The sequence below is a fragment of the Podarcis muralis genome, chromosome 2 (genome assembly GCF_964188315.1).
Source record: "Podarcis muralis chromosome 2, rPodMur119.hap1.1, whole genome shotgun sequence".
NCBI lineage: Eukaryota > Metazoa > Chordata > Lepidosauria > Squamata > Lacertidae > Podarcis > Podarcis muralis.
In genome coordinates, this window is record NC_135656.1 from 65,098,795 (window position 1) to 65,242,973 (window position 144,179).

Genomic DNA, 144,179 nt, shown 5'->3' on the forward strand with positions numbered 1-144,179 from the left:
CTCCTTGATGCATGTGTTTCTACTTTGATATACAAACATGTATATTTAATAATATTGTTTTGTAGCTTCTGTGAATTTGTCCAGGCTGTGAAATAGTTTCAGGTGACAGGAAGGATTTGCTACTATGCAGCAGGGTGGGGGTTGCTCAAATACGGTTACATTGTTCTCTCCCACCCCCCAACCCTGGACAAGACTCTGTGACCATTAGTGAATGGTGGGGTAGGGTAGCAGATTGGTCACTGTTGCACCATATGGGCTCTCCTGGTGCATTTGAGCAGTGCTGACCTCACTGCTGCCATGCCCCTCCCCACCCCACTTCTGGAGGTCAGGTAAGTGCCACCACCGCTCCACCCTGTTACTGTCCATGATGCTCTTTTCACTTTTCTGTTTTGTCCACTGCTGTACCATGAAAACAACCAATTGAAGGCCTGAGTTTTCTTCTGCTCCATTCATAAAAGGATCATAGAAGTCATCCCTCCAGTGACTGTGGAGGTCCTCTAGTCTAACTCTGTGCAGGATGCAAGTACAGCATCTTTAAGCCTCTGCTAAAATATCACCCTTCAAGATACCATCCTTACACATCATCTGTGTTGTTTGAGGCTGATGGGAGTTGTAGTCCAACAACAATTGGCTGGCCACAGGTTCCCCATCCCTGATTTAGATGACAAACTGTGGCAAAAAGACTGTTTAAAGACTGAAGACTATTTCCATGTAAGCCTCTAGGTTTCCATCATGAATGCTGTTAACAAGGCCTTGTATGGGCTTATGTTCGTACTCTTCCAATATAGTCCTTTGACCATTTCAAGGGTAAATGGAGACCTCACCTTCCCAAAGCAAGTTTTGGGATGTCAAGATATCAAAAGACGTTTTTCAGTGGGATCAACAGCAGGGATGAAGTTAAGGCACTTTCTTTAATACATTCAGAGATCATAGAACTGTAGAGTTGGAAGTCCACCCCCCTGAAATGCAGAGATCTCAGCTAAAGCATCCATGACTGATGGCCATCCAACCTCTGCTTAAAAACCTCCAAGGAAGGAGATTCCACAACCTCCTGAGGGAGACCATTCCACTTTCAAACAGCTCTTACTGTCAGAAAGTTCTTCCTGATGTTTAGTTGGAATCTCCTTTCTTGTAACTTGAAGCCATTGGTTTGAGTCCTGCCCTCTGGAACAGGAGAAAACAAGCTTGCTCCATCTTTCATATGACAGCCCTTGAGATATTTGAAGATGGTTATAATATCTCCTCCTAGTCTCCTCTTTTCCAGGCTAAACATACCCAGCTCATTCCTGCAATCCTCGTAAGATTGGTTTCCAGACCCTTGATCATCTTGGTTGCCCTCCTCTGCACACATTCCAGCTTATCAATATTAAATCGTGGTGCCCGGAATTGGACACGGTATGTTCTTCAACATAAGAAATGTGGATTTTGCTAACCTATGGTGGTTTTAACAAAAAAACCCAAACACCAACAACTTCACTTTCTTTGATGTGGGCAAAAGTCATTCCTCATTAGTCACATTTTCCTCCTGCTCTGCATGAACAACTAGTCAGTTTCCTTAGCTAATTACCATAGAAGACTGTGCCTAACACCATCCCAAATCTACACACCTGCACACACACATACAGAGAGAGAGACAGACATAGCTCTTTCAAGTTAGAGGGTGACTACAAAATAATGAGATTTCCTGTCCATCAAATCTTTGCAGCTGGTCACAGAAGAGGTGAAGCTGCAGGACCTGGGGAAAGGGAAAAAACCCAGGATAAAATTGTAGTGGGGAAAGCAAGGACCAGGGATCGAAAGGGAGCATTATCTATCTAGAGACAAATACAGTCTTTCCTTTCTTCACAGGCATGCAGTACAGAAAATAAATTAGTTTGATCAAGATAAAGCATGGCTAATCACCTTAGAATGACACATAGCTTGTTCATTGTGCTATTTCGCTGTTTCTGGTGCTGACATTCCTTCTTAACTTTGCATGAGCCCTCTTTCAAAAAATATAAAGGGAGCTATTGTACATCTCATATTTTCTGCATCTTTTATCTGTTTTATTGGAATTGCTATCCTATCCTTCCACAGCATACCTGGTTATGTGACATGACCAAAGATACAGCATCCGCTTTGAAACACCATGATTAGAAGTCCATGGATTGGTAGTCCAGGTAAACTTTTGCAAATTTGAGATCACAGAAGCAGAATAAGTTACGCAAAATAAGCACATGTAGATTAAAACATGTTTATTAATATGCATACTTCATTTGAATAGAAGAATGTGGCTTTCTATGATGAATATTGGTTATCATGATTAGAATTCTAGAGTAAGACATACATGGCAGGCTGGTGCATAGGCAATAGATTGGGAAAAAATGGATACGTTTGTCACCATGTGTCAACACTGATAGTGTGAATTTATGCTGCACTTGAAAGTGGTATTGCCCATGGTGGCACCTGCCTGGAGGAGGAATCCTATTATTTTGCTCAATTCCCAATCATTGTATTCTTTCCTTCTACATCTGCTTTACTGGATCATTCTCTCTTTATTCATTGCCCCTTTTCTTCTGTTAAGAAAATGAGGAGCCCATAATTTTTGGGTGTCCTTAACAGCCAGGTAAAAATTGTATTGACTGCTAGGGACTGACCAATCTGTCAATTTCAGTTTTTCTCAGTTTCCCATTTCTCCCAGTATACACATTTTTGCAAACAATTCCACCTAATAGAACACATTTTTAATTCTCCGCTAAAATATGCATTTTTATACATATGTTTAATGTGTATTCCACCTCCCAATATATGCATTTTAAGACACAGGTTTTAGCTGGAGAACTGCATTAGAAAATTTGGAGACGTGTGCATTTCAAAGGATAGCTATGGTTTAGGTGTATTAATTATGGAAGAGCCATTTAGGTAGATTTGCATTAGGGTGTGGACCAAACCAAATTTCTCCCCCCACTCCTACTCACCCCCAACCCTGCATTGGCTCTGGCATCATGCTCAGCTTTAGGCTTATTCCCAGGAGCAAGCCAGAGACCACTTAGCAGCATGCACCTCAGTCCCAACAAGCCATTTAACATGGTTTATCATTGCTCTGTTTAAGACAAATCTGAAATCTTCGTATCAAACGCATAGCTACATGTTATGTGCAAACAAGGCCATTGCCTTCTGAGAGAGTTCTGTTTTCACACATATATGTGAAAGGATCGTGGGCATGCAGCCTTTGACAGCAAGTAAACTGGGTTCTGTTTGGTGGTGGATTCTTCTTCATTTGTGGTTTTTAAACAGAGGTTGGATGGTCATCTGACAGGGATTCTTAGCTGTGATTCCTGCATTGCAAGGGTTGGACTAGATGAGCTTTGGGTGTGCCTTCCAATGCTACAATTCTATGAGTCTATTTTGAGAAAGCATGTGGACGTACTGTTCATGCATGGAGAAGCATTTGGCCGGAAGGGCAGCCTACCTTTTCAAAAAATAATTTGTGGCTTTTCAAAAGTTCCCCCCCCCAAACCTTTAAATAACAATTTTGATCTAACAATGGTTTCTTTAGCCATGTTTGAGTTCCTAGATAATTAGGATAAAGACCATTTCTGAGCTGAATACACACTCAGCCGCTCCAGGAAAACTCCGCATGATTTTTCAAAGCTTCCCTTGAGGGCTGCACTTTGGGGGGGAAAGCACAAAGATTTCTGCCGGTTTGGGCAGAAACGTAAATGTGCCCAACAGAGTTAAACCAATTATCTAAAAGCAAAACTTGCAAGATTACCTTGCTTCCACAGGGAGTAAGGTCTTCCACCTTCATTCTGCTTGTTTATTAAAAATAGTGCTGGCAGGTGTGTCTTTTCTGTTCCATGCAGTTGTTTCCCACACAATGCTAACTTCAAGGTAGTTCTATTGGATCAGACAAAGGATACAGCTGGCAAGTCTGCCAGTCTCTTTCAAGCAGTGGCCGGCCAGATGCTTCCGGAAGCCTGCAAGAGACCTGCTCATGGGCAATGCCCTACATGTGATCAAGGCAAGAGAGCTGAAAAACAGGAGCGGTTAGTGAACTATATATAAAAGACAGGGCAAGAGGTTAATTAAAGAGAAAGGAGTCAGAAGGGGAGTGAGAAGTTGTGGAGTTTTAATTTAATTTCCTCTTCTCTGACTCAGATAACTTGTCCTACAGCTTCTTCACAGGGGGCAACACATGTAGGCTTCAGAAGTGGATGTGTAGAGTGGTAGAGTGATACATTTTGACGTGCAGGAGCTCACTGTTGACAGCCATAATAGCCACACTTTGAAGGAAAATCCAAAAATGCTGGCAGGTGTATTGACCTCTTTTATTTAATTACACATACCCATTTATTAGGTTCAGCATGCGTGCAATCCTACTGTGCTTAGCTACCTGGGGCTAAGCTGCATTGAACTATGTGGGGCTTACCTCTGGTGCATAGGTTCAATTTGTAGAACAATTTGTGAGGCTTTAACAGAAGACTTTCAGCTAGCCATTAGCTGTTAATTAGAAATGCAAACTGTATTGCAAAGAAGTTTTGCCATTTAAAGTGCCGGGAGAAAGCCCATGAAAGAAAAAGAAAGAAATATCCAACCTCGTGTTGGTTATTTCCTTATTCTCTGACATCATCTTTGGTATTTGTCACAATCAAGCTTGAAAGCCTTGTTACCACCTCATTCCGTGGCCAGGGCAGGGAGGTTCTATCAATTACTCTGGAGCTCAAACTGATGATACTAGCACACCTGCTGTGGGAGGGGGGTGGTCCTGATTCCCAGAACTTCATTTCTCTACTCTTAATTCCCTTCCACTATACTGCTGAATATACATCTGAAAGGATGCAAATATGCTTCAGTTGCATTAATTACTTGAAAAGACTTAATTAGTGGCTGACAAAGAGCTAGATCTCTAGGGTGAGGACAAAGTATAGCACAAGAGTCCAAGATGGATTTACCTGTGCTTGTTTCAACTGAAAAACACTTGGTGGCAAATCATTCTACACAAATCTGGAAGTGTTGTTAGGCAGGGCAGTGTGCGTGTGTGGAGGGGAGGAGAGATTGTGAGAGAGAAATTATTGCTCTCTCTTTCCTGTTAGTATCTGGGCTGTTATTTCTTGTATAAAAGTGTATAACCCCTGTTACCACAATGGTTCTGCTTTCCTATTTCAGAGCTCAATAAGCTTTCTATCAATATCATTGGACAGTCTGTGGCCTAGATTGTGCGGAATGCTATTTTTATCTGTGAATAGCACTCCCCAAGAGAGATGTTTGTTTGCTTTGACACACTTTATACTGTAAAAGGTCAGGGAACACAGGTAGGAGTCCAAACAGTGGGGCAGCAGGAGCCTCACAGAGGGACTCACAATGCCAGGAGATATACGATGGTGGTTCTTGCTGATAAAGAGAACTTGCCAGCTCCAGAATTCAGGTCATAGCTGCATCATCATTCTTCTGCAGCTGTGGCTCAGAGAGCAGCATTTCAATGGGGTTTGCTGTAAAAATGAGCTGGTGCAGACCCCACTTCATTACAACAACATTTTATTAGGATGGCAAGACGTATCCAAGCTACAGCTTATACGAAGAAGTAATTTATTCCTGTATGATCAGTTTATAGAATTTCCACTTTAAAATCCTACTGCTGCAGCATGTTGTCCATAAGTGGGTGTGGAGATACACACACACACACACACACACACACACACACACACACACATATATTTGTGTTATACGACAATGCAGCTCCTTAGAATCCCATAATAATAAAAAAGCAGTAGTTATGAGGTGGTTTGCTGGTTATTATGACGGTGTATTTTGGTTCCTCTCATTTCCCCCCAGTGCCTCTAGTTAAGAAGTACTTGTTTACAGTGAGTGAAATTCAATGTTGCATTAAGGCAATTGTTCCGTCAGCACAAATATTTCTGCTTGCCAGATGAAATTATATCCCCTCCCCCTGTGTGCTCTGGGGGTTGTCTTGTTGGGGAGGTGGGAGGGAGGGGGAGAAGGGACGGAAGCCCCATTCAGTGGCACTTGTTGCACTGGCTCCTACTAGTGCCGTTATTTAGTTGAATCCTATCCATGTCTACTAGGTCACAGCAGTTGCTGTGCACTTTAACACATCTCCTGCTAGGGACCAGAGTCCAAAATGCTACCTAGGGGTAGGACCACAGCTCACAAGTATAATATCTGCTTTGCATACAGCACGTCCCATGTTTAATTCCAGGTAGGACTGGTAGAGCCCCCTAGAGAGTCATTGCCCGTTTGTGTAGGCAAAATTGACCTGGTTAGACAAAATGGTCTAATTCAGTATAAGGCAGCTTTGTATGTTCCCGTGTACAATACCTGATATTTTGCCTAGGAGGTGAGTGCAGACAACCACATAAATGAGTTTTACTGAAGAATTAGAAAGAAGGGGTCTACACCACAAACCTTCAGCGCTTGGGGATTTTGTACATATGCAGGTGAGCCCCCAGCAGAAGATTTGGGACAACGTAGTAACAACTATTAGGTGAACAGCAGCTTGTGACACCAGTGCAAAATCCTCAGCTAGTTCATATGTGAAAGGTCAGCATTACAGCAAAAGATGGAACCCACCTGTATCCCTTGGCATGGACAGGGTAACACCAAGCAGGGCAGTATGACAACTTATGGAAGGTAACGGTGCTCAGAACAATATTATTAGAGCCTGAGTTTGAAATATGCTATGAGACTGAAGGTGGAAACAGCTTTCTTCATTTCTGTCCTGGAGATGTGGACTACATATGCCATCTCTATCAGATATTTTTCCTTTCAAGATCAAGTCTTGTTTTTCTTTGTAGTTATTTTAACAAGATGGCCTTAAAGATCCTACCTCTTTTGCACCACATCTCAGCTTCAAGTTCTTCTATAACCCTGCTAGTCTTTGGATGCGTCTCTCTTATCTGTCAGTTTCTACAGCTGCTTTGTGCTCAAAGATTCAGACCCCCTTTGTTTTGCTGTGGTAATATAACACAATGTTCTCATGTGAATGTCTAGATAACTATATTGGAGGGAATTTTCATAGGCTGGCGAATTTGACAAACCACAGGCATCTGGTTGGCCACTGTGAGAACAGGACTGGATGGGTCATTGGCATGATCAAGTATGCTCATCTAGTGCACAGGTGCAAAGGCACAGTTGGGATCTGGTGACCTCTCCATTGCAGGCAGAGAAGCAGCCATCTGTCCTGCTACACCAACAGAAACTGTCCATTCTGCCACAGCTGGTGTGTGGAGGAGGAAGCAGTAGAGCAGTGGCCTCAGGACAGTAAGTTCTGTCTAGATCTGGTCTCAGCTGCGTTTTCAGTACAGAAACACCCACTGGTACAACTGTAGGATGTGGCGAGCATGGTGCACAGTCCCAAAGCTGAGTCTGCATGCATCACATCCCTACCCAGGTGTGCATAATAGGCTTCACTATGCATCTGTGTTGATCTGTAACTTGGACATGACCATTCCATTTTGCATGGGTCCACTCAAGCTCACACATTTAAGAGGTAAATTTGATTATATGAGTTGGCCTAGTCTCAGATGGTCCAGGTGTTGTTCCATACTTCTTGCTCTGCCCTTTATTCTGGTTACCTGCCCTTTATTTCCAGTGCTCATGTATGATGATTCATCATGTATCTATGTCAAGTGCGACAATCAAGGATATGGGCTGTTCCTTGCAAGACTTGAATGCTTGATGATTTTTGTCCTTCAAAACATCTCATGGAAGCTGTTCAAATGTCCAGTTATGTTCTTTCTTTGAAATAAGCCTCCTTTGCATTTTTTAGAACACTTATTTCTCATCACGAAAACTATCAAGGTGAATCCGGAGAATTTTCAGAATTGCTTAAAGCCAACTAAATAATAAGGATGGGGTAATAAAAGGCACAAATATCTCTTGAACTAAGGGTGATAGGCAAGGAAGCAGGGGGAATGGGAACAAATGAAATCATTTTAGGCTCAAAATGGGTTAGTTTTCAGTTGTGATGGTGACACCATATCTCACAGATGTTTGCAGACATATCAAACCGTGCTGCAAACAAAGATGGCAGTCAAAAGCCAATGCAAGATATTTCTCAGCTCCAGATTTTCCTGTCCTTCAGGGGGTCCCCTTAAATAATGAGGGGCAGATAAAGATTACTGAAGCTTGCCAACCACGTCCTCCCATGGCCTGCAGGTCCCCTATAACAGTGGGTCCTCAGCCTAAAGAAAGCGGGATTTTCCATCCCCACAAACTCACAGAACTTGGAGACGTTGGTGATTCTTGATGTTGACTGAACAAAAACAATCATGGCAGCACTGTTTGTCTATTTATTTCTGCATGTTTGCAAACCCTGCATCCTGGTCTTCCTGGTCCTACAGAACTTGGCTTATCCTTTTGTAATGTGTAACAGGATCTAAATACTATGCATCTGGCATCCAGATGGGAGGCATTTGTTAAATTTGCTCGTGGGTCTGGCCAACAGATGGGGAACTGCACAAATGTGCTGTTCTGGTACAGCAGCATAAAGCAGAGAAGCACCATCTTCTACAGTTTTCTTCTGCTCTGAATCAGTCGTTGACTTGGTATTTCCCAGGAGGTGAGCACTAAGGCTCTCTCTATATGGGACATAGTTGGTTTAATTAAATGAAGAGGCAGTCAAGAGATAGTAGCTAGTACTTTCAGAAAGCAAGTAACAAGTGAGTTCTAGTACATTAATTTTAACTTTGGAACATCAGTAGATACACACAGAGTACTACATGGTACATTAGCCCTGGCCCATAAAGGCTTTTATAACCCCAAAGTGGGTTTAATTGAATAAAATATAATTCACTAGATCCTCTTCTTTACTTCTAAATTTTTATGTTCAAGGCACACAGACCCTCCATTTGTTTCCTTCTGCTCTTGGTGCAGAAAGTGCACCATCTCAACCTACACACGGCATTGCAACGTGAACCTGTTTCCAGAAAGAAGTGGGGCTCTGTGGTTCTGATGATCCTTGGTGGCAAATTATTTCTGGCTCTTGGGCTCCTATTCTCTGCTCTGCACAGCTTTCATCATTGTGGCCAGCAGAGGCTTGCATTGGTTAAATGAATCCAGAGGCACCAAAGCACTCAAGATGTGCTGAAGCAGAAGCTCAGAACCCCATTAAAAAATACCCAGATGTTGCTCAGTCACATGTAGTAATCCAGATGCTAAATGCACGTGTTGATTTGTCTGTTGCATAGTATTGAGACTGAGGGGTTTTGTTTTGTTTTTGACGTGTGTGTGTGTGTGTGTGTGTGTGTGTGTGTGTGTGTGTGTCACACTGAAAGCCAAGTGGTAATAAAATTGGTCAGGCTGGATGAAAACCAGCTGGAATGCAGTTCTGCTCCAGGAACAGTGCCAGGTTTTTATGGGACATGGATTTCACACTTTTGCACAGAGCCTACTCCAACTGTTACTTTTCTGGTTATCTTCCTCTTCCCCCACTAGCTCTGTATGTTTGGCTGCTTGAGATCAAAAGTCTCCAAGGCAGCCTTTATGCCAGTCCCAGGGAAGAAATGGAGGAAACATCACAGCCATTTTTTAAATGGACCTTTCATATAGAGCAATGGCAGAAATGTGAGTAGAACTGACTGGAGATGGGGTAGGATTGTGGAACTCTCTCCCACAAGAAGCGGTGATGGTCATCAACCTAGATGGCTTTAAAAGAAAATCAGATAAATTCATGGAGAAGAGGGTCATCCATGGCTAATGGCCATGATGGCTATGCTTTGCCTCCATAGTTGGAAGCAACAGTGCTGGAAAGCACAGGAGGAGAGAGGGTAATGTGCTCATGGAGCCAGCATGGTGTAGTGGTTAAGAGTGGTGGACTCATAATCTGGGGAACCGGGTTTGCGTCTCCGCTCCTCCACATGCAGCTGCTGGGTGACCTTGGGCTAGTCACACTTCTCTGAAGTCTCTCAGCCTCATTCACCTCACAGAGTGTTTGTTGTGGGGGAGGAAGGGAAAGGAGATTGTTAGCCGCTTTGAGACTCCTTAGGGTAGTGATAAAGCGGGATATCAAATCCAAACTCCTCCTCCTCCACCTCCTCCTCCTCCTCCTCCTCCTCCTCCTCCTCCTCCTCTTCTTCTTCTTCTTCTTCTTCTTCTTCTTCTTCTTCTTCTTCTTCTTCTTCTTCTTCTTCATGGTCTGCTTGCCGGCTTCCCACAGGCATCTTGTTGGCCCCTGTGAGAACATGATGCTGGACAAGATGAGTCATAAGCCTGATTCAGCAGGCTCTTCTTACGTTCTTATTTCTCATTCCCCACCCCCCAATCTTAAATTCAGCTCCCAACATTTCTGCATCACCCTGTGATTCCCTTTTTAAAAGTTCTAATGAGAAAGCCTCAGCATTTTAGTGCAAATATCTCCTAATCTGTACATTTTTTAATGCAGGTTTTACACAATATACACATTTTTTCGAGACAGTTTTCTCCAGGACAATGCATTTTGTATGATATTTTCAATTACATGTGCATTTATATATACACTTCATTCTAGTGTACGCATTTTTGTACACATTGCTTGGCTGGAAAATTTGGCAAAGGGAAAATATTGATCGTTGGATGTGTTTTGGTTTACATACGGTTTTAGAAAGTGCCAATTAGGCAAGTTCTCCTTTAAATGCAAATTGAATTGAATTTCTCCCCCATAGGAGATAGCTGTGTGTTGTTATGGCAGCTGGGTCTGTTCTCTCGTCCTTTTTCAAGGCACCTACTGGAGTAGAGCCATCTGCCTACTGAGCATTCAAGTGTCTAAATGTAGCCTTTGACCTTTCCCAGCTTTGCTCGTTCCCAGTTCAGGTGCATTCATGGCAAATCAGGACAAAAAGCCTTGATCGTACCTGTGGAAATTAAAGTCAAAGTCTTCCCAGCAATTTTTTTTATTGCTTGCTGCAAAGCAGCTAGATCTTCTTAACAGCTTTAGCTCTCCTATTCTTTATTTTGATGTAAATCATCTGAAATACATGCACAGCCAGAAGTTGCAGAGCACCTTAAACTAGCATCTTTGCCCTCTGCCGTCTGTGCCCTAGGCACTATGCTCTTGGCTGTTGCTAAAATAGAACCTAATCCAATAGAAAAACCCAGAGGGCATGATTTAGAATTCCATTTCATGTTAAAATGAAAAAGTTTGTGTTATCCCTGCTGATACTAGCTTAGCTATTGGAACATGTTGAGGGAAAACAGGGTGGATCTAAAATATATTCTCTATTCTGTTAAAAACATGGGAGATTCCCATATGAATTAAAATAGTGCCTTTCCAGAACGTACAAGGGGGCATCCTAAGAGATGGCTTAAAAATGATGGACAACAGCTGTGAGCCTATTAGCTTTATACTACTACTGACCAGTGTTCCTATTCTTATATAATAACTAGCTTTCCTCACCATTTGCTCCCCCAACCCCATTGTTAAACAAACTGGCAGTGGCAGGGAGGTTGTTCGAGGACCAATACTTTGTGGATTGCAATGTCCAGAATCCTTCTTATTTTAACGTAAAGCATGATTCCAATTTTGAAAAGTACTCTTTGCGAATAAAGCACAATGTATTTAGGAGCGAATCCTTTTCTTAAAAGCAGGGATCTTACATAATCATTAAATGTAAACCTAATAAAGTTGATTTTAATATTGTGTCATGTTTTGATGATAATGTGGTGTTTTGTTTTAATTGTTGTAACCCTCCCTGGGATCTTAGGGTGATGAATGGGTAATAATAATAATAATAATAATAATAATAATAATAGGGACGCTGGTGGCACTGTGGTCTAAACCACTGAGCCTCTTGGGCTTGCTGATCAGAAGGTTGGCGGTTCGAATCCCCATGACGGGGTGAGTTCCCATTGCTCTGTCCTAGCTTCTGTCAACCTAGCAGTTTGAAAGCACACCAATGCATGTAGGGAATGCAGCGGGAAGCTAAACGGTAATTCAGTGTGCTCTGGTTTCTGTCACGGTGTTCTGTTGCACCAGCAGCGGTTTAGTCATGCTGGCCACATGAACTGGAAAATTGTCTGTGGACAAACACCGGCTCCCTTGGCCTGAAAGTGAGATGAGCGCCACAACCCAATAGTCGCCTTTGACTGGATTTAACCATTGAGGGGTTCTTTACCTTTTATTTTACCTTACCTAATAATAATAATAATAATAATAATAATAATAATAATAATAATAATAAGTCAATACATGCATTGCTTTGGCACCTGACATCTATTCTCCAGCAAAGATTTTGGGCGTCTGATCTTGTCCCTTCAATTTTGGTCCTGGAAGAAATCCTGCAACTGTGCTGTATTTAAATAGAGTTGTTGACTTCATAAGTCACCATTTGTTTATAAAACAACCCACCCACCCGTTTAATGCCATTGTTAACACCTCTTCAGTGTTCCAAAGAGATTATTTACCTGAAGCGTCTGAAATATTTGCCATATTAATGAGCTTGGTCAGTGTGTCAACATACCTATAAGCTACTTTGAATAATTCAACATTGCCTATGTCGTTTGAGATGCTTGGGAGGGTGCACATCAATAGTAAATGGGCACAATTGTTCATTTTCCAACTATCATTCTCCTGGATCTACATGGCAAGAAGTCTTGTTATTTTGTTTTCTTTTTGCACGTGCAAAGAGCTCCCAACAATTATTTTACAGTCGTGGTTTTAACTGCAGGTGGATGGTGAGCATGGTACCAGCCAAGGAGCTGTGGAAATTAGGAGTTAAGCTCTCTATCATGTACATAGTTAGTACCTGGTTAAGTCTGTGTACTTGAGAAGATATCCAGAACATGTGTGGCCCCAATAGGGAAAAGCAAGGTAGACAAAGTTTTATAGTAAGAGTCTAGGAGATTCTGTAGCTGATTTTATTAGACTTTTAGCCCTGCACTGCCCACTGAAAACATTAGACTTCTTGGAGTCTTGATTCGTGTTTGCTCTGGGGAATATACATTAAACCTGTACTTTAAGCTTGCTGGGGATAAGAACTGAGTTTGAGAGAGATTCCTTTTGCGGTCATCAATGACTGGTGCATAATATCCAGGAACATACTTAATTTCAGCACTACTATCACCAGCATCACTGAAAGTGCCCCAAACTCTTTTGCTCTTTTTTTCTGGTAGATATGTTCTCATTTGCAATTTAATCTGCCTTCAGTAAGCAAGCAGCATCTCATAACCAAATACCCTAATTTGAATTTGCCCTGATCTGGAGTCATTTCCACATTGAACCAGATGATCTGGGGTAATGTTGACTTGTTAGTGCAACAGCAGCCTAGAATGCTGATGGATGAGCTCCAATAGTAGATTGGAAAGAAAGCCAAGCTATCCCCCCCCAATCTAAATTTGGGAGGAAAGCCCCCATCAGCTTATTTGCTGCCTTCATGTTCTATCCCACTTACTGGGCAAGTACAACACTCTACTTCAGCAGAGGGGCAACAATTTGTTGGGGCAGCAATGGAGAGAAAACGAGAGAGGGAGATGAAAACAGTGGTAGCTCTAACAGGAAGTGAGGAGAAAAGGTGGTGGTGAGACAGCTTATTCCTCATTCTGATACATGATGCACTAACCTTTGGGGAAACTACCTTTCTCAGGGGCAATTTGTGGCTGAAACACTGTGTACCAGTCACAGGAAAGAGTGTGTGAGTGAGAAGACCTCTCTATTTCCTTTTGTTGCTTTTCGCAAGTACAAGCAATGTACCACCCAAACGGGTGGGAAAAACAGAAAGGGGGAAATTCCTCTCTGGTTCAGATAAAGAAACCAAGCTGGGGAAGAACTTGAGAGCACCAAGCAACTAACTGGAACCCAACCTAGAGCAGCTGGGAAAATTTCCCATCCTGCCTTACAGCTCCTCAAATGTACCCAGTGGCGTAGCGTGGGGGGTGCAGGGGGGCCTGGCCGCACCGGGCGCAACATCTGGGGTTAGGGCAAATCCACAGGTTAGGGGGCGCAAATCCACGGGTTAGGGGGCGCAAATCCACGGGTTAGGGGGCGCAAATTACTTGCCTTGCCCCGGGGGCTGACAACCCATGCTACGCCACTGAATGTACCCTTCAGAAAGATGCATTGCTTTTCAGTGTGTGAGTACTAGGTAAAGGTAAAGGGACCCCTGACCATTAGGTCCAGTCGTGACTGACTCTGGGGTTGCGGTGCTCATCTCGCTTTATTGGCCGAGGGAGCCGGCGTACAGCTTCCAGGTCATGTGGCCAGCATGACTAAGCCGCTTCTGGTGAACCAGAAACGCCATTTACCTTCCCGCTGGAGCGGTACCTATTTATCTACTTGCACTTTGACGTGCTTTCGAACTGCTAGGTTGACAGGAGCAGGGACCGAGAAACGGGAGCTCACCCCGTCGTGGGAATTCGAACTGCCAACCTTCTGATGGGCAAGTCCTAGGCTCTGTGGTTTAATCCACAGAGCCACCCGCGTCCATATTGTGTGAGTACTTGGATTTGTCTTTAAGTGAGAAACATTTTAGAAGCACTGATTGAAAATGCAAAGTTCAAAGGGCAAGCTAGTTCTCCTGCGACAGATTTATAACTCCACCCCATTTCAAACATAGCCACATTCCTTTTAACATTTTGTGCTTCTGCTATTTTTACAGTGCTATGATTCAAGGTATAATCTTCCTATTCAGACCAATTTGCATCAAGCTTTTATTATTATTTTTTTAAAAAAACAGCTGTCTGAGGCTATACCTACTCATAGCTTTAGATTGCATATAAATGTTCAAAGCAGCAAGTGGGATTTTACAAAGATGTATTTTGGGGGGAACATAACAGGATATGAAATCTTACCAGTGAAATGTATTTTTCTTTTTTCACCAAAGCTCTGAACAGATGCTGTCATGCATATCCTGAAGAGTTTTTACGCTGATGATACATTGGGAACCTTTCAACTTACTGGATCATATGGAGGAGGGGGAAAAAGGTATTTACCCCCAACATCTTTACACAGAAACAGCTTGTTGAATTTTTTTTTTTTTTTAGAAAGACAATAAAGTCATTCATAAAATGCAATACAAGCTCTTCTTGGCCTATCCCCACTCCCTGAAAGTTGCAAAGCATAATCAACAAGATATGGAATATAACAGGGATGGAACTAGAGTTGGGGGAAATTATTGGAAGAGGCAGAACAGGCCACACACTGTAGTTCGGCAGCGAAGGGATGAAGGAAAATGTGATCATAGCCTGAAGCAGCAGAGGGGACAGAAGGTTTTTAATAAGGTTTGGACAGATTTCCAAGTGCTTGAAAGCAGATGAGAAGGAGCCAGAGGCCAGAGGAAGACATTGAAGCTAACTGGAGAGAACTGAGATGGAGAGGGCAGAAGGCAAGGGCTGAGGAGCAAGTTGTGGAATTGGAGCTGGAGAAATAGGAAGTCAGTACATAATGAGAAAGAGCTAAGAGGCAAAGGAGGAAGACAGAAGGGAGGAAGGAAAGGAGTGTCAATTGAGATGATGTTGTTTTGTATATAAGGAGATTCTGGGAGCTCTGCTTGTAGGATTGTAGGAGAGAAGTAGTCCACAGGAGCAATTTGGTGGAGCAAATCAACGGGAGGCAGCAGTAAGTCATTGGATTGCACAAGGAAGATAGTAAACTGATTTTTCAGAAGCTCTTAATTGGCATTGGCCTTCATCAAAAAATATTTCAGCTGATGAAGAAAGGAGGTCAGCTAGGACTGAGTGTTGGAAGGGCAAAGAAAAGGGAGAAGAAATGAGGCAAAAATGTATAATGGAAAGGCAAAACTGAAATACAAGCAAACGTGCACAGAACCAGTAAAGAATAGGAAAGCAAGCAATGTAACACAAGGTGAATGAGCAGAAAGTGTCAACAAAATGTGCAAACTGAAGGTTCGTGGAATCACAGAATTGGACAACAGCTCTATACCCTCCAACGTTTCTCTGATGAAAATAGGTACGTCCCATTCCAGAATGATAATTTTACTATTTATACCCCACACATCTTTCTGGCTTGCCCCAGCGACTGTGGGCAGCTTCCAATACATGTAAAAACATAATAAAACATTTAAAAAAACTACAGGATTGCCTTCACACTGCTTGGGGGGTCAGATAATCCCATACCCTCCAACATTTCTTCAATGAAAATAGGGGCATCCTAAGGAAAAGTGGGACATTCTGCTATCAATTCAGAAACCAGGACAGCTTCTCTAAATCAGGGACGTCCCTGGAAAATAGGGACACTTGGTAGGTCTGCAGCTCCAATATCATTCTAGAACAACCCCTGCAGGGGAGGAAACCCACAGCCTCTGCTGTGAAAAATTGCTGACAAAGGAGAGTCCATCACCTTTCAATGAAGCGTTTCCCACTGCTGAACAGCTCATACTGCAAGCAAGTTTTTTCCCTAATGTTTTCTTAAAATACAGTGGTACCTTGGGTTAAGAACTTAATTCGTTCTGGACGTCCGTTCTTAACCTGAAACTGTTCTTAACCTGAAGCACCACTTTAGCTAATGGGGCCTCCCACTGCCTCCGTGCCATCGGAGCACGATTTCTGTTCTCATCCTGAAGCAAAGTTCTTAACCCGAGGTACTATTTCTGGGTTAGCGGAGTCTGTAACCTGAAGCATCTGTAACCTGAAGTGTCTGTAACCCAAGGTACCACTGTAACTGTTTTTCGTTATTTGAACCCATTCATTGGTTCAAGTCCTATCTGAAAGTTTTAATCTATCGTACTTGCTTTAAAAGAGAAGATAGAGAAAACAGAAGATTGCAGGAACTATTTTATTCATTTAAAAAGCCCACACAACCTCATTAACACTTTTATAATTGATTTACAGTGATGAAAGTGTCTTTTTATAGCCCTGTGTGTTATTTTTCTTCAAGAGGTAAAATGATCAAGCATTTTTAAGACTAGCTCTTCGTAGTAACATTTAAGTAATTACACCTTTAATGTCTTCGTTAATACTAATCATATCCCTGCTGCAATGGAATCCTCTTGAAGACCTGGCATCGACACTTTACTGCATTGCTATTAATGGAAGAGAACTTCATAGCACACAGAGAATGAATAAATGGTATCTATTTTAGAAGCTGGGTCTATTGAATCTGTGGCCAAGCTGCTAACCAGAAGCTGCTAACCAGATTTTTATTGTCCTGTTACTTTCATTCATAGCGGGTCCAGGGGACCATTAAGATGCATGCAAGACAAATACCATCCATTGTAAACTTTGAGAATGGGGTGGAGCCCTATATCAGACAATAGTCTGTGGCCAGTCACTCCAAAATTGTGGGACTCTGCACCAGGAAGCAGAGTTGGCATGCTCACCATAAGGCAAAATCTTTCTAGTTTAGTCAAATATTGGTTTAATTGGCTATATAAGTTTATATCCAACGCTTTTGTTTTAATCCGTTGCACTTGTCTCTGTTTTTATTACATTGGATTTCTGTTTTTTTAAAAAAAATTGTATTGTATTTTTTATGGTTGGGTTTAATTGTTGTACGCTGCCTTGAATATTCCATAGGCAGTAGATATAATTTTTCCTATAAATAAATACAGTAGCAGTCAATATGTTCAGCTTCATGTCATCAGTTGAAATTTGGGCATATTTGAGTCAGCCCTAAGTGTGTTCACTGGGAGCACTATAAAAATGCTGGGTTGGTTTTTCTGCCCAGAAACCCTGAAAACACATCATGCTGAGCAGCACACATTGGGATAAGCAGAAATTAGGCCTGAGTTATAGCTCAGATGCCAGTCAGCTACCTGTAGTGTAAATGGCAGTGTTTCTGTTCCTCTAGGGCTGTTTTCATCCTTTGCCATCAAGCACCCAAGAAAAAGAAGGGAAAATAGCCACGATGATAATCAGTATAGTGAGTACTTTAAAAGAGTAAAGGATAACCGAGGGTATATATTTTTTCAAATCACTTTCAGTTTTTATCTCACCCTTCAGCAATAAGCACCCAATTCTGCTCTACTCGTCACAATAATTGCAGAATAAACAAACTCTTACTTCTCACTGCAGGCAAACAAACATGCTTCTTTATTGCTGGCTTGGTAGAGAATACAACTGAAGCTCAAAAGCAGAGCAAAGGAAAGTACAAGGGGTGGAGTCTAACTCTAGCCCACAATACAAAGTTATAATATTTATTCTTTAAGGATCATATAGGCTGCCTTTTTCAGACTCACTAAAGTAATCATAGCATAATTGTGACCTGCCAAAAATCCGCCCTTAGTCAGGGAAAGTCTTGACTGAGCAGACTTTTGATGTGCACTCATCCTGCCTCATTCACTGAATTTTTCAGAGGGTCCCATTTCTTCTGTTCTTCAAGTAAGTGGTCTTTAAATGGGGGCTGTAACTGTCATGCACAAATTAAAAAGAGAATTTGTTTTTAAAAAAATCATGTGAGTGCGCATATGAAACACAGCTCAGGGGCAGCAGCAACGCACACATTTGCCCAACCCTGGCTACAAGGCTGTATCTGTGTTCAGATTCCGTTATCCAAAGAGGCATGACTTTGAATACGAGTTGGTGGGGAGCACAACTGGGGAGAGTGTTGTTGCACTAGGGTCCTGTTTGTGGACTTCCCATAAGCATGTAGTTGGTCAACGTGAGAACATGGCCAGATGGCTTGATCCATGGCCACGGTTCTTCTTAGGTTCTTTTGGTTTGTTCCATGCAAAACCTGATTGACTAGCCCATAACAAGCTCCTAAAATGGCTTACCACATGAAATCGGTGCACCATAATAATAGTATCCAAGCAAATTGACAATAAAATGTGCTGTTAAAATACAACACGATATAAGAGCAAGAGGTGTAAAAAAAATCCCAACCCCCTCAGCATTCAACCCAAGCAGCGAGGGCCGTCCTAAATAGCTCCTTTTTATGAGCTACATAAGGACTTGAAAGAAATCAGTCACAGACATTTTCTTAGGAGGGGAGTTCCAGACTGAAAAGTGCCTAGATCTTGCCACAACTATTCAGACACCTGAAAATGAGGGCATGAACAAGGCTTCTTTAGCAGATCTTCAAGTATGATGTGAGAGAAGACAATCCTAACTCCACAAATTGCCCTTTGATGATGTGAATCAATGGGATATATTTCCAACCAAGTGTGCTCACAACTCTGATAAGAGTTATTGAATAGTATCTGATGACTAAATCCAATTATTGGGGGACCAGCATGAATAGCAAAACTGCTTCGTGGTTTCTTGATTTTTTTACTGATCATCTGGGCTACTTTGCATGAATTGGTATAGCATTTTTGTGTACTGTGAGGGAGCCTGGGTGCCAAAAGTACCAAAGACAGAAGAGTTATTGCACTCTGGGATGGAAGCAGGATGCATAAGTAGGCTGGCATCTGTAGTCAGGAGGCTAAACAAGAACTTCATTGTTTTTCTTAAACAGCAATGGAATAGCAACAGGGCACTTTAAATTCCACCAATATACAATTAGGTCCAGCACCACTTAGTGACTAAATTATATAATGACACTATCCACAGAGGCCTGCACTGTTGACTCCATATCCCATGATGGATTGCCGGCTGCTGCTTAGTTGACCACAGACAAAACTACAGCATAGCATAGTACAGTGTACTTTACTGTGCACTAGAGTGGTGCTATCTTATACTGTGGACTTGACAGGTGCTGCAGTCCTCCCCACCCTTCACAGGAAAAATGTCAGCCACCATTGCACTGTACCAAAGGTACAGCTTTCTGTCATTATATAAAATATTTGGAATAGGGAGACCTTTCTGCTCCTTATTAATTACGTGCTGGAGTGGATTTTAGACTGAACGAGGTGCTTTCTCCAATTCATCTTGGAACAACCCATGTTTTCTCCATTCCGGTATATGAATGCCAGTGTAATACAGGCTACTCGACACTTAACACTGCTGCATTTATGAATGATTTATTCAGTCATTTAAACTGCTCATCAGCAACAATTGCAGATGCACTCAGCACATTGGTCATCTCATTCTAAATGACTTTATTGAATCTATTTTAGTCATTTGTAGCCCATTTGGCAATACTGAAAAATAAAATCAATCCTAAAGTATTGACAAATCTTTACTTTCCGGCAACATGAATATGCTGTATCACACGAGCAAAGGTTCTCTGCATGCCAGCAGTCTTACTGCAGTGCCAAATATTGAAGAGTCAATGATTACAAGTCCTTGAGCATTCTTCTTTCTTTTCAGCATATAACGGAAGTGTGCCATAATTACAAATTCCTCTCCAGGATGCTAATGTGAATGCTGTTTATACGAGGGATGGAATTAAATGTTCCATTCCAAGTTTTCTTTAGGTTCCATTTCAGGAAAAAAGCAGGCCACCCCAGTAGTCTAACTATGCTGCTTATGCCCTGTTCACAGCCAAAACTCAGAAAAAAATAGCAAGTGGTGTCTCCTTTTCACACCACACCCCACATCACTGTGACAAGAGTGCACTGGGGAAATAATAAACTGTGATTAAGTCTGGACCTGTCAAAACAAAAGAACCCCCTTTCCTACCCTAGTGAGTTTGGTTTCATTTTCCAAAAAAAGGGAAAGAAAACAACAACATTTCACTGTATGGAAAAACTGAGCAACACGTGTCCTGGCTCCCACTCATGGATGCAGTATTATAATTTCAGCTCAACTACTGCAAAAGACAAAGGCAGGTGTATGGGAGCATGACCAGTGCAGTCACAGCAGGTGTGAAGCTTATGAGGCACCGCAGCAGACACAACAACTATGACATGCAATGGAAGGCAAGATATGGGGGGGGGGGGAGCAGAGTTTGGCATCATGCAGGTCACCACTGAAATTTGAGGTGCCAAGATCCGCCACTGCCGAAGGCTTTACAGTATTTCAAAATTCACTCCAATGCCCAAATGTAGATGCAGTTACAGGTTACATGGTGCAGAAGTTCATAGCAGAGTTTTAAAGTGGATGGCTAGGCACAAGCTAAGACATTGCACCCTGAGCTCCCCTTTTGAAGAGCAGGTTGGGCACAATTATTCACATGGTTGAAATCCCAAGGCATGGCAAGTGAGCAGTCTGGCGAGTAGCTGACTCTTCAAGCTGGTGCAGTCATTGCCATGTCCTTGGCAATGAAGATGAGATGGCTGGCTCATTATCTAATCTGGTCTCAGGTTCCTCCCCAGGGGTGGGGATAACTTCACTGATGAGAGGCAGTGTTGGAGTTGCGCCACACAACTCTACCGCCACCTTAAAGTCATCCAGTGACACTGAGGCAGGACTCCTGACAACCCACTTGGATCTTCTCCAGCCTCCAGATCAGTGCTTCCCAAACCACAGGGTCCTTCTGCAAGGTCCAACTCCACATTCTCACCTGAAATTTCCTCCCCGCGACCAGCCCTGCCAAGAGGTTTCTACAACAACATGGGTGGTTGGCACTTCCTGATCTGTCTAGATGCACCTTGTTAATGCCATGATTCAACTTGGTAACATGAAACACTATCCCAAACAACCCACATTCTCCTAATTATTTAGGGTACACAGAGAACTGATGCCCACTCCTAGCAGTTACCATTTGGACTGATGGTGTACTAATAGTGTGCAAGTCTTGTCCTGGCTTCCTTTTTTTCTGTGTAGCTCTGCTTATGGTATTCATAAGGAGCAGATAGAGAAATATGTTTCACTCTTTCTCTGACAAAGACAATTACTAGTTCCTTATTATATACGCTGCCTTATCCTCCCCTGAACAACCATGCCTTTCCTTCCCAGTAGATAAGCAAGGTACTTAACCCATAGCACTTAATTCTCCAATCCTGTGGCATTTTCACCTGTTGCCTTTTTGTTACCAGATGCATGTCTCTCTGATTGACAGAGTGACTAATCCACTATAACCATGTTTTCATAATTAGTCCCTCTGAGCTATCAGTGACAGCTCTTCTGCATAGGTAAACTGCAGCTCGCTAGAATATGTCTTTAGTCCCTGACAGCTAAGTGCAAAGGAAGCATCAGCCACAACAGTCAGAAAAGTTGTTGGGAGTTGTTTTCTTTTGTCGTGTCTTCCATAACTCCTCTGTTGATAACTGTGATAGCAACAAGAACTGGGCTCTTATCAAGACTGGCACAAGTCTCCACCCAGAAACCTCAGTGGTAGGCAGTGATAACCGGATGCTCTGGAAGGCGATTATCTCCTACCTACAGTGCACAGTACTATACAGTTTAGAACAGATTCAGTGACCTGGATCCTTTATTTGAGGGAAATGGTAAAGGAAGAGAACAATCGGAAAACAGATAAGCAGGTGGTGGACAGTTGTAGATTAGCTAGCCAGATTTACCCACCAGTTCTGCCCATGTTTTGAAATGGTTAACAGTCCTTTCCCATAACACATAGGCTGGAGAAACCTCTAAGCCAAGTCCATTTTGACACTGCAGAGATTGTGCCAAGTCCCAGTCTCCAGCTGAGTGCTGCAACTCCTGATTTACTAGTATGAACAGCACAATTCATTTATTTATATAAAAATGTGTACCCCACCTGTCTCTCTCATATATATATATATATATATATATATATATATGCAGGTTTTGGTGTCCTCGGGTGTCTTCCCGTGTAAAAGTTGGGGTGTCTAGGCGACGTTTCGACGAGGTCTCACTCGTCATCTTCAGGCTGGTGCTTTCGGCTTCTTGTTACTGGAACAGAGCAGGATCTCAGTGTTTGAGTTCCTATAAATACTGTTGAGGAGGTGTGGTGTATAGCCTCCAATGTTCTGGGCCGAGAGGAAGTTCCCAGGCTAGTGTGCCTTTTCTTCTTTTGTTCCTTAATTGCTTGAGGGATATCTTGAGTGATTTCTTGAGTGATATCCTGAGTACCACTTAGGTGGGTCATTAGGTGTGGATTAGTTGCTAAAGCCTTTGTGTCTTGACCTCTTGAACTTTGTGAAGAGTTTTTCTGAGAAGATGGCTGTACTGCACTTAGTTGTGCTCTGGCTTGGCTTCGTGTATAGGGGCGAGCTGTGGTTTTGTGGCCTGTGCCAGCCAGATCTGTGTAGGGATTGCAGGGGGGTGCAGCATCCGGAGGTGCCACCATGGTTTGGCTACTGGATGGTGTCTGTAATTTATCTGTGGAGAGGGTCTGGGTTTGGGTCTGGTGTGGTTGATTGGTGATGGCGTTCTGTGTGCCTCTGGATCTGGTGTCAGTTTTTGTGGGGAGGGCTAATTTCCAGATGTCTGGCAAGCGGGATGTGTCGTCACGCTTGTTCATGTTGTGAGGGTGTTTCTCTATCTCGATGGCTTCCATGATTATTCTCTTGTGGTGATGTTCCATGTTAGAGAGCAATTTGGAATCTGCAAAATTAATTTCGTGTCCTGTTTCTTTCATGTGTTGGAAAAGAGAGGAAGTTTTTTCTTCTTTTTTGACGGCATTCTTGTGTTCTGCGATACGTGCATTTATTCGTCTGTTTGTTTGTCCAATGTACGTGGCTGGGCAGACTTTGCAGGGTATTTCATAGACCCCTTGGTTTTCCAACTGGATTTTATCCTTGGGGTTTCTGAGGATATTGGCTATCTTTTGGTTGGCGCAAAAGGCTGTTTTGATATTGTGTTTATGGAGGATTTTGCTAATTTTATCTGTAGTGCCCTTGATATAAGGAAGGAGGGCCATGCCATTGTTTTCTTCTGTGTCTTGGTTTTTGGGGGGTGTTTCTTTTTGGATTAGCTTCGTAACCCTGTTTTGCTGGTATCCATTGGCAATTAACACATTTGAGAGATTCTGTAACTCAGTTGTCAAGTGGTCTTTGTCAGCCAGGCGTTTGGTTCTATACCCCTATACACGAAGCCAAGCCAGAGCACAACTACAGCCATCTTCTCAGAAAAACTCTTCACAAAGTTCAAGAGGTCAAGACACAAAGGCTTTAGCAACTAATCCACACCTAATGACCCACCTAAGTGGTACTCAGGATATCACTCAAGAAATCACTCAAGATATCCCTCAAGCAACTAAGGAACAAAAGAAGAAAAGGCACACTAGCCTGGGAACTTCCTCTCGGCCCAGAACATTGGAGGCTATACACCACACCCCTCAACAGTATTTATAGGAACTCAAACACTGAGATCCTGCTCTGTTCCAGTAACAAGAAGCCGAAAGCACCAGCCTGAAGATGACGAGTGAGACCTCGTCGAAACGTCGCCTAGACACCCCAACTTTTACACGGGAAGACACCCGAGGACACCAAAACCTGCATACCTATACCCGTGAAAATCTACGAAAGCATATATATATATATATATATATATATATATATATATATATATATATATATTTATATGCATTTTAATGCATATGAGTGTGTGGTGGGGTTTATGGGTTGGTAATGTTCTTGATCTTGTTTTTATTATGTACTTTGTGTTTTTATTTTGTATTTTTATACTGTGAAACACTCTGAGAACTACAGATGAAGGGCGTTAAACTAACTAACTAACTGACTGACTAACTAAATCTCAGAGAGGTTTGCAATAGGTCAGCAGGGGTTTCTGACTCACAACTGTCTAACAAAGTACTATCTAAAAATAGTTTTTACCTATCCTAAATTAGGCTTCTGAAACAAAGAATGCTTGGGAGAAAACAAGAAGGGGTCTTTTGTTTGTTTGTTTTGACTGTGCTGAGCATGTGCTCTAAAGTATTCTGCTCCTCATTCGAAAAACATGTCTTCTTGAGACACTATTTTTCACCTGATTCCAGTAGGTGGATGTCAGGGTTCTAGAAAGAATAAAGAAGACTTCACAAGGCTAAGCCTAAAATTTGCCCACTCCTATTTTAGCAGATCAGCGAAGGATTCAGAAGCTTCCCATAGCATGCACAGCATCTCATCAGCCAGAGGTGGCTGCAACTTCTCCAACAGAAACTTGCAATAGGATCTTGGCAATTCATCAGCTCTTTCATGTACCAAGTGTGAACAGTGAAAAACAAACAGCAAACCTAGTCATATTAACATGTTTACTCCCTCCCATTTCTGTATTAATTTACACTTTTAAAAAATATCCCCACAAAAAACATTCATATATATATATATATAAAATATTATTTTGGGCCACTTTTCTGGGCAAATTGCCCATCCAAATGGGTGTACAATAAAAATAACAAAAGATTAAAAGATTAATGCATAAAATTCCAAAATAAATATACAACTCAACAAAATTCCACTTAAAAATAAACAAAGAACTGAAAAAATCATAATTCAACCAAACCATCACCCAGCTAATAAACATCATACCTGAAGGCCAATTTAAAAACATAGGTCTTCAGGTCTTTCCCCAAACTGTACAACAATGTATTTTTGAATTTTTTTTTTATAACATACACATTTCTAAATATAGTTTAAGTATGTATTTCTAAACATACTTCATTTAAAAATATGCATCTCACATGCATTTCTGTACATTTTGGAGTCAAAAACTCCATCACAAAATTCTGAGAAGTGCAGAATCCAACTGCATTCTGACCCACATTTTTACAAATCCAGAATGTATGTTGCAGGTCAGTTCATAATACAATTGGCAAACAACAAATCCCTTAATAACATTAATCCCCGCTGTCCCTAATAAATTTTAATCAAGGTTTGGTAAACAGTTTTTCCTTCTAAAGAAATATTTCATGCGAAACAGACATTTCACACTTCAGGGTTACATCTTTCTTTAGGATATAAAATCCTAAAAAGAGATTAATACTGAAATGTGAAACATCTGTTTTGTGTGTAATATGCACAAAAGGTGTAAATATGATATTCTGCTTGAATGCATGGCTATTATTGCCTGTGAAGCCCTAACTGTTTGGTGGAGGAAACTTTGTTATAGAGGCAGATCGTGTGTGTGGTCTATGCCTCTATTTACTGCAAAATACACGCTGTCATCACTGTCTGAAGTGTAAAGTGGCTCTCATGTATAGGGAAGCCCACAATCCCTTGGGGGTATAGCATCTCTGTGGGTTGTTATCTGTGTTTGTATGGTGTGTCCCAGATTAGGTCATGACACTTCAGCTACAAATCCTGTTGTCCATTTCTTAAAACCCCTTTAAGTTCCTGTAGAAAGCTCAGCACGGCTGAGCAATTCTGAAGTGGAGAGTTTACTTCAGGCGGGTATCATCAGATCTGTTAACTACCGAACGATGTGCCCTGACAGCAACAATTCAGCCGGCGACAGAAATGTGACATTTACCTGAATTGTCTATTTGTTTTGTTCCTCCTCCTGTAGATCAGGAAGCGGGGAGAACCTGAGCATTTCTTTCAGTGTTTCAGGTCACCGTTCATCATACAGAGAGGCTTTTGGGAGGTGAAATGGCTAAGCCACTTGTATCAACAGATGCATCGACATGTCCTCAAAGAGACACATCAATATTGAACAACAAAGGTGACCACTGACATGTAACGCAAGCACATTGAAGTGTGTCGGGGGAAATAATGCAGCCTGGCACATCAGTGTGTCAGAGGATTTTGAACAACACCTGCCTGCAGCTGCCACTTGACGGGTTAGCAGCAGATGCCAAAGCTAACAGAGAAAAACTTTCCTGTGAATAATGAATGCATATTAGCGTGGTCAGAGGCCAAAAGTAGCCAATAATTTTGATGGGTTCTGTTTGTGTATTCCTGCTTCTAGCCCATCAACTATTTTAGGAGGGGGAAAATACAAGGAAAATGGCAATACCATATTGAATAGATATAGATAACTAGGTAAAGGTAAAGGACCCCTGGATGGTTAAGTCCAGTCAAATACAACTATGGGGCTGCAGTGCTCATCTCACATTCAGGCTGAGGGAGGCGGCATTCAGGGGCTTAGGAAAGGGGGGGGGGCAGGACGTGGGACACTCCAGGTGCCATCATGGATGGGGGTGACAAATTATCAAGGAACAATTACTGCCCTACTAGGGCGGTTCGTAAAAAAACTTTTTTTTGAAAATGCCTGCTATAAAGGTCTTATCTTACTACACTAGAGATTATATAGCTATATATGAAATTTCATGCATATCACTTAATATCTGTGACCCTCCTCCACAAAAAATAGCTGTTTACTTGGCACTTTTCATATGTTGTGAAGGCTGAAATTTCAATTCAGTGGAGCAGGGTCAAGATATTAACTGATACGCATGAAATTTCAGCTATAGCTATATAATCCCCAGTTTAGTAAGATAAGACCTTTGGAGCAGGAATATTATTTTTTTTAAGAAAAGTTTTTTATGAACCGCCCTTCTGCCCTACCCTCCACTGGGCTTCCCGGGTCCTGGAAAGTCAGCCTATGTGAAGAAAATGAGACTAGGCCGAGTAGATTAGATAATACAGAGCATGGTGAAATCACAATAAATAAAACCTCCCCTTCAGTAGTTTCAAGCACTACTACAGGTTCCACATAATATCTGTACTGCATTGTTTACTGTGACAGCACCTGCATTTTGGAACTCCCTGCCTATTGCAACAAAGCACGTGCTTTTGCTAGACTCTTTTCGGGCACCTGCTAAAAACATTCTTTAGGCAAGCATACCTAGATGCTTAGGAAATTGAAGTAATTTTAATCTTAATATTTTAGATTTTGTATGTTTTAAAGTAGGTTTGTTAATTTTTCTTGATTTTACTGCTGTGGTGTTTTTTTGTTTTGGTAAACCACTTTTCAGGTTTTTTAAAATAATTTTTATTATATAAATAAACAATAAATATAAATAAAATAACACAAGCCAAAACACAACCCATCCTGTAGATTTAAGTATCTGTCCATAGTCGCCTACTTGTTATCAAAGGCCCAGAATCCACATTCCTTTGTAAGAAAATATGAAATAATGTAAAACCATTTTTGCAGGCAAATAAATAAATAAATATCAATGTGTGTGTGTGTGGGGGGGGGGTGTGACAAGAAATTTTCCTCACCGGGTACCACCTGACCTTCCTACGCCTCTGCTGGCATTTGTCCACAGACAGTTTTCCGGGTCATGTGGCCAGCATGAGTAAACCGCTTCTGGCACAATGGAACACTGTGAAGGAAAACAGAATGCACGGAAACACCATTTACCTTCTTGCCGAAGTGGTACCTGTTTATCTACTTGCACTGACATGCTGTTGAACTGCTAGGTTGGCAGGAGCTGGGACAGAGCAACGGGAGCTCATCCCATCATGGGGATTTGAACCGCTGACCTTCAGATCGGCAAGCCCAAGAGGCTCAGTGGTTTAGACCACTGCACCACCTGCGTCCCTAGATTACTACACCTACATGTCACTAGCTTTTGAGGGCCAACCCCTGTAACTTCACCTCATGGTGAGGGAACCACCAGAAAGGCCCTTGGAGCTGGACCTCAGTGTCTGGGCTGAACAAAGGGCCTGGAGACTCTCCTTCATGTATACAGGGCCAAAGCCATTGGCTTGTCTGCTGACCAAGAAAATCTCTGTCATGTTTGCTTCTGATGCAGCAGGAATTGATTAGGTATTCATTTCTGCTTTCAAGTTCTATATATGAGAATGCAAATGTATTGAATAAAGCACTTCCAGCCTGATCCTATGTATGTTTCCTTGCGTCAGTCCCACTGAGTTGAACGGGACTCCAAAGTAAGCGAAGACAGGATTACTTTCTTGACAAACTTAATTGAGAAGTATTCTTTCTACTCCCCCCATTACTTCATCAAGCAGAAAGGCGCCCATCTAGTTAGTGATTTACCATTACCGACACAAAATTAACAGCCCGCAGTCTAGCAGTGCAAAAGGTGGTTGTTATTAGATGAACATCACTGCTGAAAGGCCACAGGGAACCAAAGAAAGCAATCTAGCTACAAGCTTCCACAAACCCATCTCTCAGCCTTCCATGTTGCAAAAAGATCTGAATAAAGATAACAGCAGCAGACATTTAATTAGCTGTGTTACGTCGTTTAAATTATCCTCCAAAGAAGGGGAGGTAATTTTTGTCCCCTGCCTTCGTTGGAACATGCCTAGAATAGAAGAGCAGCTCTCATGGCTGACGTATCCTGCATTACAAGGAAGAAAACTTTTCCGTAAGAAATGACGAGGCCTAAAAAGGATTGCATGAGTGAGAACTATAGATTGAACTGTAGGAATGAGAAGGTTACTTTGTAAGTTGATATTGTTTGCAATTCAGAAGAGTACACTGAATACATCTATCTACATACATGCCAGTGGAGGCTGCTCAATTGTGGCAAAAGCTAAGTCTCCTCACCACCCCCACCCCACCCCCACTTGTGTGTCTTTTTACAGCTAAAGTGGCACTGGCTGTCAGCCTCCTCCTCCTTAGTCTCAGTGTTGCCCTCAAAGAACTCAGCAGGGAGGAGAATGGGGACAAAACCAGAATGATGGCTCTAACAGTTGTTTGCTCTGGCGCCACCTAGAATCATAGAATCATAGAATCATAGAGTTGGAAGAGACCACAAGGGCCATCGAGTCCAACCCCCTGCCAAGCAGGAAACACCATCAGAGCACTCCTGACATATGGTTCTCAAGCCTCTGCTTAAAGACCTCCAAAGAAGGAGACTCCACCACAATCCTTGGCAGCAAATTCCACTGTCGAACTGTCTTCCTAATGTTTAGGTGGAATCTTCTTTCTTGTAGTTTGGATCCATTGCTCCGTGTCCGCTTCTCTGGAGCAGCAGAAAACAACCTTTCTCCCTCCTCCATATGACATCCTTTTATATATTTGAACATGGCTATCATATCACCCCTTAACCTCCTCTTCTCCAGGCTAAACATGCCCAGCTCCCTTAGCCGTTCCTCATAAGGCATCGCTTCCAGGCCTTTGACCATTTTGGTTGCCCTCCTCTGGACACGTTCCAGTTTGTCAGTGTCCTTCTTGAACTGTGGTGCCCAGAACTGGACACAGTACTCCAGGTGAGGTCTGACCAGAGCAGAATACAGTGGCACTATTACTTCCCTTGATCTAGATGCTATACTCCTATTGATGCAGCCCAGAATTGCATTGGCTTTTTTAGCTCCCGCGTCACACTGTTGGCTCATGTCAAGTTTGTGGCCAACCTACTGTTGGTCTCCATGCCATTTGTGCTACCATTTCCCAAAGAACGCCTGTCTCCGCTGATACACACTAGAGAATATGTCTCAAATTGTATTGTGCTTGTGGCAATGAAACCTTGCTACAAATCTCATGGAAAGACCCAACCCCCCCCCCACCCCAATCTAGTGGTGGGAAAGAGACATCACCTGGAAAATTGACAGAAGGACCATTTAACTTGCATGGATGGGTGGGGCCTAAAATGTAAAGCACTTGCAAAATTAAGCTGCAACACAGCTTGGGCACATACTATGAACACATTGCTTATGCAACACGATACACGTTGGGGCAAAACCCCTAACTTAATCTGAGAATTGTGATCTTATTGAAGCACCAGTTGCTCAGTGCCTCTGAAGGCTATTAACTGGGGTACTTTATCAGCTTCTGATAACAGCAGATTGAGAGGGAAACATTTTGGGTTCACTTTCTTTAGATATTGTCTCTATAGCACTTCAGTGGAACCAGTGACTTCAGTTTGCACAAACACTAATCTTTTAACTCAAGAGGTCAGTAATAGGTCAGTATTTGATGTGTCAGCCAACAGCAGGCATCACATAGAAGGAAAAGCTAGTCTGTAACTGGATCTGTATGATGGAATCTTATACATGTTTACTCTGAAGTAAGTAAATTGTGTTTAATGGAGCTTATTTCAAGGAAAGTGCAGCCTGTCAGCTTGGCCTCCATTCTTTGACACGAGGCTGATTTGCATAAATTCCTGGCAACTTTTCCTAGACTCTGATGGGCCCTCTAAGAACTGTACATTAAAACCATTTAAGTTGGAATCATAACCGATTGACTGGATATGACATTTTTTAAATTTTATGGTGTAGTAAAGCATATTCTTCACTGCCACCCAGACTTGCCTTGGAGCCTGCAGTAGATTTTATTCTATTACTGGTGATCTGGATTGTGGATGAAGATGTGAAATGGAAATCACTTGTGGGATGCTCTTTTATCTGTGTGGTATCCTTATTTCCACATGGCTATCATACCAGGGGTGCAGAAAACCCACTGTGCCCTTTAACAGAGCTCTTTGCTTTTGATGTAGATGGATGCAGGCTTTCTTCTTTCTTTTGATTTGCATCCAGTTGTGCATGGAAATATGGTACCTTTATCAAAGCTATGCTTTTGACAGCAGCCTGATACTCAGAAATTAACCTGCAGACATTTCCCCCTTCATTTTGTCTCCATGCTACGTTACAGGATGAGAGCCCCTAAATCAATTAAAGACCCTCCTGGCTGCAATGCCATCTGGACCCTACCCCACCCACTGCCTTTACCAGCCAGTGGGAATTAAAGAACAGAATCGTAGCTCCCTGAGAAAGCCCAGATGTTCACACATGCCTAAGCACAGATTTCTGTGCCTGCAGCTAGCATGAGAAAGGGAAAAACTCATTCCCCAACAGACTCAATGACCAGCAGCCTGGGCACTAGACTTGGAAATCAGAGTTCCTTCTCAAGAACTCGTGCTAATCCTTTATAGCAGCAAAAATCTATTTGGAATAAAAAAAGCAATCTACATTGACTAATCAAATAAACCAGCAGTTTAGAATAAACACACACTAAAATAAAGAACCATCCTGGCTAGCCTTATCATATACCTACTCAGCCATGACAAACACACACCCTGGAAAGCAAAAAAGCTGGCTTGTTCGCCTGCATTGTAAGAATCGGCAATTCTAGCCTTCAGAACAAAATTATTAAAGGTACAGGAGCCCTGTCCTGTATTACATCTGGACACCCTGCCTGAAAGGCTGCTGTTAAAGGCACAAGAACCTGAGCTATTTAAAAAGTTGGCAACCATAAATAGAAACAGTTTGAAACTTTTGACTTATTCACCCACCCCATACATACTGAACATACATTTAAAGTCCATGACTTCCACCAAAGAATCCTGGGTAGTTCAGTTTATTAAGCGTGCTGAGAACAGTAGCTCTGTACAGTTCCCATGAATCTTTGGTGGAAACCATGGGCTTTAAATGTGTGCTAAATGTACTGGATGTTCAGAATTCATTCAGTGGTCTCATGCTACTTTCCCTACATCTTCATCAAATCATACCTTTTGATAACAGTCCGGACTATCTTTAAAAAAAGAGAACCCTGTTCCTGTGCTTTTAATTAGTAGCCTAATCCAAATAAATTTAGCAGGTGAAGTTTTTCCTGGCGTGAAGTTATGGGGAAAGCTTTGACTACTTGATTAATGCCAAGCTGCTATAAAAGGCTAGGCTGCTAAAATGTAAGCAGCCCGATATATGAGTGGCATCAAAATGTAGGTTTGTGTTCTACTTCTCCTACATTAATATTCTTGATTAGGAAAGGGGGCAGATTGTGTTGTCTGTCTCAGGCCAAACAGATCAAAGACTAAATATTCAAAAGGATTCTGCTCTCAGGCATTGAAATTTTAGGTCAGATTTTGAAAGGTGCTAAGCATCTAACTGCTGCCATTATATCATCTAGGGCTGGATTTATGGAAGAGCTCAGCATGCCTCAGATACAGAAGCTGAAGTATTTAAAGTTATGAGTGGCAAGCTATTTTAAAACCTGCCCACGAGGGATAATCAATACATGTTGCAGCATAATTTCTAAAGAGGCATGAATTCATAGGCACAAAACACGGAGTGAGGGGACTTACATGGTTAGAGTATTTGCAATACTAGCCATTTCTCGCAAAACAGGCAATAACAGGAAGGGATATTGTTCCCCCCAAATTTTGTTATGACTTCCAGAGGGGCTGCTGTGCTAGTCTGTTTCTGGGGGGAAACAATAAGCATCTCAAAGGTTGATAGATATATTGTGGCATATGATTCCATGGATAAGAGACTACTTTATTAGATGCATTCATCAAATCTATGCAAGTCAACCTCATCTCAAGACAAAGATGGCCAAACTGACATAACTTGGAAATGAATGAAATAACGGTGTAACATATCTGAGCCCAAACTCATCATACTCCATGCAAGTATGCATGATCAAACCTTTATGTTCTGTGTTAATTAAGCCACGATAACGGCCAAGCCCTGATTCTATATTCAGGTTGCTAATTCTGCTACAATCGTGCTGACCTAGGATTAAGTCCCATTGAACTCAATGAGTCTGGCTTCTGAATAGGCACATATAAGAACTTGCTGTTAACTCATTTTAGTTAGGAGCGTGTTCATGTTAGTTTTGGACCCAAGACCAATCTAGTCCAGCATCTTGTCTTTGTGGCCAACTGGATGCCTACAGGAGACATACAAGCAGGATCTGCGTGCAAGAGCACTTTGCTCATTTACAATTCCCACTAGGGCCAACCCAAGACATTTTGGCATCTGAGATGAACCACAAAATGGCACCCCCATTCTCCACTAGGGAAGAAGGAGCAAGTGAAGATCTACATCAGGAACAAAAGGGAAAAAATAAAAATCTGGGTTGGGATCTGCTACCCCTGTGGATTCTGCCACCTGAGGCAGTAGCTTCAACTTGCCTCATGGGTGGCCAGCCCTGGTTCCCACCAAGTATTATTCATACACATGCCACCTCCAATGCTGTAGGTAGTACAGAGTTATCCTGGCTAGTAGCCATTGATAGCCTTATTCTACATGAATTTGTTTAATCCCCTTTTGATGCCATTCATGTTGATGAACATTGATACATTTTGTGGGATCGAAGATCATAGTTCATCATCATCATCATCATCATCATCATCATCATCATCACCATCACCATCATTTTATTTGTATGCCACCTTGTTGGGAAACTGTGTACGTGCAGCTACTCACACAGAGTCAATTAAGGTTTGGCAGACAGCCAGAAGGCAATCTGAAGGAGTTAGTCTGCCTGGTGATAACAGAGGCATGGAGGCAGCTCCTGATTGGTCAAGCTCTCTCAAGGGAGTGATAATTAATGGCCTACTAACTGGAATGTGTTAGTTCTGTAGTTCAGAGTTCAGTGGTTCAGTGTGTCAGTGTGTCAGTGAGTGTAGGAGTTGTGAGTCGTGTATGAGAGAGCTAGCAAAAGATCCATGTTCTGTTCCTGTAAATAGTCCACTGTATATAATAAACACCTAACTACAAGTTCCTGGTTCCTGCTTCGTCTATCCTGTCTGCAGCCAAGTCGCCAATTGCTTCTGTGGATTCTGCATGTACTCTGCTAGGTCTGGCTAAGGTCCTGCAACTAGTCAGAAAGTTGTGAAACACCAAATAGGTTTTGCCAATACACCTTTCCATAGTTAAAACAACGCTCAAGGTGGCTACCAACATGACAAGTTTTATATAATTATCATAAACAATAAATAAAGCACATCAAAAGGTACACAACCAATTTCCACATAAATCATAAAATCCAAAACTAAAAAAGACAACATTAATATCAACAACAATTTAAAATGACACAGTTAAAAAATAAAAACAATTTTAAAAAGGAGCCATCTCTGTCGAGCAGCAGCAGCAGCAGCCGCCCTTTATGGAGCCCTCCAGGCCCCACCCAAAGCCAGGTGGAGAGAGGCAGGGCAGGGCCCTTCAGGCTCCCAGCAGGTCAGTTTATCTATGTGCTGTAGGGAGGAGACACCTGTCAATCACTAAGCCACTTCTGCCAAGGTGTTACTTTTTAAGGTGCCACAAGATTTTGAGCATATGGACCCCCATACAGTTAAAGCATCTCCAACACAGTTAAAGTATGCTACTTCCCCCAAAGAATCCTGGGAACTGTAGTTTGTTAAGGACGCTGGGAACTGTATCTCGGGGGGGGGGGGAATCTACAAGTTCCGGGGAAAATCATGTGCCTTGAATGTATGGTGTGGATCTGCTCTCTCTTGCTATTGTTGCTCCTAAGTGTGCTTCAGATTTGCTATGTATGAGCAGAGCTAACAGCCTCACAATTGTGAAGGGATGTCTTGTTGAAGCAACAGGATTTTGAAACAATATGCTTTGTGCCTCCAGAGGAGAAACAAAATCCCAGTAGTGAAATGGGTACCTTATGCTTTGGTCGACTGTGTGGTGGTGGTTGTTTTTTGCTCACCTGGAGGGAAGAAAAGTTCATGCTGGTCCAAGCAGACTTCATTTGTTTCATCTTTTCCCTACAGGGTGCACAATGTACACAGTGGGCTGCTACCTGCAAGGATGCATTTGTCCTTTGGAAACATTTTTATGCTGTTTGAGCAACAGGGACTCCTGCAGAATTCAGAGAAGATTGTAGGAAGGTGAAGGAAGGTGAGAGCCAACTCTGGAATGCAGTTTTCTGAAAAGGTTAGCCATCTTGACAGTTGGGTGGTTGTCATTATCCTAACACAGCTATGACACCAAAGGAGGAAGAAAAAAATGTGTCTTTAAATAACAGAGTGACCTACTCAAACCTGTAATTCTAACAGAAGAGTAAGTAACCCTTTGAAAACAGATCAAAGAGATGTGAATTATTAAAAAGATGACATTCATCAGGCAGATTTATCTCCATTAGTAATTATATGTCTGAATCATTAAAGAACTGGAGGAAACAAGTTGTCTGTTACTAGTGTAATAAATGGACTTAAATAATAATAACAAAAATCCTTTCTGTTAAGAAGACTGCAGGAGGGACTCTATGGAAATTTGGTCCAAAGCAATTCAACAGTGGGAAGGGAAAACAGTTGCTAGAGGATCTTAAAATATTCTGGCCATATTCTAGCTTCAAAAAGTACCAGCAGTCAGTCTGTCTGTCTGTCTGTCTGTCTGTCTGTCTGTCTGTCTGTCTCTCTCTCTCTCTCTCTCTCTCTCTCTCTCTCGTTATTAACAGAAATGCTCTTCCTTGTTCTGAGCAGGTGCCTGGGCCATCTACCATCTTTTTGATTTTCTGAACTGGAAATGAATTGTTGCTGAAGTGGATCTGTTTTAGTTCCTTACCAGCTGGTTCAGAATGCTTTCTGGTTGCCTGTGTTGGGGAGCTGGGATATATAAGAAAAGAGGATGCAGCATATTTCTGAATACCAGTTGCTGGCAGTTACAGATGAGGAGTACACTGTTGCACTCAGGTCTTCCTTGAGGATTTCCCATGCACATCTGGTTGGTCACTTTGGGAAAATGATGCTGGGTTAGATGTAGAGATGTAGGAATGCATCATTCCCTCTTCTGTCCTGTATTTGCTGCCTGCAGCACCGCTTCCATTCCACTGCAGTTTGTCTTCTGCCAAAAACTACGTTATTAGTCTTTCTGTCTGCTGTGGAGAAATTGCATAACAAAGCAGTCCTATGACTGGATCCACTCTATCACTTGCTTGGCAAATCTGGTCTTCAGAAGATTTTGCTTGCTTAATGCCAAGGTAGTCCAATGCAGACCTGACCCCCAACCCACTGCCGCCACCACTCTCTATGTAGATGTAACCCAATGGCTCAAAATCACCTTGTGAAGTCAGAAAGCAACCATATGAATCAAGCTGTAACCTTCTGATTATTCAGATGTTTTGGCTGCCCTCCAGTACATCTAACAAATTTACATAACTATAGGTTTGATAGTGTTGTGTAAGTCTCCAGTACATCTAGACAAATGAGTTGTACTATATTTAACCCATAGTGCTGGTCTCTTTCCATTACACTATAAATCTTGTCATCTTTCTTCAGCGTCCAGTCTTCCATGGATTTCGTTCTTGTTCCTCCTCCAAAGAAAACTACTGTATATACCAGCATAAATAATAGTTGATCTCTTTTGCTGTTATGCAGCTGTGAAATGAAGAGATAGTTACTGAAGACAACTACAGTGGTACCTCAGGTTAAGTACTTAATTTGTTCCGGAGGTCCGTACTTAAGCTGAAACTGTTCTTAACCTGAAGCACCACTTTAGCTAATGGGGCCTCCTGCTGCCGCCGCGCCGCCGAAGCACGATTTCTGTTCTCATCCTGAAGCAAAGTTCTTAACCTGAAGCACTATTTATGGGTTAGCGGAGTCTGTAACCTGAAGCATATGCAACCTGAGGTACCACTGTATCTAGAAGTCCACAGCACTGGTTTGGTCGGAACCTACAGGTATGTAGAGTAACAACAATATTTTCAGCAACACAGGAAGGACACGATGCAGCCACCAGAAAATTCATCATTAAAAGGTTATCAGAAAATCACTCATTGATAGAAGACAGAGGAAGACAGACATACGAAAGCCCGACAGACCAGGTGATGGGAAAGGACATGTGGTGGACACAATGAAAATTTAATGCCTGCAGAAAGAAAATGGCAATATCTGAATAAGGATGGCATGCACCCAACTGCCTGAGGATTGATGAGTCATAATGACAGACAGACACTCTGAATGCATTGGCAGTAATTTTGCCACACACCCGCTGCCCTGAAAACAAATGCCTTGGAATGCAGAGAACGTGTCAAAACCACTTCCACGACCACACTTTAAGATGTCTGTCCATTTCCACTGTAGATATGCTAAAGTTTCTGTGAAGTGGCAAGTTGACTGTATGTCATGTGGAAGATTTTATTTACCTGTTTCCCCACCTCCCAAGTTGATCAGGGTCCAGAACCCTCTGTGTGTGTGTGTGTGTGTGTGTGTGTGTGTGTTTGTGTGTGCGTGTGTGTGTGTGCATTCCATCCCCCATAACAAAACCAGTCCTGGATCCTGATGTGAACATCTCTCAATGCAGAATAAGCAAGTCTCATACACTGCTTTGTATACTAAGCATTTGAAAGACAGATATCTGATTATGATTTTTAATGATTTCATTGTGTACTACACACACACACACACACACACACACACACACACACATTTGATGATTTAGGAATCCTCTTGTATGGGCCCTTACATTCTGACAGTGCAAATACACACTCCATGTCAGTGTTTAGTTGATGATACCATTTAAATGTATGTGTATAAGCTTATATAAGTGATTGAGAGTTTCAGTCGGTTGTCACCTATTCAGGTTCTGAATTTCATATGTTGATATTTGGCTGCAAGTTTTCTGGCATGATAAAATCTTCAAGTGTAAAGTCTTAAATTTCAGAGCTCAATTCCTTAAGCATCCTCACAAAAGCAGCTGCTGAAATAAAGTATCTTTGACATGTGCTTATTGATGGGCTTGCAGTGTTAATATCCTGTGTCTTTTCTGATATTGCTTCCAAGTGATATTAATGAAAAAAATGCTGGGTTTGACAACTTTTTAAACTCTGTATTTTATTTTAAAATTTCATAATACTAAAGGGCACCGTTGATATCCCCTTAGGTAAATATAATCTAAAGTGATTCATGCATTTTAATTAGGAAAGAAATCCACAGGTAAGGAGGAAACATTTGTTTTTCTCAGGTAAATCAATGGAACAATAGAATGTTAGTCTGGAGAGAGATTATTTCTGTCTCCCAAGTTAAACCTTAAATACCTCTTCCTGACACACAAAGGAATGAATGAGCACCTGCTGGACTTTAGGGAATGTCTGCTTATTCTTGATGGGAGCTGGCTTATTGTCAAACTTTCAAGCACCATTTTGCCCTCTCCCACAAACAAAGCACTCTCCCTCCTCATAAAAACATTTAGTCAGCCATTTTTTCTCACCCCACTTGCATAGGACACCCCAAAAGCTGTTGAGATTTTTAAAGACAAACCCAAAAGTCATTTTTTTAATTGACTTGCCTAAGATCCAGGACAAAGCACCAGATTTTGGAAATTTCCCCTGGACATCAGTTCCACCTTTGAAGTCCCAGTAACGTCCAGGATGTATGGCAGCCCTAACCTAGCAGTTTTTAAATGACATACATATTGTATATTCTGAAGGTGGTTATTTCATATTTTAAAATAGCATTAGAAAAGAGCCCATTATAAAAAAATTAAAACATTTTTGCATATTATGTTAGAAGCTGCCTCGAGTGTCTGAGGCAACCCAAGCAGATATGTTGGGTACAAAAGCATGTTGTTGTTGTTGTTGTTGTTGTTGCTGTTAAAAGCATCAAAATCTAGGCTTGAATGGATTTGTGGCACAAAAACATCAATGAGTGGATTGGGGTTGGCTAGAGTTTTGAGGGAGCAGAGAGGAGAAACCAGACAACACTATCTACCTAATGTGCCAAATGTGCTCTGACAGTGTTTTCTACAATATGTAGGCCTGCCCATTCTAAGATGTATAATGAAAAAGAGGCACTTGTAAACATTTACGAATACATAGATTGAGATTACTACTGTACAACCAATTATGTATCTGTTTTAGATAAAATGAAGTCGGAAGTCTTTGAGGCCAACTTAGGGCCAAGGTAGACATGCAATGTACAGTACATGTTTTTAAATAAAAATAGTGATTGGTAGGAATGCAGGCTTTCCCTTCCTGTCACAGCTCTGACAAAAATGCAATCATGATGAAAATTGCATTGGAGCCAATTGAGGCAGGTGTGAGTGTTTCCTTCCAAGGCATACAGGAGCTTCAAATGAGTATTTTTTTATCTCAGTTTCTCATTGCTCCAATAATAGATTTGGTTCCCCACATTTTGCAGCAATTTTTGATTTTTTAAAAATCTTTATGGCAAATTCATCAGCATTTTGCATGATTTTCTCCCAATTAAACACATTTTATATGTAGTTTTGACCAATGTACACATTTTCGCAAATGCTTTCCCCTTATATAATGCTTTTCTGTATGTAGTTTTCACTCAAACCTTTATTTTTGTGCAAAGCTTTCCCTAAAATATTTGCTTTTGTAAAAATTGATTGGAGAACTGCATCACAAAATTCAGATAATTGCAAATTTTGAAGGATAGATTTGTTTCAGTTCACATATTGTTTCATAAAGTGCGAGTTTCTTAGACTTAGCTTCAAATGTGTACTGAGTCATATTCCCACCCCTCCCCCTCCCTTGTTAGGACTGCAGGACAAGGAGGTAGCCTTAAAGTTCCCATTCCTTGTCTGCTATACTCTCAATAATTACCAGTCCATTCACAGCTATTTTCAGTATTAAAAAACTGCCTGCTAAATACAGGTGCATTTAATGTCACATCTAGTTGGATTCTAAAAGGCACCTTAAGGAAAGAATAATGGCAAGTCAATTTCAAAGAAGTGAAAAACAGAAATGTTATTCAGATAATCTTGACACTGGGAAAAGGTCAGTAAGCATGACTCTTTATTTCCTATATAGTTCAAAAAAAGAAGAAGATGTGAAATGAAATCCAAGTTTAATTGAATGTGAGTCTTTCTTGAGAACGTTATATAAGCCTTCTGAATCAGGTCCATCTAGACCAGCATCCTAAACTCACAGCAACCAACCAGATGCCTCAGGGAAGTGCAACAGCGTTCTCCCCACTTGTGAGTCCCCCATACTGCTTTCAACAGTGGAGGCAAAACATAGCTATTGTGGCTAGTAACCTTTGATAACTTTTGATAGTTTAAAGACATTCAAGTTGCTGGCTATCACTACTTCTTGGGGGAGTGAATTCCACATCCTTAAAAAAGAAATCATACTAAAAGACCATTGATTTTCAGGTGATGTTAACCACACTAAAAACAAACCAGAACTATTACGATGTACCTGTAGTTACATCTGCCCACAAGGAATCAAGGGTATGTGTTTTATTTTGTTGTTTGCCTTAGGAAATGACTCTGTTACTGTGCACAGCATTTTTATGTAATCAGTGTGTTGGTTCATTCACATTCAGTCGGCTGACAAAAAAATATTACTGATGTTGTCAACTTTCAATTGAGCATGCAAGGCTATATTGGTTTCTTGTTTGCCCACGGGCCTCTCTGTCAACAATGAAGCTGGTGAGTAAATGTGGGGCATACGTGCCCAGTTCTTCTCTGTTTTGTTTCATTTATCGGCAAGTAACATACTTGTTGTAGGTAAACAAGAGCAGCAAGGGACCAGGCAATTCTTAGAAGCCTTTTTCACCACTGTTGACTTTTGTCCCATCATTAAGTTGCAGCAGTTACAACTTGCCTGTAAGGATGGCAAGTTAAGCTTATATGTGCCATGGACTTTACCCGAGGAGCTGCTCCCACCCCTGCCCCAATAGATATTCTACAGTTTGTTGAAATATTGGGGTAGAAAGCAAATTAAAGGTGCTGATTGTGAAATACAATATGTTGTCTGCCAGGGTCCCCCCCCCCAGTGCTTCAGGCATGAAGCATGGAAGATTTAGATGACATTCCTTTGCTGACCGCATTGGGTTAGGACTAGGCAGACACTTCTTTGCTCAATTGGCAAGAATCACACCTAGTGGGTATACTACAGGAGGATAGCCAGGATACAGTGATTTTGCCTTAGTTTACTTTGCCTCAGCTTTACTCTACACCACTCCCCAGAACTTGTCAGAAATTTGGTTCAACACTATGTACTTAGGCACCCTCAGAGGTTGACTTTCAGAAATAATAAAGCAATAATAAAGCAAACTACAGTGGTACCTCAGGTTAAGAACTTAATTCGTTCCGGAGGTCCGTCCTTAACCTGAAACTGTTCTTAACCTGAGGTAGCACTTTAGCTAATGGGGCCTCCCGCTGCCGCCGCACAATTTCTGTTCTCATCCTGAAGCAAAGTTCTTAACCTGAAGCACTATTTCTGGGTTAGCGGAGTCTGTAACCTGAAGCGTCTGTAACCTGAAGCATCTGTAACCCGAGATACCACTGTAAGTTCTTCTATAGTCTCCTGCATATCGAGGCACAATTTTCAGACATTTACTGCTTAATTGAAATGTAAACCATTTAAAGTAGTTTAATTCAAACTATGGTTTAAAGTGATGGATAAACAGTGCCACCAAGTTATTTACCACCATGGTCTGCCCCAGTACAAAATAAAATAGAAATCGGATTATGGAGAGCCTTGTTATGCAGGGAAATGTCTTAGACTACTATTCCAAAGTTGAGAATTCTGTCATTTTCTAGAAGTGCAAAAAGCTTTTTCATGGTGGGTTGTTTTCTGTAGTGCTGCTGACACTTTTCTCATACAGCAAAAACACCTAATGCCTGCATTGAACAATGGTCATGTATGCATTATTAAGGAAATACACATATTTGTAAGCAAATTTCACATATATCCCAGCTCTAGTTCCGTTGCAGATTCCTCAGTTACATCTTGCTCAAGAAAGGCACAACCTTGGCTGCTTTGTCTCTCTATTACATCACTCCATGGCTTCCTGGGCTGCATTCCAGCTCCATTTCCACCTACTTTCTTAGCAATTTATATTGTGATATGCTACTCTCTCACCCCTATGACCTTTGGCATTTGTTCCAGCTACTTTCAAATGCCGAGGTTATGATATCAAGCCTCATGGATTTCTGAAATATTAAATTGTTGTCCCTCTCAGTCTGTCTCACTATCCCCACCCCCACACCAATCCACAGGTTATGTTCTTAGAAGAATGAGTAATCTGCATATGCTGGGCCAAATAAATAAGTATTTTGCTGATAGATATCCAAACTGTTCTTATGCATACATATTTTATTAAAGACTTATCTATATAATTATCATGTTTATTACTTCTCATAGGTAGATGAGTATTTTTTTTACCGTTTAACTTCCATAGCAGGATTGTTAGTCTTAATAAGGTGGATCTTGCATTGATGTTTCTATATATTGTAAAGGTAAAGGGACCCCTGACCATTAGGTCAAGTCGTGACCGACTCTGGGGTTGTGGCGCTCATCTTGCTTTATTGGCCGAGGGAGCCGGCATACAGCTTCCGGGTCATGTGGCCAGCATGACTAAGCCGCTTCTGGTGAACCAGAGCAGCGCACAGAAACACCTTCCTGCCGGAGTGGTACCTATTTATCTACTTGCACTTTGACGTGCTTTTGAACTGCTAGGTTGGCAGGAGCAGGGACCAAGCAACGGGAGCACACCCCGTCATGGGGATTTCAACCGCCGACCTCCTGATCGGCAACTCCTAGGCTCTGTGGTTTAACCCGCAGCGCCACCCGCGCCCCTCTATATATTGTAACTATATCCAAAATGGGAAACCTCCAGCTGTTGTTGGACTCCAACTCCCATCAACCGCAACCATAATGTGCAATAGTCAGGGACGATGGAAGTTGTGGTCCCAACAGACTGAAGGACCACACAGAATAATAAAAACACGATAAAACATCAAACATGAAAGACTTCCCTAAACAGTGCTGCCTTCAGATGTCTTCTAAAAGTCAGATAGTTGACATCTGATGGGAGGGCGTTCCACAGGGCGGGTGCCACTACCGAGAAGGCCCTCTGCCTGGTTCCCTGTAACCTCACATCTCGCAGTGAGGGAACTGCCAGAAGGCCTTCAACGCTGAACGATGGGGGTGGAGACGCTCCTTCAGGTATACTGGGCCGAGGCCGTTTAGGGCTTTAAAAGTCAGCATCAACACTTTGAATTATGCTTGGAAACATACTGGAAAAGAAGACTGTTGGGTAGATGGCACAGTAATTTTCTGAGATGTCTTCTTGACTATTGTTTTCTCTCTCCCCCCCACCATGAACTTCTGAACATTTTAAGCTCCACCAGTTATGCATCCATTTATATACCTTCCCCATTCATTTTGGAGCCTGCTCCCCAAGATGTTTTTGACGTGATGCATCCTATTCAACAGCACTCCACGGTACAGCATGTCATGTTATCATATTTCTTGCTACCTACTAGTAACATGAAATGAGATGACATAACACAACGGAAACAATGCCATTAAAGTCGCAGATGATCTGTTGCCTAGGCTGGTGAAGTGAAACTGCTTTTCAAAGAGCAACAAAGATTGGAGGATAAAATTGCGTTTTCATTCACTGTGGTCTGTGCTCTCAAACAGTGTACAGTTGGATGTACTTAATTCCAAATGAATCTGGGAGTAGCTGTGTGAAACTGTATTGGATGTCTGTGCATGTAACAGAGCTTTCATTAAGCAGCTAGAGACAGTGGCTTACTATGTGATTACCCCATAAGGCAGGGAGCATGCAGCCATACATAGAATCATTTGCCTGTTTTGGACTGGCACACAGTAGCACAAATCTAACCACATGCACCCTTGTCTCATCAGAAACTACACAGCAATCAAGTTTTATACTGAACATAACACTGGCATACCAACAACAAGAAATTAGTATGTTTATCAATTTCTCTGTTGTTGTTGTTACTATTATTGCTGTTATTTCAATTTATATACCACCCTTTATCAAAAGATCTCAGGGCAGTATATCTCATTAAAAACATATTTTACGGAGCATAATATTGTATGCCATGCTGGTGATCTGACAATGTGCCATCTTTAGCTGCTGTATCTTGGCTTAAGGTGTGTGTTGGAAGTGGACGTGATTCAATTAAAGGCATTTAACATTTTAATTTAAACATTTTTAAAGAGAAGAGTGGTATCATTTTGTACAAGTTTTCTTGCCTCAGGAAAGGTAGGGTGTGTGTGTTTGTGTGTGCATGTAGAGGGAGGGAGAGATGATTGGAAAGTCATTATGCTGTATATCGCCATTTCTCTCAAGGCCTGAAAAGCTTGGATAAGCTGTGAGGGAAATATTGCAAAACAGGTTCCGCTGTGTTTGACAGATAATGCACCCAGGACCTGGGGATACTGAAGTTGTATAAAGCTCAATAGAGCTGATATCTATAACACAGCAAGGAGAGGAAATGCCAGCCAGGTAACAGCTGTTTGTCCTATAGCTGAAAGATTTTTAACCTCCAAATCAACGAATATAAAAAGAAATGTATGCCTTTCTGAACCGAAGCCAAAGTTAATTTTCTTCAGTCCCACGTATCTTTTCTGTGTGAATTTCTATATGATTATAGGAGTTGTGCTTTTTCATCCTTTTTAATGCTTTTTTTTACACTTGGTGTTTGGGAACATCACATTATGTGACTGGCTGGCGCAGAATACAGATAAATTTTATTTTGTAATGTCAGTTGTTCTAATGAAGATTTGTCTTCCAAGTATTTTTCTTGTTAGGGTACTGTTTGACCTGAAAGCATTGTATGACGGAGGCCTGTTTCAGATAATCAACACTACAAAAACAACTAGTGTGGCTGCAGCTAAATATTTAGGTTGCAATTCTAGACATGTTTGTGATTACGTTTTATTGATTCTGGCGTAATTCTGGCCTGTTACATATAGGATTACAGCTTTGGACTTGGAAGCTCTGGATTCAAATCCCATGCCTCCATGAAATTCAGTGGGCAGCACAGAGCAAGTGGCTATCTCTCAGCCTAATCTGCCTTATAGGTAAGAGGATGTAGTGGGGGAGCTCCTGGGAATACCAAGGTTTTTTATATTTACTGTGCTATTTTGGGATATTTAATTCATTTGTTTTATTGCAACCATAGAAATATGTGATTTTTCATTAATGTAGGTGTATTACAAAGCAGGGCTTTCACAATATCATTCTGTGTATCATGGGCGTAGCCAGGGTTTTTGTTAGAGGGGGGCAGGTCTTTCGTTAGGGGGGCCAGAACCTCAGTTACCTATCCATTTTTATTGACTTTTATTGATGGGGGGGGCAGTTGGCCCTCCCCATCCCCCTTGGCTACTCCCATGCTGTGTATAGATGGGACTTCCAAGGCCCTCCTTTCCAATATTTATTAGCTGTTTTAAATGTGTTTTTGGGAAGAGGGTTATTGGTTTGTTTTTGTTTTTCTTATGTATCCTGTGTTCTCATTTAGTATTCTTATGTTATGACCTGCTCTGTGATATTTGGATGAAGGGCAGTATACAGATCTCAACAACAACAGCAACAAATAATAATAATAATAATAATAATAATAATAATAATAATAATAATACTTTTCTTGTTCCTTAACAGTACTATTGCCTCAGTCAGCCAAAGGTTGGTTATATAACCCAATGAAAATTTGATACATATCAAAATACCCACCCCAGCTTTATGTCACTATGGAATTTAAATTAAATTCATTGCATTGCACTACAAAGAAGGATGGCCCATACATTTAAAACACATGACTTCGTACAAAGATTCCTGGGAACTGTATTTATCCCTCACAGGGGTACAATTTCCAGAACCCTTAAACTACAGCTCCCAGAGATTCTTTGAGGGAAGTTATGTGCTTTAAATACTTAGTATTTTTTAAATACTTTGATGCTTGTCAGCCTGGGCCCCTCTAATAATAGTGTAACATTTATGTTTGGATCCTACTCTGCAGAAAACAAATGAATTCCATCATCTATCTAACAGCCCTTCAAATATTTTGAGATGATAGTTACCATTGTCTCCTCTTCCAATCTAAACTTACCGAACTCCTTCAGCTTGTCCTCATAGGAACTGGTCTCCTAGAGTTTGGAACTTAACAAGTTAAATAGTTCCCATGATGCCACAACATTCTGACGTCAGCTTTAGAAGCTGGGAGGAGTTTGGGAGGAGTTGTGTCTGTTCCTCTCTGTGCTGTGAGGGGGAAAGACGTCGTCTGTAATGGCTGCAGTGAGTCCAGGAATTTTCTGAGAAATGTCGGAATAAACAACTGTAAATAGACAAACCTGGCTTCGTGTGTTTGTCTGGAAACTAAGTGAAGCTACGTGATAGTTCCCGCTGTGTTATCTCTGCTACGGCGTGACTGGAGCTGCTGACAAGAAGCAGAGTGTGGCAGGGAAGTGTGCCGGACATAAGTAGCTAATTGAGGATCGTAAATCAATTAGCGGGGTCATGCCGGATCGATAAATCAATCAACTTCTACAGGTTATGGACCTTAATCACCGATCGTAAAACTATCACGGGAGGCTGATGGAAAGCGTTTGAAGTCTGCGGTCTAAGGCAGAGAAAGCCGGAAGGACGCGTCGGAGATTTGCCTGTTGTAAAGAGGCAAAGGAGTAGCTGCGGAGCTTGAAAGCAGCTGGCTGAAAGACGCAAAGGTCGCCTGTGCTGTGTTGCTGAGTGCTGGGAGCTGAAAGCAGCAGGAAATCGTTTCTCCGGACGGGTGCTGGATAAGCTGTGAGTAAGCTTGGGGCCCCTTGGGAGAACGGAAGAGAATGGCAGACAGCCAGGTCTTGGAGGACGTTGCCGTTTGAAAAGCTCACTTTAAGAAGTTGGGCAACATGGCTGCTGATCTGAAGTCTATTGTTCTGGGTGCCAGGAAGCCAGAGGCCGCTTGGCTAGCGCTCCAGGAAGCTTGTGAGGCTGGAGGCGGAAGCAAGGGCCGGGAGATGGCTGCATCAGAACAGGAAAGGCAAGATGGCGCTGATCACTTTCGTGAGAGCCGGTGCACAGCTGGGAAGGGCTGTGGGGCCTCAGAGGGGATTGAAGGGACTATTGCCACTGTTGCTGTTGCTGGCAGTTTTGCAGGGTCTAAAAGCTGCGTGGATGCTGCAACGTGTCTGCGTGAGGAGCAGGGAAAGCGGCAAGCTGCTGGGAGCCCTTTACCCACCAGAAGGGGCGCAGGAAAGCGTCCTGGGAGCTCTGTGAGAAGTGGGGGGGCCAAGATTTCCAAAGGCACGTTTAAAAAGTTTTCCACTGAACCTGCTGGAATGAAGTGGCGGTTCAGGGGGGGCGGAGCTGGCAAGGAGTACTTTTCCGGAAGAAGGCCAGCTGGGAGGAGCCCCGGGCAGTGTTTTTCCACTCGTCGATGCTACGTGTGTGGATCTCACAATCATTTCAAAAGAGACTGTCCACAAAGAGCGAGGGCAGCTGCACAGGAAGGCTTCAAGGACACTTTTCATGGGAATCAGTCGGGTTTCCATGGTAACCAGTCTGGAAGAGGAGGCCAGCGTGGGAACGCAAGAGAAGGACGTGGCAAACAGCGTGAGGAGTCTTATCAACTTACAGCTAGTCTGGCTTTGTTTGAGGACAGCTCAACCAGCTGTGGGACAGGCTCAGAGCTTTGTTTTGTAATAGACTCTGCAGCGAACTGCAATTTGATTCCAGAGACCCCTGCTGTCGAGATGTGGAATTGCACGGCAATTCCGGCTGGAAAAACTGTACTCTTTGCAAATGGGCAGAAAAAGAATGTAACTAATTCTGTAAATGTGCATGTGTTTGTCTTACAGGAGACGTTGGAGTTTTGTACCGTTCCTGGGATGCACCACTGTCTTTTATCTGTGCCTTATTTGTTGAAAAAGGGGTTTAAGGTTTGTTTCGAAGATGCTGTCTGCACAATCTCCAAAGGAGGGAGGATAATTGCCAAGGTTTAAAAGGGGCAGAATGATCTCTTTGTTCTTAAAACACCTCTGGAGGGTGAGGGGAAGGTTGGGAAAGCACAGGCTCTACGTGCTAAAATTCAACAACCACGTGACATGTGCCCATGCGTGGCATACAAAAACAGCTCATGGTTCTCTAGAAGAACTACAGGTGCTGCCTGAGGTTTCCAAAGGTTGTAAAATTACAGAATGTGGATGTGCTGTAAATTGTGAAACTTGCAGGCTGGCAAAGGTAAAGGGGTGCAGTTATCCAAAAGTGGAGAGGGTAACCACAAAACCTTTTGAACTGGTCCACATAGATTTGTGGGGTCCTGTAAGGGAAGCAAGTCTGGGAGGTGCAAGGTTTCTTCTGACGGTGCAGGATAATTTTACGCAAAACTCCTGGAACCATGGTCTCAAATCCAAGGATGATGCAGCACAGCTGATCAAAGGATGGATTGAGGAGGTGGAACAAAGGTTTTCCACCAGAGTGCAAGCAGTCACCAGTGACAGAGGAGCTCAGTTTACAGGGTCTGCTTTGCAGAAGTTCTTTCACGAGAAAGGGATACGTCACACAGTGACTTCACCCAATCAGAGGGGGGTGGCAGAGCTGAGAAGTGAGGCTTTGGTTAAGGCTGCACAGGTGATGCTGGCAGATGCTGGGTTACCTCCAAGGTTTTGGCTGGAGGCAATCAAGTATGTGGGCTTCACCTGGAATCGTACCTACAATTCACTAGTAGGTGACACACCCTTTGGGTTGTTGCATGGCAGGAAACCCCAGATTCATTTTCTGCGTATGTTTGGTTCAAGTGCATCTGTGCCGGTACCTACTGCTTTGCAGGGGCCAGATGGATCCAAGTTCCAGAAAATGATCTTCTGCGGGTATGAGCCAGAAGCACGTACATGGAGGTTTGCATATCCATCAGGTGATCAGAGTAAGGTGCTGATCAGTAAACACGCTGAGTTCTATGAGCAGGATAAAAGGTCAAAAACTGCTGTCATGCGTGATGTGCTCTCAGAATGTCTGTCTGATTCTGAGGAGGAAAGGGAAGCAGAGGCTGATCCCGGTGATGAGGACCAGGTCCAGGATCAGGGTTCAGAATCCGATGATGACGATCAGGTCACTGACCAAAGTCAGGAACAGGAGGAGGTATCTGTAGCTTCTCCACAAGATGTTAAGGGAACACCCAAAAGCGAGCCTAGTTCTCCTGTGAGTGTAATGGAGAGGATTCGAAAACGCTTTAAGTCAGAGGGGGAATCCCGTGATGCTGAGGACACACCTTCTGGTGGCGGTGAGTCAGAGATAACATCTGAGTTTGTGCCTAGAAGGTCCAGTCGCACAACAAAGGGTATTCCACCTGAAAGATATCAGGCCACAAGTGCGTGGATATGTTTCGCACAGTGTGATTCTGAGAGTGTTGAAGGGGTTCAACAGGTGCCGGGGAAAGATGCTGGAAAGAGGCACAAGACAAAGGGAAAGGTGTTGAACTCAAAAGGGTCTTGTCAGAATGTGCGGCAAAGGGGGGTGTGGAGTTTGGAACTTAACAAGTTAAATAGTTCCCATGATGCCACAACATTCTGACGTCAGCTTTAGAAGCTGGGAGGAGTTTGGGAGGAGTTGTGTCTGTTCCTCTCTGTGCTGTGAGGGGGAAAGACGTAGTCTGTAATGGCTGCAGTGAGTCCAGGAATTTTCTGAGAAATGTCGGAATAAACAACTGTAAATAGACAAACCTGGCTTCGTGTGTTTGTCTGGAAACTAAGTGAAGCTACGTGATAGTTCCCGCTGTGTTATCTCTGCTACGGCGTGACTGGAGCTGCTGACAAGAAGCAGAGTGTGGCAGGGAAGTGTGCCAGACATAAGTAGCTAATTGAGGATCGTAAATCAATTAGCGGGGTCATGCCGGATCGATAAATCAATCAACTTCTACAGCCTCTCCCTCCCTTTGTCGCATTCTTCTGAACATGTTCCACTTTATTGATATCCATCTTAAACTGTGGTGAACTGAGCAGTGATCTGTGCGAGGCTTGACCAAAGCATAATTGAGTAGTACTGCTGTTTCTTGAGATCCAGGACACACTCTTTTGTTGATGCAGCACAGAGTTGCATTTAGTCTACTATCTCCCATAGATGCCTATAAAAAAAATAGATGTGCAGAGAATCTTGGCATTTGTATGTGTTTCGGGCCCATGTAACTTGGGTAGCCCATTCTGTTGGCTGGCAAATGAACAGAAATGCATGATAACTCATGAATGAGTGTGTGTAGAAAGCTTATTTGGGAGGCAACACATAGGATGAGGCTTAAGAACTATGACTTAGCAACTATTACCACTATGATGATCTAATGGTTAGAATACCAGACTAGGAAGACCCAACTTCAAATCTATACTGAGCTGTGAAGCTCACTGTGTGCTCTTCAGCCAGTCACTATCTTTTCGCTTAACCTACCCCAACAGGGCTGCAATGAGGATTGCTCTGAGTTTTTTGTTTTTGGAGTAAAACAAACATTTATTTAATAACTTTTGAAATCGAAGACATACCGTACATTTTTGACTGCTTAATGCAAGTGATTTTTATTTTTTAAAAACTTGCTTTTCGAAAAACAATACATCTTAAACAAAGTCCACCTAGCTGCAAAATCATCAGTTGCAGCTCAGAGGATTCAGCATTGTGTAGTCATGATCCAAAAGGGCGAGTGACTCTCTAATAGCAAGGAATGTGCTGTGGACACGTCCTGTGTTGGTGACAGATCAGCAAGAGAACTTTCTGTATGCACAAATGCCTCAGCTTGTCAAAAGTGTTCACCCCTCCCTGCCCACCTGCTGCCCAAATTAATCAAGTTTAACTTTATATTTTTTAAAAAAACTTTTGCAGATCTCATCCACACTCTCACCAGATACCTTTCAGCATTTAATGTCTTTTTTCTGATAGGACATTTATCTCTTCAGCCTGTGCCAGCAGGTTTTCAAGCTGTGCCATCAAGGATTGAGTAGCCATTTAGGAGCACTCTTGGGGTCATTCTATCAACCAGCTACAAGTCCATCAAACAGTAGCATTGTCTAGCCCACATTTCCCTAGATTTGTCAATGAGAATTTTTGAGGTCTTTGTCAAAAGCCTTGCTGCAATCAAGATATGTCCAAAGTGTTTCCCTGAACTACCAAACTAGTAGCTCTATTTAAGAAAGAAAGAAAGAAAGAAAGAAAGAAAGAAAGAAAGAAAGAAAGAAAGAAAGATCAGGCTGCCACGACTAGGATATCTTAAAAGTCATTAAATTTATTTCACAGTTTCTTGAAACTGTATCTCTCATATACTTATAATTCACTGCAGGAGACAGATACCTTCTTACCAGGAGGTCCATTCTGCCCAGTGCTCAAATCAGGCCTTTACTGTAGTGGTAATTCCCCTTTGGAACTCTGTCCTGTTACAGATCAGGCTGACAGTCTCTATGGTCTTTTAGCACCTGTTGAAAGCTTTCTTCTTTCAACAAGCCAACTCATTGGAAATTTTTATCTTGGTCAGAATCTGCAATGTATTTGAAATACATTTTTTATATATAATTGTTTTATATATGTTTCTATTGTACTGCAAAATTGTTTCAAGAAACTGTGAAATAAATTTAATGACTTTTTTCTTGAGAAACCAGTGCTGAATTTCTTCATGGGGTACAGGAAAGAGTCCTGCAGTACTTCACCTGTTCGCCAAGAATTCTCCAAAGAAATTGGACAGAGGGCCTGAGATTATACCTACAAGTTCATTTACTACTGTAGGATGTAATTTATCTGGCCCCCAAGGATTGAACTCATTTAATATGTTCTCCCATGTTACCTCTTTACCTCTCTGCTACAACTCCTTCCCTTCAATGTTATCACTTGAATAGGATCGCTCTTTGCCCCTGGTGTATAGCTCACATGTGGGGACCTTTGGCCTTCCAAATGATGCTCAACTGCAGCTCCCATTGGCCTCATGGGGCAAGAATGGCCAATGGCTAGTGATGATGGGAGCTGTACTTCAACAACATCTGGAAGGTCAAAGGTTCCCCAGTCCTGGGGTATAACTACTCCCCCTATAGTGGCCCCCACTATATGCAATTCCCTCCCAAGGGATATGCTGTTGACTCCCTTGGCTGCCATATTTAAAAAGACTTTGAAAACCCACCTGTTTTATGTAGCTTTTAATGGATATGTTTTATTGGTCATGCTGCTGCTTTATTGATGTTTTGCCATACTTCTTATGCTGGTTTAATTATATTGTTGGTTTCTTGTATTTTTCCCCACCACCTTGGGTGAACTTGGTCCAGAAAACTACTGTATAAATATTTAATTGATTGATTACTAAGTGAGGCGCTAAGGGAATCTGCAGTGTTTGTCCCAGTATTTTTACAATCGGGGGGGGGGGGGACTTAGCTAGATGACAGCCAACGGAATAGTCCACTTGGCATTTATTTTTCCTTTAATATAAATGCCTTAGTTTAACTTTGATTTAACCTTTGTGAGACTTCATAGTGCTACTAGCAGGACTCGTCTCACAGGTTCACTAATTCTATCTCCCATAAAGATACATTTAACAAATATGAACCCATGTGAGCAGTTGGAGAAAATGTACTTAAATAATTGAGCAGAAGAAGGTACTTATAGTTTTTAAAGTAGTATAGATTGACAAGCTGATACCAAGAGGTTGGTTGCTATGACTGCACTAATTAGTTAAGGGATGCCTTTGGCAATAAGCTAAAATAGAAATAGTCCAACCTTGAAAGAAATTAAATTCTTCTATTTGGACATCAATGAGATCCACAAGAGGACAGAAATACATTACTAGATTTTATTGCTATCAGTTTATGTTGCACACTTCAGCTTCTAGTTATGGTTTCTCTCTCTCTCTCTCTCTCTCACACACACACACACACCAAACAAACTCCAAGTCACCTACAGATTCCATTTTATGCAGGCCCAGCCTGTGGTTGATACAATCAACTCAGTGTGAGTCACCCCCACAGCCTTGCCTGTTTGAATTGCTAATACCAGCCATGTCAGTTGCAAATCCTCCATGGTCAAATGAACAAATTAAGTCTTATAGTGGCCTCTCACTATCCAGGCTCTTTTTGCTTCCATCAAGAAAAGTGAATCGTGTAATGGCTTCCTGAAACAAAATTACATGGTAATGCAAAAGGAGAGAGTCCAGCATCCTCTGCCAGAACGCAGACTGAAGCAGTTGGGTTTAAGGGCCCTTTCACAGCAGAGTCAACTCGGTAACTGCTTGTCTGCTGATAACTTTATGTGTTAGCAAATGAGAGTTGGGAAATCACTTGTTTTTCTTGCACAGGATTATTCTTTTGCATCAGAGTTTTATTCTGACAAGGTTGGTTCAAATGATAGGTTATTGTGAAGTGATTGGCTGATTGCAGTTGAGAAAAGGCATTCAGGCGGATAGCATGCAGGTTTTTGGTTTTTTTAAGAGTATTTCTGAAAACCTGCTGTCCATTCCACCACCAGCAACAACTGAAGGGTAGGCTTGGCTGTTTTGATTCAGTTGCTTCCCACTGATGGCTCCACCGCTGCCCAGTTGCCAGGATCCTGGTTGACCCAAATGTTGGAGAGACTTCTTCAGAAGCAAGAAACTTGGGGCCCCATGTACCTCTCGACTCTCACTGAAGACATACAGAAACCCTCAGCATTCCAGAAGGCAGCCTGGACAGCCCTACCTTGCCTGGGCTCCCCAATGACCCAAACAACATCTTAATATCTGATTCGCCCTCCATCACTGATCTGGCCTCAGGAGCATATACAATAGTGGATCAGATGGGAAGCCCAAATACCCAGGAAAAGTGCCGTTTGGATGCCGGACAGCTCAACTGGCAAGGTTGTACACGAAAAGTAGGTTCTATTTGGGATGAACACTATCCTCAGGAGGAGGAGATCCTGGTACAATACATTAAGCTCCTCATCAGTTTATTATTTCTTGTTGCAGGAAATGACCCGATGGTGTCAGCTATTTAAATGTTTCTGTCACCCCTGACCCTTTAACAGCCAGTGTGATGTAGTGGTTAAGAGTGGTAGACTTGTAATCTGGTGAACCGGGTTCGCGTCTCCACTCCTCCACATGCAGCTGCTGGGTGACCTTGGGCTAGTCACACTTCTCTGAAGTCTCTCAGCCTCACTCACCTCACAGAGTGTTGTTGTGGGGGAGGAAGGGAAAGGAGATTCTTAGCCGCTTTGAGACTCCTGAAGGGGAGTGAAGAGTCCAAACTCCTCCTCCTCCTCCTCCTCCTCCTCTTCTTCTTCTTCTTCTTCTTTTCAGAGTTTCTAGATTCTGTGGCTGCTGCTGCTACACCTTGTGCTGCTCTTAGACACCTGGGACTCAGCTACATTAGTAAAGGAAAAGTGCTTGATATGCGTTATAACATTGTGTCACCAGTGGCACTGTGGAGTCCCGTCTTTCGCCAATGTGGTTTCCCTTTATGAAGTTTGCAACACATTTTTCTGAAACGCTTTTTTCATATGTCTAGATCCAGCCCTGGTCATATCTTCGCCTTATTACTGATTCTATCTCTTCCACCATGAGGTGCCTAACCTACTGCTGGTGCTATTGTGGATCACACTGAAGAGCAAAGTACTTTGAGTTCTGTGGCCTCCTGTTTTTCTACAGCTACAGAACGCATTGTTCTTGTTGGCTGGGAATGATGGTAGCTGGAATCTAAACGCTTACATACTTTGCTCTCAAACATGTTATACAGCTCTCATTTTTTTTGTACATATAGTTTACATATAGTTTATAAATTTTCAAAAATAGAATTCAGGAAGGTCACACATTCCCTAACGTTGACATAGGGGGATCCTTTCCTACTCCACTGATGGCTGGCGTTTAGTCATTCTGCAAAGAACTGCTTAGATACTGACTGATAAGCATAATATGCTGATAAGCATATTTAGATAATGGAAGGAAGAAGAAGAGAGTTTGGATTTGATATCCCGCCTTTCACTCCCCTTCAGGAGTCTCAAAGCGGCTAACATTCTCCTTTCCCTTCCTCCCCCACAACAAACACTCTGTGAGGTGAGTGGGGCTGAGAGACTTCACAGAAGTGTGACTGGCCCAAGGTCACCCAGCAGCTGCATGTGGAGGAGCGGAGACGCGAACCCAGTTCCCCAGATTACGAGACTACCGCTCTTAACCACTACACCACACTGGCTCTTTCTGCTGTAGTGCTTGCCAGGATTAGGGGCTGAGAATGCGATAATTCTCTTATCCATCTAAGCGATGGGTGGGGTTTGTGACCCGGCACAGGCTTCTCAAGCCTGGGTGACACCCACCTTGCTTGCAGGGCTGTCGCCCCGCCCCCTCCTCAGCTAGCCAGTCGGCTGCAGGCTGGGGGGCAGAGCGAGGACCAGGGAAGGGAAGGCTCTAGACAACTTTCTCCTAGTCGGTCTTCAGAATGTTGGGGGGAGGGTAGCATTATTATGCACCCCCATGTGGCAGTGTTTGTAGGGCCTGTTAAAAGGTTGATTGTGGAAGTCCACTTGCCTGAGTGGCGGCGTTAGGTCAAACTCTACATCAGGTGAAGTGGGGGGCATGCTACGTAAATTCTCGTTTTGCAGCCTCCCTCACAACACCTGTCAGCCCTGCGTATCCTCAGACCCAACTGGGCTGAGAGGGATGTCGTCCAATGCCTAAGCCCAAGGTTTCCTACATCTGAAATCAATAAAGTTGTGGCCTATTTTAATCCCATACATTGTTGTCGTGTCTCATTATTTATGGGCTGGCTCCCGGGCAGGGGGGTTAGCGCATGGGCTTCAAACATTCATTACTGAAGAGTCCAGCTTTCTAGACTGTGAATGGAGTCTAATGAATGGAGGAGAAAGTCATCTATAAGCAGAATATCTCTGGAATGATTTCACAGGAGACCCTGCTGCATGTCCCCAGGACCAGCACAAGACAGTTTGGTGCCCAAGGAAGCACAGAATAGCACTCCCTTCCCACCAGGGAAGAAGGGGTGAGTGGGGAATAAACCATTCAATAAAACATTCTTTAATAAAGCATTGAATAAAACATTAGGAACAAGTGGGGAATAAAGACCTACATTGAGATCTGCTTCCCCTGAAGAGCCTGATGCCTGAGGCAGTCACATCACCTTGCCTCATGATTGGGCTGGCCCAGTATGTTCCAGTCAATCAGTGCAACATGCTTCATTGTCCAGTTCCTCAGGATATCAACCATCCCAGTTTCCTTGCCTGGCTTTGAAACTGCTGCTGCATGATTACACTTCCTTAATATTTTGCCTGCTGAATTCCCTGGATTTGCGTTAATTAGTTTTCATGGATTCTGTTTAATATTTCACCTACTGGATTCCTTTACTGGTTGGTTTTCACTCTTCATGCAGAAACTTGGCATGCCAGGCCTTGACATATTCTGTTTTCATGTTGCAGATGGGTGAATAAATGCAAGTTTATGGACCGCTGTTTTGCATCGTTCAGATAAATAGTTCCATAAAACTGCCCTGCACAATAAAAACACTCTGTAGTGTTTTCTTGATGTACTTTATTACTTGTCTATTTGGTATCATTACTTATTGAGTGGAAATGAGTGGGCAGGTATTAATCTTCTCTCTTCTGCTCCTTTACTTCTTGCACATTCGGAAGCATCGAGAAGATTTCAGTTTCAACATGAGCTGTTGTGACAGGACAAAGGAAGGCACCATTCACCTGTTCCTGTTGATTCAGGCTTTTGTCTTCACTGGGCATTTTTCTCAGAATGTGCTGTCACAGCTCTAGCATTCTGAACCTCTTTGGAATACTTGCACAGTATTTTCCAGAGTGTGCTTTCATCTTCCTTTTCTTAGGTAACAGGAGCAATATTTTAAAGAAGAAAGCCAAGCCAGTGAGTATGCTTGCTACCAAGCTGTTTGCAGAGCTTGTTGCAAGCAACTCACAAGGCTGTTCCTTCACAAGTATCCTGTAAAAGCTGAGGGACTTACTTGCCTAAAGCCACTACACAAAGAGGGGATTTGTACACACACTTCCACACTTGTGTCTTTTTATGTACAGGCAGTCCTGTCATCTGGCAGAGGGGAATTGGCTATGGGAGCAACAGTTGTGGGGCTGCCATCACTGCCCTCCAGCAAGTGGGTGCCTTCCTCTGTCTAATCTAATGGAAGTACTGCCCCTAATTTAAACACGAACCATTTTATCAGGCCTGGGGTGACTGAGGCACAGAGCTCTGTGATCCATGAGCTGCCCTTCCACCCTGAATAGTCACTTCTTTTTGCCAAGAGTCTGTTTCACAGGTGTTTCAATGCTCATCCCCTGCTATGTGAAGATGGCTACCTATTGTTTAGCTGCTCGAGGGTTTAATTGCAGCTACTGCAATTCTCCCCCCTCCCCTGATAGATTTCATCTTTTCACCTGACAGTTCCTTTGTGGGTGTGTGGAGGCAGTTCTCATGTTAGCTGTTGAGTCATTTTATAATAAATAATCAGTGATAAGTAGAGTGGCATACATTCATGTGCAAATGAGCCCCAAGACATCAACTCTCTCACTGGGAAAGAGGGGTAAACGTGCATGTACTCGCTGTGAAGACTGATTATAATTCATAGTATCTGAAGGCAAAACATGTCTAAGGGCAGTTTGAGTTTGTTTTGGTTTTTTTTAAAGGAAATTCTATCCATAGCATTATATTCATGCCAGGTACATAGCAGAATATCCTGTATGGCAGATACCACAGAAACATACCACAGAAACAAACTTCAACATAAGCTGTCTAGACTAGATGTCTCAACAGAAGAGGAAACCGATGGGTAACACAACTTTGCATTTCTGTGCAGTAAAACAATCCTATATCAAGTCTGGCTTTAAGGCAGTGATGGGGAACCTGTGACCCTCTAGATGTTGTTGGACTCCAGTACCCATCTTTGTTGAGCATTGGCAATGCTGGCTGGGGCTGATGAGAGCTGGAGTCCCATAAATTCTGCAGGGTTGCTGGGTCCCCCATTCCTGCTAAGGACATAACCACACAGAGTTCCAAGGAGTCTAAAAAGTGTGTGATCATATGGAAAATCCATTCCCCACATGCCATAAGACAGCTGCACTGTTTCCCACACTTGATCCCAAAAATCCACATAGCAAATTGGAGGGCAGTGGGGTTAGGTCATCGCAGTGCTCCATAAATATTCTGTATCTTCTTTTGAAGGTATTGCTTTCTGCACTTCTTCTCTATACCTGTATTATTTGCAGTTGTACTTGCTAGTGGCCATCTAGAATGTTAATTAGAGTGACGTGTCAGGCAGTCCAGTTCCTCTGAAGAGAACCTGTCAACTGAAAATAACCTCCTGACAGAAGAACTTAAAAAAAGACATGCCTAGGTTGAACTTCTTAAGATTGTTAAATAATTTCCCAAGCAAGCACTCTTTTCCCCTCACACTATATTCTCCAATTTTAATAAAGCAATGGCTGTGCAAATTATGAATAATGGGCAAGCACTGAAGCTCTTCATCCCATCCCTTAATGGATGGAAAGGAGAGTAGGCTGAATTGTGAGATTTGCACTATAGGTTTTTCATTGGTAAGTCTCTTTTACTGGCCCATTTATTGAATACAACTGTGCACTTCATTGCAGCATCCAACTGTATATGTCAGTGCAGTATAAAGAAAAACCCTGGAGTATAAGAGTCTGCGAGAGACAATATGTTTCAGGATGTTATGTTTTGCAAAGAAAATCCATCCAAAACAGAACACCTTCCAACAGAAGCACATACATTATTGAATGACCCCCATGGCCTCTCATTTCTGTTTCTCATTCTCCTCAACTGCCCTTCTCAGACTGAGAGAATGTGGGCACACACTGTATAATTTTGCACTGAAAATTCAGTTTCCTGTTTGTTTGTTTGTTTGTTTGTTTGTTTGTTTTTTGTCATATGCCCTTTTGCATCCCTTGGAATGTTCAGTTGAGAAATTGTATGCAAAATGCACATACTAGCTCATTAATAATAATACTACTTTTATTTCTGGAGATTTCTCACACATTGAAACTTGTGATCATTCCCTATGGGAAATTTCTGTTCTATAGCTTAAAAGCTTTGGTTCTCTGTTAATTTACTTAGTAGCATGTTCTGCTCCTGCATAAGATGGCAATCATATAGTGTTAACAGATTCTTCAGTCAGAGAATCCCAACATTTAAGATAAAATTGCACTTAAAGCAATGTAACTTCATCTCCCAGTGAAATCAAAAGGTGAAGCATCTAGAGGCAGCTTGAAAAGCGTATAATGAGCTGAAAGGTTACAGTCTTTGCAACAAAAACTAGTCAGTCCATTGATAAAAGAATAATAATAATCTCAGATCAGAAAGGTTTGTGGGGTCATTGTAGTCGGTGGACCATTGTAGTATTACCTCCAGGCTAGCTTCGCAAACAGGCTACTTCTACAGCAGCACATTTTTAGTAAACTCCATGTTTGTTTTATGGCTGGTAGCTTTTTCTCTACATAAGATTTTGATGTTTTATTTTTCTTGCTGCTCAAGGCTATAACCACGTCAGACCTCCATGATTAGGAATGGGACTGAATTGCACATCAATGTTCTGGCACCTTTTTGGGTCATCAGTACAGTACCTCGGGGGCCACTTTGGTGCTAAAGCAAAATATTCAAGTGTGTGGGTGAGATGGTATTATGTACATAAAACAAAATATAAATATGACCTATCTATCTAAGCTCTATGCAAGCAGATGCACAGTGTAATATCAATCATCTGTACCAAAGGAATTTGTTGCTCAGAATAGTCTCTGTTTTAAAAAAATCAAATGGGTAAAGTAGGACAGATGATCCTGACAGCCTGTAGCTGTGAGGTTGAGTATTCTTAGTAAAAACACTGAAATGCTTACATTTGGTTCTCATAGAAATCTGATTTTTTTAAAAATAGATCAATGTGAGGGAACAAAATCTTTAGGTGGCTATAGTATTCTTAGCATTATTTCTTGTCAGTCAGGCATTTTCCATGTGTATTCTCAAGACAGAACTGTGTTGACACCTGCTTAGTAAAACGAATGGGAGACTTGTCCCAGATTTCAGTTCTGGTAGGGTTAGTTTATGTAACATTTTCTGTCTTCTTCTTTTTTAAAAAATGTAGTTCAGATCCTCCTAAGTGTAGTACAGAGATTTATTTCTCTTTGTAGTTCATGGCCTTAATTACAGATCCTTTGCAAATCACTTCTCAACATCTTTTGAACTATCAAGCCACAGTGTATCATAATGATTAGTTGTGGGTTTCTATTTTGGAAGAAACAAGAGAGGCTGGGTGCTGGGGCTCAGGTGAAGAGGTAGCTGCCGCTGCATGTTGGAGAGCACCGAAGTGCACAGTGGATGTCAAGATTGCCCAAATGAGCTGTGTCATCTAATTATTTTCAATCGCAATCATGATCTTTTCACTAACGTTTTCCTGTGCTGATGCTTGCGTGCCTAATGTAGCCGACTCTGACTTTACGATCCCTATTGTTACAGCGTGCTGTGCTTAATTGCTTCATTGCCGTAACAAACAGACGTTCTGAACAATTGGACAATAACATGAAAAGGAGGTAGGGAAGTAGCTTGAGATGCTTTCATTTTAATTATGTTGATAGTGCACCCTGTGGCTTTCAGAAACAATGCTAGAACACTGTTATTTTGATAGCCCCCTCCCCCCTCCAACAACTTTAAATGAGATCTAATAAATTTTTATTTTTATGTAAAGAATTTTGACCTCCACGAAGTGAGCTCCTTTGTTTTTCATTCAAAAAGCTCCTCTGAAACTCCTTGCAGCCTGGTCCCAGTTTAGCAACACATCACCACTCCTTGGCAAAGTATTCATAAACATACTGAAATTGCATTAAATTGGGTACTGTGTAGAAATGACAGCAGAAGATTAAATCTGGATATGCCACATAACCAAGCTGGGAGTCCAACTTGAAGAGCATAATGGTCCTCAGCACTGGCCCTAAGCCCCCACCCCTTTGTTAGGAGCTCGTCCTACTCTCAAGTAGGACCCTGGCAGAGACACATGCCCGACTGGCAGCTTGCCACTCTACAGTCTTTGCCATTTTCCCCGCATCAATGGTAGAGCATCTTCTTTGCATGTAGAATGTCCTACATTAAATCTCCAGAATTTCCAAGCAGGGCTGGGAGAAGAAACCATTTGAAGTCCTTGAGGACAGCTGCCAGACACTGTAGGATAACACTGAGCTAGATGAACCAAGGGTCTGTCTTGGTATAAGACAGCTTTCTATGTCCCTGTTTCCTCAGACAAAATTTGAAAAGATATTGGCTAGAAGAAAATAATTATGGAGGTGAAGAAGACCTCATCTACTTTGTATCTTGTTCCTAAGAATGTGATCTTGCTGGATGCTAGGCAGGCAACAATAGACTTTCATTGGCAATTTATACTCTCGTGTTAGTATTTGATCTTGGAGTACTTTAGTGTTTTAATATATGTTGCATCCTTCTGTCTTGAGAGACAATGGAGTGCACCTCCGGGAATGAAGTCAAACCACTGGAGAATCACAGCACTTGTGACTGCAGAGATCTGTAACTCGTAACTGCTGCCTCCTGCGTTTTTTCTGTTGTGTTAGCAGCACCGAAGTGACCTGCCCAGGATGCAAGCAGGGTTAAATAAGCATGAATAGGCTTGTTCACTTTATGGAGTTAGTGGGAAGCTCTTCCTCTTTTATATGATTTCACTGATCACCAATAGACAGAGCCCTGTTCTCTTGAATTTGACTCTATTATAACTGTGCACAGTTGCCTTCAGCTTCTGCTTATAGTATTGTTAACCCAGTGACTGAGAGCTGCAGCACACTGTTTTTCTGAACAAAAACTTGGAGACCTATTTCACCCTGGGCATGCTGTTCAGACTGTGCATGCTAAGGTTTGGAAGAATTGCCATCCCTCAAAAGAGGTCACCTGCTGGATCTCTGTTTGTGTTTCTCTTCTGGGTATTTCTCCTGACTGGAAGGAGGAATGCCCAGAGGCTCCATTTATTTGTTTCATTTATTTCATGCAGCACATTAAAGGTACTCTAGTCTCAAGTCACACTAGTGTGCCCTGGCATACAGTTTGAAAATGATTGTGCTGGAGGTGCTCTTTGACCTGGCAAAGAGTCGCTCTGCATCTAAACAGGCTGCAAGGGTTTAAATTAAGTCTGTGTTTAAGTGCCTTCTAAGGGCTTCTTTGGAGATAACTGCCACTGAGTTCAATGTAACTTACTCCCTGAGAAGTGCAGGATGCTACTATTTTGCTGAGAACGGCTAAAGGTTTGCAGCATGATACATGCCCTAAGTTAGATGGGGCTTGCTCCCAAGTAAGTGGGATTATGTTGTTGTTGTTTAGTCGTTTAGTCGTGTCCGACTCTTCGTGACCCCATGGACCAGAGCATGCCAGGCACTTCTGTCTTCCACTGCCTCCCGCACTTTGGTCAAACTCATGTTGGTAGCTTCGAGAACACTATCCAACCATCTCACCCTCTGTCGTCCCCCTCTCCTTGTGCCCTCCATCTTTCCCAACATCAGGGTCTTTTCCAGGGAGTCTTCTCATCTCATGAGGTGGCCAAAGAATTGGAGTCTCAGCTTCAGGATCTTTCCTTCAAGTGGGATTACAGTTGTACCCAAATATTTGAAGAATTACTGGAAATAAATGACTCCACATTTCAGAGATATTTAAAAATGGGGGAGGGATTACTTCTGATTTTCCACACAATATTATAATACTTGGTATTTCATCTGTTGAGGAGTCCTTCCCTGTAGCATATATTCTCTCCATCTGGCAAGAATGGATAGTAAATGGGAAAAGAATGAGCTAAGTATCCAGGCTGTTTTTCACCCTTTCAAGTCAAATACATACAATGGTGGAAAGGACACAACTGAGCGATCCTGACACTGCTGTAGATTATGGGCACAAATGCCTACTTTGACCGCTTAAATCTTCACAATTACCAGTGTAATGGTATGAAAAGGACTCTTAATAGCCTGCAACCTAGTGCGACATGTGAGGCAAACAAGCCAGCTCAGTCGCCACCAGCCTTTATTAATACAATTTGCATAGAATTACCATAATGCTTTACAGTTCTATTTGAAAAACTATTGCTTTTGACAAGTTCCCTAACCGCTATTAGCATTTGTGTGGCATGAAGAACTTCCCACTAGGGAAAAAAAGCAAACAAGAGCAAAACATGCCCCACCTCCCAAAAAAGTTAATGATCAATAGGCAATTTGATACTTTCCTGGACATTATGAGAAATAACTTGCTAAAGCTGGAGATGCTCTATTAAATGAAATGGTCCTCTGACTACTTTGATTTCATTTCTTTTGCACACTGCTGCTTAGAGCTGGAAGCAGTATTTGCATATTCACTTCTCCACTTCTTAAGGTGTAACACCCTTATTTGTTGCCAGGTTTCCATATCAGCATCACTATGTTAGGTGGCTTCTGGTGTGGAGACTCTCTATGTAATGAGGTAGAGACATTAGACTTGTCTCACAACATTTTATGGGAGCAATGTTTACTTCATGTGATATAGGTTATAGTATATGGATTGGTACTTGTTATAGCCCCATTCATCTGCCATAGATGTACATAGCTCACAGACTCTCCAACTGCAGCTGTCTTTGCTATAATATGTTGGCATGGAGGATAGAACATCTCTGTTGCTCATTTTAATCTAATTCTGCTTTGGGACACAGTCTGTTGCTTCTGAAGCTCCAAGGATGGGGCGGAATGCTAAACCAAAAATGCTAATGCCCATTAAAATGTCTTCATTGCTTTCTTATTTCCGTTTAAGGTTGGTTGCAGCTTGCTTCTGACAGGAGAACACATACTAGGCAAGATCTGAAATTTAGATATTTATTAGCTTTATTATTATCTTCTTTTCTACAAAAAAAAAAGACCTTCTTGTTCTGACAAGCTCTAATAGACAATTTCTAAGCCCAAAGAAGAATGAATTGCAGCTATTGGGACACAAGCTGCCATATCTTTATCTGGAAGAACTCTTGCACCTTTAACAGCTGGGTGATAGTGTCAGAAATTCAGCAGGGCTAGTGTTTCCCATCCCTGCATTTCCATGTAACTTCCATATGATACCTGAATTATACCAAATTTTGAAGTAGCTTTCAATGTCCATGCCAGCTTTCCTAATACGCCTAGATAGCAGCTGTTCTGCTTAGCTGACTGCAGCCTTTGGGAGCCCATGACCAGGACTTATAAACAGAAGCGTCTGTGGGGGTTTGGTGGAGACTGACGAGAGTAAGCTTGTGTATTTTGGATTAAAGCTGGTTGCTTGTCTAAGTTGTTTGAGTCTTGATTTTGTGTTTGTGGGTGTGGCCATTTGCTCTGCTAGAGCACATGGTCTGAGGGGCTACTGCTGAGAGGAAGTCAGGCTGAATGTGGGAACAAGTTTGTGGGGGAGCTCACAGTCAGCAGCATTTCTGTTGAGCTGAATGCAGCTTCTGGGAGCTCATGACCAGGACTTGTAAACAGGGGCGTTTGTGTGGCCATTTAGTGGAATTTCTTGATCGAGCAGAGTGGACAGCAATGCAGGTGGGTTGCCTCTAGGGAGGAGGAAGATCACCCATTGCAGGAGACAAACACTTGGGGGACGTGACACACAGAAGCAGGGCTGACAGGAGCCATGCTGTGTTGCTGGAGTTGCAAAATTGATTCCATGCCCTCACCTCAGAGATAGATTCTGGACCAGAGGAGCAAGGAGAGCAGCTGCAGACCTCAGAACAAACCACGGTGACTATGGAAGGTGCAGTGTACAGAATGATGTTGGATATTCTCTCTGTGTGTTTGAGAATCATTTGTTCAAAGAAGAACAGAGAAGAAGTTTCAAGAAGCAGCAGAAGATTGTTTTGTCTATGCAAAGACATTTTTTGTGGGAACTGTTCCTTGGACATGTGCAGTGTGACAGGAAGTACTGATAACAATGGATCTGTGTAACCTGTTGTACCTTTTTGTGAGTCTCTTGCTTGCGCCTTGTGGTGAGAGAAGCAGGGAGAAAGTCTTGGACTCTTGTTGGACTCTGAGCATGCCTTGACCATGGCAGTGGTGAATGTCTGTATATATTTGCTACCAATATACTTTTATGCCTGTCGAGTAAACCTCTACACTTGACTGAATCCTTATACAAGTGTTTAGTGCCTGCTGTGTGTACCTTCATTACCTGCATTGAGTTGTAACTCTGCTGAGTTTGGATACTGGCACACACGCACAGCAAAAGTGATGCCGGACCCAATCCTTCTCTAAATCATCTATCATAGGTTGATGGATTGATCCAACAAATAATTCATGCCACTCTCCATAGGAGGAAAAAAATGTGTGGTACTGGTAGGTGAATCCCTGCTGAGGCAGCAGTGTGTGGAGGTGACAGGATATCCCGGGAAATGTGTTGTCTTCCAGGTGCAGAGATTCATGATGTGACAGAGAAATTGCCAAGTCTCACCGCAACCCCTTGCTTCTGATTCATATGGGTACAAACAATACTGCCACACATAGCAAGAGACTATGAGACTCTGGGCAGGAAATTGAATCATATTCTGAGCATCTCTCTCTTTTTCACATGGGGGTAGTGGGAGTTCTAGATTTTTGGTTCTTTTATCAGTACAGTACAGAAATTTAAAGGACCCCAACTAATTAGGAAACAGCCTTTCTTGATTAACGTATCTATATTCCTTCCATAAAATTTCTGAAACAAAAGGGCCTGATCACAAACCTAAACCTGCCTTATTTTATCCTTCTCAAATAGTTAAGTGTTCCCACTTTCTAGATCCATAGCTGTTTGCTGCTTAACAGAAGATTTATATGTCACTGAAAAAGTATTTTCCATTGCCCAAGTTCTTCAAGCAAAGCCTAAAGGAGGTGCTATATTATAAGCTACTTATGGAGAGTAGTAGCAGCATAATAATCCTGAAAACTTGGTTGTAAAGCCAAGTCATTCAGTCACCTGTTATGGCTCCTGCAGTAAAAGAAAAAGGGGTAGTGGAGAGAGAGGGAAATGATGCATGGAGGAAAAAACAAAAAACCCCAACAACCTCTTTTGAAAATGATGTTGAGTCTGTTAGTTTAATTTGACCTGATGTGCTTTTAAAGTGTACCACATTAGTTGCCTTGGGTAGCAAAAGAAGCTCGTTTAATGGAAGCTTCTTCCTTTTCAAATTGGAAAAACGGTGAGGCACTGAGATGATAAATTAGAGAAATGGTAGAGTATGCATTAGGATTCAAACTAATGGCCTATTCTATGCTTGAAAGCACATAGAAGAATGTATCATCCATCAGGTGACAATGCATCCATGTGTCAGATATGGGATTTCAAGAACTAAGCTGGGAATAAGTACAGGGCCAGAATGTGTCCTTATCAAAGCTAAGTAGACCTGGCAACTGGAATTCTTTCATACCCAACTCCTTTGCAATGTGCCAAATGATTAATAACTAAAACACCATTCCATTATTTCATATAAGACACATATCTTTTGAAAGATAGATAGGTAGAACTTTAAAGACCACTGAGGAAGCTTCAGCATAGTACCCTGTTGTATTCAAGAACTGGCATTTGTTTGCCAATATAGATTCTTCTTGTACATGCATTTGCAAGTAACAGCAGTACTTTCTCAAGATCACATAGAGATCACACTTATGCACACACACGAGCACGCACGCACACACACACACACACACTGAAGCCCAGAGTTGCTAACAACAAATATAAAAATACATCTAGTAGAAAACAATTATTAAAAATGACATAATTCTGCAAACAGAAATACTATTAAGCTCCATTCCAGCTAGGTACCAAAGCCAAACAAGGCAATACATTTTAAGTTGTCACCTAAGTGACAGTAGCATGGGGTTGGGGAGGATAACCAGATCTCCATCACTACAGTGCATAGCCACTCTCTTTTGTGTCACTGTCCCATACCCAATGGGCTGACCACGACCAGAACCTTCCCTGCCAATCTCAATGCATGGGCCAGTTAGGTAGTGGGGAAGATACTGGAAAAAGATCAATACTAGATGGAACTAAGAACTGCTTTGTGCAGTGAAATGGAAATGGGGGGAAACAACATATCATAGTAGCAGAGCCGTTTCTCATAACCCTAGAACTTGGGGACATCCAGTGAAGTCAAATGTTGGAAGCATCAGGACAGACTAAAGAAAATACACACAGCACATTGCTAAATGGTGACATTCATTCCTACAAGAGACAGTGAAGGTCACTACGTTGTATGGCTTTAAAGGAAGATTAGACAAATTCACAGAGGGCAAGGCTATCAACAGCTACTAGGCATGATGACTATGTTATGGTTACCAGATTTTTTTCTATGAATCAGGGGACACCCCCCTTTTTTTGAAGCTGAGTAGCAACAGGGAGTCAGTAGTGGGGATGGTGAGGCAAAAGACCCTGGGCCCAAGCACACATGCCTATTGTATAAAGGTGCAAAGCCCTTCTTTCGCGCCCTGTGAAACATAAATGCTCTGAGTTTTAAAAAAACTGGGCAATGGCGTGCCGCCTGCCCGTGACTCCCAAGCCTCCCCCGATCAGTCAAAACAAAGGGGGAGGGGGAGGAGATCACACAAGACACATCCTATGTGCATAAGACACATCATATGGGGACTTACGGCGAGGGAAAATGGCGGGCACCATGGCAGCGAGCAGCTCCTGAAGCCAGCCAGAGCCAACTGTGCTACCAGGCTGGCTCTGGGATGCTGAGGCTGCCGCTGCCACGTTTCCCGGGGGCATATTTGCAAATCCAGGGAACCGGGGACGTCTGGTAACACTAGACTATGTTCTACCTCCACTGACAGATGTAATATGACGCTGAATGCCTGTTGCTGGGAATCACAAGGGTGGAGAGTGCTGTTGTGATCAGGTTCTGCTTTTGGGTTTGCCATAAGCATTTCGAAGCCCACTGTGAGAACAGGATGCTGGGCTAGAAGGCCCCTTTGCCTGATCCAACAGACTCTTCCTATGTTCTTATTGTAACATGAGCAGGATGAGCCAAGATGTGTGAGGAATAGAAAGGGAGATCAGAATGGGGAGTGGAGAGATACAGTAAGTGTCAGATACAGTAACAGAGTGGGAGGCTGTTTCAGCCAAAGACAGCAGCACAGCCCTGACATGACAAATAGCTTGAGGAAAGACATAAAGGATGGGGGCCGGGTCACCCTGGATGCAGAGCCAGGGAGAGTGTGTGTGTGTGCACAAGACTGGAAGGAAGTTGTGGGTAAAAATAAAGAGCTGGGAATAAAAACTGTCAAGGCGGCTGTATAATGGATGAATGCACAAATACCAAATGTGCAAAAGGAAAGGAAAATAGGAGGTGCATAGGAGCCTACAGGGAGCAACAGAAAAGAGAAACCGGCATTAAAAGAGACGGAGGAGGAGTGGTCAGAGGGTAATAATCAGGTAATAATCAAGAGGAGGCAGCATATTAGAGGTCAAGGAGAAGATGTAGTTAAGGACACAGTAATAAGTTGCCAGTCAAAAGTGGCAAACCTGCCTGTTAGGGCAGAGAATAGGGCAGCAGTGGGGGGAAATTGGTCCATGGGTATAAGTAGGCCCCATAGGCTATTTCCCCCCAAACCACCCCTACATGCCCAACACCTGACATAAGGTATGGAGTAGGTAAAGGACTGACTACAAAGTAAATAGTTGTCCCCATTGCTCCTTGGCTAGTGGAACTCATTTACCTTTATCTGTTTCTTAAACAGTTTTTGTCCTATCTTTCTACCCTGCAAGTGAATACAAAATAAAATAGCTACAAATGATAAAATACAAAGTCATAAATCATTGTGGGTTGTGTCTCATTGAACTCACTGGGAATGTGTGTGTAAACATGGAAAGCATCAGGCTGTAAAGATCACTATCAGATTACTTGGCGCAGATCACCTCTTGATCCATTTTAACTAACCCCTCAAATATACATCAAGAAAGTCAGTGTTACAAAGGTTGGAAGTCCTTTCAGTGCTGCTGTGTGTGGCACATTGGTTTTTAATTTATTTTAGTAAGCATGGGCACGGAACCTAGAGGCAGTGAATATTCTACATTAATTAAGGCAGAATTAAAAGGCATAATCTTGTGAATGTGCCCAAAGGTTACAAAGTGCTTGTGGTGCAATGAGAGGATAATATTTGAAAGTGCTAATGGTAAGCAGAGGTGTATGTGGGGAATTTTTTGCTGTGCCTGCATTGTATTTACTCTTTGAAAAAAATGACTTTGCTATTCTTAAAATGACTATTAAGAAACCACCAATAATAAGACACAGGAGCTTCCCATTCCCCCCTTTTTTTGAAGTGAATCTATAACAAAACATTTTATCCCAATTTCAAAGGCTTTTGAATTGTGTGCTTTTTATTCTGGTCTGCTACTTAAGAGGGGTGGGTTCCCTGTGGTACTTGAATGAGATTTCTCTTCAAACTTGACAAGGGAGAGCTGCTGACTACCTTGTCATCATAGGAGCCCTGAACCAAAATATTATTTAGCTGAGCAATTAGGCAAAGCTAGCACCTTAGCATGAATCATTTCCTCCCACCGGCATTTCATAGTTGTTTGTTGTTTGTATGTTTTCACTCAGCATGTTTAGAAAGGAGCTGACAGGCATGCAAATTCTTCTCCTTCCTCTTTGGGAGCTTCCTGGAAAGCACTTTGTTTTGCATCAAAGCATTTTTAGAGTTATGTGTGTGTGTGCTCTTTGAAGTCCTTTAAGTACCACATCAAATAAATTCCATTTAAAACACACAGTAGCATTGTGACATCTATGTTATCATCTTGCAACAGTGCAATCATATACATGTCAGCTTGCAAGTAAGTCCCAATGATTTTAAAGGGGCTTCCCCTACCGGTGGGTCAAAGGGGGAACCAAGAGCAGAGGATCTGTATCTTTCAAAGTCCTACTAGGCTTCTCGTAGCAGGGCAGAAAGAATGTAGGAATGGCATTTCCCTCCTCACCACCACCTTCTTAACGAGCTTCAAGACTGGCGTATATTTCCCTGCATTTCAGTGGTTTACTTGGGGAATGAGAAAACTCTGTATCCTTTGGATTCATGCCTCCCTCCAATCCACCTCCGGAATGTCCCTTTTTGACTCCACTGACATTGGAGCTCTGCCACTGGTAAGGCAAGGGGCACAGAACTTTCTGCACTGCAGCAGAAGGGCCTTACAGGCTTGGATATCCCACTCCAAGGATGGACCCCTCTCTGTCTCTGCCCTCAGAGAGGGAGGTCCAAAACATCTTATTGGCCCTGGGGCACCCACTCAGAGAGCATAGGGCTGCAGTCTCTTAGGCTCCTTTAATTTGTGTGGCCATAGGTGTGGAGTTCTGCATTGGAAGCTTCATGGTCTGTATCTGGCCCTGAGGCAATTTTATCTAGCCTACCAAACTGGAATTAAGTCATGGCAAAGCTTTGTGCCCAGTTTCACTTGCAAGGAAAATGAAGATGTAGTAAATTAAATGAATTGCGACCATGCATATAAATTATTATGAATTCTATGCTGTCTTATTGTACGCTGTTGTATGGCGGTGGCACTGTTTACGTATGCATACAGTCTTCAGGTATGATTTGTAATTACTGTTTATTTGGTTTTGGTGTGTGTGATTGTTTGCAACATCCCACAGCTCTGGAAAAGTCCCAGAGCATGTGATATTATAAAGCCTACTGTGTGTTTGAGATTTATTGGCATCAAATTTGCTTAAATTTATTGCAAACTATTGATTTCCGCATTCAGAGGTTAATGAGGTTTGCTTCTTAACTCAACAGTGTAGCTCTTGGGGAGAATAATGCAATTGACTGAAGATACCAACCATTTGATTAAAAAATAAAATAGCAGCATTCTGGTAACCTTTTTTTAAAATAGAATCATAGAATTGTAGAGTCCGAAGGGACCCCAAGGGTCATCTAGCCCAATCCCTTGCAATGTGGGAATCTTAACTAAAGCATCCCTGACAATTGGCATCCGACCTCTGCTTAAAAACCTCCAAGAAAGGAGAGTTGTGTTAAAAATGCATGCTCTTTTCCTAAGCTTTTTGGAGATGGAGTGAGGGTGATGTCCTGTATCAGCAATAATGGTCTTTCAAGGGGCAGCCTACCTATGATGTATGTAGCTTTTCCAATGCATATTTCCTGTTTTTCCAATGAAAAGAAGCAGTACAATGCTGAATTATTATTATCATCATCATTATTATTATTTATTTAGTGTAAAGCAAGAGTGATGCAATCTAAAGATAAACCAGAGTATTTAAATATGAAAATCTGTTGTCAAGGTTAAGCTGCATACTACCCCCCCCCCCACGGACCATTTTTAATCATCAGGATTGCCCCTCCCTCAAATTATTGTATGATAAAAAGTACCTCTTTTGTGAAGGGAGGAAAAAGAGAGAGGAAATAGGGGTTTATTTTTGGTGTTTTTTTTTAAAGGTTGAGCTCTCCTCCACGCACTCAGGTCCTTCGCTGAAGAGTGCATTCTCTTGGCTTATTTCATTCAATAAATGTTGGGTTCAAGTTAAATTCAACTATACATCACATAGAGTTTAGTCTGTCCGGCCACAAGTTTCATTGTGTAGAGAGAAGCGGTGCACATCATCTATCAAGTCATTTTGCATTTGACATAGTTAAAGCCCTTGGTGTCTCATTGATAGAAATATGCTCAGAAAGAGACAAAATTACAGACACTAGGCTGGCAGATGTAGATGGATTAGGTAACCATACTATAGAGAGAGATGATAGATTCAGTAGGGAATGAGACAGCTACTAAGACAGCGACGATTTATTGCACCCTTTGCTCTTTATTAACTTGTTTTCTGGTACAGTGGTATGGGCGACAAATCTGTTTTTAATCATCCTACACATTTGGGGTCATCAAAAGTGGTCCTCATAGGTCTCAGAAAATATGTAAAACTTCACACACACATCCCCCAAGCTGTGTCTTTCATACTCAATGTATTCTCCTATTGTAAGGTGATTAATGGCTCAGGAGTGCTTCAACACTGAATCCTTGGTGTCAGGGCCAACTTAAGATATTTTGCTACCTGACTGGGGAGCAGCAAATGGTGCTCCTCCATAGCATTAGCCAAGGTGTATTGTTCCCCAGGCCAATCAAGTTATTCTGGCAACAGTTCAGCAGCAACAAAATCTGAGAAGGAGATCGCCTTTCCACCTTAGTATGTTTGTGCTAAGCCATTGTTTGGCTTAGTGTTACTTGTTAACTGAGGCATTGTTCAGGCATTGTCTTTGACAGGATTCAGCCCGATTGTCCTCTGTTGTTTTTGCTGCAAAAGCCTAATACTGCAATCCTTTATATATCCAGATTTACAATTCTATGATTCTATGACTACTCAGAAGGAAGCCCTGTTTTGTTCGGTGGGGCTTAGTCTCAGGAAAGTGAATAGAGGATCACAGCCTAATATGGTTTATGTTGGCATCTGTCTGTTTTGACAGACATTGGAGGAGTGTGCCTTTGGTGGGGTGCAGGGTTTAACCCCTTTGGTAATCTAATGAATGTTTAATCAGAAGTAACGCCTACTGATTAAATTTCGAACTGCCCACCTAGCAGTTCGAAAACACCCTTAAGTGCAAGTAGATAAATAGGTACCGCTTTATAGCGGGAAGGTAAACGGCATTTCCGTGTGCTGCTCTGGTGGTGGTTTGCCGGAGCAGCTTCGTCACGCTGGCCACGTGACCCGGAAGTGTCTTCGGACAGCGCTGACTCCCAGCCTCTAGAGTGAGATGAGCGCACAACCCTAGAGTCTGTCAAGACTGGCCCGTACGGGCAGGGGTACCTTTACCTTTACCTAACGCCTACTGTAGTTGGGTAAAGGGGAATGGGTTGCAGCTTCCACTTTTCAAATAGTGTAAGCAGTGGTAGGAATTCAACACTGTTCTGTTACAAATGTTCCATCAGTGTATGCATTTCTGCACTGATGGGTTGATGTCCCTTGTGCATGTTTCTGGGGTTTTTCCCAATGCCCCCAATGCCCATTGTGGTGGGAGGAGGGGAGGCTAGTGTTAGCCAGTTAGTTGAATCCAGCACAGGATACTTATTCTGCTTTCTGGGGAGTGGGGGGGGGGGAGCATTAAATAATATTTTCTCCATAGAGCACTTCATGTCTATTTTCTTCTGCCTAGGAGCTTTCGCACAGCACAGAGCCTTTCCTGTTTGTTTATCCTGACCGTGCCTGTACTGTAAATGTTATAGAGACACCAAGGCAGCTGGCCCATGCCTTTTCTTCCTTTACACTGTACAGTGAGGGCACATTCTTATATATAACGGAGTGTGAAGAGGTACATCGGTGTGCCGGGTACACTCTGGTTTCTAATGAACCATGAATAATTCCCAGTATATACATGTACAATAACATGTACACAACAATGCTGTTTTCCTGATGCTGTTACCATTCATCTCCTCTTCACAAAATTTAATATAGAATAGCTTTTATATTTCAGATGGAACCAAAAAACTCTGTACATAGAACTATGTAACTGAAAAATAAAACACGAGGGCATAGTTTATGGTGGAAAACATGCTTTACTTTGCATGCAATGCATGTGGTCCATCATAAACTATGCCCTCACTTCTTATTTTTCATGTTAGCAGGGCTGTGAAGGACTTTTGCATGAGTTATTGGAGATTTGTTGCTCCAGTTAGAGCACAGAGTGCTGAGCTAGATGGGCCTGAGTAGAAGCCAACCCCTTATTATCCACAGGTTGTTACATTCACAGTCAGGCTTTACATATTCAAATATAGTTTGATTGACACACCTAATCAGCTACCAGTTCTTCTTTCATGAGACCCAGCAGGGCACAGGAGGTATGTATCACCACCCCACCTCATTCTCTTCCAAACCATGAAGGCTTCCTCACTGCACACCAGCCACAGCACCACATTATACAGGGGCTTCACACGCAGTGTTTTCTGTTTCAAAGTGTAGGAAAATAATCCACCCATGTTCCTCAATGCACCCCAGGGGTGCAGGCATTTTGCTCATATAGAACTCTGTTGAACTGGGGCTTAGGTAGGTTACCATGTTGGATAGAGGCCTTCTTGTGATGTCGTCCAACATTCCTTTTTGAAGGGGGAAAAAATCTGTCTGTTTTTAAATTGGTTTCACATTTTATGCTCCAAGAACTAAGTGAAAAGAGCATCTTGCCCCAAGGTTATCCTTCTCTTTTCATCAGCATTTTGATTAAAGCTGGTCATGGTTTGGTTTTTTTCCCTTCAGTGGAACAGATTGAAGTCTTTTCAGACTGGACCCAATTTCCTAATAAGAACCTGCTTCTCCCAGATTTGCTTTTCATACACACACACACACACACACACACAGAGAGAGAGAGAGAGAGAGAGAGAGAGAGAGAGAGAGAGAGATTGAGAGAGAGAGAGAGAGAGAGAGAACAGTCTTCTTTCTCTGTTGGTGGCATTTCCACTTTTCTGACTGCTTACTGCCAAGCTAACCTATACATATGGGCAGGGGCCTCTCTGCAAACAAGCCCAATGTATGGCACCATGCATTGGTTTTGTGCCCCTCTTATTTCATGTATCTTTGTGAACGTCAAAAAAAAACCATGTCCTTGGTTTTAAATGTTGGTAAGTGATTTCCATTTTTGTCTGTGGGCAAGCTGTTGTATACAGGAAAGGGCAGAAGCTTATTTGTGTCTAACTCTGCATATTATGAGCTCAGTAACAGTAGCTATGGGACGCGGGTGGCACTGTGGGTAAGACCTCAGTGCCTAGGACTTGGAAATGTTCAATTGTGCAAGTGGAATTCTACCACACTAGTTGAGCAGCGGACGCGGGTGGCACTGTGGATAAAACCTCAGCGCCTAGGACTTGCTGATCGTATGGTTGGCGGTTCGAATCCCCGCGGCGGCGTGAGCTCCCGTCATTCGGTCCCAGCTCCTGCCCACCTAGCAGTTCAAAAGCACCCCTAAGTGCAAGTAGATAAATAGGTACCGCTTTATAGCGGAAAGGTAAACGGCGTTTCCATGTGCTGCGCTGGTGCTGGCTCGCCAGAGCAGCTTCGTCACGCTGGCCACGTGACCCGGAAGTGTCTCTGGATAGCGCTGGCCCCCGGCCTCTTAAGTGAGATGGGCGCACAACCCTAGAGTCGGACACGACTGGCCCGTACGGGCAGGGGTACCTTTACCTTTACCTTTAACAGTAGCTAGCACGATAGAATGTGATGTGGTGATACTTAAAACAGGAAAAGCAAGGGTGTCATCCTGGGGGGGGGGACAAAATCCCCCCCGGTGGCGATCCGCCACACCGATTACACCCCCCTGACGGATCTCCCCGCCCCCCCGGGTGCACAGCAAATGTGTTGCTTCGGGTGCCCGAGCAGCTAGCTCCGTCACTGCTCTGGACTATAGTCCACAGAGGTTTATGCCACAATAAATGCGTTGATCTTTATGGTGACAGAAGACTCTTTGTTGTGTTTACAAAAACTTCAAACTTTATTATGTGCCCCCTTTCCAAGTGATCACTGAAACACTTTCCATTCAAGGGTGGCTTTGGCCTTAAGGTTCGCCTGATTCTCAAGAACAGCAGAATAAGTTCCTTTGGTGATGGCTGCTCCATTATAATACAATGCAAATGTTGTATTGGAATGTAAGCTCACTCACAAGTGCTGCAGAGGTTTGGGTGAAGTGAGAGTTTGGGAAGTGGTAGCAGCAGCTGTCTCGTCTCACCCTTTTGAACTCGAGTACCCTGGGACAAAACTCTTCTCAGTAACCCGAAGTTGAGAAGTAGAAACTTTTAGCCTGCCAGAAACAGAGCCATTGTTTGCAGACAGACTCTTCAAGGGCCTTAGCATCTGCTATGAGTACTCAGTTCCTGCCAACTGAGAAACTTAGGCAAGAGGATGCTCTCTCCTTTCTGAGGGAATCTGGGTTTTTTTTTGGGGGGGGGGTGTCTGCCAGAACAACAACAACAACTCCTGTTTATTTAGAATAGGAAACAGTGGCATTCATGTCATATTTACCACGTTCTTTTCTCAAGGCTACAAGTTTCATCCTTCACTGCGCATATCTTTGTTGATGAATTTCAGATATTAGGAACTACATGCCATGTTGCTTTCATAAACATTTATTTTATTTTATCTTCTCTTTTTGAAGCTAAAGCGACCTGTGACCACAAAGCAGTCTCCAAGCAAGCAATGTAAGAATGAATTTCAGTAGATCTGACACTTTAAATATATATAAAAACATAATCATGCCTCCATTATGTGTCACATCAGAGATACAAGAAAGCATTTAAAGCCCCAAGTTCCACAGCTGTCAGTTTGGTTCTTTGACTCTCTCCAGGGTCAAAAGTGATTTCTTGCAAAGTAACTATTTCTCCAAATCCACAATTTGCCTGTGGAGTCAGTGTTGTCGTTTGAGTCACTGATGTCTTTTTTGTTTTCGTTTTCAAATTGAGTTTGAAAGTGGAAAGGGAGTATATAAGAGGACTGTCAGCCAACTGTCACTTTATTTCATTCCGTTCTGTCAAGTGCCTGTATACACATAATAATAAAGATAATAAAAGCCCTCCTTGTTGTTGCATGTAAAAGTATATTGGGCATAAAAATAAATGCTAGCGAGGCTTTTAGGGATGGGTACAGATGGTTGTTTCTGTGGGGGGGGGGGACCAGGAATTGGTTCTCCCATAGCACTACAGTGACACAAACCCTGAACCAGCATCATGAGGAGCCTGATGGGTCTACTCTGATTATAATTTAACACCATGCATTTAAAGCACTGTGGTAACATTTTGAACACTCATGGCTTCTCCCCAAAGATTTATGTGAGCTGTATTTTGTTAAGGGTGCTGAGAGTTGTTAGGAGACCCCTATTCCCCTCACAGAACGACAATTTGGCTTCCCAGCCAAAGGAATGAACACAGCCAATAGTTAACTCTTTCTTGTCAAAGATAACACCTATGGTCACTTCTACAGCAATGGATACCCATGTACACCAATCTAGCATCTAGGCAGCTATTCCCAGGCCCACAGTCTATGGAGCAGTTGCAGCAACAGAGAATCACTTCCCCTCTACCACTTCCCCTCTACCTTCCCCCAAATGGATGCACACCTGCATCTGGAGGCTACACCTGCATGCAAGCTTCCTCTGCTCATCCCTTTTCAAACCCCTTCTGGTTCTGGGAGACTGGTGCAGGAGAGGGTGAGGAAGTACCTGGCCCTTCCCTTGCCTGACCTTCCTCTTCTCCCGACTCATCCTGTGCTCCACCCTCCAGCTCTGAAGCTTCCCCTGCCTCCAACTCTTGACTCCTGGATGGTACAAATCACTGACCCCTTCTCCTGATTACAGCCCTCCTTTCCCTGATCCACACTCACTGGCAAATTCTCAGAGTTATTTAACAACCAATTTCTCTTCCCAGGGAACTCTTCCTACAGGAGTACTGGCACCTCATTTATTATTATTATTATTATTATTATTATTATTATTATTAACTGTGTTTAGGTATGGAGCAAAGCTCCTAACAACTCCCATGCCTCAAACCCTGGTTGGCTTCAATACACTGACTGGCACTTCTTTATGAGCACATCTCCCTGGCCACTGATATTATGAAGATACCTTCTCTATATCGCTTTCACCAGCTGCTAAAGGCTTTATTGTTCCAGCGACTACACAAGCATATAATTTTAGCATGTGATTTTGACACATTGTTTTTTAGTAAGTGTTTTAAAATTGCTGATTTTCTTTGATATTTTTAAAAATTGCTTTAATATAACTTGTTTTTTTATATTTGGTATTTTGAACAAATGTTTTAGGCTGTCTGTTGTAAACCACTTGGAGGCCTTTGTTCTAGTAATTGCTTTATATACGTTTTGTTAAATAAAATAAATATCTGCACAAAGTGACAGCTTGCATTTACCATGTCAGAGGATACGTTCTCATCTTCTTTTTGTTATTAGACAATGGCTGCCTACTGAAAAAGGAATGTCTCCAGCTGCCTTTACATGGTGCTCTTGGGAACGGGTTCCATCCTTTGAACATGAAGGGGGTAGCAATACTAGCCCTCTAAAGGAAAAGCTTTACTGTTCTCCTGCCATGACTACCATTATGGGTAGGCGAGCCATGCAAGGGGCTGTCCAGTTGGCTGGCTGCCACTTTATTTCCCTGTATGTTTCCTCTAACCCAGGTCAGAAGTTATTTACATATCTATAGCACCTGAGCCCACGATGGAGGGACTTAAGCACTGGCACTCCAAGAGGTTCTTGCTTCTCCCATGGCTGCAGCCCCAGATTCAAAAGGAAAACAAACATGCTCTTTCCACCTCCTCCAACTTGCTGATGCTTACTGCCTGCAACCATTTTCCTACATCACCCCCAATTGCAATCCTAAAAACTTTGCCTTGTCTCTGCTAACTATCTCACCCTATGACGTCTGCCAAAAAGTCTTCACTTTATTAACAGCCCATTACCTTCCCTTTGTTCTCCTTTAATGGCCCATCTCCTAGGCAATCTCCTGACGAAACTAGCCTGATTTATATTTTAATCCTTGCTGGATCCAGGGATTTAAGAGGCTTGATTGAACTCTAACCCTTTACTGGATCCAGGATTTTAGGGGGTTCTAGTGCCCTCAAACTCATAACAATAATATCAGTATGTTTTTGCTGCACTTATTCTGACTTTCAAAAGCAGGATGCAATTCCATTGAGGCAGTTTGGGTAAACTGTGTCTGATATAATTTTTGCATTTGTAGAGCCTCTCCTCTCCTTAGGTAACACCAAGGGATCTCACAAGCGACCCATTCCTCACGTCTTGGGTACCACTACTGCATAGGTGAAGAATCTGGTAGTTTTCTGCAAGACTATTTGTAATTCTCATGGTTGTCTGAGTTTTTTGAGTTACCTTTAAGGCTGTATATTAAGAGAGACAAAGAGGAGATATTGATTTTCACAATGCAAGTTTTGCTTTTGCTCCTCATCCAGCATGTACAGTCATTAGTAAAACCATCACACTGTTTGAAAATAATTGGTAGTCTTTGCTTAACCTAATAGATTTGTTTAAAACCTTGCCAGGAAAAAAATGTTTTTGATTATTCTTGTGTTAATCGTTTCAGCAACTCCCATTGCAACAAAGCTCTAGCTCCATACAGACGAAGTGTGACATTCTTATGCTAATGAAATGACTTTTCAGATTACAGCTCTTCTGCACAAAGGATGGCCCAGAGATCAGAAACATGACCAGAATTTCGCCTCAAGAAAACTGCCCACTAAGCACAGCTCCATCTGCATAGTCACCATGTGCAAGGCTGTTCATGTTTAGAATTGCCAGCACCCTTGTGTCCCCTCCCTAGTTCGAGAGCCAGAAATCTTCCATGGGAAAGGGTAGGCATCAATTATTTCCCTCTTTAGAGCCATTAGAATGCTGCAAACGCAGGCGGTGGCTTCTCCCCTACTCTCCCTTGACTTTCATTCACACACCAGATGATAGCAAGGTATCCTAGGGAAATCAGCATTCATGTTCCAGCTCCCTAACAGCTACTCTTTGTGCATATTATGAATGCTATTTAATAATCATGGAGATTAACCAAATGGAATAGAAAGGTCAAATACTAAAAAACAATTAAATGAGCAATTCTATTGACTAGAAAAAAATCAATCAAGAATGAAATGTGGTTTTCCGCTCCCATTACCCTCAAGCATATCTGAATTTTTATCTCAGATGGGTTGGAAAGATACATTTTCTTTTTTTTTATTTAACTATTGAAAAGAAACCTAGAGAATTGCTTCCAAAAGATCTTGCTGGCTTGCTCTTACATGTTACATTTTCACTCTGTGTTCTATCTCACAACACTATTCTGTTTATTATTCATTTACTCATTCAATTCATTAGTCACTTGCTACATAGAGTCAAGCTAAGGACATAAAGGATAACATAAAATCAGACAGGGGAAAAAAGAACTATGCATTACAGTAAAAAGCAGCAAAAGTCTACAAAACAGACCCAGTTAAACAGCAGCAAAAAAAAAAAAAGAAAAAAAAAAGGCAACAACACATATTATCTAGCAAAATAATCATAATCAGTCAAATGCCTGGCAGAATAGATAAGGTTTTACCTGGAGCTGAAAATATGTTAATGAGAGCATTCTACAGATAGAGAGCCATGACTGAAAAGGCCTTCTAGAATCATAGAATCATAGAGTTGGAATAGACCACAAGGGCCATCGAGTCCAACCCCCTGCCAAGCAGGAAACACCATCAGAGCACTCCTGACATATGGTTGTCAAGCCTCTGCTTAAAGACCTCCAAAGAAGGAGACTCCACCACACTCCTTGGCAGCAAATTCCACTGTCAAACAGCTCTTACTGTCAGGAAGTTCTTCCTAATGTTTAGGTGGAATCTTCTTAAACATTAGGAAGAACTTCCTGACAGTAAGAGCTGTTCTCCATTGTGGCACCCACCAAACCTCCCTCAGAAAGGCATCTGGAGGATGAAGATCTAAGGGTCCAAGTAGGTTCATAGCAGAGAGGTTAAGTGAGTTTGAAATGTGAAATTGCATTGTTTGTTAGTCAAGCTAGGCAAAAACTGTGGTTTGCTGTTAAATATCAGAAGTGTAGGGTAGCAATCAAAGCATGCAACGGGATGGGTGTGCTTGCTCTTCTGGCTTTGTATGTGTTTATTTGTCTCTAATACAGTGGTACCTCGGGTTAAGTACTTAATTTGTTCTGGAGGTCCGTTCTTAACCTGAAGCACCACTTTAGCTAATGGGGCCTCCTGCTGCTGCCGTGCTGCCGGAGCATGATTTCTGTTCTCATCCTGAAGCAAAGTTCTTAACCTGAAGCACTATTTATGGGTTAGCGGAGTCTGTAACCTGAAGCGTATGTAACCTGAAGCGTATGTAACCCGAGGTACCACTGTACATTGCCTTTTCACCCGTGTGTGTGTGTGTGTGTGTGTGTGTGTGTGTGTAAATGCTAGATTAAATTTCCACTCCATTTTTCCTCCCTGGAGCTCAGGGCAATGTACAGGATTCCCCTCCGCCTTTATCTTCACAATAATCCTGTGAGGTAAGTGAGGCTGAGAGTTGAAGAATGGCCCAAAGCCATAAGCAAAAACAGTGTTGAGTGGAATTAAAATGTTAAACTGCACATACTCAGAGTATGTTTTGCTTTTCAAGGTTGGGAAACTACTTGTGTGTGTGATTTCTCATGAGTGGAGTGTAGCACTCAAAGCATGTTTGGCGCTTGCCTTATTTGGCTTTGTATGTGCTTGTTGCAGTGGAATGGGTTGGGGGAGAAATGTACGGTACATCAAATACTTCCCAACTGAAGTCACACACTTTACATCTAAGGTGGGTGGGGTGTGAGTGCAAGCAAAACCATTAAATCCAGGCTCTAAAATTGCCTAACTGCACCACTGAACACATACATTAGCATAAGTGGAAAGAAATACTTGGATATGTTGTTCACAGGACCTTGAAATCTGGCCTTCAAAGAAGTCATATTTCAAGCCTGAGTATTTGAGTCTTTCCTGGTGAAACAGGCAGATGAATAAAAAGCCACCACCTTTCTGGAATGCTTCTTAAGATTTGCAGGAATAATTCAAGTTGGTCAACTGAAGAAGGGCTAAAGAATTATGCTCTTTTATCCTACACTGACTGCCTATGTAGAATGCACAGAGTTTTGGCAGCAGTCAGAGATATACCTGTAGATGCCAGCCTGTGGGATAGCTTCATACTGGAGGGCATGGTAGGGGTGGGTGGGCACTTCCCTAACCTCCCAACAGATGAGTCACTGCTGCTTACTGGGAGGAAGAAAGGGAAGAACAATGTGGGGAGGAGGTCAGTGCAATGTAAACACATTGGCAGAGCTAGTATGGTGCTCCTGCTGGTGCATTTACACCACATCAACCTCCCCGCCCAGCGACTCAGCTGTTGGGAGCTCAGGTAAGTGCTGCCAGCCCACCATGTTATTCTCTACTGCTTAGATGCCTGGTCTGGACACCAAAGAATCTGAGACTCACAGTGCAATCCTGTGACAACCTACCTAATTCACACTTCTTGAAGTAATACAAGAATCAAAATACAGCTATCCATTGCAAACTACACCTCTGTAAATTTTGCAATGCTCTTCTGCAGCCAAGAATGTGGACCAAAATAATATATTAGGGGAAAGTGTGAATAAAATGCACATATTAGTGAAAATAACATTAAAAATGAATTATAATAAGGGAAATTGCTTAAAAATGTGTATATTAGTCAAAACAGCATACAAAAACATGTTAGTTAGGAGAAATGCTAAATGGCTGGTGAATATTCATGAGGAGAAATGGATTTAGGATTGGAAAAATTAAAAACTGAGATAAACTTAAAGTGACAAATTCATCCACATCTACCCAGAAGTCAGCCCAACTGAGTTCAATGGGACTTAAGTAAGTGGCTTATGTTAGCTGCTTTTCCCCCAGCTTGCAAGTTTTTATGTTAAAAAATATTTTACTGAGACACTTCAGTTTCCAGTCTTTCAACAGAGCTTCTCCTGAACATAAGGACATAAGAAGAGCTTGCTGGATCAGGCCAATGGTCCATCAAGTCCAGCATCATGTTCTTACAGTGGCCAACAGGATGCCTATAGGAAATGAGCAAATAGAACATGAACACAAGATCATTCTCCCCTCTTGTGGTTTCCAGCAACTTGGAAGCATTGCTGAACTTCTCAATGCCTGTTGAAATTAAGAGTGTAACACTTGTTGCTGCTTGTGCAACAGGAATCATATTTAAAAAGAAAATAAAGCACACTTGACTAGAGCTAAGCACGCATGCCAGAACAATTATGTCCAATGGGTATAAAATACAGATGTCATCCCCCCTAGTTAGTTTAAGAGTTTGGTGCTGTTTCCCTTTAAATGAAGGTGACACGTCTTGTATTTAGCGTGACAGCTGACCTTTCCTCTGATCACAGCACCCCTCTCGGATCTCTTAATATAAGTAACAGTGACACATGACAAAAGTCCTTATGAATTGGAAATCTTTACACAAGTCGATATGATGTTACAGTCCATTGTCAGCAACAATCTACTTCCGCTTCTGCCGCCACTGACAATTGGAAGCAATTCTTGAGGTGAAGGCAAGAATATGTCATCAAGCTAGTTGCTTGCCTGGTGGTCAAAGCAAGCACTTCTGTCAAGTTCACTCAGCTAAAACAAATCTACCTCTCCAGATTGAAACAGACAACTGGAGAAGAATTCTCTCTTGGCAAACCAAGATTTACTCGTTTTCTTTTGACCTTTCAATTACAAATAGTTAATGCGGGTATAGTTCATTAAATGGGTATCACGTTGCAGAAGATGTTGCTAGCCTGGGTGAACAAATTGAAGAGCTTTTATGAATGTGTGTTTAAAGGGGGTGCGTGTTTCAGTCCTTGGCTTCAGAGCTGTCTCAATCTGTTTGTCATCTTTTTGATAAATTGTGCAGAAACAAATGAGACTGTTGTCTTTTGGGCATATGCTGACCAGATTCAATGGACATGATTTTGTGATAGACTGAAGTAAGCCATTTCAAGTAGCGTTTTGAAAAATAATGCATTAAGGGAAAGAAAGAAAAACACTCCAGCCCTCTTCATTTGAATTTTTAATGCATAGAACAGGTTTACCGGTTACCAAAAATAGTGCATAACTACAATAGAATGACAAACCAAGTAAGAATCTCATCCAAATTTAATTGTGTTAGATATAATCAATTAGCATAAATCAGAGGTGGGGAACCTGTGGCCCTCCAGACTGAAAACTCACACTGGAAGAAAGGCCACCTGAGGAGGTGGTGATGTAATATAGGGCAGGTTGGCCACCTATCATCCTAGATTGTGGGTAGGCAAACTAAGGTCCGGGGGCCGGATCCGGCCCAATTGCCTTCTAAATCTGGCCTGCGGACGGTCCGGGAATCAGCATGTTTTTACATGAGTAGAATGTGTCCTTTTATTTAAAATGCATCTCTGGGTTATTTGTGGGGCATAGGAATTCGTTCATCCCCCCCCCCCCCCATAGTCCGGCCTCCCACAAGGTATGAGGGACAGTGGACCGGCCCCCTGCTGAAAATGTTTGCTGACCCCTGGTCTAGATCAACTCATAGGAACATAGAAAGCTGCCTTATACTGGTGGCAAATCTGTCAATTTGTAATACACCATATGGAAATCAAACAGGGATCAATAGTTCTTCTTCTTTTCAACAATTCTAGGTGCAGCTTGAAACCTGCATAAGTACCGAGTAGCACCTAATCCACTTAACTCTGCTGTTCTTCGTACCCTCTATTTTAAGACTCTGACTAATATAGGCTTTTTGGCTTCAGCGTCAAGGTAGATATTCTCTCTCTCTTCTCACAACCCTGGCTTCACTTACTATCCAATCTGCTGAAGAGTTCTGGAGGACTCAAAAGCTTGCTCACTATTTTGTGGTCTTTTGATTGATTCTAATAAGGGTATTACCCAACTGTTGGATTATGATTTCTTCTTCTTCCTGTCCAACACACAGCTTCCTTTGATTTTTAATACTATATTGTTACATTGTTATTTTGCCTTGCATATGATAAATAATGTCGACATTTGAACATTTTTTTGATGGAATCCCATCTCAGTAGCTCGTCAGCTGCTTCAGGGACTAACCTAACTTTAAAGATCCTATCCTGTGCACTTTGACCAGCGCTAAAGGATAAAAATATGCCTATATATTTGCAATAGTTTCTTTCCTTGTCCTCTCTGGTCTCATCTATAACAAGTATTAAAATGTCTGAAGAGACTTCTCAGTGTCCAAAACAATAAAAAAAAAATAGCTGCAATTTCATTAGCAGGATAATTGTTTTATTATTGGGATTGTCCCTTCAAGCTTCTTTAAAGCTTATGATTTCTGCTCTGATGGACAGAGATTACTTTTAATGTTCACTTTCAAACATCTTTGTTTCTTTTGCAATTGATTAAATGACTTTTTAACAAGGCTTATGATGTGACTCTTCTTCATTAAAATAACAAATGGTTAGAAAAGCAGCCTTCTGTCTTGCAAAAGCCTAATGGCATTAGTGGACCATAATCCAGCTGGTAACTCATAGCTTAAAAAATGGTCAAACTTCTCAGCTGTCACACTTTAAACACTGCAAATCATAAAATAGAGACTCTTTGACATTCATGGGGTTGGTAGATAAAAGAGGAAAAATTACCAAGGATTCAGATGATCAGACCAAGGTGAGAGAATGGAAAATCAAGGAGAAGAAGATTACAGTAGTTTAGGGAAGAGAGATAAGTGTATGGACCTAAAAGGGCAGTAGCAGGGAAGATGTGCCAATTTGCATCCTCACTTTCCACCAAATGGTGCAGTAGGTGGCTAACAACAGCAAAATATGCAGTACAATATGAAATCACAATCAAGACATAAAAGTTCCATGGTCAAATAGGAAGTAGGTAGAAGGTGTACCTTCCTGCCACTGTGGTACCTATTTATCTACTTGCACTGGCATGCTTTTGAACTGCTAGGTTGACAAGAGCTGGGACAGAGCAACGGGAGCTCACCCCGTCGCAGGGATTCAAACTGCTGGCCTTCCAATCGGTAAGCCCAAGAGGCTCATTTGCTCCCCATACCTTCGCCTCTTGAATTTGTATTTATCCTAATATCAAGTTTTCTCCTTGAAGCCATTCCATACTTGCAGTCAAGACTTTCACTCAGAATTAGCAACAGGGCAGAACATCAACTGGCACTCCCTCAGTTTTCTGGACATTGCATCCCTGATACTAAATTGTAAGGACTGTTGGCAACAATACTGAAAGCAAAAGGCACCATGCCATTTGCTCTCAAAGTGTCATTATTCTAATGATCTCCGGAAGCCCTGCCAATATCCATGTAAGAGGTTGTCCTTTCTATTTCATGTATTTCTCAAAACATCCCATCCCTTCTGACAGTCTGCTTAGTGACTGCTTTCATCTCCAAGGTGAAATATTCCTCTAAATGATGTGGTGCTTGAGAATGACCTAGTTTCAGATTGTAATCCATCATTCCAGTTGCAGACCCTAGATCAGGTGCCTTCCAGATATTATTGAACTACAACTCCCATCAGCCCCAAACAACATGACCAATGGTCAGGGATGATGGGAGTTATAGTCCAACTACATTTGGAGTGCACCATGTTGTTTATCCTTGCCCTAGACCACATGGCATGTGCATTACTTACCATAGTAACTATCTTGGTAAGATCAACAATCTGAATAGTTTTGCAATGTTTTAAACTAGATGTTTTAAACCATATTCTGTGTTCTGAAAAATCTTTGATTTGCCATGCAAACATAGAATTTGATCTATGTAAACAGAATTAAGCATCCTCCACTGCCTTCCTATTAAGAATAAAACGAAAATAAGAACTCTAAGACAAAATTATTCAGCTCTAGTGAAAAGTGTGGCATATATGAGAATCACCTAGTGAAGTCTTAGAAAAGATCAGGGCCTGTTACATAACATTTGCAGTAGTGGTGGCAGTCGATTTAAAAAGCCATATCCCTATTAACTGGCCAACTCTTCCTAAATTGTCAATCCAATATAAGTACTTGCTCTTTGAAAGCATCCATAGGTGCAAGCATGCAACAAACTTACTTTTGAAGAAAATGAGCTTTTGCTCTTCAAAAAGCAAATTATGGGGCAAAGCATGCAGGTAACTTCTAAGCAATTTATGTGAAATGAGAGTGAATGTGGTGTGGTCACCTTGTATATTATTCCTGCTACTGAGGAATGCTCCCTGTTGTTATTAGATAACAACTCTCTCTCTCTCTCTCTCTCTCTCTCTCTCTCTCTCTCTCTCTCTCTCTGTTATCTTCACAGTTAGAACCAGCAAAACATAACTGATTTCTCACAGTCATAGAATTGTAGAGTTGGAAGGGACCCTGAGGATCATCTAGTCCAACCTCCTGCAAGGCAGGAATTTGCAGCTGTCTCATATGGGGATCAGACCAGCAACCTTGGTGTTATCAGCACCATGCTCTAACCAACTGAGCTATGCATGGTATACATAAGGCTGTCAGTGGTGGTTGTGTTTCGGATTTTGTGTTATGTCACATCCCCCCCATGTCAGCCATTTTGTGTTATGTCCCACATGGCAGCTATTCTGTGACTGGCACTCCACAATACTCTTAAGATTTGAAATGTGCCCACTGTTTCAAAACATTTGGTGACACCTAGGCTAGATAGTAGTTTGATAAACCTGTAAATCATCAGGCTTTTTCCTGTAGGGATTATGTGCTGAATGCGATTGCATTAGGGTGGCCAAATGCAAAAGAAGACAGGGCTCCTGAATAGATATGTAGAAGAGGGAATTTCATCTGGCTTGACATGCAATCTATACCTTCTTAAATTGCCTCTTCTATGTTACCCCAGCTGAAATTTCCTCTTCTACACCACTATTAAAGTTTCAAGACCGGCCTTGTTATTTTTCACATCTTCCCTTCCCCTAGATTGTGCATCTGGCTTCATGGACAGAAGAGTATTCTTTGTAATCATCAATGTTAAATCTTTCAGTGCAATCCTCTTACCTGGGCATAAATCCCACTCAACATAATGGAACTTTTACCTTCTTGATCATTTTTCTTCTTGATCATTTTCTAAGGAGTGCAAGAGCATTATACTGAGATTATCTGGCTTGACTGTACATCAAACTGTTAAAAAATCGTTGCCTGGAATTAAAAGGGAGAGGGTATGTATGTATGTATGTATAGGATTTCACTATAAGTCAATTTTAAAAAATATTATCTCAAAACTCTGCTCAAATTTGAACTGTGTAAATGAAAAATTCAGTATGTGAACTGAAACATAACTATCCTTCAAAATTTGCATTTATTGGAATTTTACAAAGCACTTCCCCCAGCCAGCATGGCCAATGGCCAGGAATAATGGGAGTTGTAGTCAAACAACATCTAGAGGGGCATTAATTTCCCATCAGTATTAAAACGAACAAGAAATGTTCCTTTCCTACAAAGAATCTCTGGACTGGGCAACTGTGTCAAGAAATGTAGCATTGCTGTGTGTTGTATTTTTATTTATGCACAGCATATGTAAGTGATTTCAGTGGGAAACTCTTTCCCCAGGGAGAAATGGGTGTGCTACTCCATTCTTAATTCATTTTCCTCATCATGAGAATGCTGAGTTTCATGGTGTGTGTTTTTTTTACCTTGTTTAAATTATCCATTATGTTCCAGGGTTGTTTGTTTATCACCAGTTTTGCATTCCTAAGTGTCTTTGCAATACAAATTAAGAAGATGGGATATATTGTTTATAATCGTTACACAAATCCTACAATTTGAGATTACTCTGCTGTAGAGAATATAACTAAGAGTCCTCAGAATTCAGTGGATTTGACTTACATCAGACACACTGGTTTAGTTTGGTTTCTCTCAGTATAAGAAACAGATTATATCTTTCTCACCATACAGGTAGAGCATCAGACTTCTTAATCTCAGGGTTGTGGGTTCAAGCCCCACGTTGGCCAAAATACTCCTGCATTGCAGGGGTTGGACTACATGGCCCTCACAGTCTCTTCCAATTCTATGATTTTATTATATAGGTGTCTGTTTTTATCTGAACCCAGAGTCTGTGTATTAAATAAATAACATACTTATTTTACCTCAGGCAGTTCCATTGTATCATTGTATGGGCATTGCCCAACTGTGTGTGTGTGTGTGTGTCCAGATCCTGAACATTCTCTGTGTTTTCAGCAGGCAGGATATCACACGTTAGCTTTTCTCTGTCACAGAGATGTCCTTTTGCCTTCCTTTGGACGCCCTGGGAAATTCAATAAACCTGCTGTATTAGGAACTGGCTGTGGAGAGTGCAGCTGAATGGGATACAGCTCTGGGCAGCCTGAGGAAGTACCATCCAGCTTGGGCCTGCCCCTAAAAAGCAAGTTGGGAGTGAGAGACTAGGGTGATATCCACGGTTGCTAGGATCTCTTATTGGTGTGAGACTTATGTGGGTGAGCTGAGAATTTGTTTGCACCTTGGGTGAGAAGCTGGAGGCTGAGAGGAAAGGTGTGTCAGAAGGGAAATGAATTGATATTGATTTACATATATATTAGTAGCTTTGTGTTGCCGTAACCATGTTTTCGTAATATTTTGTTTCAGTTGTGTGCTATTGCTTCAGTTTAGCATCAGAGTTTTCCTTCTCCTAGATGGGTTTCCTTCTCAAGTTGTCCCAATCTGCCCCTCACTTATGCGGTATAGAAATTAAATAACCAACCAATCTAAAATGTAGTTTTCCAAGAAGCTTCAAACCAGGTAAATTTGCTAGAAAATCTCTACACACACCCTCTGGTTTTCAGCACAGTTCATATTGAAATGACACTGATTCTTTGAAAGAACCCTTAAACACGAACAAACAAACAAACAAACAAACAAATAACCTTTACCCACTGCCAAAACTATGTAAAGCTGTCATCATATCACAGTGAGAGGAAGTGAATGAGCAGAAACATGATAGTTGACCTGCCCTGTGTGTAATTACCAGCCTGGGGCTAGGCTTGTAGCAAGCAGAGGTGAAGAACAATAATTAACTAGCAAATGATATAGCAAAGTGCCCTCAAATTTAGAAATGGTGCATTGTGTTATCTACAGTACAAAACCAACAATATTAGGAATCGTGCCAGAAGGTCACATGGAACACTTGCTTCTCTTCTTGTCATCTACCTGCTGCTTATTCACAAATCCTGTCTTGATCCAGCTAATCTCAGATTCTGAACCTTAAAGGAATCAGCTCCAAGAAGACAGCGGCCATCAGGGCCAGTGAACCCATTACCCTTGGTGAAGGAGTTGCCTGAGGCGGCAGATTGGGGACAGCTAGAAGGGTGGCAGATCTGGAGCTCTGAAGAGTGAATGGCTTGCCATCTTCTGTGCTTTTGTCACCCATGGCCCGGTGGCCGAGAAAGAGCAGTCATTGCTGTCGCTGCCTGTTCATCTCTGGCCATTTTTCTGCCTCAGCCCCTTAAGCTTCCCTGGGCCACCTCTGAACACTTCAGCTTGCCTCAAGGGGCAATAAATTTTGGATTGGTCTACTGGCCATGTAGGTGCCAATACTTCAAGCTGAACTGCTGAGGAGTGTGTGAGAGAAAGAGGAGGGGGGGGGAGAGGGAGAGAAAGAATCAACAAGGACTTTCACCCTATAATTTGTAAATAGTTTTAGAACTTCTTGAGGCAGCTGGAAAAAATATGATTTGATTGCGATCTGATTGCACAGTGGCATAGAATAAGTACACAAAACACTGAAATTGTTCATAAACATCAGCATTTGCAAAGGTGAGGTTTTGACTTTGAATTAATCCCCTAAAAAGTGTATGATTAGGTGCTTAGATAATAAAAAATAATCTATAATTGGACTTGGAGCAGTAGAGAAGAAAAGTAAGAACAATACTGGGAATTATGGGGCAGCCTTCCAAATATACCTGGACTAATTTTATTACTGAAAATTGCAGGTGGAAATTAGGTACGCATTATCTGGAGCTCCAACTGTGAAGCTGTTTGTTTACAATGTCCAGCCATGAATGGAACAAAATTACTTTATTAACAACCACCACTGCACAAAAGAGAGGGGGGGGGGGGAAATGGAATAGGTTTTCATAGTTCACAACAGTTGAAAATGAAGCAGAAATAAAACCAGGCTACACCTCCCCAGTAGATTCATTTTTATTTTAAAAAGAAAATCAGCCCTAGGGAATTAGCCATTAAAATAAATAAGAACTGGATATAAAGCCTCATTTGGGGTGTGTGTGTGTGTGTGTGTGTGTGTGTGTAAAGTCTCAGTTCCACTTTTAACCTCATAGTAAGGAATACTCCACTGAATCCACCTTTCTGAAATCTGCCAGGATTCATCTCCTCAGAAGGGACAACCATATTTGTAATTTGCATCCAATCCTTTTTAATTTAATTTTTTTAATGTAAAGATTCCCTGCATGAAAACCCCTGCTCAAACTACATGGAATTTAGCAGTATTAATCCACTCTAGAGGCGCTCTGTTTTCTGCAAATTTCATCCACTTACAAGTAAAAGAAAAAGAATTATAGCTGTTTTTATATTTCCAATTAGAGTCAACAGGGTGGAACCTAGCTACCATTTTAATTTTTATTTAACGTAACATTTCTTAAAATATGAAAACCAGCTGTGCTATCATATGTTGCAAGGCTATATTAAGAGTTAGAAGAAGCACATTTTTTCATACTGGGTTGTTTATTATATTTTAGTCCACCTACTTTGGGAGGCTGACCAGAAATGAGGTCAATTTCTAAACTGTGATTAGGGTCTGTGGAACTGGAGAAGAAGAGGGAAACTTTTGTAGAACACAGAACTTGGAAGTCTGGCACCAAGTGACAGGGGGCTGGGGTGGTGGGATATGGCATATATAGAACTTAATGGAGTAATCAGTGGCACTATACCATTCCAGGTCTATTTTGGGATGCTTGGTACATTTTCACAGCCTGTTATTCATAGACGCCAAAATTAAGCATTCATTTATTCTCTGTCTGGGGTACATAGAATGCACAATGTTCCTTTTGGTGAAAGAGCTACAGAAATAGAGCTTGCAGCTTCGAACGCTTGTATATGTTTCTGTTATTTAAGTCAAATGTTTAGATCAACCCCTCAATCCTAATTCTTTTTCTCAGGAAAGTTGGGCATTTTAAGGCAGAAATTGTCAAAGAACTATGACTTTTGCTGATATTTTTCTTGCCAATCAGTTGGTTGATTGAAAAGAGATACGCCATTAGTTTTAAATAGCTTTTCCCAGTTGAAGATCCTGGATTCCAGGCTCAGTACTTGTTAACAGAATTAGCGTTGTACAGCTGATAACCAGGAAAGGAAAGGAAAATGTCCAGCTCAAATGGCCCTTGGTTTGCATTACCTCATGGGTAGGCAAACTAAGGTTTGTGGGCCAGATCAGGCCCAATTGCCTTCTGGATTCAGCCTGCGGATGGTCCCTGAATTGTCATGTGGATGGCCAGTGTGCATGCTCTTTCCCTCTCCCTCCCCCTCCCTCACATGGTGGCGGCACCAGCGCCTCCTCCTCCCTCCCTCCCTCCCTCCTTGCTTCTCCCTGCCCTGCCTAGAGGAGGAAGGGGGCTGGGCTTTGTTGGTGCCAGCAGCAGCAGCGCTCGAGCGGCCGCCATTTTAAGCAGCCCCTCTCCAAGCCCTTTTGTGCGCCGCTCATTGTCCCACCGCTGCCAGCCCCTGCCGCTCACAAGACACAGCTAAGCAGCCACTGGGACTCGTGGTGCTCTTGCATCTTTCTATTTTTAAATATATAGTCCGGCCCCCCACAAGATCTGAGGGACAGTGGACCGGCCCCCTGCTGAAAAAGTTTGCTGACCCCTGCTTTAGCTCTTTGCCCTGTCTTATTTTGCTTTCATTTTATATCACCCATTTGTGCAAGCTCACTTAATGATGGCTATATTAAGTCACCACAAGTGGTGCTAAATAATATATATATATATATATATATATATATATATATATATATATATATATATTATTTAGCACCACTTGTGGTGACTTAATATAGCCATCATTAAGTGAGCTTGCACAAATACGAAAGCATATATATATATATATATATATATTTCTGGGTGGCTTCCAAAAAGAGTATTAAAAACATGATAAAACATCAAACATGAATAACTTCCCTAAACAGGGCTGCCTTCAGATGTCTTCTAAAAGTCAGATAGTTGTTTATTTCCTTGAAATCTGATGGGAGGACATTCCACAGGGCAGGCGGCACTACGGAGAAGGCCCTCTGCCTGGTTCCCTGTAACCTCACATCTCACAGTGAGAATATCTGCTCACTTTCATTAACTCCTATTTCTTATTGTACGCTTTTATATGAGGAGTTAGAATAATAAAATGAAGTATATTATTTGTATAGCTGTTAGTGAAAATTCCTGTCCTAGTTTAAATCCACAGTAAGCCAGAAAAGCAGGGATCAGTTTTTGTTTTGCTTTACTCTTAATTTATATTTTTAAAAAAGAAAAAGCAGCAGCAAATCTCTCTTGGATCCCACGCTGCAGAAACTCTTGCATTAAATTGCTTCAGTGTTTATTTTAAGGCAATAAGACAGAGCCATTTATTCCCACAAAGAATAGCCTTGTAATTTTCAGAGGATAGTATTTTTATTACTAACACACATTATTTATTATTGTTACTTAGGGGAATCCAAGTCATTTGCCTAAACAATGTTACGTTTAGTGAATCTAAATAAAAGGGGCTTTGAATAGCGACTCCCAGAGCACTGCTCAGTTTATTCTTCATGGATGTAGTGGTTATTGAATGCAGACACGGAGCCGTATGATTTTCTTTTGCTTTACTTTCCTCTTGCTCCAAGATAAAAGCTGTGGAGAATATTTAATATTTGTTGACATGGCCCAGCACGTAAACGCAATATTACTTGCGAATGCCACTAGGGACCATACACCAACAGTAAATACCTATTTTAGGTAGTGATAGCTGTTCTTCCTCACATCACCATGCTGTCTGAGGGCCTTGCAGTCTTCAAGGTAGTTATCCACACATCTCTCCAAGTTACAAAAACACAATGCTATCACTCATGCTCCCTATGGGCAATTATGAGCTTCCCATTGTTCCATATTTCATGCTGAATTTCCAGTATTTTTCTCTTTAATAAAAAGCAGTAGAGAGTAAATGATTCTTGGAGTTCATTCTTTGTTATCTAAGGTCCTTTCCATATACAGTGGTACCTCAGGTTAAGAACTTAATTCATTCTGGAGGTCCATTCTTAACCTGAAACTGTTCTTAATCTGAAGCACCACTTTAGCTAATGGGGCCTCCTGCTGATGTCGCACTGCCAGAGCACGATTTCTGTTCTCATCCTGAAGCAAAGTTCTTAACCTGAGGCACTATTTCTGGGTTAGCAGAGTCTGTAACCTGAAGCGTATGTAACCTGAAGCGTATGTAACCCGAGGTACCCCTGTACTTGCCGAGAGAAGGATTTCTAGCAATTACCTCACTGGGGGTTCAATTAAAACCTGGTGCACTAATGATTTCCTTACCTACCCAAAGTAGGCATGGTGGGATGGGGGTCATATTTATTGCCTGGAGTAAATTCATCACTAATGCTAACACTGGCTTTCTAGGGTCAGTTCAGAAATTAATGGCCGCTATGACAACCACAGGGTTAAATAAAAATCAGCCCAGTATTGAAAGTGAACTTGTGTCCTGGAAGTGGGTGCTCTGATGAATGGATCTATGCAGAACATGGCATTATACTGAGATCAGTTTGCTCCTCTTCTAGTTCTCCATTTGCATTTGGTCTTGTTTGCAAGGCTCAGTCCTGGACCTTATTAGATTGTCTTTTTTGCTTATATCTTTGACAGAATTAAACTTAGAAATAACAGGTCAACAGAGAATATTGTTAGTTGTTATGAAGTGTCCTCTCTAACCACTTCATCAATGCAGTCCCCTAACCTCTACAGAGAACCTCAAGTGGATAAAAAACCCCACAAGATTATTGATAACTACAGCTCAATCTAGCACTGATTATGACCAATTGCAGCATAGGTTTGTTGCTGTTGTTTTTCTGATTGTTTTAGGAATGGCCTAAGACCTCTGTATTCAAGCTGGCATTTGTTGGCCAAATTAAAATGAATTAGGAGTTTAATTTAATTTTTATCTGAATTTATTGATCATTTAGAATTACCATTCATCCTTAGTCCTTGGGATAGGGCCTGATACAAATCTAAATAAATATATACACTCCCTAATCATGCAATTCAATGTCATCCTGTCTGACTTTTTGCTGTAAAGGTTCTAAATTTATTTTATGTTATTCTTTAAAAAGATCAGTTCAACTTCTTTTTTGGCTCTTTCTTGCTGCAGAAATAGGGTGACATATATGGATTTTGCGTCAACTCATTCAAGCACGGTTTGAGAGAAACAATTGCAAGGAGTAGTTCTATCCTTTACAGTGTGCATCTATGCTTTATTGTCACAGCATAGGTATTGGTTTCCTTCCAGCATAAGCAGAAATAGATTAATTTTTTTCCAGCTGTGTGGCTTGTATAGGACAACTGCTAGCTTTTATGTCCTAGGTTTTAATGTAGTAATCAGTCTTTTTTAAAGAATGTTCAGCAATAAACAGCATGTGGCATTTGAAAGAAAGGGCGACTTAATACTTCGCACAGTAGAGTAACCATAAGAGAAAGGAAGGAGTATTTTCAGAAAAACTTAAAATTTAATCTGAAGGTAAACAAAGGCTTTATCCGATCGAAGGATTAATATCCTCCCCACTATGATAAACTATCTTCATCAGTAAGAAATTACTACATCAGAGTACATTGTGCATGCAGTGTGTGAGTGGGGATGTCTTATTGTTTCCTGCTACAAAAAGAAACAAGAGCAGCTTGCAGGGACATTGCCAATGAAACTTTATTTGGCACAGAGGAAATTAAGATTTCAAGTTGCCTAGCCTTCGTTTTCTCACTGTTGATGTCTGTTGTATAAGTTAAGCCATGCCTATTTTTAAAAACATGGCAAAAATAATTTATTCTGCTTTGTGTTGATTATTTTTGAAAACGCAGTTTCATTTTTGGGAAGTGGGTGGGGGCGGGGACCTCCTAAAAATGAATTTTGCATATTGGAATGGAAAGTGAAACTTTTCACAAAACAAAACTTTCAATGATCTTCCACAAAGGGGGGAAATATGTTGAGAGAGCTGGGCTGGATAAATTTCTGCCAATTGTGCAGCTGTCAAGAGAACAGGGTCTCAGTTAGACATCAGGGTGGCACTTCTGTCTTACAGAATTTCATCTACCGCAGTGATTAAACACAGACTTGGGAGCCATTTTTCTTCGTTGGGTCTTGGGTATGATCATTCTGCTTGTCTGAGATTCTCAGATCAGATAGCATTACTGCTCACGAGGGAGGGCATCCTGAGCTCTTCATAAACCATGGGATCCTTATGCAAAAATGATATGGCTGGCATGCAAAGTTGGCAGTTGGCGGCCATGTTGTACCATCTCCTGAGGCTTTGGCTGCTGGGCCATTCCTGAAGATGGGAGGTACAAAGGGACAGAAAAGTATGGTGTCTTCTTGTCTGTATCCTTTTCCCATCTGCTTCCTCCCTCTTTTGTTTTGCTGCAAGTTATGCCTCTCTTCTCTCTTGGCTTAGTCTTCTACCACATCCTCCCTTTCCAAAGACAAAAACTCCAGATGGGATAAAGGTGGAAGAGAAGCATCTTTTCAGGTCTTGTTTCACTCCTTTCTTGATCCAATGAATTCATGTAGAAAAATAATTACGGACAAAATGGGTTTGTTACACAGAGATGGACATTTCTCTGTATGATCATTCTCTTTTTGAGCTCCCAATGTGTTTCACAAAAGGAAACCAGAGTCCTTTGAAAAATGTGCCTGGAAATTAAAATTAATTAGCTCATAGACTACAAAGGACAAGAATGTGAACCGAGATGTTAGCTCTTTGAAACATTACAACGATCTGCCTTCCTTTCTTATGAGGTTCTTCACCACCCCCTGCACATCTTATTAGCTTATTTGGCAGGGATAAACAATTAGAAGAATGAAGTAAAACCTCAAAACTTAAAACAAAATTGGGAAATCAGTAGAATGAAGAGGAGAACTGAAACAGAACTGAACAGCAAATGTTAAAAGATCTGAGAATAAAGTGATTGCTAAAAAGGAATCAACATGATGCCAAGCAATCCACTGTGCTAGGGATATAATCCCTTATGGGGCCACCATGCTCTCTCTTATTTTAAAAAAGCTAGCCATTAAAAATAAACAAATCAGATTTTAATTTAATTATGCCTTGTGATGCAGCAGTGTTTGTTTATTTACATATCCCCTGTTCACATGTAAAAGGGGCACCAAAAGGAGGGGGGGCGGTTGAAGGCAGTAGAATCTTCCTATTTTATCATTTAGTTAATGGCAGTTTATGGTATTTGATTTCTCCACAATGGCACCACATGCCCATCTCATCATTAATTTCAGAATTGATGAAATTGCGTTTCCAACATCTTTAGATAGACCTCCTTTAATTTTACAAGGGTCAAATGCCATACTTAAATGATTCTAATTTGATGTGTTTTTCATTGGCACTGGCAGAGCAAATTGGAACCATATTAAAATATCTAGATATATAATGAAGTTTCACATCAGTTTGGTATGTAATCATTTTCCACAATATTCTTTGCTTACTTTTATTTGAAGTGAATTTTGATTTAAATAATAGAAAGGAAGGTATTAGTTATATTTTTTATTTCTGTGGATAAAGAGAATTGTAAGTAGGAATACCAGTCATTAAAGCCTTTCTTGCACCCATGGTAACAGAAACACTAGGACAATTCAAAGGGCAATGGGAACAAATTTCGACATGTTGTTGGGGTTTTTCTTTGCATTTTTAAGAAGTCATAATAAACATTCATCAGCATTGTAAGCAATGTTTCCTATTATGCACCCTTTCCCAAAGGAATTTTCTCTTATATAATGCTTTTTTGGGTAGGCAATTTTCACCAATATATGCTTTTGGGAAACACTTTTTACACATTTTTGTACACATCCCTTGGCTGGAGAACTGCATTGCAAAATTCAGAGTAGTGGGAATTTCAAAGAATAGCTGTCTTGTGGTTCACTTCTTATTTTAGAAAGTGTGAATTAGGTAAATTCACCTTTAAATGTGAACCTGAGTAACTTTCTCCCCTATCCCTGCCTCTGCCCTCAACATATTTTAAAAGCTTCCCTCATTAACTTTACAAAGCCTCCTTGTGCACTACTCTTGTTTCTTTATAATGGGGGGGGGGTTCAGAAAAAGTTTCAGAACATTTTCAAAAAAACAAGCATTTTCTCATATGTGTAATATAGAAAATAAGTTATTATATCTGAGAACAGGCTCAAACACAGCCCTGATCATACATTTTACATCACCTGGAAGGCAGTAGCAGTGGATCTTTGTGCACATGCATCCTCCCTTGCAATCCATTTAATTTTGAATCACAACAGAAGCCAATGCACTAATGAAGCAGCTGAAGAGACCACGCTGCTTCTTAATGTGTGAGCAGAACTTTGATTTAAAACGGCCTCGGTCCTGTATACCTGAAGGAGCGTCTCCACCCCCATCATTAAACCTGGACACTGAGGTCCAGCCCCGAGGGCCTTCTGGTGGTCCCCTCGCTGCAAGAAGCAAAGTTACAGGGAACCAGGTAGAGGGCCTTCTCAGTAGTGGCACCCACCCTATGGAATGCCCTCCCATCAGATGTCAAGGAATAAACAATTATCTGATGTTTAGAAGACATCTGAAGATAGCCCTGTTTAGGGAAGTTTTTAATGTTTAATGCTGAATTGTGTTTTTAATATTCGGTTGGGAGCCTTCCAGAGTGGCTGGGGAAACCCAGCCAGATGGGCAGGGTATAAATAATAAATTATTATTATTATTATTATTATTATTATTATTATTATTATTATTATTATTAATTTTACCCATGGGCTGCCATCTGTCCAGATTTTAATTTGCTCTGAACTAATTTTAAGATGTATTTTAATTAATTGCCTGTTTTTATGTTCTTTTTTTCTTTGTATACTGTGTTAGTTTTATGATGTTAGCTGCCGTGAGCCTCGGGAAGGGTGGGGTAAAAAATAAAAATTTATTAATTATTATTATTATTAACAAAATGTGTGTACCACTTGATTGCAACAAATCCAGTTTGCATGAAATATTAAAACCATCAATAAAGAAAGAGTTAAGAACAAGTTATTACAAACATTGAAACGAGAATTAAAATTAATAGCGGGTTAAAGAGAGAGTATGACACCTCAACTTCTGTGTCTAGACAGGGTCGCCTAAACAAAAATAGGCAGGTACCAAGGAGAATACAGTGAAAGTACCTGCTTGATGTCAATACAAATAGACTTAGAAACCCACTTCTTGCTCAATGGGTGGGGACACTGGACAGGGACACTTACTCCCATGCTTATATTTGTGTTGACATCATAATCACAACTTGACTTTTATATTTTATAAAATGCTCTTTGGGACCTCTATTTTAATTCTCACATCTAGCTAATTGTGCAAAAGCAATGCCATGACAATGCAATGCGGCTCCAATGTAGAAGCAACGAAGGAGAAATATATCTATACTCACTGGAAGATTAGCAGGTCAGAAACAAGAAGCTGATTTGTCTTTACATAAAAAGTATTGATTATACATTTTGCATGATCTTATATGCAGACCAGACTAACATTTTACATGATTTTTATGAAAAAGCAACAAAATACATTGTGCGGTACTCAGAAACATGATGTACTTGTGTGTCTCATGTGTATTGTACTGTGCAAGGCATTTCACATCAACAAACCTTGCTATCCTTTTAAAAGTCTGTTTGGCTTTCCCTCATTAATTTTACAAAGCCTTCCTATGTACTATTCTCATTTCTTTAGAATGGGGAAATTTTTCAGAAATATTGCTTTGCTATGGTTGGGCAGAACAGTTCAGAAGTGGAACTCATCCTACAGACAGTTCTTCATTGCTAGAGCGGAGTAAACAGTAAATTAGGGGGAAGTCTGTCAATATTTGCCTCATTTTTAAAGTGAAACCTGACTCAACTACATGCTTCATTCTTTTTCACATTTGCTTTCTACAAAGATACCTGGGTTTATGTAGAATAAGATGTTGCAAACATTCAAAAAGCCCCCAGCCCCAAACTCATTCTGAATCGCCTAGCTGCTCTGTTAATAGCTGTGACAAAGATAGAGGCAGAAGATCCAGATCTTCACAAAGTCATTTATGTGATATGTGAATAGTTTATTTCATGAACTGCTTTGTCCCTGGAACCAGAAACACAGGGAGGAATTCAAAGTCACACTCCTCTGAATATTCAGTCAGCACTAACATTTTTGTTTGCTAGATTCATGATCCTTCCTTTCATCCCTCAGTGTGCTGTTGTGGTGGCCATCTTAGGGGCGGGGTTGGGGTAGGTGTAGGAAGCATGCAGGAGAGGGAGGAGCACTTGTTCTGGCTTTTGCTAGCACACTGGTTTAGTTGAATCCAGACCACGGGATGGCAGCCAACTAAGTTTTATTCAGAGTAGAACCACTGATATCAATGGACCAGACTTAGAGCACTATGACAGGTCTCCAGACTCAACCCTAAATACCATCACTTAGAAATTGGGTTCACTGGCGTTGCCTCTAAATAAATCAGGTTTAGAATCACATCTTAAGTGTTACTTTTCCTGCATTATCAGCCAAATGCCCAAAGCTGCCATGGTCACTTGCTGACAGATAGGATGTGTTGTCCTGTTGTCTCAGTGATCAATTTCTGACTTCCATTAGCAGTCCAGCCCAGGAGCACAGTGGTGGAAAATGTGCAGCTAGGGCATTGCACTTGGCTGTGGCCTGTCTGGAAGCAATCCAAATGTCCATCACTAAGAGTTTTAGAAAGCCATTGATAAATCTGTCACCAAGGGCTTCTCAAAATGTGTGTGTGTATTTGTGTGTGTGTGTGTGCAATTAACCACTAAGAATATGCTTTTGTGAGCCCACAATTGGATCAAATGGCAAGAAATATAAGATGAACAGAGCATGGCAATGGACAGAGATAAATAATGAATACCTCTCTAAAGGATCTGAATTGGAAGTTGTGTTTTTTAGAGAGCGGATAGATTTGTGACAATCAAGTGGCAAAATTTGTAAATGATGCCAGGTATTTTATGATAAATAAACATAAAGCAGACTATAAGTATATACAGAAGGATCCTCAACTAGAGCTCAGCTAGAGCCAGGGCTTTTCTGCTGCGGCTCCAATCTGGTGGAACACTCTGTCACAAGAGACTAGGGCCCTGCGGGACTTGACATCTTTCCGCAGGGCCTGCAAGACAGAGCTGTTCCACCAGGCCTTTGGTCAGGATGCAGCCTGACTCCCTCCTTTGGCAATCTTCACAGAACTTTAGCTTAATGGTTGCCCTCAATTTGATTTTAATTAATTTTTATAATGAAATGGTTTTAGAATGTTGCACTATTTTATTATTGTTAGCCGCCCTGAGCCTGGCTTTGGCTGGGGAGGGCGGGATATAAATAATTTTATTATTATTATTATTATTATTATTATTATTATTATTATTATTATTATCCTGTGACATGGGCAAGGTGATAAGGATTTAGTAGGAAAAGGATGCTGAAAGTGAAGTTGTGGGGAGGAAAAACTGTGATAGGCATAACTTATATGCAATGTGAATTAATTCACAGGATGCAGGGGTATTACCTACTCTACATCTGTATTTAAGAGTGCAAGGTCAAATCTGGGTCATATGTGCAAGAAAATGAGGTCATGAAACAAAATCTGCCACTTGAAATTGGTTCACATTTTTTAAAAAAGAATCCTTCCCTTTGTAAACAATATGCAAACTAAAACACAGCCATCCTCCAAATTTTTCATAGGGGTTCTCCAGCAAGTAATAGGTACAAAAATGCATATACTAGAGGAACATGTGCATTAAATTGCATACAGTGAAAATCAGAAACAAAAATGCATTAGATCAGAGAAAATTACTTTGCAAAAAATATGTATATTAGGCAAAACTTCACACATAAATGTGCATAGCTGGAGAAATTTGGTGGTTACTTTTCACAATGGTATTTTTTAAAATCACAAACTGATGTGGAGAAGTGAACTTAATTATGGATAAATAAGAAACTCAGAGAAACCCAAGCTGACAAACTAGCAAGCCTGGACTCTGGAACCTCTCATTTCAGAAATTAAGCACTATCCTTCTATACTTCTTTGTTTGTCAGGTTATAAAATCTCTCTCTATCCACAACAAACGTTTTTGATTACGAAGTGCGCTCTTAATTAACATGCCCATACATGCAGATGAGGGCTCTCCTGGCACAAAAATAAAGGTGTTTAGTGATTTATGATTTTAATCAGGTCAGCTACTGCTGATATGGGGGAGAGAAATAATTAGCATGCTGTTTGTATACACAAAACCACACGGTTCCTCTCCTTGGAGAGGTTGTTTTCTGCAGAGTTTCTCATTTCCAGTTGACTTTACTTTCTTCAAGTGTTTGGGTGGGGCAGGACTGGTACACTAGTTCTTATTAGTTCTATACTGGAAGACTTTCTTGTTGATTACAGACAGCCTTTCCCCCATCTCACATATGAATTCCTAAAACTAAAGGTTGTAGAGCAGATTGCTATACTGTTAGAAATCATAGATGTTCCAAGATATTAAGACCACTTTTCTCCAGGTGCTTTCCCCTTACTATTGAGTAGCCAGTGGTTTCTACATTATATTCAATGCTGGGTTTCTGCTCCACTTAAATTATATAATACTAATATACACAGCATTATTGTATAAGAATGTATTCACTTAATTTACATTGTTTGTATGCCACTTTCTTACTTTACAATCTGAAGTAAGACTTAGGACCATTCTTCTTGTTTTCCTGGGTAAAATTCCATATTCCATTACCATTTTTGATATCTTTCCCCCCTTTGCCCACATTTTTAAAAGTGTACAGAGGCTTTTGCCTCATTTGGTAGCGGGGGGGGGGGGGAATCACCAATAAATGCATGGGTGGTTAATTTAGCCCTTTGATCATTTAGCCCTTCAACAGATGCTGGACAGGGATTGCAGAGGAAGAGGATGAGAGACAGAATGAGATTCATTCTAAAAGGACTGACATATCATGCACTGTACCCAATTACCGGTACATCTCATAACCATTGCTACAATTTATTAAAACCTAGCTGCTGTGGTTTGCTTAGGACAGCTGAATATCTGAGGAGGAGATAGCATATGACAAAGACAATCTATCCTTTTTTTTGCCTTCTGCAGATAGCAAGTTTCATAAATAATATACTCCTTATTAATACTATCTAGACTACTTTTTTTTTTGTCCTTGACTTCAGCATAGCTGCCAATTAGTGTGAATTACCAGGATGCAAAACTAGCAAAATTATACTTGGCCTAGAGGAAATCACAATATATGAAAGTTGTTGGGACATAATTACAAGTAGTCCATAGTAAAAAGTCTTAAATAAAATAGTTCAGTTCTAAACAGGTCTGTACGGGGGGACGGGAGATGGGGACGAGGACCAGATGACCTTTCTGAATCTATCAAGTGTCCAGATTCATTTCCACAAAAGTGAACTGACAGTGCAGTTGACAGTAAGCATTCACTAGCGGCCATGAGTTGTGTCAAATTGTGCCTCTTCACTCACAGAAGGCTCTTTAACCCATTGAGGGTTTTTATGAACAGGAGGTGGTAATGTGATTTTGGGAGGCCCATTACCCCCTCCTTTTGTCACCCTCTCCTCTTAAATTTCCTCCAGAGCAGCGTGGGAGGTAGTGCAGATGGTAGAAGAAGAAAGGGGGAAATCCCTTCCTCTTTTAGCTACTGGAGAAAAGGCTATTCTATGAGTGGTGGGACACAAATGGATAAACCCATAATACCAAAAGTGGAAACAAAACAAAACCAACCCAATTTTGAATATTCAAATATTCAAAATATTCAAAAATATTCAGTATATATTGATGAGTGACCCCCTAAAACAAGCATTTTCTCATATGTGTATATGTTATAATACACATAATAAGTTATAATATCTGAGAACAAACACAAACACAACCCTGGTCCTACATTTTACATCACCTGGGAGGCAGCAGGAGTGAGCTTTCTACACATGCATCCTCCCTTATAATCCATCTACTTTTGGATCACAACAGAAGCCAATGCACTTAAGTAGCTATGCAGTGAAGAAGCTGTGGGTGCTTTTTAATGTGTGAGCAGGACATTCATTTGTTCTTTTCTTATTTTTATTTTACAAAACTTACATGCCACTTGATTGTAATAAAGCCTCTGAGCAATTTGCAGAGAATATCAAAATGATCAATAAAGAAAGAGTTCAGTACAAGTTATTACCAACATGGAAAAGATAGAAGAAGAAGAAGAGGAGGAGGAGTTTGGATTTGATATCCCACTTTATCACTACCCGAAGGAGTCTCAAAGCAGCTAACATTCTCCTTTCTCTTCCTCCCCCACAACAAACACTCTGTGAGGTGAGTGGGGCTGAGAGACTTCAGAGAAGTGTGACTAGCCCAAGGTCACCCAGCAGCTGCATGTGGAGGAGCGGGGAAGCGAACCCAGTTCACTACATTATGAGTCTACCGCTCTTAACCACTACACCACACTGGCTCTCAGTGTAATTAACAGTAGTGTAAAAAGAGATTAAGACACTTCAACTTCTATGTGTCTGGACAGGCTAGCCTAAACAAAAATGTTTTAGTCAGGAGCCAAAAAAGAATACAGTGAAAGCACTGTCAATAGACAGGGAGTTCCACCGTTCAAAGACTACAGTTCTCATAAAAAGTTACATGCTCACTGAGGCATGGCACAGTCAGCCACTTGTGAACTGACCCTAAGATTTAACAACCTAGAAAACCTACATCTGCATATTTGGTTTTTCCAAGTGCTTCTGTACTTTCCTACAACTGTGCACACAAGCGTTTTTGATGTAACAGGTTAATTCTCTGTTAAGAACTGCCACACTATCTGAATGGGAAATTCAGCTGAGCTTCAAGACTGCTGTATCTGTTAATTTAACCTTCAGTTATGGGGGAAAGAACCTTCATAAGCACATCAGTAAAGAGGAGGAGCTGATGTGGCAGAAATATGCTAATATGAGTCTTCTGTCCATGAACTCATTCACCGGAAGTCAACGCTGATGCATTTGCATTAATCCTGGGCACTCTCCATAGATCTTAATTTGCCCAGAGATCACTACTAAGTTCCTTTGTTCATCGTTTTCTCCACTCGCTGTGAAGCTAAGTTCATTCTGCGAGCAATATTGATGCAACCAGGTTAATAACTATTGATGTAGCTATGCTAATAACCATCTTGCTGTCCATGGATCAGTGTCCTCCCCTCTGCCCATAGAGTGGACAAGTCCCACTTAATCATGGTTTCCCTATGTCCATGGATCTCAATTTACCCTGTGAACTTCTAATCATTCGGAATAGCTAATCACCGTAATTTCTCACTGTCCGAGGCTGTAAGCTCATCCTATGTACAGCTCTGGTGTCCTTGTTAATCATTTTAATCTCTCGCTGCTCATGAACTGTGAAATGTGTTGACTGCTCTAATGCCTTGCAGTCTAGAAACACAGGTCTCAGATCTCTTGCTATATATACATCCCATGAAATGGATCTGGGAACCAACAAACTCTTCAGCCTAAAAAGTATTTAAGCTCTACATTTTGAAAGAGCCAAGTCTATTGATTTTCATGACCCTAGTGCATACTATTTATTGTATTCCCTCTAAAACTTTTTTGGGGGTAATGTAACATCTCGGGGTACTTTTTCCAGTTTTCATATTGAGCTAGGCAGTGCAATGGTAGCCATGTCTATTCAGAAATAAGTTCTGGCCTGTGAAGGTGCTTGGAGAAAGTAAGGATCTGGCCCACCACCCATCCTCATCCCAATATACCTGGCAGACCAAGATTATTGTCTGTTACTCTGGAGGATAGGACCTGAACCAATGGGTTCAAACAACAAGAAAAGGGAAGAACTTCCACATGGTACAACGAGTTGTATCAAAAAGAAAGCATTTTCTTTAAAATTGAAGCTACAATGCCAGGGTTCCTGCACTCCTTTCAGCGGCAAAATTTCCATTTCAGTATGTGATGTGCAACTAGGGATATGGCAGAATTCTCTCTCTCAGCTACAATCTGGTCTGGAGCTATGCTTTCTGTTTGAGCTGGAAGCATTTATGGAACAGACCCAGGGCCTACTGTTTTTTGCTGAGTTTCAAGACTATTCCAGACATTGGTGATTGATGGATGTCCAGAATGTCCTCAGGTTCAATTATGAGCATTTCTCATGATAGAAAATACATTCACACAGCAAGCTAGTGATGGTATCAGCAGGGTAGCCCAGAATGGATTGTGGCATCGATTGTGGATGCCACAGCACTCCGCAATTTGCACAGAGTGGGATAGATCCATTCTTTTTTTTCATCAAAACATCTTATAGGGCAACCTTGCCATTCTTCTAATCCCTAGGAATGGCAGCAAAATTAATTGTGGGTGGTGTCTAACTAAACAGTTACACCAGAGCAGATTTAAGGGACGTGTAGGGGGCATGCAGTGAGAGGAGAGGAGAAATGACATTGCAGTTAAAAGCCATTGCAGTAGTGTAACTATTTAGTTGGATATTGCCTTGTATGTGTAACAATCAACTTTAATGACAGATCATAAGAAATCCAAATTATCAGCACGGCAGGTGTATAAAATGTGAGCACAGAGCCCTTGACTGAAAATGTTCAGTTCCATCCCCTGAACAGAATTGCAGTGTAGACCTTGATTTGATACACTGTAAAATCAAATATATGTTGAAGTGGAGGTATTTGCTGTTCCCTTCTCAATATGTGGTCTGATACATTTAATGAGCACTTTAAAACTGTCAGTGCTTAATTCTATAACATCCTGGATAATCACAAGAGAATATTGCATTATGATGATTAAGAAGATCCACTGCTCTGCATCACACCCCCAGGACCAAATTTTTCAAGGTGGTTAAAACAAAGAAGGATTATCAAGTGCTCCAGAAATATCACTTCAAAACAAGTGAATGGGGAGCTAAAATGGCAAATGCAATTCAATGTGATATAAACAGCTGTAAAGTAATGCACACTGGAGAAAAAAATATATATCTTAATTTCACATATACACTTATGGAGTCTGATCTAGCAGTAACTGACCAGGCAGTTATTCAGCCCCAATTAACCTTCTCTTCTCCAGACTCTAGACCCATGGTTCCCAACATGAGGCACACGTCCCACAGGGAAGCAATTTGATTTTTAAGGGGGGCAATTCGAGAATGAGTTCTTAACAGTGAATGGCCTTTTAGGCTTCCTCCATGTGAATAGGAGGTCACTTTTTGAATAATAAGAGTTATATGTCACAGGGAGGGGGGTGGATTTTAGAGATGCTTAGGTGGGGCATGGCCAAGAAAAGGTTGGGAACCATTGCTCTAGACTCTTTCACAGCAATCTGAGATAAACCACTGCCAGTGCTTTAGTACTTAAGCTAATGAAGTAAAATTTGGAAATTTAGTTACAAGCATGCCTTTTGACAAACATCTTCACATGTAGCTTTGACTATAGGAACTCTTTTTAGACCAGGCATCAGATATGCCAATCAGGTATACAGAATTGATGAATGCACCATTTGTCTATGATTCAGAATTTTTGCTGACCGTGCATGGAAGGCAGCAGTGGGCACTATTCTGTTATCCTTACCCTATGTCTTGAGTCATCAGTGTAATGCCTCCACACACACAAGTGCATGTCCACAGGGCCCCCTCCTCTTCCCCTCCAGCTGTTGAGACAGTGCTTTAAAGAAGCATTCTATTGCAGCCAATATAAATGTCTGTCATCTGGACCTGATTATGGCTTGTAGGGTGTGTGCATGTGCTAACAAGTTTCTCTGGGTTTGCAACAGTGCTCGTAGACCTAAAAAGGTTGGCAACCCCACTCCTATGTCAGCCCAGGTAAGTTGTTTGATAAGGGATATGGAAACAGCACAAACCTAAGAGCTGATGAAATGAAGAAATGCCAACGGTGGTATGTTAAGGTTTAACGAGACACACAGCCGTTGGGTTCATCTTTTCAAGTGAATGAAAGCACTTATCAAAGAGAGGAATGGTTTGATCAGACCATGGTTTGCAAAAGTATTATGGGACTGTATCACTCCTATCCAGTCAATTGTCAGTCAATGGACATTTCAAGTATTTCTAACTATCATCAATATTATTTTGGAGGCAAAGAGGGGAAGGACAAATTCTCAGTGGGTGCCCAATTAATTTCCAAAAGGCACTTGATTTTGCGATTTACAGTTTTATTAAACAACTTGGTAAACTTCCTTTGGGCTTGACGGTTCCCTATTCCCAACCACAATTCTTATATTGGCTCAAGAGTTTAGCTTAATAAACAAGAAGCTGCTAGTTTGATTAAAAGTGGCATATGTTCTGATGTGATGAGCAAAGCATGGCTGTGTCATCTGGGAATACGAACCACTTCCAGTCTCAGGCACAAAAACATTATTATTTCCCACCTAAATGCTAAGACAACTGTCTGCTTTTACTGTCTGCTTTTTAAAAGATTCAGAGGATTGGAACACTAGTATCCTGGAAAATTAAAAATAGCAACCTTTTCTGGAAGGTGTGTGCTATAGAAAGTATACGCTAGTAAGATCTGTTCTGGAGGGGGTTGAACTCCTGCTTATGAAATTTACAAATGCTCAAGCAAGATCTGTGGCTAGGGAAGGGATGAAAATTGGTTCCATGTAGTTTTAATGTAAACCTACCTAATTTGACCTCCTGAAACAATGCCTGAACTGAAACACAGTTATGCTTTGAAGTTCACATTTCTCTGAATTTTTCAATGCACTTCGCCAACCCAAAAATGTGCTTATTACTTAACATAATGTACAAAAATGCTTTATAGTAGAGAAGAATTGCTTGCAATAAAATGTGCATATTAGGTAACACTGCATATGAAAATATGTATCAGGAGAAATGCACACCGTAATGCTGATGAATTTTTGTGAGTGAGCTGAACTTAAAACTGGAACAATGAGAAACTGAGGGGAACCAAACTTGACAGGTTTATTCATCCTTACCAGTGACTTGGAGTCCCTTTCTCTAACTTCAGTTGATGCACCAACTGCAATGCCTCCTGGGGGGAAAATCCCCATAGCTGTTACAGATATAAGTAGACCTTGAAGGCAAACCTTGAAGGACAGTTTACCCTCCAAATGTCCTTCGTCTCATGCAGCACTGTTGCTTATGTTTACAAAGTGATTGTTTCCTCTTCGAAAGTATATTAGATAATAAAAAGCAACACTTACCACCTATAGCAAAAATGTGGATAAAGTAAGACTTTACAAGAGAGGGGGTATATTCTTCTTATATACAAGTTACAAAAGTCATGGAAGCCAAAGTGACATGACATTGGAGACATGGTTGTAAACGTGTTATTCTTTATGAATCATAATTGTGAAGCAGTCTAATATTGAAATAGCTTAGAACTGTAATTTAATTCATTGGACCTTCTGACGGCTTGCAGCAGAAATCTAGTGGCTGAATGCACACACAGTTTTGACATAAATGAATACACATACAGAATTAAATTAGGTTACTTCAGATTTTTATTCTGTAATATTTGCAGAGCTTAACAATGGGGCAGGGGGTCAAGATACAGTTGTGGCAGTTCTTTAGAGAAGACAGCTGTTAAAACGATGTAACAATAATGGTGCTAATAAATATTTTAGTGACTAATAAGATCCACTGCAATGAAGCTTACATGTTGCATTATATAATAAGAGGCTATGCACAGAAAGTCCTGGCCTGTCCTTGGTTCCTTCTGCAAGACACACCCTTATTTTTTAGTTGACTACTTTTGGTCAGTGTGGACACTTGTTATCAATAACTTAAATGGACAGCTTGTCAACAGAATGGACTTACAAGTAGTTCTAGCAGAAAAACCTTGGTATGTTGAGCAGTTAATGCTCAAGGTTTAAAGATAAAGCCCCAACTCAGCTTAATCCATTCCCAATTGCCAATTCCAGCTGCAACTTGGAACATCCTCAAATCAGGGGATAAAGCAGAAGAGTGGATCTTCTGACTTAAGAGACTGAAGAGATTTTCTACCTGCAAATCCATTAACTGCTTGTGTCTGCCTTCGGATTTGATACCGCATGGTTGTGTTTCAATCCCTGCTTAAAAGCAGTGACTTGCTCGTTATCCAACTTCTCTTTCTAAGTTTGTCTCCCATTTCTCCTCTCCACCTCCAGAGAACCACATGAAATCAAATGATTCATGCTGACCTTAGTTTCCCATTTTTATTTTTACTATTTATTTATTAAAATAGTTATGGGCAATGACCACCCAAAGCAGCTTACAAGAGTAAAATACAAGATAAAACCAACCTGGGGTGTGTGATAAATGAAAGCTGTATTTTATAACAAGCAAATAATACACAATTTAATCATAATAAGTAATCAGCTGAGCTTTCTGATACTACCAGTTCCACTTGATAAACATGGAAATGAAGTCATGATCACTCACTATTTTTCTGAATGAAAAATTGTAACAGAGGACTGCTTCTTCACGTCATGAAGAACAGATCATACATTTTGATACACCTCGCTGGGCCATTGACCGAGGCTAATGGTGGATCCCTTGTAAATGTCTCTTAAGTGTCCCAAGGAGAGATTAATTCTCTTTGATTAATTGGTTCTGGCTAATATCCATACGAATCCTTTTCTTGACACCCAGTGTAAAAATTGCTAGTTTTGTACAAGATTTTGTATGTCTTCATTGCCTGTGAAAACTCTGTGTAATCCCCCCACCCATGGAGCCAAGGCTCATGGTCTACTAAAGATGCTTCACTCTCATATGAGTTATTGACTAACTTTAGGATTTATCCCCAGCATAATGACTAGGTAGACAATACTGCTTTATTCCTTTGTCATGTTACTCATAATTTATCTATTGTTTTCTTGATTCTTTAATAAATTACTCAGGGTTGCATCCAATAGTGGCTCTGTCTTGTCAGAAAAACTTCTCCTTGTGAAAGGCAAGGTACATGGTTTTTACCAATTCCTTCAGTGCAATCCACTACCCAGGCTTTTTCTGGCATAGGGGAGAGCTATAATTCCTCAACATTCTCATTCTCCATGACAGCCAGAGAGCTATCATTTTGGGAGTGGGACACAGCTGCAATGTCCCCAGACACCTCCCCCAGCAACCTCTCTGTCTCTCTCAGCTTCTCTAGGTCAGCCACTTTGGCCTTAGGGGAACAAATTTGTTCTTGGAGAGCCAGGAGCTCATGTCACTGAGAAGACATCCCTGACTTCTGTTCAGAAGGAAGATGTGACGAACAGTGCAATACAATTTCTATCTAATGGGAAAGACAAAAAGACAAAACAGAAAACTTATTAACAAATATGTGTGTGTGTGTGTGTGTGTGTGTGTGTGTGTGTGATTTCCATATGTAATTTAAAACATAGGATAATTCAAATGGCTACAAGCTGTGACTGTGTTAGAACAGAGGTAAAGGTAAAGGTAAAGGTACCCCTGCCCGTACGGGCCAGTCTTGCCAGACTCTAGGGTTGTGCGCTCATCTCACTCTATAGGCCGGGAGCCAGCGCTGTCCGCAGACACTTCCGGGTCACATGGCCAGCGTGACGAAGCTGCTCTGGCGAGCCGGCACCAGAGCAGCACACAGAAACCGTTTACCTATTTATCTACTTGCACCCGGGGGTGCTTTCGAACTGCTAGGTTGGCAGGCGCTGGGACCGAGCAGCGGGAGCGCACCCCACCGCGGGGATTCGAACCGCCGACCATGCGATCGGCAAGTCCTAGGCGCTGAGGTTTTACCCACAGCGCCACCCGCGTCCCACTTGTGTTAGAACAGAAGCAAGCTGCTAATTCAGTTTATGCACAACATTTGCATTTCTTCAACCCCTTTTGATCATTTCATGTTCTTTTTCATGACACTTACTTATTTATATTATTTGCCTTGATTCATTTCCTGGGAATTAAGGCACCAAAATCACAATCTAGGCATTACTGAACCATATGATCCTCCCAACTAATATGAATTTTGGTTTGTTCATTTGGCCGTTTACAGCCATATTTTTGGACAGTGACCAGGAGAACATTGCTTGTAAAGCTGACAAAAATTGTGAACTTTGTGTCTACATTGCAGTATATAAATTGGACAGATGTGAAGCCTATTTATCCATACATGCCTCACTGCTTATATACGCTGTATCTTGAGGGTAGGTTAATGCTTTCATTTTATCCAGGATGGCTTTTCCAGCATATCTGATCCTGGTGGTCTTAGAATGAAAATACTCTGTTCTCAGGCTACAGAACTGCAGGTTTCCAAATTACTGAATAATTGCAAAATCTGTTAATGTCTCCAGATCATTCTATTTTACTTTTTATTTGCCCCACTGCCATTTCAACCATTATTGGACCCAGTGTGGCAAACACAATAACCACTCTGACAACTGGGGCCTTAAGGACTATTTGGTGCCTTCTCTAATTACCATGTGATCCCTGGAGCAGTAATAACTCACTGAATTATATTGTGGGCTGTGGAAGAAGGAGCATTAAGGGAGGGGTGGGTCTTGATTTGTGCACAAAAAAGAGCTACTTTCCAAAGGTCATACTCAGAAGTCCAAGTTTCAGCGGAGATTCAAGAAAGAAAGTTAAGCTTTGTTGATTCTCATGAGGTTTATGCTATCAAGAATGTCTTCCGTTTGAAAGTATGTAAGTATAAACAAACACTGTTCTCCACTGTGTTGTAGTCAATGATCAAGGTAAGGGGACAGGTCAAATCCATTCCACAGAAAACTCTTCATCCGGAAACATCCCAAGCTGGCAAAATGTATAGATATGGAAGCATTCTTTCCTTTCTCCCAAATAATTATGAATTATTGAGAGCATAGTTGTCAAGTGTCCCTTATTTGAAGGGACAGTCCCTTATTCCAGCGCCATGTCCCGCTGCTGTCCCTTATTGATGGATGTCCCTTAAATGTCCCTTAAATGATGTCCCTTAAATTTCAAAGGAAACAGCTCCTCTCCCTCCCTCCCTGCCGGCCAGGGAGGAGGGAGGCTCCAACTGTGTTGCTTGGCTGTGTTGCTCACCCAATAAGAAGTCTAAGAACGACTGGGGGGTGGCGCTTGCATGCCTTGTGTGTGGCTAGTTAATGCAAGCTGAGGGGTTTTTTGAATGCTGGACGCCATTTTGTTGCACGTGCTGCTGAAGCTTTGCAGTGCAAATCCAGGCCGGGGAGCCATCTTAAGTTGAGGCTGCATAGGCCTTGTGGTGCATGTGATTCAGATTCTATTCAGTTGAACCTCTGGTTACAAAGTTGGTTGGACAGTGTTCTCGAAGCTACCAGCATGAGTTTGACCAGACTGCAGGAGGACAGGAAGACTGGAGTCCCTGGAACAGGTGAGGCTGCTGGTCCCTTATTTTCAAGGCTGCTGGTCCCTAATTTTCAAATCTGTAAGTTGACAGCTATGATTGAGAGGGAGAGATCCAATCTTCCTGTGAGAAAAGTTCTACACATAGAATGCTCCTGCCAGAGGAGGGGGGTGGGAAATGACACTCCAATCAGAGGAAGGGAGTGGTAGTGTTTTTGTCAGTTTCTCCTTCCCTCTGCAGTCCCCTGTATATCCTAATAATACTCTGGAGTGTTGGGGTGACTATCTGGAATAGTTCAAGAGATGGAGCAAAAGGAAAGAAAGAAACCAGCCAAAATTGCTTCCCCTTTCCCTTCTCCAGCAAGAACCTCTGCTGGATGTCAGTCCTGTCTGCAAATGGAAGGAGAGTCTGGATCCAATACAAGGTTTTAAAATTATATAACCCTGTCTCTTACAGTCTAGAAAGTACCTCCTTACATTGAGCTTATTTTTACAATATTATCCTGAGAACAATATAAGCCATACCTCTCTCAACATATCCTGTGAGGAAGCAGAGATGAATTATGTTGCAAACAACAGCAAGGCCACTATGTTGAAGTGGGCGGAATTCACATTTCTGGCAAACAATTGAAATCAAGAAAATGAGCCAAGATAGTAAGCAAGTATGTTGATTGAAAAACAATTTGTGACTCATTGTCCATGTAAACAGTACATTAGAAAATACAGATTGGAGGCATTTTTTTAAATGCACAAAATCTCAATCAGTTTTTCCTCAAAGATTAAGCATATGAAGCAAGTTTACACATGGATGCATGGACTGAGGAAAAGGATATTATATTTATAAATTTTAGATTATAAAATGATAACATTCATTTACAAATATGCAAAGATATCTTCACAGTTAGCAGTTATTGTGTAGGTACTAGGTACAGCATGCAACTTCCATATTTCTTTTCATTTTTTAAAAAAGTTTCATTTAACTCTGCCTGTCTGCTCAAACCTCACAGGCAAGTCATAATAGCAAGCTCAAAGTTGTTGAGCTTTTTTTTAGGGGAGCCAAAGTTTTTAAGCTTCTTTTGGGGGGGGACTGATCTACCAGTGATCTACCACAGACATCTACCTGTTTGACATGCCTGGTGTAGGGCAACCTGCCTATTGGGTCCATGGCTTGGCAGCAGCAGGAGATCGGGAGGAAATTCCACCAGGATCCTAGAATCCACAATCTGTGTCAACAATGCATCTGCCTTCTTTTCAAATTATTTTACTGTTCTGGAATCCTGAGTTCTTGTTGCTTAGCACCTCATATTACATTTCTGTTGTTTGTTGGTGGATTTTTATCGTAAAGTGTGGAGCCCTTTGGTAAAAGGAAAAGAAGCATGGTTTATGGAAAGTACAATCAGTGGAAAAACAAAATTAAAAGGATGCTCAGTCATCAACAGCATTATTTTCAATGAAGTTCAGTACATTCAATGGAGATCAAAATTACTGTTTAAAAGTTTATCCCCACAAAACGGATGCGGATAATAAAATTTGTCATTTGCATCCATTTGGAAACTATTCAATCCTCTTGCATCAGTTCAGGGAAAAGTGTTGTAAAGTGTAGCAGCATTAGTCAATACAGAAGCAGCACATTCCAATATAAATAAATAATCTAAATATAGATACGCACAGAAATAGCAAGCAAGTTCACTGTTGTAGCACCTTTCAGTATCTTTTTAAAGCTATGTCATTGAAGCAAGGAACTCATTTTCTGTAAAATGCTGTAAACATATATGGGGCTTTATGGTTATGATAGCAATGGTTGTTTATTAATATTATTAGTCTACAGTTGGCGAAGTATGTATGAGTATTGTGCACATTGTAGCTCTGTGCTATACTGGTTTTAAAATTATTCCTCCTACTAAAGTGCTGATTGAAGATATTCCCTTTCACAAGGCTTGCTTAGAGCATGATCTTTTTAATCCTATTAAATGTTAAATCGCTGTATTTTTTTTAAAGTAATCAATGAGTGCCACCCATTTTGCTTCTCAGGTTGAAAATTCTGCATTCAGGGCTACTAAACATGAAGGTGGGGAATATAACAACCACAATTTCCATTCCAATTAATTGCCATTATTTATTTATTAGCCTTTCTCTCCTATTGCTTTTGTATCTCCTCTCCTTTTTGGAGGGAAGGAGTTTCTTTTCTCTGGGAATATTCGCATGGGTAACCCCATCAATTTTGGCACCATGTATAGAATGTAATGCTAGCTGCCCTGCTCACTGAAAATTTAATTTGCTAGTCCTATACACAATCTTGGCTGTGGCCTCTTTCAGAGACAGGCAGTAAATGCAAACCGGCCGATTTGAAAGATGACACAAATTGCAGACTAATTGCTAGGAGTTGGCAGGAGGAAGGGGAGGCAGGAAACTTTGAAAATAATTTTGATTTCTGGGCTATCCAACTTAAAAGGAAGTTGCTGGCGTAATTTTAGTTCATTTGCAGATCTGCTGAGCTTGTTTCACCTAAGTGAGTTTAATTTTTTTTGCCCCCACCTGCCACTAAGCTGCTTTGATAAAAGTAATTGCAACATTTATGCATAATTGCAGGGTGGTGAATATCTTAAAAGATTTTACTTTGCAGGCATTTGATTTTAAAAAAAATCTTGAGGAGAAGGGGGGAGGAATATATTTCAGCCATCATTATTTCTTGCTCCTGTCCCTCCCCACCCCATGTGGCACTTCCTCCTACTAAACATGTATTAACTTGCTTCTCTTAATTTTAATGCTTATCTTTACAAGGAACATAATCCACAGGGGGGCATTTCTGTGACTGAGCTGGAACTTTTCAATTAAAAGTGTCCAGTGGCTAGGATTGCAGAGACAAAAAATCCAAACAGCTAAAAGCAAGGGGCATTCATGAGCACCACAGAAATTCACAGCTGGGTAAACAAAATGAATATTTCTACATGTGGCTTGATGATTTATATTTCACCTTTTAAATCTCACAGCCTTTAATTGTGCTGAATAACTTTACTGAGAAGGGCAGATATATTTTCAATTCTTTTGTTTATGGTCCAGCACTATCTAAAGAAATGCAGAAAAAAGATCCTTCACCACTGTATTTTTGGTTGTGTTAGTGTTTTCCATTAGCCTACAAAGTTTAAGGATTTTGAAACAGGAGCCTTAAGAGCTGATGCAAAACACAAACAAGAAATCTGCTAGATGGCAGAGGGTGTGGGTCTAAAAAAGCTTGCTTCAGGGTCTGGGAAGCAGGAGGGTCTGAATTATTCCAAAAGCATCACTTTGTGCTCAAGCTGAAAGTAAAAACCAACAAACCCCAACAGTAGCACATCTGGGCAAGTACACACAATAAACACAAACACTTACTGATCTCTAGGAAACATTTGCTCACTTCCTTGGTGCATTCAAGGGCCTTCAACTGAAATTGCCTTCCCAAACCAGATGTTGAATTCTGTGATTAGATGATTAAGAAAGCATAACACTGGCATAATTACGGCGATAAAACAAACTAAGCTGGGGAAGTCCCCTGGATCGGGTGGGCTATCCTCGACGTACTACAAAGTTTTCCAAGGAATATTGGCACAACCTCTGATGGCAGTAATGAACCAAATCCTTCAGGGAGAAGAAATTCCACCTTCATGGGGAAAGGCAATTATAACATTAATTCCAAAGCAAGACCTAAGAAATTTTACACCCAAAAAAACTTTAGACCAATATCCCTGTTGAATAATGATTAAAAATTATTTGTGAATCTCATGGCAAATAGAATGAAGGTGGTGCTGAACAAGGTAACCCATGAAGATCAAGCAGGCTTTCTGACATCCAGACATATGAAAAATAACATCAGGAACATTCTGAATATAATTGAGTATTTGGAAAAAAGGTCAGAGTAGCAGGCAGCACTGTTATTTCTAGATGCTGAAAAGGCTTTCGATAATGTTTCATGGGCCTTCAAGATAAAGACTTTAGAGCAGATAGACTTTGGGACTGCCTTTACGAATGGAATCAAGGCAATATACAGAGAACAGAAAGCAAATATAATTATTAATGTTAACATCGCTGAAGAATTTCAAATTTAAAAAGATATAAGACAAGGATGCCCCTTATCCCCATTACTATTTAACTTGGTATTGGAAGTATTGGCAAGAAAGACAAGGGAGGAAGAGAGAATAAAGGGCATATGAATAGGACAGAGAACATATAAACTTAAGGTCTTTGTGGACAATGTAGTCATTACAGTACAGAATCCTTTGGAAAGCCTACCAATAACTTTGGAATTTATTACAACATTTGGTAGTATGGTGGGATTTTACATAAATAAAGATAAAACCAAAATATTAACACAGAATTTAAACAATCAGATAAAGGAAAGACTAGAAATTGATTTAGGAAATAAAGTAGACAAGAAAGTCAAATACCTAGGTGTGTGGATCACATCCAAAAAATTAAACTTATTTCAATACAATTATAATAGAGTATGAACGGAAATGAGAAAAGAGCTTCAAAAATGGGAGTGACTGAACTTATCCCTTCTGGGCAAGATATCAGTAATCAAAATGAATGTCCTCCCTAAAATGATTTTTCTGTTTCAATCATTACCAGTAATATTCAACTCTAGTTGCTTCATACAATAGAAAAAAGACAAAGAAAAATTTCTACGGCAAAAGAAAAAACCAAGGATCAAATATAAAACAATAATAAATTTCCAGCTATGTCATGAACCCAATGGCGGTAGCTCCTCACTACCGTGGAGGGCTGTGAGGAGGTTCAGGCAGGGGAAAGCCAGGATTTGTAAGGCAAAAATCCTGGCAATGTTCTCCAGTGGGGTCTGGGGAACTCACTGCATCCCACTGTGCCGCTCAAGCCCGTGTCTGCCAACTTGAAAGGCGGAGTGGGTGCAACCTGGGAGTGTGTCCCTGCCATGGACAAGCCTCCATCTCCAGCATGATTTGTAGTAGGTTCCTCCATAATTTGGACAATTGGCATTAATCAAGAGGCGCTCCTGGACTGGAGTGCTCTGATGGTGTTTCCTGCTTGGCAGGGGGTTGGACTCGATGACCCTTGTGGTCTATTCCAACTCTATGATTCTATGATTCTATGACTGACATATGCTAATAGGCTGCAATCAGTCAGCTGCCAAAAGGACTGGGTTTGGCTCTTGGAAGGTATCTGAATGCTTTATTTGAAACTTGAGAACTCTCACAACAGCTGGGAAAGGAAGGGGGAGGACAAGGTGCTTTGTGCTTTCTTATGGTTTTCAAACGGTCTCCTTTCTTCTTGTCCTCCCCTGCAAAAAGAAAGAGACATGTGTAGCCGCTGTTATGTTATCCTGTTTGTTACTTCGGAAAAGAGGGGGCAGGCTTTTGATTTAAGCTCAACAAGGAATTTAACAAGGAGCCCCCTTCTTTGCATCTGATGTTCTGTTATTCAAACTCACAAATTTCCAAAGATTTGCAGCTGTCCTCCACACATTCTTAGAAAGATGTGCCAGAAAGAAGTGCCCAAGCAGATAACAGCCTCTGTTGGTGGTCTTCAGCCACTGGTCTCTGTTATGCCTTTTCCTGCTGGTTTAAATATATTTCTTATTGTTTGGTGACAGCAAACTAATTCTGCAATTCCTATGGTTTCAGTGTTGTTTCCACTACCTTTCTGCATTCTCTTTTGTGCCCATTTCAGCCTCTTTTGTTCCCTTTCTTCTTCAGCTACATCATCCCGCAGGTCCCATCTGATTCTCACTAATTACGGACTTATCTTGCTGCTTAAATGCTACCACCTCCTCTTTTCCTGGTATCTAAAAAAGAGAGGTTATTAGCTAAAAATACATCATCCTTCAGCTTTGAAGTTGAAGCCCATGCACTAAGTGTTTTATTCAGTTTTTTAATAAATGAGGAATGAATAAGGAAGCAGCAGAGAAATGAAAACGGTCTCCTGAGAGTGGAGCTGTCAAGAAGTTATGGCTGCTTTCTAATTCAGGTAGTTAATGATGGTTCCTTCCCAAAGTGATCCTAGAATCCAACAGACACTTTGAAAAGTGGCACTTGTACATTAGAATATTACTGAAAGAATTAAGTGATACGAATGAAAACCTAACAAAGCTTTCAAATCTGAGAGCCTAGGTAGAGATATTTATTGGTTCACGGCTTCCCAAATGCCTGGATTCCTTTCTGCACTCTCCCTCCCCCCAAATTAAAATTGGTGGTATGTTCCACTAAAAACATGAAAAAGCTGTTTGTTTGTTTTTGAAGGTTTCTGAAAAAGGATGAGGAACATAAGGGTGCTGCCTTATACTAGGTCAATTTGTTTGTCCATAGAGCCTACTCTTGACCCTTCTGACAGGCAACAGAACTCCAATATCTCAGGCAGAAGATCTTTCTTGTCTCCTGTTACCTAATGTTTTTATCTGGAGATATAAATATTTATCTGATATTTATGGAGGAGGACTGCTGGCGGGAGGAATATGAGCCTCCACTCTTGTGTGCTGTGATCTTCATAGCAATTGGGTCCACACCACAAGATATGTAGCTTCATATTGCCCATGAATGGTAATGTGTAGTTTGACTCCCCAAGCATATTTCAGGTCCTGCCCCAAGCATATTTCAAACTATAGATAGAGCAGCTGTGTTGTGGGATGGGTGAGAATCATGGAGGATGAACAAAGAGTTCAAGGGATAAGTGCAAAACAATGTAGATGGTTCAGACTAATTGTGGATCTCCAACTTCTGAAACTTGCTTACTTGAATTATCAGGTAATTTATAGCTTTGGAGTTTGGACTGGCCTTGAAGTGATTTAAATTATTTCCCCCCAAGTAATCATCCCTATGGTCCTTGAAAAGATCCCATGCGATGAGTGGATAGTACACTATCCAAGGCAATATCAGTAGATTAAAAATTTAAGGTGGAGAGAAGCTCAGTAAAATCTGCCTGGTATAGTTTCTTTCACTTGTCACAATTATTTTCCCAAGAACAGATTTGTGTTGTGCTATTTTATTGTACTCTGTGGGTAGTGGTATTAGAATTTTAATGTGCTCTCTCTCTCTCTCTGCCCTATGAGAGACAAGAAGTAGTTGCTATTGACCTTTTCACTTGTACTGCATTTCAGCTTGCCAGCTGATTCTATGCTATCCTGTTTACAACCTTAGTAACCTCAGGGAAGGAGCAGATGGAATACAGAAGGTAGAAACAGGTGAACTAGATGGAGCAGGTTCCTCCCAAGAGTGATTTAGATAACTTCGGAGCAGTTGGTGCTCCTGCTCAGATACTACTTGCAAGTGGCTGTCAAAAATACAACAACACAGATGTATGTAGGAATATGAAAGAAATGAATTTCTTGATATTTTCATAAACAAGCTGCTCAATGCTTCTAGCCTAAGACAGTGAAATTCTGATAGCCCATTTCCACAGTGTTAGATGTTTTTTTAAAAAAATAAAAAAGCAGTGTTGGCAGCGTGCCCTCCTAGGACAGTGGTCTATATATCTCACTCTCTCTGGTTTTGAAATTGTTCTTTTTTGTACATTGTGAGGAAAAAGATTTGTGACAACTTGCTTATGATTCCATGGGGCCAGCCACCAGTGTCTAGAAAAAAATGTATTTCACGTCTCAGACAGGCATTTGCTCACTTGTAAGAGTCATCTCTGGGACGCAGGTGGCGCTGTGGGTTAAACCACAGAGCCTAGGGCTTGCTGATCAGAAGGTCGGCAGTTCGAATCCCCATGACGGAGTGAGCTCCCGTTGCTCAGTCCCTGCTCCTGCCCACCTAGCAGTTTGAAAGCATGTCAAAGTGCAAGTAGATAAATAGGTACTGCTCCGGCGGGAAGGTAAACGGCGTTTCTGTACGCTGCTCTGGTTCACCAGAAGTGGCTTAGTCATGCTGGCCACATGATCCGGAAGCTGTATGCTGGCTCCCTCGGCCAGTAAAGCAAGATGAGCGCCCCAACCCCAGAGTTGGCCATGACTGGACCTAATGGTCAGGGGTCCCTTTACATTTACTAAGAGTCATCTCAATTTAGATGTCATTCATAAACAAAATAAAATTCAACCAGGAAATCCCTAATCAGCTTGCATTCTGTTTCAGGGGATACTCTGTGCTTCATATATTGACTGGATAGCAAGTATGTCTACAGATACAAGACATTCAAGATATTAAACTATAGGTAGTAGAACAGCAGAAGTTTTAGATTTGAGAGGCATGTTTTCTTTATATGAGAGCAAACCATGTAGTGCACAGCATACTTGTGATTCATATTTTTGCAGCCATAATATAATTTGAAGTCCACATTCTGAATATAGCCAGAGTAGGTGATCTAGATTGAAAAGTTGCTGCTAGCACACCACAAAACTGTAGACTGCCCTCTTGTGGAAACAAGCTCTCGCAGAACCTTTTGCTATAGTCAGGCAGCTGTGACACTTTTACTCCCCCAGGCAGTTTTCTAGCTGCACTTGCTGAATGAGGCCAAGTTGCTCTGGGGAGGAAATTCAGAGGTTTTGCACGAAAAGCAAAGCATGGCTTTCTGAAAGGGATGAATCATCTGTGTTTGTTACATTCCTACTAAGTGGAAGCACTTCTCGGTTTTTAACCAGGAGCCTTAAAAGCAGCGTTTTTTAAAGACCCATTAAATAACACAATGTGAATGAATTAGTCTAGCAACAGTACTGCCAGAGACTGCCTTGAAAACCCTAGAAACTTCATGGCAGTAATTATTGTTTTCAAAGGAAGGAAGAAGATTATGCTGACTTAAAACATGCTGTTTCCACCACAAAACTGAAGTTGAGAAGAGAGAGGATAAAGGTGGTGTGTGTGTGTGTGTGTGTGTGCAGATTGCAACCAGTGTGAACCAGCTGGGAAATAAATAATGCAGGAGTATAGATGCATTGGGGTTCTAACTGGGTGAACACAGTCTGTTTTGGACCACATCTTTTAGACATGGTACATCGCAGTAGTTTGCCCTGGAGGAAATTCTCAAGCACGTCAAAAATGGGAATATAATGCATCTTCTGCTCTCCTGACAAGTTGCTCAGTCATGGATTAATTCCCTTTGGCACTTCTGCCTTTAATTCCCTCAGCCTACCTGTAAGTCTTTCTTTTCACTAAGGCTTTAAGCTAGCACAGCGTAGCCACCAAAATGTTACCTACGTCTGCTTCTTCCTTGAGCTATATCAAGCCAAGGCAGAGACAGGAAATGTCAGGATGTTCTCTCTCTCTCTTTTCTTTCATCCAGCTGCTCTATTCCCCCCCCCCCCATCCTTCTTTCAAAAGAAAGAACCTAATTGATCCCAAGGGGTCTCATCGTGCCATCTCAGGTGTCCAGCACAGATTTTGTCTTTGGCTCTCTTCAGACATTCTGCACAAGGGAAATAAACATGCAAGGGAAGGCAGTGGGGATGAGCACACAAGCTCTGCCTCCCATTCTTCAGTCACCATTCCAAGTTCTGTAGTGCGGCAGCTTCCTGGGTTCTAAAACACGTAGGAAGCTTCCGGAAGTACACAAGGCTCCCCGGTTCAGACTTTCACCCTCCAACTCATGGAGAACAACAGGAATGGCACTTGGGAGTGGAGCAACCATGCCCATTCCCATGGCTGTCCTTCATGAGTTCACTTAACCTAATATAGAACACCCAAACAAGGCTTGTTTGCAATACCCTTTTATCGGCTTGCTTATTGCATGTAATTAAGGAATGCAACTAATAAAATTAAGGTGGGATATATGAATGTGTTCTGATCCAAAAGGCATTGGGTCCTTTCTGGCAAAATGACCCCAGCTTCCAAACACTGGGTTCCTAGAAACTTAGGTTCAGCAGAGAAACATTGGGCATCCTTCTCATCATGCCCCAGTTTTTTTGTTTTTTGTTTGCAAACCTGGTTAAATTAAGCCACAGTTCTTTTGGCAGGATTCAACTATGTTGCTTCATGCACAGAACAAGGTCCACTCATTCAGTGGGACGTTTTCCCCTTCACTTCCCTCTGTGTGCCTCCCACAGTATGTAGGGGGCACATGGAGGGGGGAGAAAGGGGGGAACGTTTCATTGAATGAGTGGACCTCATTCTGTGCATGCTACATTGAATTGCACCCCTTATTACCATATATGGGTTAGTAAATATTAAATCACAGTCCCCCATTTTAGATGTAGCAGGCCCCTAAGCACCAATGCCAGAGTACCACAGGAAGAGACTAAGGGAGGGAGGAAGCACACTGTCTCGGTACTTGTTCATCAATTATGGTTTCATTTACATCTGAATTGCCCCATTATCTCAACTTGGAAGGCATTAGTGGTTCACCTTCTGAACCCCAGTTGTCCAACATTTAGGAACATCAGCCAACATCTGTTGTGCTCTGTAAATCGGCCACTGAAAATCTCCAATTTACCCCACACCGCAGTAACATCTGGAAGCTGAACATTCACTTGTACAGCAAGTCATCTGCTGTTCCATAATGCCCTAGCCCTTAAACATGCAACACACACAACTGCCTATTACACAGGTAATTTGCCTCAGGGATTTGCTTCTTGAAAACTGGGCAGTGAACCTTCTATATCTGTAGTCAAATAGAAGTGGTGATGTCAAGGCCTCTGTAATATGGGTGATGGATGACCATCTGCACACATAGCAGATGACCTAGGAGGGAGGTTTGCAAGGCATCTTCTTTCAAAATAGACCTCCTCCTTTGCTCAATGGAAAGGCAACCAAACTTTAAACGAAAAGCACTGAATAACTGAATAATGCATGTTGTTTTTATTTCCATGCTTAGGAAGCACAAAGCAAGCTATTTAATCCTACAACTGAACCGTGGAAAAGAGAGACACAATATTGTGTCAACTTCTTATGTTCAAATGAAAGAGATTGCAGGGCCATCATTTCCTTTTGATGTTGACAAATAAATGCGCTCTCAGAGAATCAGAGATTCCAAGAGGTTACACAGGATCTAGGAGGCATTAACCATGCACAAGCAAATAATGAATGCTAATTTTATTAATTCCACCTTCATTCCTTTTGTAAATAAACTATGTGGGTTATCCTAACTTTCAGATAATTCCATCCTACTAAGCAGTAATAAACTGATTTTAGGAATGGAAACTGTTTTAGCAAAAAACTAGACATGCAAGCTCATGGTAGAAAGAGAAGCTATATTCTAATAATTTCAGGCAGAATTAGATACCACACTGGATTCAAATAGGATCCCCTGTCAAGTTGATCATCCTGTTAGCAATCTTAGGAATTATGACATGTGTTTTGAAATTATGTCATGCACCTCTTTCATTCCTGTTCCATTCCATTGGCTGGCACTGAGGGGAGGAGCGGAAGAGCATATAACACCTGTGCTCAGAGATTTCCTACCGGGCCAGATTCGAGCTGTTATTATTAGTATACAAAGCCCTTAAAAACTTAGAATCACATTACCCCATATATGCCCACTTGACTGTTTTGATCTGCAGAACTGGCACTATTACAGGTGCTGCACAATACCCTTCCCCACATTTGTAAGAAATCAACCTTTCAGTGTGGTGGCACACGCACTTTGAAACTTCCTGCCTACTGATATCGCTGTACCCTTTCCAGTGCTTGCTAAAAGCATTTCCTGTTTAGACAACCTCACCCAGTTATCTAGACTGCTGATTGGTGATAATAATTTTTTGAGTGTTTTAAACCGTTGTTCTAACTGTTCTTTTTACCAATACAGTGGTACCTCGGATTACGAACTTAATTTGTTCCAGAGGTCCGTTCTTAACCTGAGGCGCGCTTTCGCTAATGGGGCCTCCCGTTGCTGCCGCACGATTTCTGTTCTCATCCTGGGGCAAATTTCGCAACCCAAGGTACTACTTCCGGGTTAGCGGAGTTTGTAACCCAAGTGTTTGTAACCCGAGGTACCACTGTAGCTTTATTGCTTTACTCTTTTTGTAAACCACTTTGCAGTTTCTTTCTTTCTTTCTTTCTTTCTTTCTTTCTTTCTTCCTTCCTTCCTTCCTTCCTTCCTTCCTTCCTTCCTTCCTTCCTTCCTTCCTTTCTAAATCAATTTTATCAAATAAATAAATAAATAAATAAATGAAGGGGGAAATGGGAGGATGGGAAAATACATAGGTATGCCTAAACAGTACTTGGATGCAGAACTGCCATTTTGGGACAGCATCCATGTATCCACACTGATACACAATTAGAAAAGAGGTGCACCACCCTCCAGGAATGGTTGTAGACAAGCTCTGCTGCTTCTCACCTTACCCCCTCTGTTGAGACACATATATGCAGGTCTGATGCCAATAGATATTTTCACCTCCCTTGCCCAAGCTTTAGGCAAGCCTTTTGCATTTGAAAAAAAATATATTTCTTTCTTCAGATGGGCAGGATGTTTGTTGACCCATTGTGTTTTCTTTACAAGTCACTGACTTTTACTTTTTTTATTTTTAACTTGAAACATTGGTTTGCGTGAAGGCGGCTTGCATCAGTGGCATAGCGTGGGTTACCAGCACCTGGGGCCAAGCGAGAATTTCATGCAGACACAGGAGATCACAGACACAGAGATAAGAAAAGAAGGGTATTTCCATTGTATGTAGAGTTACTTCCTGGTACACATGGAGAAGCTGTTTTCAGTGGAGCCCAGCAGCGGAAGAATATGGCTGTACTGAGGCATTGAAATGTTGCGCCATAACAATTTTGCACTGGGGCAACCACCCCCGTGGCCCTCCCTCACGACTAGCTGGTGCAGCTATGTAACTGTCACTCTGCACAGCCGGAGGGTGAGACGGGAGGGAGGTGGTTTCATGACTGTCACAAGCGCCACCTAATCAGCACTCTGTGTAGCTGGATAGAGAAAGGAAAGGAAAAAGGAAATGAAAGGAATTGAATGGAAAGGAGGGAGATTCATGACTGTGGTGAATCAACATTGTGAGCAGCACTTTGAACAGCACTGTGAACAGCCAGCTTCTCCTGGTCACATGAAGAACCAGTTGCTTCTATTCAGTTTGGAAATTTGACCATCTGTTTGAAAAGACCAACCTTGAGGTCCTTGCCAATGCTCTGCCCATCTGTCTTCCCCTTCGGATTGCTCTTTCTCGAAATGAAACCCTGTCCTCTGAATAAGCTAGAGCTGAATAATGGAAGGAAATTCGGAAAGGGCAAGGGTGGAGCTACAACAACCTTGGGGGCTAATAAACACGTTCTATAGACTTGAGACTGATTATGTGAAAATGCCAGAGAAGGAAAGAGTCCTTGATCTGAGAGAAATTGATGTGCCAGAGAGAGATAATGGTATGTAAGTGACTCTGTCAGTGAACAAAGAACAATGGCAATGTATGTGTGTGAGAGACAGATGACTGCAATGTGCATGACTGCGTATGTGAAAAGAGGAAGAGAAGGACTGTAGCTCAGTGACAGAGAACCCATGTACCACATACAGAAAGTCACAGGTTCAATCTGCAGCAAGGAAAAAGTCTCTGCTGGAAACCCTGGAGAGCCACACAGTATCAACAATACTAAACTAAATGAACTACAGTAGTACCTCGGGTTAAGTACTTAATTCGTTCTGGAGGTCCGTTCTTAACCTGAAATTGTTCTTAACCTGAAGCACCACTTTAGCTAATGAGGCCTCCTACTGCCGCCGTGCCGCCAGAGCATGATTTCTGTTCTCATCCTGAAGCAAAGTTCTTAACCTGAGGTACTATTTCTGGGTTAGCGGAGTCTGTAACCTGAAGCATCTGTAACCTGAAGCGTATGTAACCCAAGGTACCACTGTAATGGCCCGACTCAGTATACAGCAGCATCTCATATTCCTATGTTTGATTAAAATCACCCAGCAGTTCTAGAAAATGTAATGAGTCTCCAGCCCTCTCCACTTGTATATTACATTTAACAATCCTGGAAAATACCTAGAGGCTTTAAATGGCTGCATGAGACTACCAAACTATTTACACTCACCTAAGTTTACCCACAGAGTATGGTGGCAAAGGGAATGGCAAGGATTCAAGCCTTCAGTCTCATGGGGATGAATGTGTGCTTGCCAACAACTAGTTACCATGGGAATAGCATTTGATGCAATTACTCCTGGAGAGAATACTGTGATAAAAATATACCCCAAAGGTGTGTGTAGGTAGAAGCATCCTACATTTTTGGTCCTGTGCCTGTGTGCTAAACTTTAAGTACAACAAGCAGGGCAAAGAAGGCACTTTTAAAAGGCACACTTCCTACCATTCCAACTGGCATGACCTGTAGCAGGGAACTGACACAACATACTTAAGATTACTTGTGGATTGCAGGAGTTGGAACCCTCTCTTCTAAAACTGTCCATAATGTATCTCAGTTATGTGTTTTGGTTTTGGGTGCAATGTACAGATTCTAACCCCTAACCTGGAGGCGAAGTCATTCCTTCTGGTGTGTTGTACTCAACACCCACTGTTGGCAACATGACCCATTTCCGAATCTCAAAATATTTGCATGTCTGATGCCCTGAAATCCAGTTCCAGACTGGCTCATCTGTATCAGTCACAGCCTGAATGCTAGTCTGTCTTCCCTGATATCCTTACTATTGTGTGATCAAAAACAAAAGAAAGAGAAAGAAAACGAGGAAGAATACTAATAAGGATGATTGTTCTGCTGAGTTCATGTAATGTTATCCTCAAGAAAATAAAATCTATTACTAGTTATAAACTGGAGTGCTTGAATAAAATAAAAAAGAGATTCTCCCACTAGGAGTGTATGCTTGGTAAATTACAATTTTAGTTAATTAAGCAGAAAAACATAATGCAGTAGTAATCTAGCAGTTGTGACAGTCAGCAAAGTGTCTTGATGCTCCTTTTAAAAAATCTTCTGCTTGCTGTCTTTCCATGGAATTGCAATATGGTCACATCTGTTACACTGGATGTTGATGACTAGAAGGTGATGATCACAATTAAAATGAAATTATTCTCAATCACAGCAAGCACAGCTTTGCTTGGCGGGTTTTTCTGGCACTTTTTGGAATCCCCATGCAACAGCAAGTGGAAGAGGATTCATTTCATTGGTAGATTTGTTTTCAAAAGTTATGGGCATATGACATGTTTCCATATCTCTAGATGCTCTTTGACTTATGGGGGAAATTGAGCCACAGGTTGCGGGGGGGGGGGGAGTTCAATTTTAAAAAAGGAGCTTTTTGACCAAAAGTTACTTGTGTATGAACCATGCTACAAACTACTCTACTTGCTACCGACTAGATTAAATGCTACTAGCTAGATTGAATGCTACTGGCTACATTATAGGGGTATTATAGAAATATGTTAAGAGCACTTGGATAGAAGCTCCATTAGGGAGGGAGGAAAGCAGTGGCAGACTTGGGCTCTCAAATTTCAGTGGCGCCCTGTGCGACGCTAAAATTCAGCACCCCTGCCACTCACTCTCTGTTCTACAGCATTGCTGTGGCATCCCTGAAGGAGCGTCTCCACCCCCATCGTTCTGCCCAGACACTGAGGTCCAGCGCCGAGCGCCTTCTGGCAGTTCCCTCACTGTGAGAAGCAAAGCTACAGGGAACCAGGCAGAGGGCCTTCTCGGTAGTGACACCCTCCCATCAGATGTCAAAGAGATAAACAACTACCTGACATTTAGAAGACATCTGAAGGCAGCCCTGTTTAGGGAAGTTTTTAATGTGTGACATTTTAATGTATTTTTAATCTTTGTTGGAAGCCTCCCAGAGTGGTTGGGGAAACCCAGCCAGATGGGCGGGGTACAAATATAATAATAATAATAATAATAATAATAATAATAATAATAATAATAATATCCCCTGCAGCATGGCACCCAGTGCAGCTACACCAGCCACACTGCCCTAAAAATGCTATTTCATTACAGTAAAGGATGTCAAGTCAACTTGGAAAATGTTACCCGAGTGCATACTGTACCCCTGATACTGTCAGGAGGTGTGATCAGGCTAAAGCAGGGGCACTATGACATATCATTGCTAGTGACCCCACATATACAAGTCATGGGTAAGGTAAAGGACCCCTGGATGGTTAAGTCCAGTCAAAGGCAACTATGGGATGCAGACTATGGGGTGCAGATTATGTGATGCAGTCTGAGGGAGCCGGCATTTGTCCACAGACAGCTTTCCGGGTCATGTGGCCAGCATGACTAAACCACTGGCACAAAGGGACAAGCACCAGAGCGCACGGAAATGCCATTTACCTTCCCACCACAGTGGTACCTATTTATTTACTTGAAAAGCACACCAGTGCAACTGCTAGATTGGCAGAAGCTGGAACAGAGCAACAGGCGCTCACCCCGTCGGGTAGATTTGAACTGCTGACCTTCTGATCAGCAAGCACAAGAGGCTCAGTGGTTTAGACCACAGCACTACCCAGGTCCCATGGGTGCTGCATGCTAATTCCATACAAGAGGAGACTCCTAAATACAGGAAGATCTTGATCCTGGGGATTCCCATTGCTGGATAATTTAGCACTATAATGTATTGAATCTCCGTTTTAATTCCACTTCCTTTTGCTTCCTGAAAAGCATGCCTCTGTTTTGTTTTTGTTGGGCTGGTGTTGGTTAAATGTTTAGTTGGGGTTGGTGGTTATTTTAATTTGGGTATAACCGTAAACTGTTTGTTGTTGTTGTTGTTGTTGTTGTTGTTGTTTGTTGTTGTTATTGTTATTACTGTTCCTGTTGTTATTGGTTTCTATTGATTTATTGGTTGGTTTGTTGCATGTATAGGATATGTTGTTTTTCAATGTTTGATGTTTTGTTGTGTTTTTATATATGTTGGAAGCTGTGCAGAGTGGCTAGGGAAACCCAGCCAGATGGGCAGGATATAAATTTATTATTATTATTATTATTACTACTACTACTATTATTAGCAGCAGAGAAAAGTTTAAGTCCCTTTTGCATTGATGGGATAGATCTCAAGTTAGCAAGACGTCTAAATTGGCTGCGCTCCTAGACAAATTATAAGCCAAAAAATGTCATTTAATGCATGCCTTGTGTGCTGTTTCTCAAGGTATATTCCTGTGACTTGCAGAAATAAGAAAGTTGCTGCTGAAACAATGCGGAGTCAAATACAACTAAATCTAAATATTTTGACCTGGATCCAAATGGATCCACAACTAGCTCTGTGCCATAGCCCACAGACATGAAACTGTTTCAACCTGAGGGTTGTTTTTCTTTTGGGGCAATCTTCAGATGACCACATGCAAAGCTGTGAACACAGCCACAGGCACTATGCTGGTTTCTACAGAGAGTCACACAAGCACCCCTCTCTGTTCTCCATCCAAGCAAAGAAGGGACATTTTCAGAGTTATGACACATTCCACTTAGAGTGCATATCAAGGCCAGTGAGGGACATGGCCTGGGGAGATGAGGTGTGGCCTGAAGAAAGTCCCAAAGGCCAGACAGAGAGGCTTAGGGGGGTTGCATTTCGTCCCCAGGCTTGAGGTTCCCCACTCTTTCCATAGCCATAGAGTAGTGGAAAGGAAATACGGGTGATTGCAGTCCAGGACTTTTTTCAAATCAGGAGCAATATACATCATCTGCTGAAATGCCAGGGTGATTGGTGGGCTCTGCTGGTCCTGGCAAGTGAATGAAATGATAACAAGGCTCTTGGGTCCTTTTTCTGCTTCATGATGGCAATTTAAATGGTAGAATTATGAATTTCTCATTAAAAGCTAAAGGCAGCATTTCAGCTGGTTGACTATCTTTGTTAACGCTTGATGTGTTTTTCAAGTTTAACCTACGCTGTCAGAAGTAAGTGCCACTGACTTCAGTAGTACTTGCATAAATACTCTTGGGTATCTATGCACCGGACTAAAGCCAGGCTACAAACAAAGTTTAGTTCTGTGGTGCCATGGGACTTCTCTTTGAAAGATTAGTCATTACTCTTTCCTTTTCGTATCAAGGTTTCTTTGCACGGCTGCCTGAACTGTTTTATTCTCCTTGGCAGCATGGCTTTGGGTTTGCATTTTGGAGGTGTGGCTATCGGAATGGGCTCCTGCACTTCAAAATTCGTCAGTTTATCACTGATCATAACACAACTGGATGAAAGAATAAATTCTCTTTGGTTTCAAAAGCAGTAGATTATGTGGAATTAGAGTCTACTTTTGGGTAGGAGGAATCATATTTGAGGTGCCATTAGGATCAAATCACTAACTGTGAAGTTCTTTGACTTGCAGCATTATATTGTGCAACTTAAAAGGTAAAGGGACCCCTGACCATTAGGTCCAGTCGTGACCGACTCTGGGGTTGCAGCGCTCATCTCGCTTTATTGGCCGAGGGTACAGCTTCCGGGTAATGTGGCCAGCATGACTAAGCCGCTTCTGGTGAACCAGAGCAGCACACGGAAATGCCGCTTACCTTCCCGCTGGAGCGGTACCTATTTATCTACTTGCACGTTGACGTGCTTTTGAACTGCTAGGTTGGCAGGAGCAGGGACCGAGCAATGGGAGCTCACCCCGTCGCAGGGATTCGAACCACCAACCTTCTGATCAGCAAGTCCTAGGTTCTGTGGTTCAACCCACAGTGCCACCCGCGTCCCTATTGTGCAACTTACATTTATCCTAATATTTTGTCTGTTCAGGAGTGGGCCTCCGTCTATTCAGCTCCAGCTCACATGAGCCCTAGCCAACATGGCCAATGATCAGGAATGATGGGAGTTGTAGTCCAGCAACATCTGGAGGGCCACAGATTCCCCACCTCTACTAAAACTGCTCTTAGTCTTCTTTGTCCTCAGCCAATCAACTTGCAGAATCCCCCTGGTGGCCTCCGCAACACTACCCGCCCTCTGCTGCTCCTTTTGAACCCTAGCAGGTGGTTTAACTGATTATGGCCCTCTGTTTCCAAAGGAGGGTTGGATGTCACTGGATGAAATGATGCCTTTTCTCTCGTCCACTTATTTAACAATATGAGCTGCATTACTTCACCCTCCTTGCCATGATTTGTCACTGCACTGAGAGCTACATAGCACAGAGAGAGGCGGGTGGAGGAGAGAGAAAATTACTTGCAGCAGTTGATAATTTATGGTCTAATTAAATGCAGTTGTTCTGCTAAATTTTATTTGCACAGAATGGAGGCATGTTGATGAGAGATTGTTACTACCTAGATTTAAATTACAATTCTCCTTTTAATAGCGTGTAATAGACGGAAATGGAAATTCAGTAGTAAAAAGCCTTTAGTGGGATGGGAAAGATGGTGCTTTATTTAGAAACAATTTGTTCAGTTTAATTAGAAACCCTTCTGCACAGGCACAGATGTCAACCCTCACCATTTGAGTTGCTGCCTCACATACTCTATACCCTGTTCCTAGCAGCATCCCCCACCTTCAGGTATCAAAGACAAGCTCATAACAAGCCACTTGCTGCTGTGTGCTGTCCCAAGGACCAATCTTGGCTGCAGGAGCTCTTTAATTACTCAACTACGCTGCAGTTGGGGGCAGGTTAGCAGAAACGGTAAAGACCCAGCCTATTAATAATAGGCCTTACATAAACCATTTTATCTTCTCTGTTTCTGGAAAAGCAAGTGGCATTCATGCAGAATGGTGATACATCAGTCAACATAAATGTTTTAGTGGCTCTGGAGTCTACAAAGAAATGGACAAGTCCCCTCTTACATAGCAGGGTTGATAGAAACAAAATATGCAGCCACTGGAGTACAGTCAACAGGATGTTGGCTGGGAACTCTGCTCAGCATGGAGTCTCTGTGGGGCCTCACAAGTGTCACAGTATCCCAGCATCCCTCTCCCATCTGATACATAGGCAATGTATACCTCTAATGCATGCAATCTATATAACTTTCATATACAGAACTCAGGAATGGGTAGATCTATTATTTTTGATTTCTCATTTTTCCAGTCTTAAGTTCTCCACATTTCTGCAGCACCATGCCATTTTTAAAAATAATAAGTAAAAATCCCCATGAAAATTCAGCAGCATATTAATACAAATTTATCCTAATAAACACATTTCTGTATGCCAGTTTCACTGATGTACTCATATTTGCAGGGAATTTTCTCTAATATTACGCATAGTGTACACTATGTTCACTAATATTTTCATTTTAGCACACACTATCCTTTAATACTTAATTTTTGGGTAAACATTGGCTGGTTGAAGAACTTCATCACCAAATACTGAGAAATCCAAATTTCAAAGGATCACTGAGTTTGGGCTGTCCTATTGTTTTGAAAAGTGTGAATTAGACAGGTTCACATTTTAATGTAAACTGAATTGAATTTGTCCCCCACAAAATATGCAGACAACTTTTCCCTCCCATGATATTTACATCACTGCAGAGAACAGTATGCCCAAGACTGACACGAGTTGTACATCGGAAAGGAAAGGGTTAGTTGCTATACCCTACATAACTAACACTTTGAATGTGTAGATTATTTTCTGTAGCTGCAAAAAAAGGGGGGGGAGGAGGCCCAGGATGAAGCTGTTGCTATGGCAATAATCCTTCTTCAGTGTATGGAACTGAGCAACCTCCAGTTGTTAGACACACACTAATTAACTTGGTATATGTTAGCATCTGGCATGCTTTACTTTGCAGTGATCTCATATCCATTGGCACATGCTGCAGTCTGAGCAGTGAGCCAGCAGCCAATCTAATTGTGCTTGTGCATTTAAGGTGATCACTGTCAAGGATAACCACGGTGTTATCGCACTCTTCCCTTGCTGTTAAAAAAGAAAAAAAAATATGTTTTCCATGGAATATCACACTTGCAAAAGAGACTCCCTTATTCCTAAGCAAGAGAGGGAGAGGCAGAGAGATTTGTGACACCAAGAGATTTATTGTGCTGTAAGTTTCCAGGGACTAGAGTGCACTTCATCTGATTCATACCTTCATTAGAAACTGGTGGGGGGATAATAGAAAGGGAGAAGGGCCATGGAATGCATCGAGTGCAACCTGGGCCACATGTCTTCCATTGCATAGAGCTTAGATCCCATTCCTCCCCTCCCCCAGATCTCTCTCTCTCTCTCTCTCTCTCTCTCTCTCTCTCTCTCTCTGTAACTTTTTTCTCAAAGGATCAAGAAGTGAAGAAAAGGTGAGCTTGCTGTTCAACTGTGAACCAGAGTCTCATGAGAGGTGGTGGACTCTTATACCTTGGAGGTTTTTAAGCAGAGGTTGGATGGCCATTTGTCATTTTGTGTATGCTCTAGTTGAGATTCCTGCATTGCAAGGGATTGGACTAGGTGACCCTCACAGTCTCTTCCAACTCTAGAATTCTATGATTCTATGAAATAGGCCACAACTTTATTGATTATAGAATGTAAGTGGGCTTTGGCATAGGCACTGGGTATGTATCCCAAATCATCCAGCCCGACTGCTGGACCAATCCTGAGTTAAGGATCTCCCTATGATGTACATCATATAGGGGCAATCCCTCCAGGACCACCATTTTTTTCAGGTGGATAGGTGCTATGGCCTAATGGCCCCGACTGAGCATCTGGACAGAAGAAGAAGAAGGAGGAGGAGGAGGAGGAGGAGGAGGAGGAGGAGGAGGAGGAGGAGGAGGAGTTTATTATTTATACCCCGCCCATGGGTTGCTTGCAGTAGATATAAAAACATAGTAAAACCCACTGAACTTTAATGGGGTACCCCCTAATTCCCTAAAGTGGGGTGGGGGTGGGATCCCAACTACATCCCCTCCCCAGATCCAATCCAATGCCTTATCTGCTAAGAAATTGTGTCAATTTATATGAGGTGGATGAAACCTCCAGGTGGGCCCAATTTGTCTACAGGAAAATTCCTCTCTAGTCCTAAATACAGTGACTGAATATCTCCATAGTAAGGTCTTACTTACATTTGGCAGAAACATAGTACATGGGGTGAGTGGATGGATATTTCCTGCTCCAACTGAGCGGACAGGTCCAGGCAAGGCTTCTTTACATGCTATGCCCTGTGAGCAGACCTGAGTGAAGACTAAGGGCTGACGTTCTCACCTGCAAGCCAATCCCCCTCATCTCATTCGTGATGTAAAGGGACCCCTGGCCATTAGGTCCAGTCGTGGCCGACTCTGGGGTTGCGGCGCTAATCTCGCTTTATTGGCCGAGGGAGCCGGCATACAGCTTCCGGGTCATGTGGCCAGCATGACTAAGCCGCTTCTGGTGAACCAGAGCAGCGCACGGAAACGCCATTTACCTTTCCGCCGGAGCGGTACCTATTTATCTACCTGCACTTTGACGTGCTTTCGAACTGCTAGGTTGGCAGGAGCAGGGACCGAGCAACGGGAGCTCACCCCGTCACGGGGATTCGAACCGCCGACCTTCTGATCGGCAAGTCCTAGGCTCTGTGGTTTAACCCACAGCGCCACCTGCGTCCCTCCATTCGTGATGTAGGTCCATTTAAATTCAGCATGCTCCTGATTAGTGCCTTTGAATGCAAGCCCCCCCCCCCCCGACAACCAGCATGGCCAGAGGAGGAGGGAATATCATCCCCCAACAGTCATGCAGGGACCAGAAGCTTGTCCAAGATCAATACCCAGTTGCGCCAAGCCACAATGACCACTCGCCATCATACAAAGGTAAGCAGTCCTCGCACAGTATATATATGAAAACTAATGATGCTAGAACACAGGTTCAGGATGAAGATGATAGAAAATTATGGAAGGTGTCTCTGTCCTATTTTCAGCAACACTTTTCCTCTTCTGCCTCATCCCATTGCACCGCAGCTTACCCCATTCAGGAGGGACCCTCAGCCCTCAATGAAAATCATTTTCTGGTTGTCCTCTCCTACTGGTGCTTCTCTTAATCCAAACCATTGCATTTAGCCACACCAATGTATTCAAGAGTGAGAGTAGCATAATTACAAATGGGATTTCAATTACTGGAAGGGAATTAAAGTCTATGATAGCGGCTCAAAAGCCAATATTTATTGACAGTTCATTGTCCTATATATTAAGCTAGGATATGATCATTTTTATTATCGGGCATATGCAACATGACAACCCCCAATGAACCCCAAGAAATCAAGAAAAATAAGCTAGAAGAAAGCCATAATCAATGAACACACGTTTGTTCGGGAAACTATACTGAAAGTGAAATGAATAGACTGACACCAAATTAGAAAGCAGAGTCAACAGTGATTCTCCAGGGAATATTCCAGGCAGGTGTGGTGAAGATTGCATTTTAATAGCTTATACAAAAGGGATGAGGATGTAGGTAACAAACTTGTATATGATACAACATGGTGAAATATTAGGAATGCGCCTGCAAGTTACAAACTGGGTCTGCTGATTCCTTGCCATTTTCTGTTAAATGTTGGTGTGCTTTTCAAAGATGCAAGTTTTCTTTTAAATATGCCCTAGGCTCCTAAATCCTAAAAAGCCAGGTAAAGTTTTTATCTAGGTGCCTCTCTGAAACTGAATGCACACCTTTATCTTCTATTAGAGAAAGATGTGCTTTTCCTGTCGGGTGTGCAAGCATAGGAAGAAATGGAAAATACTATGTGTGGTATGTCATGATTGTACAATATAATTTCTTGAATTAAAAGAAAGGATCAGGTTATTAATTAAAGATTGCTTGAGATAAACTTTGCCTAGGGCTCAGTCCAGCCACTGCAAGTGCAGAGGTAACTGTTGGGAAGGGCTGTAGCGCAGTAGTTATGTTTTGCATGCAAATGGCTCCAAATTCATTTCCTGGCTTGGTAATCCACAGAGAGCCGTTGCTAGTTAGTATAGTGACAATACTGAGATAGCTAGACCCATGATCTGACTTGGTAAGACAGCCTGCCCTGTAAAGGCCTGTAAGTGCACTTGGATCAACTGGGGCGGGGGGATTCTTGTGGCATCACACTAAAAACTCAAAAACAGGCATTTTTTGCCATTGCCTCTGCACTGTGGGATGTCATCCTCTCTGTTCTACATAAAGCATCAACTATTAGTTTTTCCTGACCCATAAGATTAGAGGCTGTTGTTTCTTAGTTCCTGTTTTTACCTGTTCCTGATTTTAAATTGTTTTATAACGATGTTTTAACTGTGCTTATTGTACTGTTCTATGTTTTGTATGTTATTTTGTAGTGAGGTTGATGTGGTGCAAACCTGATTGGCTCCACCAGCGTGTTTGCACTGCACCAACCTCACTGCTGTGTCCCTCCTCTGCTCCATACTGCTACGCTGCAGCAACTTAGCCATACAGAAGTCAGGAGAGCAGCAGTTCAGAAAGGCCTTTGAACAAACAAACAAACAAACAAACAAAAACAAGGCAGCTTCCTATTTTCCAGTGCACAACAGACCTGTTTTCCCTCTCCCCTTGTACAGTATTGCATCACCCTGGGATGTAAGATACCTGCCTGTTATGGGCAATAGGAGCCATCTGTATACCTCCTATATCCCTGTCTCTACCTTCCTGGAAAATAATATTTGTGTGAGCACAATAGAAAGATGCAGAACGGGCAGATAGGGCTGCCTTATGCCCCATGTTGTGTACTGCTGTAGCCAAAGTGACACAGCAAGAAAAGAGCCAGAGGATATAGAAGGTCTGGGCAAACACACTGAAAAATCTAGGAAGAAAGCAGCTGTCCTTGAATGATGACAGGAAAGGGTGGGCTACGTCTTTATTGCAAAATAAAATTTAGCTCCAGTGGGATCACATCACCTTTTGCTGCAATTTCATTCAGATAAAGAAGTTATATTAAATTTTGTTTAGCAGCCGCTTTCCCAACTAAGCCATTGCTAAGGCAGAGTAAACTATAAAATTGACTGAATTATGGGACTTTGAGCCTAAATCCCACCTTGTTTAGTCAGAAGTAGAGGTGGAAGGATCTGTCAGTTTCTCATTTTTCCAATCTTAAATTCAATTCACCACATATTGCAGTAATCTGCAATTAAAACAAACAAACAACTCACCAATGTTTTAGTGTGAATTTCTATCATCATAGAATTGTAGAGTTGGAAAGGTCCACAAGAGTCATCTAAACCAACCCCCTACAATGCAGGAATCTCAGCTAAAGCTTCCAAGACAGATGGCCATCCAATCTCTGCTTAAAAACCTCCCATGAAGGAGAGTCCACCACCTTCCAAGGGAGTCCATTCCACTGTTGATCAGCTCTTACTGTCAGAAATTTCTTCCTGATGTTTAGTCAGAATCTCCTTTCTTGTAACTTGAATCCATTGGTGCGAGTCCTACCCTCTACAGCACAAGAAAACAAGCTTGCTTCATCTTCCATGTGACAACCCTTTAGATATTTGAAGATGGCTATCATATATCTTCTCATTGTCCTCTTTTCTAGATAAACATACCAAACACCCTCAACCATTCCTCATAAGGCTTGCTCTCCAGACCCTTGATCATTTTGGTTGCCCTCCTCTGCATACTTTCCAGCTTTTCAATAGCCTTCTTAAACTGTGGTTCCCAAACTGGATACAATACTGCAAGTATGGTCTGACCAAAGTACTTCCCTTGATCGAGACACTAGACTTTTGTTGATGCAGCCTAGAATAGCATTAGCCTTTTTTGCTGCTGCATCATCCTGCTGGCTCATGGCTTGTGGTCTACTAATACGCCTAGCTTGTGGCTTGTGGTCTACTAATACGCCTAGATTCTTTTCACAGGAGTGCCCCATATTTTGCGCAGCTGGTTCAGAACAGTGCAGAACAGGGGCACCAACTTGGGCCCCAGATTATGGGTGCCCAGTGTCACGTGACATCATGACATCATGTTATGTCAAATGCCACCTCTGAGGCCTCGAAACACGACTTCCGGTGCTTCACAAAAACCCGGAAGCCATGTCCGGAGGCCTTAGGACCTCTAACGTGACTTCTGGTACTTTGCAAGTCCCCAGAAGTGATGTTGGAGGCCGCACCGTGTGGGTGCTGAGCATGTACAACATTTTTTTTGTGGGTGCCCAGACACGCAGGGCACCCTATAGTTGGCACAGTGACTTTCAGTGAGTAAGGACAGCCTGCAATTATGCAATGGACAGGTCTGTGTGCATTATATCCTCTGTATGAATTTTTTAAAAAAATTATTTACATTTCATTAAGATTGAACAAAAGATAAAATAATAATAATTTAAGCAATGCTTTGAGTTTCTGTTCCTTCTAATTTCTCATTCTTTACACTTGTACCATATATCTGAGAAACAGGTCCCTGCAAATGGCTCCTATAGATAAACTCTAATTCATATTGATGATCGGCTTGTGGCTATACTTGTTAAATTGCTTCCCTTTTATGGGCTGCTCAGCCCTTATCTATAGGCATTTATTGTCCACGATGGCAATCTGTACTCTATGATAACCTCCCTAGACTCTCAAAGGAATTCTGTGGTATTGCTAAAGCAATTTCAGCTTCGTTATCTAGGTGAACACATCTGAAGTACGCAAAGGAGATAGAAACAAAGAGCCTCCAGAGTTTTAAACAAACGGCAAAGTGTGTTCTAGGAAATCATCATCAGCAGTGGACAGTGAATAACATTAAAGGTGGTTTATGTATTATTATTTTGTCAGAAAATTAAGTTAAAGCAGAAATGTTAATGGCATTTGAGTGAGCTGTTGCAGACATGCTATGAGCTGAAGTTCCATAATAAACTATATACTTATTTCTAAACTGATAGATTTTATACATTAAAATTTTCTAATACGTTTTAAGCATTTTAGCTTATCTGTTTCACAAATCCTTGTATATTCCTCACATAGATGTTGACTCTTGGTTAGTCTTAACTGTTTTAAGCACACAGTAGAGTAGCATTTCTGTGCCTACAGAATTGGGTGATTTCCACTGTGCACTGGGAAAGGCAGATCCAGAGATTCTTCTTCCAAATGCATCACATTAAGCAACACTGCGATGCTGCTGAGCTCAGGTAAGCTGGCTAGGTAAGAATATGGGGAAGTTGGCAATGTATTGTGTGCCTTCCCTTATGCATTGACATGCAGACAGCAGAGCATATCTTAATTTGTTCTCCAGAGGCCCTGCAGGCAGTGATTACCTGATCATGAAAAGTGATGCTTCTGGTTAACTGTCACACATTTTTGCCTATGACTATTTCTGAACTGGGACGCGGGTGGCGCTGTGGTCTAAACCACAGAGCCTAGGGCTTGTCGATCAGAAGTTCGGCGGTTCAAATCCCCGTGACGGGCGGTCCCAGCTCCTGACAACCTAGCGGTTTGAAAGCACGTCAAAGTGCAAGTAGATAAATAGGTACCACTCCAGCAGTGTTTCCGTGTGCTGCTCTGGTTCGCTAGAAGCGGCTTAGTCATGCTGGCCACATGAACCGGAAGCTGTCTGCAGACAAACGCTGGCTCCCTTGGACTATAGAGCAAGATGAGCATGCAACCCCAGAGTCATCTGCAACTGGACCTAATGGTCAGGGGTACCTTTACCTTTATTTCTGAACCAGGTCATTCATAAATAAAGATAGATAGATAGATAGATAGATAGATAGATAGATAGATAGATTTATTTATTTTACGGGCAGAGGTCATCAAGAATCAGATGTTCCTTTCAGCGCTAAAGCTAAGTTTTTAATGTGCAGGGTGACTTTCTTTCCCTGATTATCATCTCTCTTCTCTCTGTTTATATTGAGCATTATTTCAGAAAGACAAGCAACCGTCTTTATTTGCCAATGATTTTCCAAGTGCCTTTCTGGCAAATATATACATCTAATTAGTTTCAATTCACATAGCATTTCTAATGTCCAATACTTTTGTATGAGCATTCTATCATGCAAACCTGCAGTCTGAAGTTGTACAACCCCAAGACACAGATCTACTGCATCTGTGAGAACAAAGCCTTTTAGCAACAAATTCCAGATGAGACACCAGGTTAATCTGAAGAATGAGTAATGAACGACAACAATGTCACAAGCTTTAAAGACCAGAACTCTTTTTTTCAGATGCATGGTGGTCTTCTAAGACTAAGTTGCTAGTGAGGTGAAAGCAAAACAGGATGAAAAAGGCCAAACAATGGGGTTTTTTAGCATTTTGTTGTCCTGCCTGCATTAGGATTTGTACAATTTACAGTCTCCTCCATCATCTTTCCCCTGCAGAAAAACAAAACTGTTACTTGACATTCATTGCTGGTAGTTGAAAATGGAATTCACTAGTTTTCAAAGTCACAAGTAGTTGCAGAATTTTATTTCTCCCAATATAATTTGGCACTTGAGATGGGCTTAGAGAGTGTGCCAGGAATGCAAGAAAATGACAGTCACTGTGTGACCAGTGATATTTCCCTTGAAATATATGCTTTTGTTCTGTTTTAAGCAATGGTCAAGAACAATAGCTTCCTAATTACAGAATTTAAAGTCAGAATCAAATGAACTGGAAGGCCATGTTGACTGCAAAACTGTACAGAAAAAGAACAATGGCATTATAAGCTATTGAGTCTATGGCTTGGTTCTGCTTGAGGGATGCCAGAGAACATTTTACTCCCCCCCCCTAAAAGGGCTGTTTTAGAAGAGAAAAACATGTCAAACTAGTATGTCAAAAATGTGTGTGGGGGGGGATATTTCTGAAAGCTGTCAGTTTTCTCTCTCTCTCTCTCTCTCTCTCTCTCTCTCTCTCTCTCACACACACACACACACACACACACACACACACGAATGAAAATGTTGCATATTCCAACACAAAAATTTAAGAGCCCCATTCAATAATAAAAAGCGAAACCATTACAGAATACAGTTATAAATTTTGGGGGGAGGAAACCCGCCCCCTAAACCCAAGAAATGAGTGAATGTCAGAATCTAGCTAATATTTAGAGCATTGAAGTGAATATGCCATGCCAAGGGAAAAATACAAGCTAAGCTTCCTTTCCGATCGCCGAAGAATTGATGCTTTTGAATTCTGGTGCTGGAGGAGACTCTTGAGAGTCCCATGGACTGCAAGAAGAGCAAACCTCTCCATTCTTAAGGAAATCAGCCCTGAGTGCTCACTGGAAGGACAGATCCTGAAGCTGAGGCTACAATAATTTGGCCACCTCATGAGAAAAGAAGACTCCCTGGAAAAGACCCTGATGTTGGGAAAGATGGAGGGCACAAGGAGAAGGGGACGACAGAGGACGAGATGGTTGGACAGTGTTCTCAAAGCTACAAACATGAGTCTGACCAAACTGTGGGAGGCAGTGGAAGACAGGAGTGCCTGGCATGCTCTGGTCCATGGCATCACAAAGAGGTGGACACGACTAAACGACTAAACAACAACAACAAAGCTTCCTTTCCAAACCAGGGCCTCACCTGGGATAGATGCATTAACATGACAAAAAGTGTTGATGACCCACATCAAAGAGAAATCCTTGGGCCTGGACAGACTGGGGTTGCCAAAGTTAGCCTGTGATCAGAGGGAAAATATTCCTCTTTAAAAAGAGACTTGGGATAGCAGGTGGATGGAGAGGAGTCGGAGCAGAGGTGTGTTGGGAAGAAGAAGGGGAACAAAGGCCAGAATGATCTTGGTAGGCTGGCTGAAAGGAGGCTGGGAGAGATGACTTGGACTCCAGTTCTGCACTGCTGTGAGGAACAAGCCCATCTTGAGATGACTAGGCTGTAAGATCTGGAGTAAATTCAGGTGTAAATATGTGAGTGAATCACATTTCTTAAAGCTACGGCAGCCTTTGCTGAGTCTTGATTCTCAATGGAAACATGACCCTGGCCAGGGTGAGCACATGGAATCTTGCCACAGTTCAACAGAGATTAGAGGTGGCATCCAATTTTTGTAACAATACTATACTGTACAGAAAAACTCTGGGCACAGATGGCATCACGGTACATGAGCCTAGTCTAACATATTCATTGTGCTTAATTCTTACTTTTTTGTTCCCTTGGGAATGATTAGCCCAAGATTCACTACTGTTGGAAAGTACAGAGCTTGTTCATCTCAACTGCTTCTTTTCGTTGTTTGGTGAAGAACAGAAATGTCCTGCAGAATAAAAGCATAGCTGTAGCCCTTCAGATGTCATACTACTCTCATTCCCATCGGCCTCACCCAACATGGCCAATGGTCAAGGATGATAGGAGCTGTAGTCCAGCAACATCTGGAGGGCCACAGATTCCTCGCACTGTTATGAACAGCTAACCTTCATTCACGAAGCATTAATAAATATTTACTGTTAAGACAGCAAACGAGTGAATGTCTTGGACTAGATCAGACTCTGCTTGTCCACTAGTAGGTCCTTTTATGTTTTAAGCATCTCCATTAGGAAAATATGAAGAAACACACTAAGCCAACTTGTTTTATGCTAAATCACAGGAGCTGTGCAAGACATATATCATGTAAAGCAATTCCTACTCAGCATTGGATATGGAAACCATATTTTGTACCATATTTAGGAAAGTTTTTATTTTGCCAACAATACATCTGGTGCTGTGTGTATTCAACAGCTTTACACATGCCCCAAAGAGCTATGTAATTTGGAGTCTATCACAGGGGCTGGAATTCTGAGTGTTAGATCTACTTCATGATTATTGGAAATAGAAGCCAAAAATTAACCACAGCAAGCCTTGAACAGATGGATTCTGAACACATACTTTCTCTTTCCAGGGATCATTAGTCCTACTAGTCTCCTCTGCTCCTGCCTGCATGTTGCTTTCCTCTTCCTAGTCCTTATCCATATATCTCAATTAAAAAAAACAAAGAATGGAATTTGAATGGAATATATAAATCAAAATTATTTACATCAATTAGAATCTGAGCTCATTGGAGAGTTTATTCTGAATACCTATATATCCTTTCTGTCCATAGTACAATTCATATTAGGGTTTGAAACCCTGATTATGGTCAGGAGAGGGAGGGTAGAAGGAGAAGCAGGTCACCTCTGCCCACCCCTGATCACATGACTGTGAAAAAAACCCCAGATTGATTGAGGGCCCAGAACCAGGTTGGCTTGGCCCCAGGTTCAATGTTGGCAACTCCAAAGGGTCAGATTGGGCCCTGAATCAGATGGGGGGCGGGCGGGACTGTGCACAGTCCTAGTACAGAGTGCCACAGGACAAGCTGTAGCTGAAAAAAGTGACACATCATAAGATTCTGATAATATGAGTACAGTGGTACCTCAGGTTAAGTACTTAATTCGTTCTGGAGGTCCGTACTTAACCTGAAACTGTTTTTAACCTGAAGCACCACTTTAGCTAATGGGGCCTCCTCCTGCTGCTGCTGCTGCTGCTGCACCGCCATCGTGCGATTTCTGTTCTCATCCTGAAGCAAAGTACTTAACCTGAGGTAATATTTCTGGGTTAGCGGAAGCGTATGTAACCTGAAGCGTATGTAACCTGAGGTACCACTGTATTGGAAATCACTTTTTCGCTGCTGATCAAGATACAGTTGTGAACAGATTCCAACCAATGCTGAGCCAACACACAGCTGAGGAGTGGGAGCCTGTAGTAGATAAGGATGCTGAGCGCCCTTCAGGAGATAAAAGGCCAGTGTCTGAGAACTCGCTTGCTGAGT